Genomic DNA, 119,874 nt, shown 5'->3' on the forward strand with positions numbered 1-119,874 from the left:
GGTGACAAGCCATGAACACAACTGTTTTCCCCGCCTACCGGCAAAGGGAACATGCACCAAACATGGGAGATGAAGCAACACCGTGATAAATGTTAACGTACAAAACAAAGAGTGTATGGAAAGAGGTGATGGAAACGTACGATGAAGATAGCATGCTGCATTTATTCATTACTAGAGTTCTCCGGGGTTCAAATTTTCCACACATCGGTACTAACCTATTACTAGCTCTCTCTGTCTCTCTGTATCTCTCTAGACTTGTGTAAGCACCTTTTTATAGGCCCATAATTGAAGAATGAGGCATCCGAAGTGCATCGAAGCTGTTTATAAGAACGCATTTACATTAGGACGACGCCCTGCCTAGTCTTTGTGGTGAGCAAGTCTGGACTCGAAACTGGACATTCATTTTCATTCCTTTCCTTTTATCCTTCTACCGCATGGAAACAGCTGCTGGTTCCATTGCAACTAGTTCATTTCGATCGGTTCAAAACGACAGCAACTTTCCTCGGTCGGTCATATGCACAAGGCTTTTGCGTTTCGCCTGCTCAATAATAGCCTTTCACATTGTTCATGCACGCTATGTAAGTGTTAGGGCAAATCACATAATTATGATGCTGCTTGTTTTTGCAATCACTACCAAAAAAAGGGTTAAAAACCCAAATATTTTGAATTTACTGGAAAGGTTAAGCAATTAAAAACCAAAAAAAAAGGCAGAAATCTCGTGGTTCGGCACAAAACTGTGGGTGAAATTGTTCGAGTATAAAATATAGAAATATAGATAAAAAAATATAAAATGTAAATAAAATATAATAAAATTTGCAGCCACGAACAAAATGTCAGTAAAGAATATTATTAAGAAAATCAATATTAGGGGTTTTGATTTGAATTTAATATTTTTGAACGTGACACTTTTGGGGACGACCAGATGCAAACTGGTCTCATCAAGATTCGCTGCCAACTGCATGAGTACAGTCAAATCGTCGCTATGAGGAATTCTAAAAAAGGAAAAGTTATTACCATACCATATCGAAGCGATTTTATGGTATAGTAAAATACATGCTGAAGCCTATAACATACCGTTAGAGTGAAATGTTGCTGCGTTTCGGGTTATCGTTTGTCATACATGCTTTAGTTCTCTGTTTGTGTTCTAACTGGCTTCTATTCTCAATAATCTTACCATGAGCCTCAGAGCTAGGGTTCCTAACGTTGGCTGCCATCATGCACATAATTCTAATGTGCCTACGTTTGTTCTGCTCATATCATACGGTGCTGTTCTAACGTTCTAGGGCTCGAATCTGTATAAGTTCGCTCATCGTCATAAGAGCACACACTTGCAAACGACCTTTCAATACCAACAAAAGCATGCCGTGCCGTCCTTTTACACTCCCAGTCGTAATGAAGTCGAATATAATGTTGGAATACATTCGAAGAACCTTCACAACCTAATAGTTACAATACTATCGAGCATCTTTTCCCGCTCATTTCCCAAACAGATTTTCAATACGATTCAAATTTCCCGCTCTTCTACAGCTACAGCTACCGTTCGCGCATTTGTCATACCTAAGTTTTGTTTTCACCGTACCACTTGCTTCGGTATCTTCTTCTCTCTTACGCCTTATACGACCGAGTTCCGGTTGTTTACGAATACTTAAAATTTATCCATTACAGGATGGACCATGATATAAATAAGGAAAATATCAAAAATAAACACATGAAACATTTGATGCATAATACACAAGGACGAATGATAATAACAGCAATTAAGACGAATGGAGGTGATTGTCGTGTGGTTGAATGAAATTGCCTCGGCTGTGGGAAGCTGTGAATAGTGAAACCCGAGTTCATCTGAATCACCTCCAACAATAAAATTCAGTAACTCTAGGAGAAGCTCTCTAGAGCGCTATAGTGGCGTTGCTGCACCCGCCTCGGTGCGCTCGGAGGCGCTCAGTTATGTACAGTGGTCGACGAGTGCTGGATGGTGCGCTCGAACTCTTCCAGGAACATCACTTGGTTGCCGAGGTTGAGTGACGGCAGCTTGCCGGCGGACGCCTGGGCGAGCAGCTCGGGCGAAAACCAGCGGGCCAGCTGATTGCTGGTCGGCGACAGCCCGCCGTCGCGGTTGTAGTTGATCATGCCCTCCGGACCAGCGCCGGAGTTTTGCTGCTGCTGCTGCTGCTTCAGCTCCATCTGAATGGGAACGTTCGGCTGGTGCTGCCCGGCGCCGGCAGACATGCCAGGAATGCGGAAAGGCTGCTGCTGCTGCTGCTGCTGCGGATGTTGTTGCTGCGGTGGCATGGACATGTGCGGCGGCATGTGTTGGTTACGGATCGCTCGCTGCTGTTGCTGCTGCTGCTGCTGCTGCTGCTGTTGCTGACGTTGCAACAGCTGGTGAAGATGTGGATTGAGCATGTTGGGTGAATGCTGCTGCTGCTGTTGCTGTTGCTGTTGCTGTTGCTGCTGCTGCTGCTGAAGGCCCTGTGGCATCGGCTGCTGCTGAGCTGCTGGGCCCTGAACCGATGCGGGATGATGCGCACCAAGGATTGGATTTCCGCTTCGGTTACTGTTGTTAAACGGTTGCTGCGGTCCCTGGAATTCCAAGGTGCCGGCGAAGTTCATTGGCATAGGCGGCATCGGTACCACCGGAAGCTGACCAGGAGCCAGTTGCGTCTGCTGCTGCGGTTGTTGCTGTTGTGGTGGCTGCTGTTGCTGAGCGGACGGGACTTGTTGCGGCGGTCCCTGCTGCTGCTGCTGCTGCTGCTGCTGCATGTGGCTTCCTGCTCCAGCACCTAATTGCAAATCAAAACAAACCGAAAACGAAACATTGCCGAGTTAACATAACATGCAAGAAAATGCGAAGCTACGACAAGAACGAACCATTCCTGCGATATGAATTTTTACCAATTATTAAAAAAGCATTTGTCGTCAGTTACCATGTGCCGAATTCAGTATTTCAGACTAACTATGTGTGGGAAGGAGTGGAAGAATGAAACCCATGCACTCTTCATGCTCGACCGTACTTCGATTCGAAACAAATTCGAGCAGCATCGAAAAATATTATTATTTAGTTATGTTTAATATGTTCTCAACGAAGAGGATTGATTTTTAAGAACCTTTTGCTTGTCTTAATAAACTAATCAATGAACTCTTCACCAAATCGAAGGCAGATCTCCGACAAGAAAGTAAAAGTGATGAGGCTTTTGTACTCATGTATTACCTTTCAGAATCGGTCGTCCTTGCGGTTTCGGCAGCGCCATATGTTGCTGCTGCTGCTGTTGCGCTGGTAGAAGCGGCTGGCCGGCACCTACTCCTCCACCCTGCTGCTGCTGCTGCGACTGTGGTTGCTGTGGTTGTTGTGGCGCGTTGGGCTGTTGCTTCAGGTTCCACGGAATGTTGTTCGGCAGCGGACCGGGATTGCGCATCGCCGGCGGCGGCGGCATCGGTGGCAATGGGTTGAGCGAGTTGAGATGCGCCGGAACCGGCATGTGGTTCTGGTGGTGTATCGACATGCTCATCGGTGGACCGCCGGCGTGCCCAGCCTGCGGACCGAACTGGCCACCGGATTGGCCGAGCAGTGCGGCCAAGTTGCGCTGCTGTTGCTCGCTCTGCGAAACCGGTGCGTCCGAGCTCGCGAACGGTCCACCGGGCGGCTGCGGTTGCGGGGGTTGTGGCCCCGGCTGATGGTGAGGTGCGCCGCCACCGTGCAGAGGCAGCAGGTGCTGCGAGGCATGCATTGGCGGAAAGCCGATCACTTTTGGCGGTGGTTGCTGCCGTTGCTGCTGCTGCGATACCTGCTGCCGTTGTTGCTGCTCTTGCTGCTGCTGTTGTTGATGCTGCTGCTGCCGTTGCTGCTGCAGCTGGTGATGCATTTTCATGTACTGCTGCTGCGTTTGCAGATCGAGCAACGTGTTCAAGTTGAGCCCAATCATGGGCACTATTTCCGCATGATGCTCGCTGATTATGTACGGAACTATCGGCGTTCCCGGCCCCTGCTGCTGTTGTTGCTGTTGTTGTTGCATCTGCTGCTGCTGCTGCTGCTGCTGATGGTGAGAAGAACCCTGCTCGGGATCTTTTTCTTGTGCCGCTGTCATCTTACGGAGCACGGATGTGGGTGTGAAAGCTAGCGGCGTCGGAGACGCAACCTGATGCGTCTGCGCGACGTTTTGCTTCGATGGGGAAATGACATTCACCGTACCGGACGTGGCAGTGCTATTGGGTCGGCCCGCTTTAAGCATTGCCATGGCCGGCTGCTCGCTACCTTGCGGTGCAGCGGACGGCTGCTGCTGCTGCTGTCCTTGTTCACCGGACTCCGGAAGGTGCTGCGGCGGTTGCGTAGGTGCCGGATGTGGCTGATGTGAATTCGCCGATTCCTGGTCCAGTTGCGGATACTGGGCAAAGTGATGCGGCGATTGGGACGGCGGTCCTTGCGGTTGAGGCTGCGGCTGCGACTGTTGCTGCTGCGGTTCCTTCAATTGATCGTGAGATTCTTGATCTGCCTCATTTGGTTGTTGAACGGGTGCTGGCTGTTGCTGCGGTTGTTGCTGCTGCTGCTGTTGCTGCTGCTGTTGTTGTTGCTGCTGTTGCTGCTGCTGTTGCTGCTGCTGCTGCTGTTCCTGTCGCTTGCGATAGTTTTCTCGCTGCTCCTCGAGCTTCTTGCGTATCAGCGCGTTCTGCATGATCGTCTGCGTGTGGTACTGTAGCTCGCGGGGCGACGGAATGCGCTGTTGCAGCGGGCCAACACCGTTCGGTAGCGGCGATAGACGCACCTGTTGCTTCGGATGGAAAAGCAGGTTGGCGTTGGCCGGCACGGGCGTCGTCGGCGGCGGTATCGGAATGGTGCCGGGTGCTGCGTTCAGCATCAGGTTCGGCGAAACGACTCGCGACTGCGGCGGGAAGGTGCACAGCACGGTGGAAATGATTTCCCGGTGCGATTGAGCGGTGCCCGGGTTGATCAGCTGCTGCCAGAGGGCATGGTGCGAAATTTCACCCCGTGCCACCCCGAGCATTAGAGCTTGGGTATCCGGGAGCTTCAACAATTCAGCCGTACGTGACTCATTTACTGTTTTTCATATGAAGAAAGAGGGATTAAACAACAAGAAGATGTTAATTAACATTATTGTGTTATTAATTACTCAATACTAGTAACACCAATGCTGAAGGACATCAAAAATACATCGTCAATTATTCATATGGTTCATAACCAAAAAAAGGGGAAAGCATCAGTGAGTTTTCATTATTCCCGCTACTATCCCGAGAGAGTTTAGTAACATCCTTCAGATGATACAGCCCACAAACGTTGCTTTAAATGGAAACCCTAACTTAAAAGAAAACAAAAACACAACACACACACACAATCGATACCAAAATAGTGCGTCATGGTTCTGACATTCATGTCTTGAACAAATCGAACACAATATTAATTGAAAAATTGTCGCAAAACATTACGTAAAAGCAGTTCACACTAAATGTGTCGTGAAGACGGGACAACTCGAATCGGAAAAATAAGTGATATCTATTCGGTTTGAAGAATGAAAGCAATTGAAACCCGAACAAGGAGCGATTGTTGCGCAACTGATGGCCAAATCATATTGCACCAACGAAAAAATGCATTCATACCGCTACCTTTGTTGCACACACGAAGTGTGTAAATAAAGGAAGCAATCTGGAAAACTGGAACACAAACGAAATGGAAGAAAATTATATTTTACAACATAGAATTTTTTCATTTCAATCTGATAGAGCTGGGAAAATTGATACCACCTGCATTCTATTTTCTCGTAGCACGTTTATGAATGTTTAATAACAGTTTCAACTAAAAACGAAAATTGGTAATCCACTCATATCGAAGCAAGTGTAATCCTCGAACAAAAGAGCGATTTCGTTTTACGTTCACAGCACAACAAAACGGAAGAAAGAAAACAACAATTTATTATTTAATTATAATCACAAGCCATTTGCATTCTTCCTTTGAACATTACAAAATTATTCAATTTCAATCTTACAGAGCAAGAAAAATTAATGTCCTTTTGCATACTTCATTTTCGTAGTAGGTTTGTGAACGCTTAGCAATAGTTTCAAGTAAAAACGAATATAGATAAAGAGCTCATACGGATGTATGGATAATCCTCCCAAAAACTGTTCCAAAAAAACCATTTCTTACCTAGATGATGCATCGGGTTCATGTGCATTGGATTCATCTGTCCGGGCGGCAGGTGGCCGACGGGTTGCGGTGGCAAAGTGGGAGGACCAGCTAGATGCGCTGGCGGATGCTGATGCGCCAAATGATGGGTAAGGACTTGCGGTGCCGGGCCGGGTTGTTTCTCGCTCATCTGGGCGAGCAGCTTCTTGAACGCGTTCATCTCCTGCTGCGGCACCGTGCTACCTTCCGGAGGATGTTGCGGCGCGTGCCCAAGCGGGCCGCCAATCGCAGCAGCCACCGGATCACCGGCCGGCATGATCAGTCGCGGAATGGCGGCGCCCGGAGCGTTGGGGGCACGCATGTCTGGAGCTGCACCGGGTGGAACCATCATTTCGCCGTCACCGGCCGGTCCTACCGCTGTACCCACGGCCGGTGCGCCAGCTGCACCGACAAACTCACCTGACGGATGATTCGGACCGCCCTCGGATGGTTTGCCTCTTGCACCGGCCGCTCCGGGCGTTCCACCACCATCGCCACCGTTGAGATCAGTCTGGCGGAAGCGAGCTTCCAGCTCCTCGACGCTATGCACCTGGCCCAGATTGGCGGCCATATTTGGCAACAGTGCGGACGGCGAGGGAGTGCCGGCCGCACCACTCGGCGGTCCACCAGCACCACCACCACCACCGACCGACACGCCCAGAATCTGCTGCAAACTGCGATTCTGCAGCTGCTGGTGCATCTGCTGCTGGTGGCGGTGATCTTCCGGCAGCATTCCGGCCTTCATCTGCTGCATCACGTGCCCGTTGAACGGTTGACTACTGTTGGCACTGGCATGCGGGGGGTTCACCGGCGGTTGCTGCTGCTGCTGCGACGCATCGTTTGCCAACTTACCGGCGGCGTCCGTTGCGGCCGATCGGCTGAACAGCTCCATGAACGAGATCGACTGGTTGGAGGTGGCGGCGGGCGAGATCGGTGCAAAGTACTTGTTGCCCGCTGGCGCCGCACCCCCTTCCTCGTAATTGGCAAAGTCTTTGATGATCTTGTCGATCTCTTCCTGCAGCGAGTTGTTGCGGCTGCGGACGGCGGTCGCACCCGTCGCTGAACCGGTGCCCTTCCCGCCGGAACCATCCTGGCGGAAGAACTGCGAGAAGCGGGACTGGCCGGCGGTACCACCTTCACTCGATTCCGACTTCTCCAGCGGATCGTTCTGCGAAAGGCAAGAAGCAATTAGATTCATGACAAACTGGAGCAGCCGAGTGCGGTTTGAAACTATTTGGCACGAGGCACGCTCTTCCTCCCTCCACCGTATTCAAAACATGACTCTAAATTTAACTCATTGAATGCGTGTGCACATGAAAGCATACACTGTGGGCCAGCAATTCGACACTTATTGACCAAAATTTTTGCGTTCAATTGCGTTACATTATAATCTTGAATTAATTTTCTAACCACACGTAAAAGGAAAGTAAAACAGCTACTTGTGGTCAGCAGAAAAATAAACTACAGACTGTTTGTTTGTGTTTGTTCTATTGACATTATTGTATCTGATGATTATTGCACATTATAGGTTGTATTCGACGCTATAAATCAATCAATTTCAAGTGCCCGATCGCATCAAGTTTACACGAAGATGCGAAATCGTCCTCAAGCAGCTACATCCGTTAAATTGTTCCCAGACCCAACCCATGGAAACTATTTATTTGGAAACAAATAAAGGACTGGTTACCAAAACCCTAGACAGACGGTGTATGATGAAGCTGATGGGAAGTGGCTTGGCTGTTGCAGAATATATTAGAGGAATGAACAATATCAAAAGAATAATAGGTTTGAACTAAAAACAAGTCCGTATGTTGATGAATGAATTATTCCAACAAAATGTTTCATTTCCTTCGATGGTATTGAATTGTTGTATGATTTCTTTACGGCGAGTTAAGCTGCCGTAGATATTTTGCCAACTAGTAATGATGTTAGTGGGCCGTTCCCAAAAGAATTCATTCCGAAGTGACGCATACCAAATAGTAAAAACAACACGCATCGCTGAAACAGGCCAACTGCAAACTTACAAACATGAATGGATAGTTCTGGAAGTCCAGCTTGAAGATGTCCGACATGCTGAAATCGTCCTCGCCTGCCTTCGGGCGTCCGGAGCCAACCCGTTGCTTGCCGTCACTAGCGCTACCGACAGGCTCGTTCGGTTCTTCCAGTGCCCTGGTCTGTTCCTGCTCGCCACGCTCGTCCTCGGCATCGCCGTCTGCGGCTGGTTTGGTGCTGCCGATTGGCTCATCGCCGGAGCCTCGGGATGCCGACCGGGCTGAAACGCCACCGCCTACCGCATCGCTGCCGTCTTCCGACTGACGGTCAGCCTGCTTCGAGTCGGTGTCCTTGGCGTTCGTTGGCGAATCGCTGGGCTCTTCGTCCTCGTCGTGCTCGGAAACGGGCTCGTCGAAGCCGCGCAGCTCGATCGTGTCGTGCTGGGACGTGGGCTCGCTAAACCACTCGGGTTCCTCCTGCTCGCGGTTGTTGTCGCTGTTGTACCGACGCCGATCGCCATACGACGAGCCGCCGTGGTGATGATTGTTGCTGTTCGAGCCGTAGTGATTGTTGTAACTGTTGTAGCCATAGTTGTTACCGTAACCACCACCACCGCCGCCACCGTGGCCGCCCCCATCGTTATAGTTGCCGCCCTTGTGAAAGCCTCGCATACCACCACCGCCGCCGCCGCGATTCTCCTTCTCCTGCCGATCGTAGTCCCGGTTCGAGCTGAGATTGCGTCGATCGTAGCCGCGTCCACCCATGCCAACATCATCATGGTCCATACCGCGATAATCTTTGTCCGGGTGCGGGTGTCCTCTGTCGCTGTTCCGACCGCGCATTCCCCCCTCACCCTTTGCCATCTCGCCACGGCCGTCTCCGCCACGCATGTCACGACCTTCGCCGCGCACGTCGCGCATCTCACGCATGTCCTTGCCGTCGCGCAGCTGGTCCCGGTCGCGAAATCCTCCACCCCCGGAGGCTGGTGGACCACCGTTCCGGCCGCCACCGCGATACTCGTTCGCGTCCATTCGGTAATCCCAAGACATGTCGGAAGCGAGAATGCGGCCGCTGCCGATACGCCGCTCGCGGCTCACCATCATGTCCCGTGGTTCGGAGCGCAACAAGCTGCCGGAGAGTCCGAGGGTGCCGGGACCACTGGACGTCGGTGGCGACGGCATCAAACAGCCCATGTTGAACGAGCGTCGCTGAGGAGACAGAACGATACCGTCCTCCCGCCGCAGACGCTCCTTCGGATCGGCCATCCCGCCACCACCACCACCGCCGCCAGCACGACGTAATTCGTTGCGACCACCGCCAAGCCCGCCACCGTTGCCCCCTACTCCGCCTCCGCCGGGCTGGCCAGGTCCACCACCACCACCAGCGCCATTAGCAGCGTTTCCTGCGAGAGTAGCAATTCCTCCATACGATCGATTCCGTCCGTAACCAGCATTTCCTCCGCCGCCGCCTCCTGCTCCTCCTCCGCCTCCACCACCGGTATCGTCGTCGTAGGGTGCGTCGGAGTGGTGCACTACCAGCATGCTGATCATCTTCAGGTGCTTCTCCGACTTAGGATCCTCGATGCAGGCCGGTTTCATTTTCGATAGGTTCGTATACCGCAGCCCCATCAGCTGGGAGACGGTGTATCGCGTTCGTGGCGTTGGGGTGGACGAAGCCGACTCGGTAGCGGTACCTTGCCCACCACCGCCAGCGTTCTCTCGCCCCGAACCGGAAGATGACATTGGAGACGGGACGAGTTCATCCCGCTGCTGGTGGTACTGAGCATCATGGTCATCCTTCCTAGCTGCTCCGCCGCCACCTCCGCCGCCACTACCACCTCCGCCACCCGCTCCATTCATCCCAACGCTTGGTGTCAGCGAGCGGAGTGTGGATGTCGACGATGACAACGACATGGCACCGCCGCTGCCACCGTAAATACCAGCCCCACCGCCGTCGTGCTCACCACCGTACGAGTCGCTATCGTCCCCGCGGCCACCACCACTTCCTCCTCCACCCCGGTCGACGACACTGCTGCCGGAAGCAGTGCCCGTTTTTAACTCCAAACCATGCGATGCCGTGTCCGACATCCTGCCGTTCACTGTCCGCTGAATCAACCCTTCTCCTCCCTTCGTCCGCAACCTAGGTGAGAGCTTGCTACGGTGCACCTACTAGAGATCCAGCGTTCTCGGGACCAACCCGCATCCGACACGACGTCGACGTTCGACTTGCAAATTCAGGGTCGATAGCTAACGGCCATAGATATAATGCACGGCCAGAGGGCCCGAATAGATGGCTGCGACGGTTAGTAGGCCATCTGCCCTACACGATGTCCCCAGAGAGGTCCGAGAGTCAATCGATCTTTGTTTTCCCTTCACTGTTTGAATGCACACGCCGACAACGGCTCCGCGTTCCGCTTTGTTCTTACTATTCGCTTGCAATTGTCAATTTGAAGCCGCTGCCGACACTGACATCACCAACTCTCGCACGACGCAAGAGGCAGCTGCACTGCTCTGCCAACTGCTTCGCTTTGCAGTTCCGCACACCAAAGTTCTTTATATCGTTTCACTGCGTTGTAGTCTAACTAATTTAAACTTTTTAACACCGTATAGAGAAGCGTTTCCGCTTAGCAACTAGCGAAACAACTTCCTCCCCCTCGAGTGCGCAGCTGCTTCTTCTCCTTCGCTGCTTGTTGTTCGGTACCGACCTCAGCAGCGGAGGTATGAAAATGGCCTCACAGCAGCAGCAGTTGCTCTCGGCCAAAGAAGCTCCAACGCGTCAAAAAGATCTTTACACGGGATGCAAAGTACAGTTGCTGGGAAGGGACTGCAAAATATATATATTCTTTGCCCTGCTCTGTTGCGTTGTGTCCGCAAAGTTTTCGCGTGGCCTTTTACACTGTGTGCCTCTTTTGAAACGGTACGAAGAAACTTTCGTAAAACACCACAGCGCGCACGCACACAGCCTTCTTAAGAAATTTTTGCTCACTAACTTTTGCTCGAAAACGAGATATATACGCTTACATACTTCTCCAAAAACATAAAAACGGGCACACTTTCTCCTCCTTTGTCGACGCTTCGTCCCAAAAACACTTCTAAGAAAAACACTACGCCTTTACACCTTTTTCGTCCTTATCACAGAGTTCTTGTAATTTCTCTCGGTTTTATTATAACAGACGACGAATAACACACTGACGACGATTTTTTCCACTTTCAAGAAGACGGGAGACTACCAACTAAAACTATGAACGCCGTGTTCGTTCTACGGCAGCAAAACTGGCATTGAAGCGATCAATTGCTCGGATGATTTTCACCAACAATAGAATAGTTCCTCGAACTGTATTCCTAGAATCAAGACACAGATTAATCTCTTCGTACCAGACTCAACCAACGCGCCTGCAAGAATGTCCGACTAAACTCCAAATGATTACCTGAGCAGGCAACCATTTGACAAGAAGGTACGTTTTCCACGAATGGCGTCTTGTAAGGGTAGGTTGATTTCTACACCAAACTTTGATTTTTTAATTTCTTCATTGTCCAAAGCCATTTTCAATGCTCGCCAGATTTAAAAATAGGTAATTATTTTTTCTGATCCATTAACTCATGCATATTGTTGAAATTGTGCACGATCAGCGAGAAATGCATTTAAAACAATCCATAAAACTTTACTCGACACTCGACATACAAGTATCAACAGTGACAAAAATCGATCGAGCGTATACGCCCTAGCCAGCGCCATTATAACAGTGTGTATACGCTTATCGTACCGCGATTTCATTTTCTGCTCAAAATACTCTCCTGTTTTAAATGGTAATCAAGTGTTTGAGTAGTTGTTTTGCTAAAATTTTTATGGATATACAATACATAGGTTATGAATGTCGATCTATGGTTAATCTCTGCTGGAAAAAAACGGTTCTCAGTTTGTTAATTTGATTACACTATCTTGACCACAACTTCTGTGAATAAAATTTGCTACCCCGTTTATAACGCTCAGTTGAAAAATAATAGACACTAAATCTTATTTATTACACCTAGCTAGTATATTAAATAAACGAGTTTAAAATTACATTTATTGTTTATTATAGAACAAAAAACATTAATCAATATTCAAATAGCATAAATCTACTCTTTAAACTATGAAATTAATTCATCCAACAAGGAGAAGTATTCAGCGCACCGTATCTAAACAGCGAAGAAAAAAGCAGAGTTTGTGTGCCTGCTCTTATTTATAAGTCAGAAATTTCATAGTTGAGAAAGGGGTTCCTGAAAGAAAAGGTATTTCACTATATTTTTATTCTAACCTTCCTCACTCTTTGCTTACACATTACGAATAACAATAATTGTATCGCGCTGCCGGATAAGAACTGAGGAAAATCGATTTGAAGGGAAAAGATTGTGCGGTAAGAAATCCATGCCAGGGATAGGATCTTCCCATTTAGCTGGTGAAAGTTCAGATCTTAAAAATGGAAAGATTCGAAGAACCAAAAGTGTTCCCACCGTTGCTTTAATTCCATAAATGGGCATATATGACGTTTTTATTTATAGCGAAAAGTCGGCCTCTGTTTTACTTCCATCAATCAGATATTCGCCCACTGCTTTTCTGAATAGCTCGTACAAGTGCCTAGAAACGATGTCCAGAAACTATACATCAAAAGGTGATAGTTACTATCAGAGGGAAATCGGACTAACTAGTGTACAATCAATCGATGGAGACTCCTTGCCGGACTATAGTGAATTCGATACGGAATCAGTTACATTGGACTATTTTAAAGAAAGGTAAACTGTGTTCAATTTAATGAAGTGTGGCTTGTGTGTTTATCGAGAGCAAAGAAACAAAAAAAAAGCTGCATAAAGCAGAATGTTTTGATTGTTTTGACTAGAAAACACCAGACTCTAACCTTTTTTTTTAAATAATATGCTTTGTTCCGGGAGTGTACGTTAATTGATAGAATACTCTAGTAACTTTTGCTTCTATGTGGAACATACGCAAAACATTGGTTTTTGATTTCTTAAAACATAGTGGACAAAGAAAAGCGAAACAAAAGAAGTGTGACTACCAGCGAAACGAAAAGCATAAAGAATCATTTGCCTTGTTCTAGCATCATCTCGCGGAGAATATGGATACGAAAGCCGTATGTTCAGCGTACGATGATTCCATTTAGATTTGAAAATCGTGCGTGATGTTGGCCAAGGGCGTTCAATTTAGAGCATCAGCTTGAATATAAATAGATCAGAGCTTAGTTGTCTTGAGATTCATTTCATTTATGCGTGATCGTACATTTCAAAAGTGCGAATGAATGGATGTAGAGACGCGTGAAACGATCTTGTACACCTAATCTGCTTTGTGGACAATATGACTCAAAGTTCACTAACGTATGACTCAATATCACCGTCACCTATAACAATGCTTTATGAAAGTACTAATGTTATTTCTTTCCATAGGAGCGTGATCCTTAAGGGCATATGCACATCATTCAAAAGAATTATTTCCCACTAAAACAAATCGTCACGCACGTCGCTGTGCGAAGGAAAAACTAACCAATCCAGCGAATAGATATAAAGTATTATTATTTCATAATCTTGTTGCGTGCAAGCAGCTTGGCTTCTTCATCTAGAGCTGGTATTTCAGAGTGTCTGTTTTCTATACTACTCAGCGACGCCTAGCATCCCAGCGTTTAGCGTCTTACCAAAATCGCGAAACGAGTGTTCAATCTTCTCCTCAATGCAACCACATCCGGCGAAGCGAAGAACGCGGACACCGAGATACATTCCAAACTGCTTTTAATGCTTCTATGCCTACCCGCTGCCAACCGCCGTTAACTGACCCGCAATCTCACGCCGCTGTGCCATCGCCGTCCCAACCGCCGTGTTGTGTCGCTCCTTTTTGAGTTGATGCAGCGCAGAGTAGGGTGAGCTTTCTAGCTGGACCGAGGATCAATCTAATCAGTCGTTCTCATTAGCACAAAAAGTATTCCAAACGCAACAAGAATCGTTCCAACACATTAGCATTAACAGTTTTTTAGGTAAGTAATTCACTTGTTAACCGAAACGATCAAGTACATTTCCATGCAACATTAACTCATCGCACGTTTTCGAACCACAAATGTTTGATGAGAATTATATAGACATAAGCGAAGTTTGTGTGTCAATAGACAATAATTACGTACATATAATAGTCAATAATTTCACGGTTGTACTAACTTTCCAGCACCAAACGAGGACCTTCGCCAGACAAAATGGCACCAACGACTACTATCGAAACCGTTACGATCACGCGTCCCTTGAAGGTAAGATTTGTAAAATAAAGTATTGCACAGCGCTTGAAATACAATATCATCTCTTCGCTTAGGTTATTGCCTTCATATGTGGAGTGATTGTCGTCATACTGATGATCCTGGCCCTCACCTCTACTGACTGGCTAATGGCGGAAAACTGGCGCCAAGGTTTGTTTGTGCACTGCATCGAAGAAGGGTATCAGTCTCCGTTGCCGTTCAATCTTCAGGATCCGGCCGGCTGCTATCAAAGCCGTGATGTTGGTAAGTGTGCTTTATTACAGGATGTTAGCACCCTGAGTAGTACTTTTCATTGTTGCTCCTATTCTTCCACAGCTTACATCAAAGCAACAGCCGCATTATGCATTCTTACGCTGGTGACCGACGCCCTGGCGACTATTCTTACCGGACTCGGACTGCGAACGCAGGACCACAACCTGAAATACAAGTTCTACCGCATCGCTGTGCTCATCATGATGGTTGCCCGTACGTTGATCGATTTGAACGCTGCTCAAAATGTCTTCATTGACACATTGACCTTTTCATCAATGCCTAACTGCTTTTATCATCTTTCTTCTGTTTCTTCTCAGTGATAGCGTTGCTGGTTGCATTGATTTTGTACCCGATTTGCTTTGCGGCAGAATTGAATATCGGTAAGTATTTCATTAATTTTCCATGTTGATAAATTGACGTACGATTGCATTATTTGGTGTGTGCGGGAAAAAAAGTTCAATTATTTAGAGATATTTTCATTCTTAAATCTTTTTTAGTTAGTAAATTATTCTTTAAATATCGATATTGCTTTTTAAGGAATACAGCGTTTTACATCTCACCTAGCAATCGGGGCAGTGTATGTAGAACATCAAGAATGATAGCCTACTGCAGAGTATTTGATGTAGAATAGCAAAACCCACAAGTGGCAACACAAACCGGTAAGTAGAATATCCATCACTTTCTAGGATCTACCAGAATGAAAGTTGTCTCATGGATGCTCGAAGTAGAGACGACCAGTTGAAAGGTACAGGATAAGGTAGGCTATGATCGCTTTTTCGCATCAGAAAACGAGCGCGAATCACAAAATCCTCGCAAAAGTATGTTTTCGACCGGAAAGCGATTTTCCCCTACTTTTACCTGCACCCCTCGACTGGTCGTGCCTACTTCGAACATCCACGCGACAACTTTCATTCTGGTAGATCCTAGAAAGTGATGGATATTCTACTTACTGGTTTGTGTTGCCACTTGTGGGTTTTGCTATTCTACATCAATTACTCTGCAGTAGGCTATCATTCTTGATGTTCTACATACACTGCCCCGGTTGCTAGGTGAGCTGTAAAACGCTGTAACATATATTCAATTTATTTGGATATGAGGATATTAGCTATGAACGATACAATGCCTTTGATAAAGCCTGTCTCATAGTAAATTGAGCCAAAGAAAGCGCGCTACTGTGGCGCCTCTAGTGGCGTCAGCCGGAAACTGATATTTTTAGTAGTATTAGTAACTAGTAACAATGAAGATGTGAAAGTTTCAGACCTGTACTATTGTTTTTCGCTAAATGCCGTATTTTGGAAATTGAACGACCAAAAATAAATCCGCACAAATAACTATAGCACCAAGGCAACTGAGCAAATTGAAAAGACCGGGAACCCATTAAAACAAAAAACAAAAAAATGAAAAGTATTTTTCTCTGGTACAGTTTTACATAAAGTTTGTTATAAAAATAGGGTTTTACTATTTACGTGTTCCCTGTTTTTTTAAATTCACGTATTTTGTTTTTGTTTCCTGCATTAACGCCCATGTCGTGGAATGGGACACCGTTTTCGCAGCCTCCGTTCATTTCCTCTTGCCAAGAACATCTGTAACTATTCCACCAGTTTGTCTAAGACGAAGTTTTGAGACTGCCCAGTGTTTTTCGATGAGGCGAAATTCTGGGAAATTTGGTTTTGGTACAAAGTGAATCTTATTGGCCCTGTACCACTCTTAGACAACCGTAGAATAATGGCAGGTCGAAAAATCGGCAAAAAAAGTATGTGAATTTATAAGAACAGGGAACACGCAAAAAGTAAAAACCTATTTTTATAACAAACCTTATGTATAACTGTACAAAAGAAAAATATTTTTAATTTTTCTTTGCTTTTATTATGGATTCCAGGCCTTGTCAATCTTTCCACCGGCGCTCCAGTTATTTGTGCGGATTTATTTTTGGTCGTTCAATTTTCAAAATACGGCATTTAGCGAAAAACTATATTACAGGTCTGAAACTTTCACATCTTCATTGTTACTAGTTACTAATACTACTAAAAATATCAGTTTCCGGCTGACGCCACTAGAGGCGCCACAGTAGCGCGCTTTCTTTGGCTCAATTTACTATGAGACAGGCTTTAGTACGGTTCGTTACCGCCTAATAGTATTTTAATGAAACTTCTGAGCATCTCTTTTTTTCAATGGATTTATCGATTCTGATGATTGTATTCCGTACAATTATGTTCATTATCACTTGGTGATTTTTTTCTGTGCCATATATGTGTAATGTCATATTAAACAATTTCACTGCGCGCAATATTCCGTATGTTTTAAAACTGCTTATATTGCGGTTTATTAAAATGATAATCGAATGAATTTCTAATTAGTTGGTTTTGTTAAAAGTGTGTATATACGAAGGTCACATAAGTACATGTACATATCAGAAACGTGATATTTTGAAAATGTTAACAAATAAATACAAGAGATACACAGTAATGTGAGTAATGATATAATATATGTTTTTCAACTTCTTTTAGCAAATCGTCCAGTTTGGGAATTCGGCTGGGCGTATGGCGTTGGTTGGGGTGCAGCTATTTTCCTCTTTGGTGCTGTAGTGCTGCTGCTGTGCGACAAGGAGTCGGAGGAGATCTACTACAAGGAAAGGAAAATTGTACACGACGCGTCGTTAAGAGACTAGGCCAGGGCACACGCTCTGCCCGACGTTGTACTTTAAACAGACAAGAGGAAATGTGCGAAACACGCATTCAACGAACGGTGTAGGCCGGATTCTACCAGTGGCAGCAAAATCAGCTGTCAAGGTCCAGCCAAATACCGAATCTCCTCTCATTAAGGTTTAAAGTTGACCAGCAGTCGATCGTCCGGAAAACGAAAAAGAAAGCTAGATCTGACCTGACACGGCTGCTTGTTACGATGTGACGTAGCAGCGCGAACGTGACGCGAATTAGACGAAAAGTGTGAAGAAGAAGAAAATGAACGACGACAAACACCGACCAGGCCGTTATTTTTTGCGGTGTAGGCAGCAGCGGAAGAACGGCGTTGGTGATTTTAGTGTATGGAATTAGATATTCAAAACCACACGTAGCTTCGAATGGAATGAAGCGCATTAGATGCATATGCATTGCATTCTCGCCATAAATCCTCCCTGCAGCAGATTTTTAATTATCCCTCCCTCATTATTAGTGTTCTGTTAATGCGCCGCCACATAACTTGTAAGCATCGGATTAGAAAACATATGTGTTCGGTATAGTACACATACACAGCAGGCATAATAATTGGACCAGACATAACGATTGGAAACATAGTCCGTAGTCAAAGCAAAAAGAGTTATGAATTGAAAATGTGGTCGAACTTGTACATAAAACACTCGCGCAAGAAAAGTGTTCGGGAAGAATTGACTGCACCCCGCATATAGCATAGCTTTGCGAAAGCACAAGGCTGATCGTTTTCTTCTATGCAGCTATCGAGAGGCGTTTGCATTCTAGGAAAGGTGGAGTAATTTGACGGTAGCATATAGTGTTATATTTGATCAATAACGTTGGAATGGACATGATTAGATGCATATTCTCTACAACATGAACAGACCTATTGAGCTATGACCTTACTTTTCCTGTCCTTGTTAAGCAGGACAAACGCCCGAAACAACTCTTCTAGTATAACAGCCACAACTTTTCTCTCTTATTTATTTGCCTTTTAAGCTCTCCTTTTCTGTACTCCTGACACATGTATTCGAAATGTACACGAAAATAACACGGTTTTCTTGTACTGTAACTAGCATTGAACTTTCACACCATACATTTATGTCTATCAACACATGTAATATACTATTTATTAAATTTCACCATCCCGCATCGCTCACACCTGATCAAACCCTTCCTTCCAGATCTTCCTCTCTGGTCAATCATTTTTCAATTGTACTATCTAGCTTTTATATACACACACATATGAGGCGCGAATTTAGAATATGAAATCACTGCCTCTTCTCTTTTCATATCGGAAGATTATGCATTCAGAAGGAGGTTACTCAAATAGAATCAAAGAAAACGCCGAATCTCCATTGACTTAAAATCAATTAATCATCACTTCGTGCGGTATCACGCGCTAAAACATGTAAGAATTTTTATATTAACATATGCTTTGGAAATGCAAACCGGTGCCGAGATGTGCCAGTATCATCATTTCAGAACAAACAGGAAAAGAAATCAAGGAATATAATAGTAATAACAACAATGCATCAGAATCTCTACCGGATAATTATAATTATTATTAATACTCGGAGGTAAATTACCAGAAAGTGTAACAGATCGAACTCACAAACCTCCTCCTTCATTGAATTGAGTAGCGAGTATACATACGATTGTCAATTTTGTAAATAGCCGTAAACTACTGCATTCATTGATCACTACACATGTAACCACGAATGTTGTAATAAATAAGTTAAACATATCTATTGTATATCAATCATGGCGTATTGTGTTTTGTCTGACGGGTAACTATGGTGGGATATAGATAACAAATGTAATCTGTAGAACAGATTGCCGTGATGATTATTTAATATATTTGTTATATGATAAATTTATAGACTTAGTTGGATAAACTAAACATATTCGTTCATGATGATGAAATAAACGATTTAATATTGTATATGGGCTTTTCAAGAACCATATATGCTTGGGCTAATCTTTCTTATTGTATGATCAAAGGAAAAAGTTAGGGAAAAGTTTCTTTCAAAAGTTGTGTGCAGAAATATCAAATTATAATTGAACACTATTTAGAAGGATTAACTAATGAGTTTTTTTTTACTTAATACACACGATTTAGAGCAATATAACAAAATACAAATAAACCAATTTTGCGCGCATTAGTTTTCACGATAACTGACAAATTTGGTAAATAGTCTAAAAATATGTTTTAATGAAAGTGTAGCCGAGAAAGAGCAGTATTAATATTGCTACCAGTCTCGTCATCACTAAGCATAGCCATCTAGCGCTGCATCATTTCTGAAGATCGGTCAAAGGGACGTACATAACACCCATCAGCTTGGTGTGGGTCACCTTCCCGTCAAGTCCCTTGTCGATTTGCTGCAGATATTGCGTTCCGCCATCAGGACCGACGGGCACCAGCAGCCTTCCACCTAGTTTTAGTTGATTGATGAGCTGGAAGGAAACGGAAGCCAGTTAAATAGTTGTTACTTTGCCCTGTTTTCGGCTAGGCCTTATCGTCGGAAGCTAAGCGGCCCAGATAGACTGACCTCTTGTGGCATTTCGGGTGCAGCCGCGCCTACGTGGATACAATCATATGGTGCATGATCCTTGCACCCTTGTCGGCCGTCGCCTTCTGCAAGGCAAAATTAGTGTTTAGAGGGAATTAAATCTGTTACTAAACTATATGACAGGGTGCATACGGTATGGATCTTTTTAATTACTATAGTTTGCAATGGATGTGGTTCACATTGCTAAATGAAATGTGAATAAATTATTACATAGCATCGACGAGACACATACCGACTAGAATCACTTTTCCGGTGTCGATTAATGATTGATCATCGTTTCCAATGTTCTTTCGACCCAACTCAACCAAACGCGGATGATGTTCGATACCAACTACGTATCCGGTCGCAGCCGGATTCTGATGTATAAATCGAGCAAAGCAAGCGGTAAGGTAACCAGATCCTGAACCCACGTCAAGTACCTTGCTGTCCGGTTTCAGATGCGACAACAGCAGCTCCAGCGCATAGGCATGCTATAGGGTATGGTTTTAAAATAAAATCAAAAGCTGCTGTTCTCTGATGCGGTTGCATTCATACCATATGCGGTGCACTAATGGTAGCACCGAACCCGATTCTTTGTGGCGAGTCTACGTACGGGCTCAGGTTTTCCGGGACGTAGTGTTTGCGATCCGTCGCTATCATTGCCTGAGCAACCGATTCGGTCTTGATAATGTTGTACTCTGCAAACAAGCAAATTGGTCCACCTGTAGTTCACAGATTCGTGAGTATGCAGATAGTATTTACCTTGAAGTTGCCTGATCAGGTCAGCATTATTCAATCCTTTCGATCTCCAGGCCATTTTTTGTTATGTTGATTATCGAAAGCGTCTAACACAAAACAGCTTTTGTGCGATTACGGACCAATCTGATTCTCCTATCTATTTTACTTGCTAAGCAATTGAATATCCTTTACACACAGCGTTGAACTAGACGCTGATTTCTTTTGCACATGAGTGGTAAATAACTTATCCGAGATGCAGTTAGATCATTGCACGAACTTTCTAGTTCCGTAAAAAGTGCATTGTTTAGACAATTGTACGAAGAAAAATCAAGCAAAATGTCAAGAGCGTTTGACAAATGTTTTGAGGATACAGTCAGCGCTCTCCAAGATGCGAATTGAATAATTTTAAGTGATATGGTTTGAAAGACCAAGCGGACAGTGATTTTAAACAGAATCCATAGATTTTCAAATCTTCTTTGGATGCTCACACTCGATCATCTTAGGGATGTTTTTCATTTTATGTGATCCAAGTTTGTGATAAGCTTGCTGCTGTGCTTTTCAATAATGTCACAACAGGTCTAGAAGATTAGATCAAATTAAACAAAAAAATAAAATTGTAATTGCTCATATTACGTAGCTATGAATTAAAAATAAGAATTTTTTTAAAGCTACCCTATTTGGCGATTGTGAACGAGGTTTTCATATTTATTCACGTCATGAAGCGCACATATGTTTTTGACAGATGGGAAATTGTCACACCGGTCAGTTACAAAAATAATATACCGATATGTTGAAAACAGAGTAAAATATTGCCAAATAAATCGTTAAAAACCAAGTGAAAATGCTAAGAAAGACGTACATTCCGCTTACGCGATCGCTTGTGCGTTCATACCGGGCTCAGTACGGTTTTAGTACGGTCGCGTCGCAGGAATCTAACAGTTCTGATGCGGTGCCGGACAGCGTTAACGATTTGTCCAAACCGGTTCATGTGCGGCTACCGAAACGGAGTCCGTTCATGAAGTCGATGTTTTTGGGAACCGTCGACACAGAGCTGCTCACGTTTCCCGAATCTCTAAACCGGGAGGAACAAAGCAGGCTGACAAAACACGCTGAGCAAGTCAGGGAAAGTCTCAAGCCTGCTGGCGCGGACGCTTCGTTCAATAATTTGGATGCACTGTGTTTGCAAGGTCCACTGGAGTACGGCGGGAAGCAATTTATAGAAACCGAACTGGCATACGTTAGCGAGCTGATGTCGGAAGATCGTGCCGCAGCGCTGGTAACGCTAGAACACAATACGATCGTTAAAATTCTAGCACAACACGGTACGGATGTGCTGAAGGAAAAATATTTGCAAAAAATGTGTGCAGGGGAAGCCGTTGCCACCAGCGCACTGTACGAAGTGAGCAGCTCGAGACAAACGATGTTCAGTACGGTAGCGAACCTGGATTTTGCGAACCGAAAATGGACGCTGAACGGATCGAAGGTGCTGCTGCGAAACGATGCCGCCGAGCCTAACCTGCTGCTGGTAGTAGCGTCAACGAAAAACATGGCCCAGCTCAACAAGGAAGACGGAACGGTCGCCGTATTCCTAGTCGACGTACAGACGAAGGGCGTCAATATCAGCCAAACTAAAATAGGTTCCAAGGGGCTTTCGAGGGTTACAGTGGATTTCAATCACGTTGAACTTCCCGAGGCAAATCTGGTCGGCACCGAACATGGTGGTGCCGAAATAATGACCAAATTCCTTTCGGCCGCTCGGGTACAGTCGAGTGTCGTGCGTGTATCGCTGCTGAAAAAGATTCTCAACTCGCTAACGGACTTCTGCATCAACACGAAAACATCGACCGGCGAAATGATGTAGGTTTTCATTTGCTAGCTATCCTTTTCAAAATAATCTCGCTGCCTCATATTCATTTTCATCTATATTTTAAACTAGTTGGAGTAAGTTCATTGGAATAATTAAATCGAATTGAAACTATTTTCAGTTTTCAAAAAAATGCTTTCTAGTCAGAGAGCAATGCCATTGGGGCGTTTGTAATCAAGACTTCTGATTAATCTGATCATTTATTAAACGAAACAGTTTCTTGAACTCCTTATACAATGGAATCGGAATAGTACGGGTACCGTACCGTAAATATAAATTCGAATGACTAAATCGAAATGGTACTACTTTCAGTTTAGCCAAATAATTCTTTATATTCAGAAAGCGATGGCATTAAATTATATTTCATTAAAACACTTCGGTTTAATCTGACCATCCATTAAATGAAACCCTTACATGAACTCCTCACACAATGACGATTTAAACATGCTTCTTTTAGGGATATTGAAATAGTACGGGAACAGCTTGCACGCATGGCCAGCGTGATATACGCCGCCGAGAGCATGATTTACATGACTACAAGCCTGATGGATGACTTCGACAGCCAGGACGTTGAAATGGAGGCGGCAATAACGAAGGTGTTTTCCGCCGACAATTTGCTCAAGTTCGCCACGCTGCCATTACAGTTGCTAGGTCCACAGGCACTTACAGCTGGGAACCCTTTCGAGGGTTTGTTTGACGATGCACTGAAGCTATTCACCGGCGACGAGTCGCTCGATTCCGTTAACTTTTTCATCGCCCTCACCGGTCTGCAATACGCGGGCGTAAGTAGTACATCTTGTATGGAAAGTGAGAGAAAATGGTTTCGCAATCAACCTACTGGTTTTTTCACAGATGCACTCTTACGAAACGATAAAGAAGGATCGCAATCCTGCCATGTATCCGTCGCACGTGCTGTTGAAGTTGTTCGAGAAGACATCGATCGAGCATCCGAAAAAGTTCGCCAACCTGCAACAATTCTTTCACCCGTCGCTCGATCCGGCGGCGCTGTGGATTGAGTTCTCCATCGTTCGGATGAAGCTGGCGACTGAGTGCGTGCTGTCGCGGCATGGCATCGAGGTGATCGATCGGCACGTTGAGCTGGGCCGGCTGGCGAACATTGCCACTCAGATCTACGCGATGGTGGCCACCGCTTCGCGCGCGTCCCGCTCGTACTGCATCGGCCTGCGCCATGCGGACCACGAGGTGCATCTGGCCAACATGCTGTGTCGCGAGACGAGCGAAAAGATTCGCCTGCTAGCGATCGAGCTGGAGAAGGGACCGTACATTACGAGCGACGACGATTACAACGTGGTCGCCCGGAATCTGTTCCGTGAGAAGCGATACTTTTTCGAGCATCCTATCACGAAAAATTTCTAACTCGGGGAGGCGGGAAGGAACGGCAGCGTGAAAAGTGTAGAACATCTATCTTGGGTGATCGAAATAAACTAACCCTTACGTACCTACTGTGGCACTAGATGAATCTATGTGTTTTTATGACGATACAATTATCATATCAATAGTTTCAACATGAAGCGGAATTTTAATTTGGAAATTTTCCTTTAATCTTCGCTGCTGGCCGTTATGCTATCGTTTTAGGTAACATCCTTGGAAGGTTATCCCCTGGAATACATGCAAAACATGCTGCAACGTCAACAATGGGTGGTGCGTGCGCCCTTGGCCGCTTGAAGGTTGGGCCAGTGGAGTGCGAAGAGGCGCTCTCGAGCTTGCGGTTTGGAGGATTATTTTCGTTCTCGCGTACGTACTTTTACGTATCCCTATCATCATCACGGCATGCCAAAAAATCACGGCGCAAGCGCATCCCGCAGGACGAATCAGCAAAGCTTGTTTTTCCTTGTCCCCCAGTGTGGAAAACTCGATGACAGTAAGCATCACGAGGCGAGTGTCTATTTGGGCTTACAGTAACAGGAGTAATTTGTTTGCACTTAACGTAACGTGAAACCTAGTACCCAGTTTACTAATTTGTGCAGCCAGCCCGTTGCCCAAGTGCCCCCGGTTCGGTGCTCGGTGTCCAGCTCCCCAGTTGGTAAAACTAAAGCCTACGACGTCGACGTCCCGGACCAACGCGGCGCTCGGATGTTCGCTCGCGAAACGTAAAGAAACAACGACGCATAAATGTAGTAGCAAACCTGCTAGCCAGTAGTTGTTGTTTGGAAGTTCGGCAAAGCAAATCGACAGCGAATCGACGGGACCGTCGGTAGCAGTAAAGTCCAACCCTACTAGAACTCCAGCGCGCATAGGTTCGTCCGGGGAAGCGGCAGTACAGTCTCGTGCTCTCGTGCCTATTATGTCAGCGGTACATTTCCTCCACGACGGGATTCTTTTCCTGCTGCTCATTTACGGAACCATTGCGAGGATCAAACCAGTACGGCCCTTGTTTTTGTGTGTGGCTTGCAAGTCAGCTTTGTGTGTAGCCCTGGCCGTTCCGCGATTGTGTCGTAGCCTCCGGGGAAGGACACTTCTCTCCACTGCATGTTTTATGGAGCTAATCAATAACGGGACGGCAGGGAAATTGCATGCAGCATGCAGCGGAAAACGCTGGTGTATGGATGGCAGGACGCAAGTGCTGAGTGGGAAAACAGGAGCTTTCAGCTCGTAAAGAAAGGAAATCCCCAACCTCATGCTTGTGCGCGCGCGTGTGTGTGTGTGGGTTATGTTTTTGTTTGTGCGCATTTGATGATGATTTGTTCTGCTATTTAGGCATTGTTGAATATGTTCTTTTATGCATGTCCTCGTATGTCCGTATGTATGCTTTCCTGTTTGGTTGTGCGGCTAAGTCCACACTGAAGACTGTGTGTGTATGTGTGGGTCTGTAGCTGTTCCAAAGACGGAACAGTCCAGTCTAATGGTTACTTATTCATCGTCCTTTTTCCCGATATTCCTGCAATAACAATGTAAACACAAATAAAACAAAACGCACAGGTGGCAGGTTCGTCACTGGCGCTGTGCGAAGGTGGCCAAACGTGTCTTCCGCCGAAGGAATGCTGCGCCCAGGGCTGCTGCTACCTGTACGCACCGCCCGGTGCCCCGCGGGTCCCGCTGGCCAGCAACGACCACATGCTGAGCATGCTGTTCCTCAACCACTGGTACTTCTGGTGCTTCGTGCTGGCCATCGTGCTGGCGCTCCTGTGCACCTGCTCGCTGTGGCGTAAGCGGCGCCAGCTGTGCGGCTGGGACACGTCGGCGCGCCACTCGCAGTCCGAGGGCGACTCGGCCGGGTCCTGCTATGCGCCACCGCAGTACAGCCGCTGTAACTCGTTCCACATTCACGCACCGCCGCCTTATACAGAGGTAAGCCAAAGAGGTCACAGACAGAGGTTGCTTATCGTTCACACTCACAAACATATTCACTCTTTTTATTTCTCCCGTCGTTCGCAGGTTGCCTCGAAGCCGGACCTATACCCGCTGGTGTTCAGCTACACCGACCCGGGCAAGGGCAATGGGGCGAACTATCTGATGGTGCAGTACTTCCGCAACTACATCGTGCAGCCGGTCGGCTCCATCTCCGGCACCAGCACGGTGGACTCGCTCAGCTCCAGCTTCATCTGCAACGCGAACGAGGCGAACACGCTCGTGCCACCGCCGTACTCGCGTGCCGCCAGCCCCGACCTGACGGTGTCGTTCCGGAACTACCTGATGCCCCGGTCGGCCTCCCAGCAGGTCTGCCTGACGACGTCCGGGATGGCGGCAGCACTGCCGAGCTCGAGAAGTCACGCCGCCGGCGGAAGCTACCAGCACGGTGACGACGAGTCGCTGCTGGAGCAGCAACACCAGCAGCAGCCGGAAGGGGAGGAGGAGGAGGAGGGGATGGATGGGGTAGCGGCCCCCATCGCCACCAACACCACCACAATCAACCACAGCAACTTCAGCAGCAATAATGTGTCCTTAATGGAGTGTTCCGGTGCGCGCACTGGAAACTACCATCACCCGTTAATGAACTTCGTCGAGCATGGACCAAGCAGCCGGCAGCAGGGCGGCGTCCCCAGCGGGGGGTCAGGCGGAGCGCTGGCGAACGGCTCGACGGACTCGTTCCCGTCGCAGGACTCGGGCGAACACGTGCCGGCGTGTCCGAGCGCCGGTAGCAGCCAAAGCCACGGTCGGCACGCGGCCGGTACCAACGAACTCTGTGATCTAGTAGGCGGTAGCAGGGCGGGGCAGAACGCGCACGGTCACCACCGGGACGCCACCGGGTTGGTCTGCAAGCTGTGCTGCTCCACGGGTGATCTGCGCCCGCCGCACCGGAAGGATATGCCGGCGCTGCACAAGAGCCTGGAAACGTGCTGCCACGTGAACTTCCTGCACGCCGCCGAACCGGTGCGGCAGCTCACGAACCTGGCGGCGGACAGCGAGGACTCGATAGTGGTTGGCACCCGCAAGGTGGGCACCGTAGCGGCGGCCAGCGGTGTCTCCAGTGCCGGCTCGAACGTCTCCAGCCTGGTCAATCTGGATGCGACCGGTTCACCGCCCCGTGCGACCAGCCCGACGGCGGAGGTTCGCGAGCTGCTCGAACAGATCCGTCAGCTGCACAACGACGAGGACCACGAGGACCACGAGGAGTCTGGTGTCGGCGTGCCGCAGTCGTCGTCTTCGTCGGTATCGTCCGGCGTGCCGACGTTCTCGGCCTACCGCCGGCCTTCCTCGCTGATCGGCCGAAGGAGAAAGCTGTTCTCCAAGAGCTCCTCGCAGTATCCGCCGCCGCCGCCTCAGCACCATCAGCACTATCAGCACCAACCGCAGCAGCACCACCAGCAGCAGCACCATTACCAGCACAACAAGGCCGTCTACACGCCGATCGGTTTCGCACAAAACGGCATGCCACCGACGGCGAGCGGCATGAGGCACCTGCGTAGCCCCGCCAGCTCCGGTGGCGGCGCGTCCGGCTTCCTCAACCGTGGCCGCAGCCGCTACTGCTGGATGTCGAAGTCGGCCCCGACCACGCCGGGTACGGCGCCCGGCAGCTTCGCCAGTGGCACCCTCGGCGACAACCGGCCTCTGCTGCTGCACGAACAGGAAGAGGATGGCGAGCAGAACGTCTAGAGCGGCCTCCCTTCCCGCTCGCCAGTCGATGGTGATTATTGGCGTAACAGGCGATAGCTAGAGAGTATCCTCCGCTACTGTCGGCGGTGGCTGGGCGTTAAAAAAAAAGAGCAAACAAAACAAAACAGAGAGCCTAATGGACGCACGCATGCACGCACACCGGACGCGAATTGGCGACCAACATTTGATAATACTTTTAAGTAAGAAACTCAAATCAAACAGCAAACATTTGGATATAGTTATATATTGTCCCATTCTTGACACACAACCGCCATTCCTTGCGTGTTTCCCGGCTGCACACGGTACGAAGGGGACATGGAGTTAATGGCATACACTTAAAGAATACTCTTCTTGATCTCGCTCTACCGATACGCAGATATACGTTTTGGTTAGCTTCAGAGATACAAACTTCTTCAGAACCTTGTCGACGCTAATCACATGAGACGGATCTGCTCATACTTGTGGTAATACTAAGTTTGTAATAGATGTCTAGAGATCGATGAGCCAAAATCTATCAAATTTAGAGCCTGAAATTTGCACATGAACCTAACAGCTACGCTACTGGGACTATTTTGAGATACGTCTATGCGGCAGGTATGATACAATTCATTCGACATGTAATACAAATGTTCAAGTTGTTTAAACTGGTATGGAGAGATGGCGTCGACTATGGCGTTATTCTCTCCTAGTGGTTTCTATTCAGCAGCTTTACGGTAAGGTACGTCTACTCCAAGCTCACAGTTACCGAATAGACTAGTAGCGTTTGGGTGTTTGTCTTCTTTGATACCGTGTGTACCGCGTGGAACCATCCAACATCCTTCCAAACGTTAATAAAGAAATGTGTTTCCAGTTTGAATCGACCACTCCTTTCGCTTGCTACAATAAAGCGGTGGCCTAGAGATCTGTAAAAAAAAGGAACAACGACCAGAACAGAACGAATCACGAGAGATCGAATCGAATGTACCCATTTGCTGTGGAGATGCCGTGCTATTCGTAAATGTCTATCGTTTTTGGCGGATGTAAGCAAACAATGACCCCACAATCGAACCCCTGTACCACAGCAGCGCCAGCAGCGAAAGTGTTAATTGCCGAAGTAGCCTCAATAGTACGGGCACCTCCACTCCATTGCTTTCTTGAACTACTACATTTAATAAATATTACAACTAATGTAGACGTATGGCCTTGGCGTGCAACTGTTTTCGCTCTTGGTTGGCGCGCGTATCTGCAACGGTACGGCCGTTGGGTGTTTAATTGGCCTCTGTTGAAGGAAATAAATAGGAATAGACCATGATTGGCTGTGCACTGTCTGGGAGTTTATTGAGCGTGGGCGATGATTTCGGGCTTTTGGGTTCAGGGATCAGTTTGCAGCGACGGAGGTAAGTGAGACCACCAGCTTCCATGAAACGGCGAAACTGTCTACAAGGAAGTGGATCAAGCCCGCAAAGTCTAAGATTTACAAGGTCAAATCACTGTTCGCAGTAGTAAAGTGATATACGATTCTGAAATGATATACTCTTCTGGTAAAGAGAACCAACGGCTACTTCAAATAGGAGGCTAGAGGTGGTATAACGGACGCTGCGCAGTAGTAGACGCAACTGGTAGAATATAGCCTTCTCCGTGGTACGCACCCGAAACAGCCCGTGCTGGTCGTATACGGTACTATAGAGACGTGTTCGCCCCCATGATGGAACTTGTTATGATGGCGATGATATTATATCGGATATGGACCAGACACGACTGTATGCCTTGTTTTGTTTGCTTTGAATTCCAAAATGAACCTGAGCGAACTGCTTAATTTTAGAAGAACCACCCAGCACGAGTGTGTCCGTTTGGAAACCGCGACAAGTACAAGCGGATGGGTTGTTCTTTTGAAATACCCGTTACTTGTTCGCGACTACAAACGCTGCGTTGCGAGGTACGTCAAGGGTTTCGCTGGAGATGCTGAAAGCACAGAGATGAACGATGTCCTTCCGTTTGAGCGAAGATGTGTCCTTATGACGTCGGGACGAGAGAAACGGGACTCACCGTTCAACGGGCACGGTTTTGCTCTCCTGCTTCTCTTGCCCACTCAGCAGATCTGCGATTTGCTCCAACGTTCGGAGACCCGTTCGCAGTCGCTCGCAGGTGTTGCTTCACGGGCGTTGAAAATTCGGTTTGCAGTGGTCGCCCGTATAGGTTTTCGCGAATTGATTCATTTGCGTTACGCGAGGGGGGACGCGTCGTATATGGAACAGCAGGCTGTGTTGTTGGGAACGCTCGATTAGGGCTCGGCCAAGCGAACCAACCTGCAAACTGGGAATCGGACAGCGCCAAAGCCCCGCACCAGCAGCCCCCACCAATGGCGCCGAGAAGCTTCGCGGCCGTGCAGTGAACATGTGACGGAAGTAACGAGCAAAGCAAGTTTAGTGAGATCGCCGTGAGTTCAGTGACGTGAAAACAGTAAGCTCTAGGGAGGGCATAGCGGATCAAAGATTTGTCTAGGCGGGGAACATTGTCCGATGCCTATGGGGTACTATTACGCAGGAAAACCACTGCAAATGGAAGATAGCTCACCTATCGATGGTGCCACTACATGTGCAACAGTATCCTTGCTGATAGGCGAAGTAATTTGAATTTCTGATGGACACATGTTGTCTAAATTTTTAAGTTCGTTAATGTGCACAGTATCTTGCATATTTACCTTGTTTTATATAAGAAAAAAGGAACTAAGCCTATATAGCACTATGTACTTTGTATATATGTACATTTATTTATGGAATATGTAGAATTGGTAAAGCAATAAAGAATATATTGCTCACACATATATATACTCATACATATATATGCTATATAGCTATATATATGTAGTGACTACCAGAACGATAGAGTTAGCACGCAAATGATTTCAAAACGTTGTCATTTGCGAGTGAGGTACGAATCTAAAGATCCCTCCCAGCTAATTTCCTGCGGCTGGAGAAAGTGCTCCATTACGCATGGACGGTTTCCGTTCTTTAAACAGTCCTCGTTGGCGGACGGCTTGGTCAATCTTCTAATCGATTCCCCACCATCCAGCATCCAGTTTTTATTTTCCAGGAACTCGATTAAACCAGCCACCGTACAGGGCACAGGGTCAATGTTCGTTCGAATGTTTAACTCGTAAATTTCAGGTTTGTCGAGCTTGGTTGGTTGGTTGGCGTTGTATCGCGTTTTGAAACGTTTTATAGCTCCCCACGGCCCACGCGAAGGATCCACCAGTAGAACATCGACAAATTGCAGGCACACGAAACAAAAAAAAAAAAAAAACTGGTTGAAGTTGGAGTGAACATTAAAATACACACCCTCGAACGATGTGCACAACTCGGTGGATCCGACTCGAAATATTTGGATGCTGGCTTATTTATTTATTCATTTAGTTCACTACCCTCGCTCGGTAGCAAAAGCCCTCCAGGTCGGGCAGGCAAGCGTGGGCAAGGTCATAGAAATGTTTAAACTGAAACGATTCACCGAGTGAGATGAAAACTTTCCATGCAGTGGCATCAAACGAGCGTTAAATTCCGGGGATGGGGACGAGTTCGCCTTCCTGGCTCAAACAGACACACACACACACACCAATTCTCCGTTCGTTTCACAGATCAACGATTCAAGGATCAATTAAGAAGCAATCATCATCATCTTTAAGGAACAATCATACAAAGCTGAGTGTGGCATACATACACTCGGTCTACGTTTTAACTCCACTGCAGCAGAGCAGACTACTACGGCGCTCGCATTCGTCGTAAGCGATTTACTTTCGGCATATACTAATAAACCTAATCAAAGATGGGTAAGTGTGAACTTTTTATTGTTTTATTGCTCGATGTTCATCCACGCACACCTAGTGACACACTTATCTGCGAAGTTAGATTTTGTTTTCTCGAGTGCTGCTTGGGTAAATTTGTGCCATGTCACGGTCAAGCTCGTTGAATTGGAGCTAAACGGCTCTTGTTTTTAATCGTTCTTTGTTGCATGTAAAGTGTCTCCATTTTTACGCCTCGCTTGTTGCAGCGAAAGGGTATTTCTATCTTTTTTTTTTTGTAAACTTCCCTGAGTAGACCGTGGCGTTTGCTCATATGAGTAAACATGAAAGCGAACGAACAAACACACTTGAGAGTGTGTCGGAAGAAGCAAAAAAAAAAAAAAGACACGTGCCTAGGACTATCAACATACACACACACAACACACACACTCTAACAGAACCACTCTTAGCCAACATCTTTTCAAATAGCTCCTAGGAGAGCTGCTGGAGCACTCTCTGCTCGTCTACCGTCGTGTAGCTCGTGTCCTACCATGGAATATCCTTTTTGCGTCTTAGACCGTAATGTTTCGCTGGAGCACCGTTGGGTTTTCGTTCGTTTGGGGAAGAAATTAAATCAGGCCACCGGTGCGGGCTTGCAGAAAGCGACTACGCTGACTCGCCCCTACCATCGGTGTGTTGCAAGCTCCCTCCCCGAGGGTTTCGGTTTCGTCAGTTTTTTGCTCCGTCGACTCGTGCGTCAGAACCTTGGGACAGAATATCGAATATCCTGTCGCACGGTCTCCCAAACTCCCCCACCTCTGTTGTGGCCGGAAGGATCGGACGCAGCTTCCGCCGTCGCTCCCTGGTACGGCGTTCACGACCCTCGCACGCTACGACTCCCTAAATCCGCGCGCACGCGTTCACATACACTTTGGGTTTTGCTTTGACAAACGCAGCAGAATGTCGTCATACGCTCCTAGACTTACGATTTACACTATAAGTGATGAATTGTATAACCAAAAACCTAAATAAATACAAGAGGAGCTCTAATGAGGCTTGGTGGTCTTCACCGTAGATGCGTTTTTCCGAATGCGAAGATCGTCGCACACACCGTCGTTCACGCAGGGCGGCCAGGAGCCACTGATCGTGGTGGAGGAGTCCGAGAACAATGAGAAGGAGGAGGAGGCGAGCACTCAGTCGTCCCAGCGCCAGAGCCTCGACATCGACTCGCCGGAAAACCCGTACTTGCTGTCGCCGTGGCGCGAAACGCGCAAGCACTCGCTGCCGACGCCACCATGCACCAGCGGCATCACCGCCAGCCAGGTGCGCCGGCTGTCGGAGCGGGGCGGAGAGGGATCCGGACCGTCGCCGCGGGAGCAGGCCTTCCTGGCGACGCTGTACAGCACGCCGGCACCGCAGCCGGGCGGCCGGCGCCATTCGGTGGTGACGATCAGCCGCGTACCGCCCACCATGTTTGGTCGGAGCCGCCGGGAGTCGATTGCGGCGCTGCCTGCTGGACAAAGGTGAGTAGAGATTATCTTCCAGAGCTACCAAGGTCGAGAATGTTGTACATGTTCGGAATTTTCCCAAAGATACCCGACAAACAAAATTGCTCTGATCAGAGCTCTGATCATGGTATGAACAGATATCTGATGGAACCCATGACGAAGAATTTTCATAGCCCAGAACATACATAGTATTGGTGAACAGAGTGAACCGGCGATAATTCCCATACACGCACACTCTACACTCGCAGGTAGCAGCGCAACGTAGACCTTTTGCACGCGATTTTATGCTCTGTTCATAGGTTCCATCAGATTGATGATCAGAGCTCTGTTCATAGAATTTCTGTTCGTAGGGTATACAATACCCCCAAAATAGTGGGACTGAACATGCTCCCTGCTTTATCCTAATACACCTCAGATGATATCAACATTACGCAATGCGGAAAATAGGGGAATGAATCTTGTGAACCTCAAATTGGATATCCATATTCATACTGGAAGGAAATTAAGAACTGTTTGGGACAACTGTTTGTATATAAGACAACTGTACTGTCTGTCTTGGAGTAAGGGAGCATATCACGCAGAGATGAGAACAACAACTCTTTTTAGAGATTTAAATCAGAGTGAACAATGATCAAGAGGATTCGAGTCACTCTTTTGTAATTTAAAACGTGTAAAATGAGTTATTAGTCATCGCAGAGATCTTAATCCTTAGCAGGGGTTCGAATTCCAAAAGAGTGTAAAAGAGTTGCTAGTCATAGAGAGTCTAAACCCTAGTTGAGATTCTAATCCCATATTAATATTCAAAAGCCAAGTAGAGATTCGAATCCCAAGAGTGAGTAAAAGAGTTACCAGTAGCCAAAGAGATTCGAATCCAGGTTTTGGGATAGGAGCATAGGAGGTCATGTGTAGGGTATAGGAGTAATGTGTAGGATTATGGAGGTAATTTAGGACGATGGTTGCTCTGCAAGAATTCTATTATTTACTCATCTAATTTTGGGATTCGAATCCCCGTGTGGGTCCCTGTTTGGAATTCGATATTATCACGGCTAGTGTGGATCCGATACAGATGTCCTAGACTTGCTCCCTCAGTTGCTCTTTTGGTTAAACATTCATCGTACTTGAAGGATATTCGCGTCAACTTTCGCTGTACGCGTGATTCCCAGCATGGTTGTGGAGTAGTACGGCTTCCTGGGCAACCAGCTCTACTCTGATGTCCCCTCATTGGAGGAAGGTACGGGTTACGGCTTGTACAGTAGTTCCATCGAACATTTTTTTAAGTTAACGCAACCACACAGTGTACCTATCAGAATTGGTCTCAATCTTTTGCGCACTGGTGGGATATCCTGCTGATCCTTACCGCATTGAACGAACAGCCTCTCCTCAGTTGGGACTCTTAGATCAGTGAAGGACAGAAGGATGTTAGACAGCGCTTTCAAGAAATATCTGTTATGGATCGTTCATCTCATTATAGTTGAGAGATCGATTCCCCCTTCTCGAGTTCCTCCGTGTTCCAAATTTCCAAATTTCTCGGTAGGAGTGTACACCTATGTCTGATATCTTATATTCCATATCACCACAGGTTTCAGTGCGGCTGTTGTTCGAAGACTTGCATAGGATTCCACTAAATAGCCCATATTCGCTTGAATCATGTGTGGAGTTAGAAGTCACCAGATCCGAGCTATTGGGTGATGGTGATTGGGTGATTGGGACCAGCTGAAAGAAATTTTGGCTGATGTCTCACTTTGGAAATAGGGACTAGGGGGCTTGGAATTCCTTTGTTTTGGATAGGGATAGCTCTTCTTTAATTCTGTCCCCAAAGCATATAGCTTTACAGGAACGTAGCACCAGTGTCCGACTGACAGCGTCAACTGTTCTCGTTCTTCCCCAGGTCGAGTGCAAACTCTCGACGCGAAAGCAATACCGGACCGCCACCGTCGACGGACCACAGAGGTAGTATACATAATTTACAGTTAGATATTATGGATGATATAGTACAGGCTAGAAAAGCGCGCATGAAGCTGTGGAACACGAGCAACGAGCGCGTGTGCGAGGTGCAGACCCTCGACGAGGCTGGCACCGGGTCCAGCTCGCCGATGCGCTACACCAACCGGCGCTACTCGGACTTCGTGGGCACGGCGCTGCCCCCGATCCAGTCGTTCCGGCGCGCCTCGGAGATGCCGCTGTCGCCGTGCGGCGCCCCGCTCACCCCGGCCGGTGCCCACACGCCCGTCGCCTCCGCTGCCGCAGCTGCCGCCGCCGCCGCCGCCGCTGCCGCTGCCGCCGCCTCCAACGCCTCGACGACGCCGGCAGCCGACGCGCCCTTCAAGCCGAAAACGAAGATGGGCATCGTGTGCACCAACACTGATCTGATATCTCTCTTATCGTCTCTAGCCTCGTCAGCGACAGAGATTAATCGATGTGGCGAGAAAGAGCTCCCTAGCCCCCTAGCCTCCCGTCCGTTTCCGCTCAAATCGGTCCTCAAAAGTCCCACCTCCACTGCAGCTTCCACCTCCGGCGCGGGCGCGGCCAGCCTGGAGCCGAAGAGCAATCTGCAGAAGAACCGCTCGAACAGCTTCGACATTTCGCTGTACCAGAACATCAAGCAGCTGGCGACGGGCGGCACGCTGGTGGGTGGCGGCGGTGGCGGTGGCGGCGGCGGCGGCGGCGGCGGTGGCAGCTCGACAGACCCGGAGAAGTCGTTCATCGAGTCGGGCTGGTTCATCAAGCGCCACCAGCCGATGGCGCGCCGCAAGTCGTCGGCCAAGTCGCCGAGCGCCACCGTGACGTTCGCCCGCGAGACGCTGGACAAGCTGCGCGACAAGGAGCCGGCCAAGGAGGAGCCGAAGCCGAAGCCCAAGCCCGAGTCGCGCTCGCCGCTGAACAAGCTCAAGTGGGACGGACGCAGCGCCATCGTGGACGCGCGCATGATCGGCCACGCCATCGAGAACTTCATCACCGGCTCGTCGTCGTCGTCGTCATCGTCGTCGTCCGGCTCGTCGGGCAAGAAGTCGGCCGGGGGCGGCAAGGATGGCTCGGGGAGCGGACGGTCCGGGGCGAAGAAGTCGCCCGCCTCCAGCTGGTTCGGCAAGGCCGACGACGACGAGGACTCCAACGATACGTGCGACTCCTCGCTCTGCTCCACCCTGAAGGACCTGTTCGTGAAGTAAACGGAGATGATTGACAAGCAAAAAAAAAAAAAAAAACACACAACCCTTTACATATTGCCACAGTCGCTGTTCGACCTCCTGCCAAGGCGGCAGAAGAAGAGCGCAGTAACGAAGAGACAACCAAATGCCCACCGAATTAAAACAAAAACAAAACAAAACAAAAACAAAACAAAACAAAAAGCCAAAACAAGCAACATACGAACGAGCAGAATCGATGCAAAAGCACACACTAAACGATGTCAAATACAAATGTCTATATGCGAAAAGGAAGTAGAGGCAATAGGGAGAAGGATTTAGCTGCAGCTGCGAAGAGAAAGCCTCCGGTGGACACACGGGAGGCTGACGGAGAGCAATGCGTGAACACCGTTGTGAATAACGCTAATGAAATGAATTAACATAACCAATCCCACCAATGTTAGTGTAGCCTTTTTGGACATCAGATGATATCGAACGTGAGAGTTTTACTAGGCTAAAGTAGAAAAGGACGGCGGTGGAAAAAGGAGACAAACTTGTAGCGCCGATACGTTGTGCATCTCAGCGTCTTTAATCATCTTACATACATATACATACATATATATATATATATATATATACAATCTTTAGGATTTACTCTACTGTAGCAATATTGTGCCCTCGCGTGGTTAATCCTGCCTGCACACTGGTCTACCAGCCCGTCGTTGCAGTCCCTCCACGGTCTTCGTTCGGGCGTTTTGGAACGTCCAGGGAGCTCTAGCAAGGAGTTAGTGCGCGTCGCACCGCAACACTGAGGTCTACCAGCCATTCCGAGCCTAGCGGGATGAGTTACACTGGGCAAAACGGTAAGTGGGACACCTGGAAAAAGAACACTCGTCTGGCTTTGCGGTCAATGTTAGAGCACAAGAACAACTGAATCCAACGCTTTTCATCGAATTACATTTTCTAAGAATGTAACGAAATAGATGTAATCATAATGATGGTACCCAACCGGATAAAACTATTTGAAAGACTTTGACAAAATCCGCAAAAAACGCCATGACTTCTCAAACCCTCATTAAAATTGGATTAAAACGTACTCGTCCTACTTCAATAAAATGCGCAGATTAAATGTGACGACGAACATCACCGTAAGCAAAACTAAACAAAACAAAACTAAACTAAACAATGTTGAGGTTGTTTATGTCATCAGATGGAATCGATAAACATATTTTTCATCGAAGTAAGATATGTGCCCATTATATCATTAATATGATGAGAAAGTCATGAAAGATATTCTCGATATAGTTTGAGTATTTCATGACTAAAACATCCCGAGTGTTCAGAAGAATCCTTCTCAGTCTCCAGCTTGAAATTGTATGACCATTTTAAACTAAATTGTAGCATGCATTAGTAATAAAACAAAAATAGAGAAAAAATGGGCTAATAATGTGCAAACAAATTAGTAAAAGTCTGACATTAAAAACTGTCAAAGCACCTAACAGGAATAATATTAAATATGAAAAACTTCAGAATCCAATTAAACAACCCGATCCAGCACGAATTAAACCTGAAAAGCCAGTGTCCAACTAAACGGACTAAACTAAATCGAATTCTTGAATTTTTTTTGTAGAAAGGTTCAAAGAAGATGTGATAAGGGAAATTCTTTGTTACCGAATCTAAGCACTCTAAAATTGACATCAAAGCCAAAGTTATTTTTCAGGTGTCTCTCTTACCGTTTCGCACAGTGTATATGGAAAGAAAAGAAATGGTAAAAGCCATAAGCGCGATGAAGTATCTCTGCATCCGGGTCGATTCTCGCTAAGGCAGGGAATATCCATGGCGGCCCAATGGAATCTCGTAAAATCCACAGAACCTCGACGATTTAAGATAAAGAACATTTCTGAATGAGGAACCCGCAAAAAAGCAGACTTACTTCAGGTGCGGTGCAACACACACACAAAACTCCAACGATGGCTATCTTGCGAACGTAATGTACAGCCTGCAGGCAACCCAAAACCATTTTAATCAAGTTGGATTATCGACAAAACATTGGACTTCTAAATTGGAGAAAACTTAAATGACCGTGGTTTTTGTTAAGGATAAAATTTGTACGATTTACTGTTGATAGTCGTTTAATCCATTACTTCCGTGGCCTCCCGATACGTATTGAACAAATGATACAAGACGCTCAAAACAATCACTGTCAGTTCTTAAAACCTTCGTGTTTCTATTCTACAGTCTTTAAAGACATTTCATTGGGCCGCTTTCCGTTTCCATTTCGAATCGAAGACATAGAATTAAAACACCCACACACATACCTTACAATTGAACAACGGGAAGAATCTGAGCACATTCGCGAGAAACGGGTTTTTTCGAGACTAAAGCAACAGAAACTGCGATATGTAACTATTCGATCCACCGTATTTCTGAAACGATTCCAGAGCAATTTAGCACACGCCTCATCCTTGGCACACCGGAACGATAAAAGTCGTGTTAGGAGAAAAAAAAACACAAACCAAAGCAAAGCAAAACGTTTAAGAGAAAGAAGAGAGAAGGTGAAACGATGATGATCACATTTGTATTGCTCCTTTTTGTGGTTCCAGGGATATGTGTCTAGTATTTAACCCACCGTGCGAAACCGGTCTTTAGCGTGCCAAAACCGGCGGCGTAAGATGTCGTCTCTTCGGTAGACCTATCTCTACCACCTCCGGGTCGGTCGAAGCTGGTTCGTGGACACATTGCGCAGCAGTCAGAGTTCATATGTGAAATCGTCCGTTTATTTAGATGGTTTTGAGCTTCTTGTTAGGATTGGGTTAAATGATGGTTACAACTAAATATTACAAAATGGAAGCTATACATCCTTTAGAAAACACAACCAACAATTTGAGGAAAATATCAACTTTTAGCAGAACGAGAGAGAGGAAGAGAGAGAAAGAGAGAAAGAGAGAGAGAGAGATCTACTTTACTGTTAAACTATCACTATAATTGTTTTCATTAGTTTCCTAGGGCAATCTTACCCTTGTCGTTCAATCAAGGATAGAGACTGAGCTGGTGGAGATAGGTAGCTGTAAGAACACGCAAATCAGTGGATATATTTAACCTATTTTCTATGTTAAGAAGAAACAAACAGTCAACACAGACATCTGAGTGAAATGTATTATTAAAAAAAAAATATACATAATTATATACATTATTACGTTACATCCAATCTAAGTGTATGCACAAACACGACGGCATACGTAGACACGTTTGCAATGGTAGTGCGAGGTGCAGACGGTGTAGAAATGATGGTACGGGTGGCTGCCCGTGAAATTTGGCTCTGCTAAAGCATGGGGACGTTCCGGTCCGCGAGCACGGCGTTCGGGTTTCCCTCTTTGTGGAAAAATTGTGGTCAAATTTAATATACATTTTACTTCTGTATTGGGTGTTACTACAATTTAGGCAAGCAGCATCTTAACCGACAATCGTGCATAGATAGTATCAAACATCAGGCCAAAGCGTGCGTTTTTACCCATTCAAACTAGGGTGGTTGGTCTTACTGAGATGAGCTGTCAGCGGTGAATGAACCTCTAAGACATTCGTTTACTTATAGCTAGTACTAAAGGAGTTCGCAGACACAGAGCAGTCTACTGCCCGAACAAAACACATTCAGCCCGCACTACAGACACACAATGACACACAAACACACACAAACACACTCACGCCTACAGTTCAGCGTGTAACATGCAATATAACGTGACTACTACCACCCTAACTTGTAAAGAAGGGTCGCACAGCCGTACTGATGTTGACGTTAAAAATTAATCTTAAGGTTAAAAAGATATTCGAGTCAAAAGAAAATCTACAATTAATTCAAAACCACCGAAGCAGATAGTTGTCTAACCTTGTGGGAGGGAGGGGCGTGTAGAACGGGTGTTTTTTTATATAGCAAAACAGGAATCCCACCATCAGAATCTACCGAAAAGAAAAAAAAACATAAAGCAAAGCAACTATTCTCAAAGAAAAATAACGAAACAATCTGAAACTATAGCGCTAGTTTCTAGAAGAAGAAAATCGTGACAATATGAAAAGAAGAAAAGTATATCGATTCCTTTCCTAAACCATAAAAATTCAAGCAGCGTTCATTTGTCGAGCAGTTTAAATGAAATGAAAATTTTGTACACTGTTGCCGGCTGAAAAAAAGAGCTAACAAGCAGACAGAACAGCATTAAAACTACTAAACCGGAAGAGAACAAAAAACAAAGTAAACGAGAATGGAAAACAGACAAACGTGTAACAGTGAACTAAATGTTAATAGTATACCTAGAAGCAAGCAAATCATAAATATAAATGGAAAAGGAAAAGATTAATATTTTTAAGAATTTACTGTTAACATCTTAAAAGGGTATATTTTTTTTATCGAGGATTTTCCTAGTACATTACAGGCGCTCGCACTCGACGCGTAAACTGATTGTTGTTACATTTAGCGTTTAAGATCTATACAATAAACTAGTTGATCAATGTTTACAACTTTGACATGACACATCATTGTACAACAAAGTAGGAAGGGAAAAGTTTGGTAGGCAAGCGGAGGGAACCCGATCGGGAAAGCGAATACGGTGGGGGTGATAGGAAAAGAGAAGGTGGAAGAGGCCAGGACAAAACTCTACTGATTGTTGATCACCGACATTGCAACTCTATGTGATTACGATGTATATCAGACAAACTTATTTATAAAAAAGCCTCTACGCTGCAAAAAAAGGAAAAGATATTGAAATAAAAATAAATCACTTTTTGATGGAAAATAAGAAACGTATAAACCACATACTAAATACAAATCCTATCAATCAAAGGCGGACCGTTCTCGGGAAGCTTAAAGCAAGTATAAAATCAATCCTAAAAAACCGACAGCAATCATCGTGCAGTTGATAAGCGACGCGTACGAACAGCTGCTGCACCCGAAATCAGTCAAAAAACAAACAAAGCAAATGAGCAAAAGCCCTTTAGCCGATAAGCGTGCATGGGATAAAAAAAATGGCAACATTATCTAACAATAATTTAAAAATAGAAAAGTCTATATATATGTATGTGTATTTTACCACCGACGATTCGTGCTATTGTTGAATAAAATTAAAATATACTTATTTACCATTAATAGAACATTTCTTACACTCTACTAACAATTTCAGTCATTAAGTATTTCCTAATTTCGTGGTATCTATCTATGGTGTTTGTTATCTGGACATGTTGTAGAGCTTTAATAGATGAACTTCAGTTTACGTTTTGTTTAAGTTTGTTTTTTTATGCTTAAGATTGTTTACTAAGTACCAGGCGCCTCCATCAAAACTGGATGTGCTGGATGTGAAAAGTGGAGATGTAGTATTGGATTTATTATGATTTGAAGTTATCGATTTATTATTAAAGGTGAATTTAAAGTTGATCACCTTGGAAAGCGTAGAGGATTCAAACGTAAGCGAGTCGAGTTTACCAGCTACTTGGCGCCTCCATCAAGCGTACGGAAAGTCGACGGGTTGAGTTACATAGCTTATATTATTTTTTAATGGGTCGTTACGCAATTGTGTTGCAGTTCAGTGACTAAATATCCGAAAAAGTGGGGAACTCCTTCCCGCCAATGTAGAGTAATGAAATATATTTTTGTGCAGCAAGCAGCTCTTTGTTTCTTGTCTTGAGTCAAACAAATCGTTCTTTTTATATATTCTGATAAACGTCGTTCATTGCGATGGATACTTACAGAGAGTGTACTTTGTATGCTTTGTTGAAATGTTCACTTTAAAATTATGTCAATGTGACAACATAACTACTGTGCAGTTATTGAGGAACCTAAATCTGAGAATGAAAGTTTTTCTACTGTTCAACTAAAAGAATGTAGTCGTATGTACTCCATTAGAGAAAATTAAAACGCTTCTAGAAAGCCCCGTACTCAGTGTTGAACATATTTTGTATAATTCTTTATCTTGAATGATTTCATCTAAAAGGTACAATTATAGCCTTTTATTTATCTTGGAAAATGTTTTTCACCATTACCCGACTCGGTCGTGCCCGGTTCCGATTTTGAAGAAGGAATGTATCTGTCAAACGCGTTTGGCAGAAAACTTCTGGAAAAATATGACGGATACATTCCTCGTCTAATAAGGGTAATACGGAACATCAAGTGACCGTAAAGGCCACAATTGAACGGAAGAACATGTAAACAACCATACTTTAGTCGGATATGGTTAAAGTTCCGGCCAACATTAGTTAGGTCGCATGACAGGCCGCTGAAGTATTCCTTTAAAGTAATATAATTTACTTACTAACTAATTTCGGCGATGATTATTTGTCCATTGTTTTTAATGCAAACGATAAAAATGGAGACCCAAACAAACCCCGTCTAGAAACTTCGACTCCCTTACTCCCTTAGAAGGAATCTTCCTATATAGACTTTTGATTAACACGTTGACTGCCGTGTCACAAAAAAGTGGGTGACAGCAAGACTCAGTTCTAAAAAGTTTTTGACCCATAAATAAATGAAAATGCAACATAATTTAATAGTAATATTTTATATCAATTCTTTGGGAAGCTTAGTTTCAGCTAAGCCTTCAAAAATTGTTGGTTCAATAAATGTTGTAAACAAATTAAATGAAAAAAGATTGTTCTAAAAAAGTGTGCTAAAAACGCTTGGCAGTCAACGTGTTAAACGCAGAGTTTATTTTTTCGACACGTGTGGTGAGTGTAACTGGCTTGACACGACTGAAAGGATCAGCTTATGTCAAACAACATAGTTCTTAAGTTTATATCATCCGGGTTGGATGTTCCATAATTCTCAACATACTATTTCTCTTTCTCTCTCTCCCAAACTTCCTTCATACGGATCGTTGGAATTGTTGCGTTTTGTGGAATTGTGGAATTACTGCGCTTGCTTGTGCTGTAAATGTGCAGAGAAGTCGTTCACGCTGCGCAACAATTGATGCTGTGTAAAACACATCCCCGAGGTTGATGTTGTTTCTTTATAAATCCAATTGGAAGCGAAATGAGATAATCACAATGGGGTAACATACTTGCCCGTTATTTTGTTGTTACCTTCATTGTTACTAAACTTACCGTTGTTTGTAAATAAGTATTCCAATTTCAGTATGCTTTGTGAAAGTTGTTTATATTTCTAGATAGACATTTTTAATTGTGGTGTCAGCAGAAGCTTCGCCAAAATGGGAGCCGTTCGGTGAGCTCAGCACGGTTATTCGTCTCGCTTCTCAGCAGCAGATGCACGCTGCATTAGCTGCTGGCATTTCTTCTCCATGCGGCGCCGTTCTTCCTGCTCCTGGCGAATCTCCTCCTGGAACCTGTTCGAGCTCAACTGCTGCTCGATCTGGGATTCGAAGAAGTCTATCGCTCCACGGACGCCCACCTCACCAACGTCGATCTCGGTCGGGCGAGCCAGCTGACCGGATCGCCACACTTTTCTGTAGATTAGCACGAACTCGTAGAGCCCTATCTTCCCATCGCCATCCTTGTCCATCTCGTTGAACAGACGCTTCAACTCGACGTGCGTTTGTGGGACGCCAAGCTTCTCCATCAGCAGCCGCAGGTCCCACATGTTGATGCGCTCTCCTTCACGGACATTCTTGGAGAAGGTGTCGTACAATTTCCTCACTTCAACCCGCGAAAGCGCCGGGAGCAGGCTGTAAATTTTCGCCAACATTTCCAACACCTTTTTTAACGCAATGGAGTTGCCTGCTCTCCTGCTGCAAAATCTGAACTGAAAAGGTCGTTTCTAGACGTGACAGATAATTGCAATGGTTACTAAGATCGATTCGCCAACTATTTCTTACATGCTTTCCTACATGTGTTTTTTCCGATTCAAACCGACCGTTATTCGTCGTTGTCGTCAGTGGCGGATTAACAAACTAGGAGGCCCCACTCGGGAAATCAAACGGGGCCCCCTTTGATCAATCTTTAGGTTTTGATTTTTACAAATATTATATTTAAGTGATGCATCGCCCGCCTAGCCCTTGTAAGTTTTTTTTTAATATTTTGTTCCTTTATTCAAGATTGAGGTATGTATGCAGGATTGAATTACGTTATATTGTTACGTTTACTCAAAAAATTATGTGTTTTTTACAATTCGAGGAATAGTTAAGATTATCAAATTATTTTTAAAAGATTTATCGATTTACAAATAATGCAAACATAAAATTGAAACTATGGTACAGGCAGGATGAAAATTCAGATATTAATATATTCAAATAAAAGAAACATAACTCGCTTGTAAATCCTAAAGTAAGTGTAAGTTCTAAATAATTTTTTTTCGACATTTCTTCCTGTCCATATTTATGATGTCTGGTGCATCAATATTATCTAAAAATTCTCGTTCGACATAAAGTATTGCTAAACTATTCAATTTTGTTTCACCCATCGAATTACGCAAACAGGTTTTTACCCTTTAAACGATCTTTCTCCTGAGGAATTGGAATTGGTATTGTTAATAAAATTTTTAGATTTACCTAAATGTTTGGAATAATGCAGGTCATTTCTTGGCTCACACGGTATACATAATTTATATTATTTTAAGGAAGAAGCTCGTTTAATTTTTCTTGTACATTTTGGAAACCAACTACTACATTATTTTCTTTAATAAACAATAAAAATTGTTTGATTTATCCTCCCAATAATTTACATCAAATAATTTACATCGAAATTGCAGTTTTTGTTGTTTTGATAAATTCAAGTCAACAAATATTTTAAACAGTTCAATAGTTTGTTCGTATTTGTCTGCTCTTTGAGCTATTTGGGCAGTTACAATATCGCAAATGCTGTAGAAGGTATTGACTCTGAAATCATTCAGATTTTTGTTTGTTCCTTTTCGAATTCACTCATTCGAATCAAACGATAAGCCAGTTATTCTTGTAGCTTCCCTTTCCCTGCTGGTTGTAGTGACTTATTGGTCGCATTCATTCTTTGCAAAATTGTATTGCAGATTATGGTCATTAAATAAATTTCAAATTTAGACATGTTTATTAACAATGATTTTGCTTCGTGAATTCTCCCCTGTTTTTTTATTTCGTCAGTAACTATTTTATTTAGCGCTTCCTTGATTTGCTGAAATCCTGCTTTGAATTTGTGTGATCCACATTGCCCTCGGGGCCCCCAGACAGCTCGGGGCCCCCCGCGGCCGCTTAGTCCACTTACCGTTAGAGCCGCTGCTGGTTGTCGTTATGTTTTGAAAAATAAAATCAGTCGTTCGTGGCAATATCTATGCCATAGATCGGCACACGTTTTCCAAAAAAGGCCAGATGATTAAAGAGAAACTGAAAGCGCGGGCCGGATACGTTACACCAGGGATGTCCAACATACGGCCCGCGGACCACATGCGGCCCGCAAGCACATCGGATCCGGCCACAGGCGCAAAGATTTCACAAAGATTATCGAGACAAGCGCATAAATAGTGTTAATACAAAATAAACGTCATTAACTACAACAGCATTCTTAATAAAATAACAGATGTGGAGCAATAAGTTAACTGTAGTAATAATGCACATTTACTTTTTTTAAATCTTTACCAAAATGCACAATAGTGTTAAAGAAAATTTATCTTTTACTGAAAATTGTATTTTATAAGAAGTAATTTTATAAGAAGTAATATAATATAATATTTTGAAAATTTGAAGGTGTTAAAAATACGATTGACTGTTTGGATCAAACCACAATGATAAGAACATATTTTCAACAATCCAATCAATTTTACGTTTTGGCCCGCGAACCTATTTTGGGGCGAAATGTGGCCCGCGAGGTCAAACGGATTCGACAAACAAACGCATCGACAAATTTCAAACGCATTCGACAAATTTCAAACTTTTACCAACCCTTTTGGAATAGAGTATCAACTTTATAAATAGTAAAGTTACATTAAAAGAGCTATAAGCTAAAATATTTATAATTGTATCGTAAAAACTTTTTGAATTGTATCGATTTTTGTTGAATTTTGATCAAAATATAAATGTTGGTTTGTTTTACTCTTATTTTTGTTATCTAAATTATACTTAAAATTCACCTTGTAAACAAATTATATTAAAATATCTTATTTTTACTGGCGTACTTTCTGAGTAATTACAATAACTCAGCTGCGATAAATTTTCAATATTGCGAGCCTTATTTTATTTTGTGATGGATATTGAAAATTGCATTCCTTGCATGTCTTGGATGCAAAGTAAATGAGTTATTTCTGTTTGATTTTGGACAAGACTTACGAAGCTAGGAAATTTTATAACGATCAATAATACCAATAAGAGAAAGTCTTGGCAACGTTTGCATTAAACAAATTAAACAAAACGACGTTTCATGCAAAAACCAGAAAACGCCAGCAACTTTTTGTAGAAAGCAAAATAAAGAGTAGCATTTCTTTTAAATTTAGAACAAGTTTGACAAATGTATCATTTAAATTGAATTCGGCCAAGGACCGTAAGGCCGGCTTACTGGCCGTCGGAATATTTTTTGAAAATACTTTAAGGGTGTACCTTTACAATAAAATTTACTTTTTTCAATTAGCTTGGTTAACTTTTTTCTTATCACCGATGAAAATTTGTCTATTTCTTTCATCGCGAACGTTATTTAACAACTTGTTCAACAATTTTAATCTTCATTTTGGGGAAAAAAGTCTGATATCGTGAACAAATCATTAAAGTATTAAAATTTTCTTACATGCCGGATAAAACCAATTGCCGGATCTAAGGTGTTGCTTGTTAGTTCAGCTTGGGAAAATTTCCAAATAGTGTGTTCCGATTTCTTTCGACATTGACGCACGTTCGAGCAAAACTCCCAGTTCATATCCTTTAGTTTCTTCCTTTATTATTCTTCCTGTTTCCTTCGAGTCGGTCACTAAATTACAGCCTATTCTTAATTAATTTCAAAAATTTGTCACATTTTCCATTATGTACACGTTTAAAATTTACTTCCATCGTATTTCGCCATCCCCTCCGCGCTGCCATTATCATTCCGGCCCCAAATACTACCGCCGGCTGCCTTCCTTTCCCGTGCTGGGTGTGACATCTTCCCCTGCCCGCGCCGAGTTCTCTTCCAATTCTTCTTATGCCTTTGCCGCTTCAGCTACTCTGCTCGAATCCATGAAGTTACAGATACGTGGAAAGGAGTCCAAATACTACATTGTTACGCTTGTTACGCTTGTTGTCGAGAGTGGGGGGTATGGGGGGAGGGCATGTGTAAGAAGTTGCCGGATTCTACGCGTCGCTTTCTTCTTTTTTTTTCTCTCTCCATAGAACCCGACTTCGAGTCGGTTCGAGACCTTATCTGTGTTGTTCCTGCGCGCCATTTCTTATTATCCTTTTCGATCGTTCCGCGTGCACGGCATTGTGAGGCTTTTGCATTTCGTTTTCTTTTCAACAACGACTCGTTAGTTTTTGGCATCCATTGATCTTGATACAGTAAGGGTAAGAAATCGTGTCAACGGTTTTATACATTCTGGAGAGGATCTGCAAATCTTGTACGATCTACACGCGTGGGAAGGGGAGGGAAACATACAGGAGGAAGAAACGCTTGAAATCAAACAAAACTAAGGAAGTACAGAGGGGGAGGGGGGGCTACAACAAACTGAGCTCCCCCGAAAAGGGCCTCCCATTCATTTCCTAGCTCAGCTTGATGAAAAATCTAGAGCTAAAATGGCAGAAACTACACATCGACGATACGGTTCACAAATATTTCTTTTTTAGCGCAACATACCGCTTCCGGCACGCACGGTGCGCGTGATTGGTTCGGTTGCGTTTACCCACTTCATGCTTTTCTGTCGCTGTGTTTATTTCTTTTTTTTTTTGTTCATTATTTTTACGATTACCTAACGATGTCCCTTTTCTCTACGAGCGTGTTTCTGTTGCTCCGCTAGGCGTTGGGTTACTATTTTTGTTTGCTTTTATTTTACAGTCATAATGTTTGATATAACGGGTATTTTTGCTCCGGCGGTCATATATTTTTTTACTCTTGACGCCTTCACACACGCACTGTTCCGTGTGTTTACTAAACGTTAAAATAAATGTAAACGAGCGCGCACCTGCTACGGCTAATGTACTGTTCCAATTACTTCTCTCTACATTTGACGTCCCGGTCCCGGATATTTCTGCTCCTTTCCTACGCTTTCCCACCTCTCGCGCTCATACCAGTTCTGCGTTGGGTAAGTGTGGTTTTAAATTACATCATATAATCATTACAACTCCTGCACCTTACGGTTGCATCCTTCCCTTCGCTTCAGATAAATAAAATCTCACGCCTCAACCACACCTTGCCAAACACTATGACCACTTTCATGTTGGTTTGTTTTGTATATCAAGCGCGAATGCTACCTGTCCCTAGTTCTGCTCCTTGTATCTCTCTCTCACTTTCTTTCTCTCTCTCTCTTTCTCTCTCCAGTATGCCTGCGTGTAATACATTTATTGTTTTGTAATGTCTATTGTATTTCATTCTGTTCATTTTTTTTCTCTTTAATATACTTTTTGTCTATTTCTTCATTCTAAAATGTTTGACGACAGTCTCAAAAGCTCGAATCACCATATTTTATGTTCGTTTTACACGTGAATAGGTATAAACATCCTATTTTTTTTTTCTCTAATACCTTCCTTCTAGTTTTGCTCCATAGTTACTTCAAACTTCTAGTTTTTTTTTCTCTTCTTTCTTTCATTTAAATTCTACACATTCTTGTAACTGTTATCGGTTGCCTTGCCTTGGTTTCCCGCTTCCCCCCCTTTCTACCGTCCACGTAAATTATGGCTTGTTCCACAATGTCACTCTCCTTAGCGCTGGTTTTGTTTTTTTTTTGTTAACAACAATTTTTTCTTCCACCTATTTAACCGCTTCCGCATCCGATCGTTCTGCTTCGTTTTTTTGTATTGTTTACATCGGTTGTTTAGTTCATACACATAGTCCAACACATACATATCCTTTCAAACATTCATGGTATGGTTTAGTCGCGCGAAGCCACATCCGTTTCATCCGCCCATGCATTCCTTCTGCTCTGTGTTTCCAGTACCAATTTCCCAGTCCATCGTTTCCACGATCGTTCAGAATACGACTTCCCTTCACTAGTTGCCAATTGCGTTCGTTCGTTTCGCTTCCAGTAAAATCATGCAATGCTGCTACACGCCAGCCATTTCCACCATTGCTGTCGGAAACGGGAGGGGGCAAACAAATAAACGTTGATACCTTTTGCAAAGCTATTTTCCCTTCCGATGTATAATTTCGCTCTCCTATTACTTCATGTTCAATCTGCCAGCCTCACTGATTCACCGCTTTCAGCTTACCCAACCAAAGATATAAAAGAAAACTGGAAGCAGGGGGCCTAATTGGACGCATACTTTAGAAAACTCAGCGACACAATGGGGAAACCTAAACAGTCACATTACGGGACTTGATGCAAGTCGATAGGGACATTCCTTTGCGTTTTTTTTTCTCATCACCACAAACTAGAAAGAAATCATTGCAACTAAACCAATGAGATTATACGTACAGTGAGTTAAAGACGGGCAGCCATCTACCCCAACAAACAATCTCGGGGCATCTTCCAATACAACAGGAGGGGAAATGAATGGTTTCCGCTAAAAAAACGGACGATTAGAATAAATACGATAAAATAAGAAAACTTCTAAAATATCATTGCGGGCAATCGGTTCGGGGTTCACACTAGAGCTAGTTGCGTTTTAATCCATTAATTGTAAACTAGTAGAAGTAATGATAATTAAATACTATGAGAGCGTTTTGTGTGCGGTGACGTTTAAGGTTAACAATAAAAACTAGGAGCAGTATTGGCAACAATCTCATCATGACGGTGGCAATTAATTCTACACACACAGCTGGCAGCACCATGCCTGCCGGCTGCGTTCGGGAGGGCATACGTGACGCATTTTTTTTTTGTTTTGTTTTTTGACGGAATACGTAACCGGGCAGCGAACGCCTCGCGGGCCGCCGGCCGGGAGAGCGGAGAGTACAAACTAACCGTAATCGGGGGAATACCAAATAAAATACTAGCTGATTTCCATGCTGCTGTCCTTGCTGTGACTTTACCGATCGTCCACAGACACACGCACGCGCGCGCTCGCACTCACACACACACACCCATTCATCCAACCACACAAACACACACACATACATAAATGTACCCGTACGGACGCATACACAAAGCCCCTAGGACAACGTTCGGGAGAAGGGATCAACGACCAAACGGGACCAAATCAGAATCGGACGGAGTTCGCGCTGCCCCGTTGTCTCTAGACCTCCTTTTCATCGCCGTTGTTGTTGGTGGTGGTGCTGGTGGTGGTGTCTCTCCGTTTGCGCTTGCGTGACTGGTTCATTTTCTTCTTGGTGAAGCGCACGTTGAACGGATCCTCGAGCAGCTCCGGGTAGCGATCGATGTCGTGCACGTACTCGCCCTCGTACAGGTTCGCGTAGCCGTTCTTGATGATCTCCTCCATCTCCTGCGCGTTCCACTCGTAGCTGGAGATGAGGCCGCCGCGCAGCAGCTCCTTCTCGCGGTGCCAGGCCTTCCGGACGGCTTGCAGCTTCGCGTGGTGCATCAGCCGCTGGCGCTCCTTCGCCGACGTGGTGCCGTACTTGAGGTTGATGATGGCGTTGGTCGTGTGGATCTTCACGTCCTGATGGTGCGCGGACGCCTTGGCGGACGGGAGGGCACCACCGGAGGACGAGGAGGAGGAGGAGCCGGACGACGACGAGGACGGGGAGCCGGAGGAGGGCGAGGAGCCGGCGCTGCCACCCGGACCGCCACCGCCGTTCGAGGTGGAATCGTGGAAGGTGGTGTTCACCTGACCCTGGAGGCGCTTCAGCTGCTGCCGGTCTTCGCTCGCCCGCCACGAGTCCTCCTTCACGAAGAAGAACGCGTCCTGGAGCGAGTTGTGCACGACGAAGGTGAACGGGAGCAGGCGCGTCCGGTTGAACACGGACGTGTAGACGTCTCGGTAGATCGGATTGGCGGCCGGGACGCTCGATACGATCGCGTAGCCCTCCGGTTCGGGGCTGCGCGACACGATGATGCCGTGCCCGAACGGTGGATCCGATCCGGAGCCGAACCGGAACGGTCCGATCGCCAGCGGGTCCGACTTGAGGCTGGCACCGAAGTCGGGCAGCTGCAGCAGACCGCGCCGCGACCGCACGCTCCGCTCGAGCAGGTGTGCCATGAATCCGGACCCGATGCTGATGCCGGAGCCACCTCGCTCTTCGTACTGTCGGCGCAGCACGTTCGGAGCCGCGACGGCGCTCTCAAGCCAATCATGCTGCCGGTAGAAGCGGGCATCGATCGTCGCCTGCGGGATCATGTTGTCCAGCTCGTAGCCCATCAGCTGCAGCCACTCAAAGTGGTCGCGCGGGTGATCCCGCAGCTGCTGGACCGGATTGATCGGATCGTTGCCATTGTAGCGGTACAGGTGCAGCTTGGTCGGCTTCTGGATGCGCTGATCCACGTGCTCCCAGTTCGGCGTCATCCACTGGCCTATCAGCGGATCGTACACCTTCCCGTCTGGCATGTGCACCAACGATGTTACCTACACCAAGCGTACAACAAACATTAGCACCCAATAGAGCTGTGTAGCTCAGATTCAGAATCACGAATCCGAATGAATATTTCCACAAAATAAACGCATCTTTAGCTCTATGCGAAAGTTTCATAAACCCTCATAAATAAATGCGAATCATGAATCCGTAAAGAATTGAAGATAATTTGTTGAGGTTTCACTATACCTCCTACGAATCATGAATTCCGGAACTCCTATACGAAGGGAACCACTACTCAAGGCTGTCGAGGCTCTCGATGTAGTTGATTTTTTAGCTTTTTGAAAGTGATGTTTACTTTGGCTATGGGATTATGACAAGTGCGCTTTGAGAAGTCGTGATGACATCAATTAATCTTCGATTGATTTTATGTGAACCGATTTTAATTGCCGACATTCATGAAAGTAGGTGAATCATAAGCAAGAACAAGATTCGTTGGCGATTTGTGAATCTTTTGTCTTTGTTTCATCAATAAAGAATGATGAATCATGTTAATTGATACTTTTGCTAGGGGATTATGACATAAGCGAATCCAGAAGTCGATATGAGCTCAATTCATCTGCGATTGATTTCTGGTGAGCCTGAAGTGCAGATTATGCGATTTGTTGAAATGCGATGATGCATAGAATCTCTAAGGATTCATGAATCCATCAGAACGATTGTTTTGATAAACGATTGATTATATGATGGAATGTGGTAAAAAGAGTCGGGAGAGCCGGGAGAGTCTGCTCACCTGATCCAGTATGCCGCCGCAGAAGTCGATGGGCATGTAGAGGTACGGGTTGGAGTCGTAGACGATGTGGCCGTACGGGGAGCGCATGATCTCCCGGATGCCCTCGCCGTACTGGTTGAAGATCATGACGGGCGTGCCACACTGGTCGGTGGCGATGTAGTAGCGGTAGCGGTACACCTGGGCGTAGATGAGCGAGCCGCGATCGTCGTACGTGAGCGACATCAGCTTGCCGTCGCGCGGCGAGTAGATGTGGCTGATCTCCGCCCGGCGCCGCTGGTTGGTGTAGAAGAACTGCGTCACGTTGCCGAAGTTGTCCTTGCGCGTGATCAGCCGGTTGAGGTGGTCGTAGAAGTAGCGGATGTCGAACCGGCCGCGCTTGGTCGCCCGTATCAGCAGACCCTTGGCGTTGTAGTGGAAGCGCTCCTCGCGCGCGTTCTGCGCCACCAGCCCGCGCGGCTCGTACTTGTACTGGCCCTCGCCGAACTTGACGATGCGATCGAGCGCGTTGTACTCCATCGGGATGGTGTTGCCGCGGTAGGTGAGCGACAGCATGTTGCCGTTGTCGTCGTACCGGAAGCCCCACGGTTCCTGGGCCTCCACGCCCACCAGCTGCCCGTCGCAGTCCCACGTCAGGTTCTTCACGTTCGTGTACGTGTTGACGCCGACGTTGCGCGTGTAGGTGCGCGTCTGCACGATGCGCCCGTGCAGATCGTGCGCGAACTCCATGCGGAACACCTCCATCCGGTGGATGGTGAGCGTCAGCTGCATCAGCAGGAAGCGCCCGTTGACGGTGCGCGTGAACGTGCCGGTCCGGTCGCTGACGGTGGTCGCGTTCGCCTGCCGCTCGCCGCGCGTCACCTCGAACTGGCCGATCGTGGCCAGCCGGCCCGTGCGCTCGTCGTAGCCGAACGACTGCGGTGGCAGGTTCTGGCCCCCGATCCGTCCGCCGATCGACGCCAGCCGGAAGTGGTCGTCGTACTCGTAGTTGAACTTCACGTTCGACAACCCCGAGCGGGCGGAGTAGTCGATGCGCTCCTCCAGCAGCAGCTCGCCCACGCAGTCAAAGTCCCAGCGGAACTCGAGGTCGCGCTCGGTGTGCAGGATCGCCATCGGCAGCTCGCAGGCGGGCGCCCCGCTCTGGTAGAGGAACTCGTCCCGCCCGTCACCGTGCACGATCTCCGCGATGCGGTCCTCGTCGTCGTAGCGGTAGACGATGCGCGCGCCGTCACCCGGGAACACGGTCTGCAGCAGCACGCCGCTGTGCGAGTAGTGCTGCAGGTAGGAGCGCGAGCTGCCCGGCGGATTGTACGTGAAGCGCAGGAAGCCGATCGACGGCTGCAGGCTGAAGGTGTGCCGGGTGCCGCTGGGCAGGACGATCTCCCGCAGGCCTCCGTTCCGGTCGTACACCAGCTTGTACTTGCGCTGGCTACCGAGCGAGATCTGCTCGAGCAGGTTGCCCTCGTTGTAGCTGTACGACACGATCCCGTCCTGGATGCTCGTCACCTCCGACAGCCGGCCCTGCCGGTCGTAGTTGTACTTCAGCTCGGACGCACCCCACTGCCACCCCTCGACGCGGTTGAACCGATCGTACGTGATGTTCAGCGGGTAGTACACGTCGCCGAGGCCGGGCGAGAACATGGTGGGCAGGCCGGACTGGTCGTACGCGACCATCAGGATCACCTCGTTGTCCCGGTCGCGCAGGATCTCGCGCTGCGCCACCGGATCGTACTCCACGCGCAGCTTCTTGCCATCGTTCACAAACACGTCGCGGCACAGCATCTTCTCGCCCTTCGGCGGTGACGGTGCTGGGGGTGAGGCACCGCGACCCAGGTGGTGTTCGGACGCCGCCGCCGCCGCCGCCCCGTTGCAGCCGATCGAGGAGAGCGCGTAGTTGGAGTAGAGATCGTTGGCCGAGCGGTCGCCGACGTGCAGCGACTGATGTGACCACATCGGCAGCATTTCCGCCTCCGTCGGGAGGAACTTCTCGAGCCAGGGGTGCGTGACGACGGCGGACGCCTCCAGCCGGATGCCGGTCGGCAGCGCCAGCGACACCGTCTGGTTGATCGAGCCGATCCGGCCGACCGTCTCCTTGCCGCCGCGCGTGACCGTCACCATCTGGATGCCGCCGGTGATGGCGTACTCGGTCGGCTTGGCGGCACCGCGCGCCCCAAACGCCGACCGGATGCTACCCTGCACCGACACCAGCAGATCCTCCTGCTTCGGCTTGGCGCGGTCGTCGAACAGCGTGCGCACGTACACGATCTCACCGCTCGGCGCGATCACCTTCACGCAGCGCCCGAAGTCGTCGTACTGGTAGATGAAGCTCTCCTGGCCCTCGGTCCGGCTGATCAGCAGCCCACTGTTCGACTCGTAGTCCAGCAGCACCTCCACCTTGCGCCCACCGCCCGACCGGGCGCTCACCTTCGTCAGCAGCCCGCTCGGCGAGATCTTCAGCTCCGTCTTGTAGTCCTGCCCGTTCTCGATCGAGCTCACCACGTTGCTGTAGTCGCGCAGGAACTGGATCTTGTTGCCGGAGCTGTCCGTCACCGTCGACAGCTTGCCGAAGCTGGTGTTCTTCGAGTACAGGAACGAGTAGCGCGACTTGCCGGTGGACAGGTCGCGCGTCGCTATATGCTGCCCGTACCGGTTGAACACGTACAGCTCGTTGAGCGGCGTGTACGGTATCTGGAACTCGCCGTTGCTGTCGTGCTGCGGTAGGTAGTGCTCCAGCGCTAGGATGCGCAGCGAACCTAAGCGGAGGAGGACGAGGGAAGAAGTAGAACTATGTCAAAACTAATGTTTCTATGTACCGTCTCGTCGATTAGCACTAGAATACATTGCTTTGGAAAGGCTATCCGTCGCCTCTAGAACAACAAGTCGTCTGGCACGGACGGAATAACAGCCATACTGATCAAAAAACGGAGGCGCAAATCTAGAGAACAAAATTCATCGCCTTATATCTGAGATATGGGATAGCGAATCGATGCCTTGTGAGTGGAATCTTGGTATCATCTACCCCATACACAAACAGGGAGATAAGTTAGACTGCAGTAACTGCAGGTGTACTACGGTGTTGAATACCGCCTACAAAATATTCTCCCTCGTTCTTCAAGAACGACTTGACCCATACGCTGAAGAGATAGTAGGAAACTATCAGAGGGGATTCCGAAGAGGGAGGTCAACCATCACATCATCGAATTAGACTCGCCAGGCTCCGTAAGTCGCCAATAAAGCCGGGATACAGAATTAGACCAGCGTACAAACTCTTCCACGAAGCGCAGACCTTTTTGAGAGGAATGAAATTAAATACTTTAGCTATTCTAGTTATTGAACAACAATTGTCGGAAAATCGGCTGTGGAAACTAGCCCGAATGCTTTTTAGGGGTCATTTTGACCCCTATTTTGATAACGCTATAACTTCACTATTTTTTGAAGATTTTTCAAATCCGTAAACTGTTACGTTTCAGTATATTTATTGACTATCTTCTGGCGTTTTTAATTTTTTGATGTACCCCTTCATCATTCCGCTAGCTCGGTGTATAGCAAAAAAGATCGGTATGACTCGAATTAAAATCTTTTTCAACTTTTATTCTTTCAAAATGTATCATGTAAATTCAGAAAAAAAGTGTGCAGGTCATTTTCCTTGAGGTCATTTTCTGGAGTCATTTGTAATGGCAAAAATATAATTTTATTTTTTTAATGTTGCTCAACATACTAACTTTTTAGCACACACTTTTTTTCTAGATTTACATTAGAGGTTTTGAATGAATAAAAGCTGAAAAAACGCAATTTCGACCGTTTTTGCTATACACCGAGCTAGCGGAATTATGAAGAAATGCATCGAAAAACCAAAAACGTCAAGAATAGTCAACAAATATAGTAAAAAGTAACAGTTTACGGATTTGAAAATTTTTCAAAAATAATGAAGTTATAGTGTTTTACAAGTAGGGGTCAAAATGACCCCTAAAAAGCATTCTAGGTATAGCCAAGTTGGTTCTCGGAACTGGTCGAACAGAAAAATCTGAAATTTTTGTTTTAGATATAGCTTTGGATTTTAAGAAAAGCCTTATTTTGTTTTGTAAAACTATTCAGCCGTTTTTGAGATTATATATATATATATTATAGATTATATATATAGTTTTAAGAAATGAGCAACAGAGTTGAAAATTTTGCTTTTCTTTTTTTATGGCATTGGAACTTAACAAGTACGCCCAAGAGATAGTAGGAAATTAACGGAACTTATAAGATCTTCACCGGGGCATCTAGAAGATAATCAAGTGCCAGAAGAGAATCTCTTACCATCTCTTCGTCCGTTTAATGGCCAGGGTAAACCTGTTTTAAACCATGAGCTTATTTGGATTCCAAGAATCATTAATCGCACTTCCAAGAATGTCCGTGACGAAAATTCTAAAGTCAATCGATATCCTGAAGATATTGAAAGTATAGAAGACTCCCTTGTGTACCAGTGCTCCGAGTCATGGACTTATTCCCAAACGTGCCGTTCAGCGATTTTAGTAAATTTCAAGTAGACATAAGTAAATACAACAATTGAAAAAGTAAACAGACGCTGATATTTATATGAGTAGTATACCTATACGAAGCCTCAATGAGCATTAGATATGTAATAACAATCAAGTTATAAGTTATATAAGGAATCGTTGGAACTGTTTCTTGCCTTAAAAAAATAAGGTAAAATTCGTTGGAATATTCAATATGTTGTTTGGTAAAATAAAGGCTGTGACACTTACCTTGGTCGGCCACGTTGATGACGCCATCCTGTGCGACCGCTATCGCCGAGATCGACTGGAAGCGGATGCTGGACGAGAGCACGGTTTCCCCGTTCGCTCCGGCGCTCGAGCCGAGCACGGACGCGGCGTCGGCGTACTCCTTCCGCCCGCTGCCACCGTTGCCGCTCTCGCTAGCGTTCTGGCAGACGCAAAACTGGTTTGTCCCTTCCGGTGCGCCACCGGCACGCTCGGATGCGCCGGACGCGCTCTGACCCGAGCCGCCGCTGGTACCGTTGGCCGGCTTGCGTCGCGAATGGCTCACCGCCTTACCACTCTGACAGTCGCAGTCTTGGCTGGCGGGGGGAAACAAGCAAGGTTATGTATAGATGTGAGTTGGGTGTAAAAAGTTGGCGTGAAAATCATATAACAAAGGAACAAAGGAAACATTGAAGGTGGTTGTGGGAGAAAGAATAAGGAACCCGAAACCTTAAGAGGAGGTTCATCCGTAAAGAGTCGTCCGGATGGAGTACGAAGTCTTCGGAACGGAGTAAAAAGCCGTCCAGATTCGAGTAAGAAATCAACCGAAATTACATTGGAAGAAAGTAAGTTTTCCGAAAAAAGAGAATAAGGAAAGTCGTCAGAAGTAGTCCGCAAAGAGGCATACGGGATAGCCGTCAGTGAATAGTGTGAAACTTAAGGGAGCAGTCAACCGGGAAATGCGATCCGAGGATAGATGGAGGTAAGAGAGCAGAAGTTCACCAAGAAAGATATGATGAGCTCTAAAAAAGACAAGACATCCGAAATAAAGTGTTGTGTGCGATGAATCCTGCACTTTGTGTGACAGAGGACAAGCACATGCTAAAGAATGCTCAATGCTATAATAGTAGAGCAATCAAATACACGATGCTTGTAGAAGATAGTCAGTCTAGGATCAGTTAGCCGAGTTTGGGCAAGAAAAGGGAACGTTTGCATCACCGGTTGATTCGTGGTTCGTAATTCGCTATCAACTCATAGAATCTACTCGTTTTCATCTCATAGAAAAAACTGTCATAAGGATAATGTTCGGGCAGTAACGAAAAAGATCAAGCTACAAAAATGTACCAAGAAGAGCCAAATGTTGGAGTTTGAAAGTAGATTGGTGAAGCAGCCGAAAAAGAACAACTGTTTTACGTAGGAGCTTGAGGGGAAGCAACAGTACATTGAGAACTTCCAAAAATAGTGGCGAAAGGTAAACAAAGATCTGGAACTATGGAGTGACAACACTTTGATTGTTGTATCAACTATAACTAGGATGAAACTAGAAGAAGACAGATAACACACTATTAAGTACTTAGGTCCGCGCAACATCGTTGGTAAGCACAAGAGTCGAAAAATAAGCTGATTGCAAGTCATATGAAACGATACATCTGGTATCTCGTAGTCTTGAAAGAGAGCTAGGCTGCCTACCTTCCATGTTCAACCTTGCCGGCGAACTGCTTCATAAAGCCGGTGGACGATTCGATCACCTTGATCGTGTTGATGCGCTTCGAGTTGGTGTCGGCCACGTAGAGGTCCCCGTTGGGGCCGAACGCCATCGCCAGCACGGTGCCGAGCGGTTCCTCCACCGGCGTCGTCGACGACCGGTTGACGTTGGGGCTGTGGTCCTCGTTGCAGTGCAGCGGTATGCCGGCAATCACCTTCACCTTCATGTCGGAGGTCAGCTTCAGCACGAGCCGATCGTCGACGAAGTAGAGCGAACCGTCGAGCGGGTTGAGCGCGAGCGCCGTTGGCCACTGCAGCTGCACCTGCATGGCACGGGCTGCCCCACGGCACGGCACCGGACTCCAGCGGTTCTGGTGACCGTGGTGCCCGATCAGCGTGTGGATCGTGCCCTTCGGATCGACCGCCCGGATGTTGGTACCGTCGGCGATGTACATCGTGCGGTCGGCGGCGATGGCCAGGCCCTTCGGGTGCGAGAGGCGCGCATCGATGGCCGGCCCGCCGTCGCCGCAGTTCTGCTCGTCGCCCGGAATGCACCGCTGGCCGCTGCCCACGATCACGTCGTAGTTGGACGACGGATCGTCCACGTTCTCCAGCGACACGATCTTGAGGATCTTGTGCTTCTCCGAGTCGGAGATGTACAGCTGGCCGTCGGCCGGCGACACCGACAGGTAGTACTGGTAGGAGACGCGCGTCGTGTCCAGCTGCAGGATCGTGAAGATGCTGCCGTTGGTCGTGATGCGGCGGATGAGGTTGAAGTCGCCCACGAACAGACTGCCGTCGGGGCCGGACGCAAGCGCCACCGGTGTCAGCAGCTGCCCGTTCTTCGACAGCCCGTTGCAGTGGTCGCGGCACATGAGCGTACGCTGCTGCCCATCGCCCAGCACCCCGCGCACGATCCGCGGGAACTCCTTCAGGTGGATGGTCGCACCGTCGCCCTTCTGCAGGATGCCCTCGTGGAAGTTGTAGTGGTGGTGTATGTCCAAGCCCCAGCCGCCGATGTCCGAGATGTCCACGTCGAAGCCCTGCAGCTTGACGGTGCGCGTTTCCCACACGATGCCACGGCAGGTCGCGTGCTCGTACCCGATCGAGATGCGGGCCACCGCGATGCCGTACACCTTCTGCTTGAACACGTTCCGCTTGTTCCACGCGAAGATGTGCCGCAGGTTCGGGTCCGCCTCGTACGTCTTCACGTGCAGCGAGCCCTCGATCTGCACGCCGACGTGCACGTGCGTCAGCGTGTCCGGGATGCGGTCGTGCGTCAGCTGCATCCGCACGATCGACCGGTAGCCGGACGCCTGCGACGACTTGTACAGCAGGTGAATCTCCGAGCCGGGAATTTTCAGCGACTCTTGCACCACCTGGCGGGAAAGCAGAGAAACACAGCATAAGATGAAGTTTATGATAACGACACGACCATCTTGGTTTTAGTAACTTTCATTAAATACTTCGCTCGCTGTCGATGATTTATTTTAGATTGTTCTGTTCGAGCAGTTCCAAGTTGACAAGTTGACCACCCCTATATTACTTGCTGACTGTAATTTTGATCGCTCTTTGTAAGACGCTATAAGTTTTCTAGTTTTGAAGATGTTTCTAATGTGTAAAGGGGCGCATTTTTGTTTATTTTTCTTATTTTATATTGTGATATTTTTTGGGTTTCGATGCACCTCTTCATCATTCCGCTAGCTCGGTGTAAAGCAAAAAAGAGCGAGTTTTAGTTTTCTTTTCGCCTTTTATATTTACAAAATGTATAATATAAATCCAAAAACAAAGAGTACACTATAAATGAAATATATCATAAATATCTCGAATGTTAAAAAAATAAAGTCACATTTTTGCAATTATAACAAAGGAACAAAGGAACAGTGGAACAAATGGATATGGACAAGCACAAGACGGAGACAACCTATGGAAAATTACAAAATCCACCACTTTAAGGTTAACTCGTGGCGTCATTTGTGATCTTTAAAATATTAAATGATATTTCATAGATGGCTTAGTATATTAGCTTTCTAGCGCATACCTTTTTTTAATTTAGAAAACTTTGAAAGAATAAAAGTTGAAAGGGATCCCTACTCCGTTCAGCTCATTGGTTTTGTTTCACACGAAGCTAGTGAAATGATGAAAAGGTGCATACAAAAAAATAAAAACGCCAAAAGATAGCCAAAACATATACTAAACGTTTGCGAACCAGAAAAATCTTCAAAAATAGAGAAGTTATAGCGTCTTAAAAAGAGTGGTCAAAATGACTACCAAAAAGCATCGTTACAAGATCCCAAAGCAATGTATTCTAGTGTTAAGAAATACTTCATTCATAACTCTGGAAAGTCGTTTCAATGTTTGTCCAGTTTCTATAAGAACACAACAAACGTGATTTTGATGAAGGGACAATTATAAATGAAGCTGACAACGTAATTTAATGGTAACTGTGTCAATTTGAGCAGAAAATATCAAGCAGCGAGAGTCGTTCTTAATTGTTTTGTAAGTAACTATTATAAATCAGTAACTCAGTAATCAGTAAGAATGAGCAAATTTTCCAATGTATTCAACTGAAATCACAAATAGTCTGAGGAGGACTGAGTGTACACACCTGAGTTTCGGCGAAGATGAAGTTCTTCCCGGGCACCGAGCCGATCCCGTTCGGCATCCAGGTGCTGGTCAGGTGCGGACTCAGCAGCTCATGGTCGTGCTCCAGGCAGATGGCCACCGGCGACGGCGTGTCCTCCATGAAGCGGTAGTGCGAGGTACTCAGGAAGCTGTAGGCCAGATTCGACGGGATGGATCTGCAAAATCAGGAAAGAAACGGACAACCGTTAGAAAGCGTGCTTTTCCGCGCTCGCCCTCGCATCCTTCGGATGGGTTTGGTTCATACATAAACGATATGTCATCGTGGTCGTCGTTGTCGTTGATTTGCATCTGCACCGGAGGCAGCACGACGATCTGTGGAGAGAGAAGCAAAACAAGGGTGAGATTGTTTAATTCGCTGTAAGCGACAATGTGATCCGAGGAGTTCCTTCAGCGGTGAGTCTGGCTCGCGAACTTGTTGCTAGTGATTAGTAGATCTACCATTCTAACGTCACGCTTACTTGATTCCAGGGCACGAAGACGGTCCGCGTCAGAGGCCGGAACGGCGATCGCTGGAACTGCAGCGTAACGGCGCCACCTCCGTTGACGAGTACATCAAACCTGCAATAGGACATCGAGTTGGATTTTAGTACTTTGAGAAAACCAAAATGACGTCTTGCATCGAACTTACCAACCACCCTGGCGGGTCAGCGTGAAACCGAAGCGCGAGTCCCGGTCGACCGACACGCGGATACCGATGATGCCGAGCCCCTGCGGTGTGACTACCTGTCCGCGCATCACCGACACCCGGCTACAGAGAGAGAGAGGGTGCGGCGCGCGTGTGTGTGTGTTTGTACATGGGTGGGTGGGTGGGAGTTCGGGATTGTGGAAAATGGAGAAAACCATGTCCCCCGGTCACAAGGACAGGCATCGGAAGCAACAGCATCAGCAGCGACACGAACGTAGAAGAACGGGTGGGAAGAACGTAGAAGGAAACAGTTGATCAGTGAGTGTCGCCAGAAAAAGACGCCGCGTTAGCACAACGGATGTAGGAAACAGAAATGAACATCCATTATGGAATGAAAGGAAACGGAAATAAAACGTTCAAAACTATATCCAAAAACAACTAAAACTAGGTTACGTTATATGAAGTGTATGTGGAAAGTAAAGGTAAACCATAACACGTTAAGAGAGATGAGAACGAGAGATTGCTTAACTTTGTCGTTCCTTGCGAGTAGTAGAAAAAAGTAGTGAGTAATAGAAAGGAGAAGAGTGAAAGAGGGAGAGAGAGAGAGAAGAAATGAACACAAACCAATAGATGAAACAATTTAAAAACAAAAGAGAAACCCGTGTGAACAGCACAGCACGGACTGTTCGGCCTCTGCCTATCTTGCTTTTAGTCAAATCGATCGGCGAGGATCGACGTTCCAATGGCCGTTTCGTTCTGCCAGCAGCAGAACGTCAAACGCAAGAGGTGATTGAACTTGAAGAAGAGGTTGAAAGGAACACAAACTCGATAAACTTAACGACAACTGAAATCGTGAGCAATGGAGGAAACACAGTCTGAAGGAGATGTGTGAGAAAAAATTAACAACGGAAGAGCTTTTAACAGCGACGGTACGCATCGGTACCGGGCCTACGTTGGAACATTCTTATCGAACGGTGGTAACAAATAGAGCAGGACAACATAAAGTGTAACGGTTGTGCTAAAGTAGATTAAATAGATAGTTACGGTAGCTAAGGTTTCAATCAAATGTGTACTTTTTAATGTTTGGAAGAAATATATATGTCTTATATATAGATATAGAGTGTACCTTTTGGTTCTGGAATCAGAAACGGAACCCAAAATAATAATAGAGAACGGTCTAGTACTTGCAACGCAACAACGCCACAACGGATCTGACAGGCGTTTTTTTTTGGCTTGCTTGTTCGTTTGTTTCTTTGCGAATAGCTGAGGGTACGCTTTGGGTGATGGTAGCATCCACACTACGCTTGTGCTTAGACATTTTAGCTAAGCGAGAGAGACATAAATCCATTTCAAGTTAGGCTTTGTTTGTAGCTAATACATTCTCTTACAAAGTTGTTATGACTTCTGTCGTGTTTACTTATTATTTTGTTGATCCAAATCATTGATATTAGCTACACATTCTCTGGATGAGATACGAATTCACGGCTTCAATATGTTTCATCAGATATCTGATTCTACTATACATGGGAAACTGTAACTAGGAAGCATTAGCATTACAACTCAGACATAAATGTGTGATTCTCTGCTAATATTGCTTCTAAGAATCGAGTCAACCGCTTCAGAATTACTGATGTCACTACCAAGTTGCGATCCCCAAAGTAAACACCATCTAAAAGCCTGCCACAGGCAAGTAGGATACTACCATACGGACGGTCCACGGTACCCTCGCCTTCCAGGACCAAGCGTCGTCGTTGCGGCGTTCCAAGTTACTAGAGTGGCGTCTCCCGTCTCGTCCCCAAATACGGTCAGTGTCTCAAACTTATACTCGATACGCAAAACTGATCGGCAACAAAGTCTGCTCTGCGCGTTTAAGGCTATCTCGCTTGAAATGCACATTAAAACTAAGAATTAGGAATACTTGAAAGTTGTAGCTGCGCGTGGCGGTTTTTTGCTTGCGGCAATTGACGGACCCTTCGAAAGATTGTACACCACATCGGGTTGGGTTGTGTTTCCCACGCTTTTGGCTAACTTTACTTGTCACTCTGCTATATTTGTACGAACGGTAATTTGAAAAAAAAAACACACACACACCAAGCACCTCCGGAATGCTAAAACTTCCGAAATTAAACTCCAGTTATTAAAGTCATCCCACATACAGGCCATCCCCTCTCGACGTTTTTCCGTGATTCTAGCGGAAGCTGAATTTAGATCGGTATCAATGATTGTGTATATATGTGTGAAAGGGCAAATGAACGTGTTGATGAGCCATTACTAAAATGTTTCAGAAATTTTTGTAACTGATTACGGCTTATAAACAATACGGTTCATTCTGTTGAAATAGAGAAATGTTTTAACATTGGTTATGAGTACAGATGAACTTTCCAATTTGAGCACAGCTTAGCGTTTATTTCATTGATACTTAACAAACGGGGTCTACCGTAATGAACCTAACATCATGATCTCCAAATAACAGATCATGAGAAAGATGCTTCAACTTTAAGCACCAACCTTCAAAATGGACAAACATGAAATAATTATAGGTAAATTCATGCGGAAATTAACTTAAAAGAAAAACCTACGACATCCAGACTGCTGTGATTGTTGTAAATGGTTTGAAAAAAGTGTAAATTTTGATCACAAAGTGAATCGTACCACAAATTAAGTGTTTTTTATTCACGAACCAATTTACAACTGATAATAACAGTAGTATTCTGAAGATTACAGAGGCTTTGAGCTGTTCGCCTCTGAACTGATAATAAAATGTTGTTGTTTTCTAAAATGTATAGAAACTTTGAACCATGATGGCTTCTTTCGTTTCTTACTGATAATAAAAGAGATCGCCTCTAGCAATCGCCTCGCTTTTATATACTGATCGTTCTTCGCTTGTCATTTCCAGATCGAAACTTGACGAAAATTTCTAGCACTCTACACAACGTAGCTTTTATTTACACTCCTTCAATATGGGATTAAATGAATTTTTGAAACCAATGAAAATTGAATAACAAATAGCATTTTAAAACTGGCAAAACATGTACAATTATTGAAACAATAAGAGATCAAATAAAGGTTAAATAGAAATTAGCGTTGACTGCTAGTTTACACAGTCACTTCCACAGTTATAATTAAGCGGATTTACCTGGATCTGAACTCAATTGAACGATTAAATAAAAGCTGAGAGCTTAACTGTGAATGATGTGCATTCATCTAAAATCGTAGTAAACGAAAATAAAACATGTCGAAAAATGTTCTACTAACCGGACCCAAAGCTCATGTCATAACGAATTGAACCGTGATTTTATGTTTGTTTATTTTTGTTAATTTACATGGAAACATAACATTCATTCGTTTGTTTTGATTTTCTGTTCCGTTAGCAGTTCGGAACGGTTGATGAATTTGAAGGCCGAGTCTGTACACATATCACTTACCATGTGGGGTGTAAATGGAAGAAGAAAAAGGGTATTCTCACGATATCACCGAATGATTGCGTACACCGTATTTTATTCACCCCTACCCCTTTCGCCCACGCTATCCTGCCAAAGGACCTTCGTATTGGTTAAACTTTTAAAAACTACACAAGGATGCAAGGATGTGGTTTGTGTTCATTTTTCCCTGTAATGTGGAGAACCTCAAAGGAGAATCTCATTCAACGTTGTATAGTGAAGCAACTGCGTTATCACATTGGTCACCAATGGCGTCACTGGATTGTCAAACGAGAATAACGTTCGAGTGAAAGCTGCCAGTCTGTCGAATTTCATATCTTTGGCGTGTTTAACTTGATTTGAAAGTGATTAATTTTTCTTGATTTTATTAGCAATCAATCACATGAGTAGTTAATTTATTATCTTTCAGCATTATAGTTCTAAATTGCTGAAAACCAGATGACCTGCCTTATAACACTACAAAAAGGCACTATTATATCAAACTGCGTGCCAAATCCAATTGTTGGCAGTCCAGGGACTTCGCGGTGTCGCGATTAGTGACCAGTGTGATAAGGCCATAAACCCATAAAGTCCTAAAAGAAGCTAATTAGATGGGATAAAGTTGTTCACGGCGTTGCACGCATTTTGCCGTTCTTTGTTAAGGTTTTGATACACCTGGAATAAAATAGGAATTCCAGTTCTACGAAAAATAAACGGAATCGAATAAAAACGAGGTACATAAAATTCTACAATCCCCATGAGTTATATAAGTAATGTTTGACATACGTTTTTAAACACTTGTAATTCTCTAGATTTTGAAACTATTTTCGTCTGAAAAACATTTAATGAAAAGACGCGCTTAAAACGCAGTTAAACAGATGATGCTGTGTAGCGTGTTTGTTGTCAACATCAACAACCTATACGCCAGTACAGCGAATGAACAGTTGTGCATTGCAAAATCAGTACAATCTTTTTGTTTTGTTTTATTTTGTTTGACAATGTTTTCGAAGGGTCTGTCCAACACACCACACCACCACTAAGCTGTCGCACAAGTTGCCTCTATAGTTCCAGTTTTCTTATGCATTCCACACTACTAGAGATTTTTACGTATTTGGTTATCAGCATGTTTTGACAATATCTAGACTATTTTGTATGTGTATTTTTTTTTTTGTTTGTTATTGGTGTAATTAGTTTTATTCTTTCAATGTTTTTTCTTCACCGAAAATCAGAAAGAAATAGTGAAAATGTTCCAAAATTTCGCAGCACATGGAGGGTATATACATAGAAACATATAAAAGACGCAGACAATAATAAGGAAGTAGGATAAGTACGAGGACAACAGGGAGTGAGGAACGTTTTAATCGTGAGGACAACATTTAGGGAACACGGAGGGATAGTAGGAAAAGCCTCTGACTAGTTTAACTATTTATAACGTTTTAATAAATAGTACCGTTAAACTAGTATACTTTTTGCTTTTTTTTGTTTTGCTTCAGTTTTGTTGTAGTTGTTTTTTTTTCTTGCTTCTTTTGCTTGTTTTCTCATTACGCTAACTTAGTTTGCCTTTCCTTTCCGTTTCATCTGTTTCTTTTTCTTTCTCCGAAAAAACCAAAGAAGTGCAACTAATACAGAAGTGGGAATAGTCAATCTCGAGGACCAATCAAATAAAACCAAATAATGATTGATGAAAAATTCAAAACGAAATCCATATGTACAAGTACGTAGTAAATGGCGAAGAGCTGTTTTGTAATCATAAAAGTTTTTGGGGTAATTATGTTGTGCACGTCTTCGGAAAGTAAAAAGTTCTTCGACAGTACAACATCTTGCGAGTGTTCGCTAACTTTGATGTATTTAGAAACAAAAAAGAGAAAAGAGAAAATTAAAAGATTTTTTTTAAATGTGGCACTCATAATTCTAAACCCAACGTAACGCATTGAGGGTAAGTACAATCGCAACGATATCCCATATCGCTGGGTAGAAGTTTAGAAAATAGGACAAAACTCAATAGAAGTATGAAGTATGACTATTATCTTATATGTATACGTGTATGTGTGTATGTCTGTGTATGTACGTGTGTTTGGGTGTATGTGAGTGAGTTTGTTTACACTATCGCTAGAAAATTCCCGGCCTCGAAATTAAAGTATCATACCAGTGTTTAATTACAGTAATTTGTGTTCGTTCTACCATGGCATTCTCATTTCAGAATCATGTCAATCACGTGGACAGTATACGTATAGCAAAACCAAAGAAACATTGACTAACTGGACAACACAGAAACGAAAGCCAAAAGTGATGGTAAGAAGGTAACATGAAGTTTCCAAAAGGCAGATGAATAAAACGAACGAAAAAGGAAGTTATTTATGATGAAACATACATAAAATGGACCATTTGTTAATAAAAGATGTATGCATACAATTGTTTGTGTACATACATCTTTTATGTATGCTCTATATATGCTTATATACACGAACAGTTACGCATATATAGTCAAACAAGTACACATAATCTCATAATATATATTCATATGTATATGTGCACGGAATACACACATATATTAACGGTGGAATGGATGAAATATTACAAAAAGTCGAGATAAAAATGATTTCTTGATTTTCCGGTGAAATCAAATCAAAATGGTATGAATGAAATCGGCGTTGAATTCGTTTTGAGGAAAAGAAAAGGAGAAAAGAAAAGACATTGGACATTCTTCGAACGGAAAAGCATGAAATGAAATAATAGTTATAACAGCAACAAGACGAACAGCAGCAACTGCAGCTTGCAAGACTTACCACGGTGTGAACGAGTTCCAGAACTCACTTTTAATTAAAAATTAAGAACATTTTTTCGTTTTTGTTTTGAGCACGTAAGAGTAAAACAAAGAACAATATCGACGTTTTGCAATGTGGATGAAGATGGGAATAGAAAAGAACGGAGAACGAAGTTTATGGATTAGTTCTTTAAGCACTAAGAGCGGAGCGGTTACTTTGTTTGGGAAAGAAAAAAGAAGATATTATTTAAAAAAGAATGGAACTGATTCAGCTAACATACGGGGTCGAGTGAGTCGGCTCGTTTCATATTATTACAATTAGCTTTGTACTACTCAAATAACATCTGCGAACCGCGACTTGCTTTTACTTTTATTATCTCCTGTCTCATGGAATGCTGGTTTTCCATATCCTTCCAACACAAGATGCTGGAAGTAACACAGCCATAGAAAATGTCAACTAACTTCGACTCATGACCAATTTAATAGGAATCTTAAATGAGTTTGTTCAAATTATTACTTTTCTTTTTATATATATTTTAATAAAAGGTTAATTTCGATAAGTTTAAAGAGTTTAACAAAACAAAAGTAATCAGAATGAAGGTACAAGATTTGCAAATGCTAACATGTTCAAGGACCTCTCCGAAGTATCCGGGAAAAAGCTTCGTCTTCGATTGTTCCGTAACAAATAAAAAGCCCTGATAAACTAATTTCATTTTCCTCTGCAATGGTTTACTGGACCGTTTAGTTTCAGAACAAAAAAGATGAAAACATACATATATCGATAAAAGTAAACAGAAGAAATAACATCACAATAAATCGAACAACACATAACACAATACATTAGACAGATACAACTCATTCATTCGTTCAGCATTCACACATGTCAATTCGTTTCAACCACACTGTGCACAATTTTGTTTTACAAGAGATTGTACGTTTTTTCATCTTATCGTCTTGTTTTTTTTTTCTTTAAATCTAGCAAGTCTGTCGTTTTATGGGAAAGAACATTGCCTTGGGAAAGGAGGAGGCGATTTATCGTTTGTTTCGGTTTGGTTGTTTTGTTTTCGTTTCTTTTTTTCAAAACCCCACCGTTCGCAAAACGGCCTGTTGCTTTTGGATGGATTTTGTATTTACTTGTACCGGGAATTCTATGTTCAGAAACATAACAAATGCTAACTACCCAACTGCCGATGTGTACTGAGCTGAACTTAACTGAAAACCATTGCCATCGAGCATCCTGCTACTCAGAGACCGCAGCAACAGGAATGCCTAACACTGATTTGTTTTGCTCATCAATCTCTTTATACTCCAACCTTTCCAATTGAACCAGGAAAAACAGTTCACCGTTCAGCGTTGTTTGCAAGCGCGAGATATTAAGGGGAAGGAAATAATTGGTAATGTGTTGATAAGAAGCAACCCAAAACGATCATATCCCGGTGTGCTGGTTTGGAGGGATTGTTTTTTTTTTTTGCTACAATCTGACTCCTTCCAGCTCCTTTTTCAAGCGTTCCACTCGGAAGAAAGCAACTGAAGGACGCACCAGAAAACAAACAAATGAAACCAAAAAGGAAACACAACATATGCGCGGCACGTGAGCCATTTGAAAATCATCAAGTTAGCCTCGCATCGCGTTTACTGCAACTGGACCAGTGGTTGTCAACCTTGCACTTCTGGTAAAGTAATTAACGGAACGAAACAAAACGAAGTTCAATAAAACCAACCGTAAAAAATACTAACCATACCCGGGGGAGTGATAATGGCCGGGACTGGAGTAATAAATGTAACAGCACAGCCCCGTCGAAAGCGGCTTTCGGCAAAGAAAAGTGGAAATATAAACTGGAGAAAATGCCACGTCCAAATTTTCTCTGGGCCAGCGAGCCCGATTGTTTTAAAAGTGATCCAGAGAAGTATGCATCGATCAATAACAATATTTTAAATCGAACATATGCATTTTAATTCCATTTTCAATCAGGAAAAGATGCACTGGTATACCCGATTGAAAGATTTTACTAAAGAATTTACTAAAGAAAACACTGGGCGTGATAATTTTAAGTGAACTAGTTTTCGTAAACAAACATTTCTTATTTCCCATAAATCATATTGCAGGTTAAGAATAAGAACCAAAACGAGCATAATGCATGGAAAAAAACTTGTTTACCACACTCTACTCCTTTTTAAAATTGTAGTTTAGACCTCCAACGTGTTTGTGGAACGGTCCAAAAGACTTTGCAACAAACGAAGGAAACAGGAAAGGGAAAACGAAGAGGGTTAAAAGGCTGGCAGTGTTTCTTCACGCAATGATATCAGAGTTCAGTAGTTTACTTTGATGCTACTTTTAGACATTCGATACCGAAAGGGGTAAGTGATGTGTGTACCATTTTATATCTATTCATTATTATAACTTTTTTGTGCTTTTTGTGTTTCATCTGCTGGTTTTACACTCCCTGGGAGTGTTTTAGTGCGAGGAGCTTCTCTAATTCATCCATGACATGATACTTCGCCCGTCACATACTTTCGTACGCACCGCGCCGGGTATGATTAGTTTCAGAAACAGAACAGTTCTTAACGGAAAAGAAAACGAGAAAACATTAGACTAAACTCTCCGGTAACGAGAGGATACCACGAAACTGATAATGAATAGAAGCTTTTAACGAAACGAATGTTGAAATAAGTTCGATCTTTCGTTGATAAAACGAAAACAAAAAACCCTTCCGGAACGGAAAAAAAACATTGGAAAACATACAAAAAAAACCCTACCGTATGACTCATTAGGCCATTTTTTCATCGTACTTTTGCTTCGTTCTTATTAACAAAAATAAAACCATTAGTTTTTTTTCTTCTTTTCGCTTGTTGGTTTAAACTTTGCTTGTTAGTTGTTTTTTTTTCTGGGGGGTAAAGGAAACACACATGAACAATCAAGAAGGGTTTCAAAAGACACACACAAGGTAGGTTTTGATGAACAACATTAGACGAAACACAATCTTCGGCACCGGCGGGCGCCGCCCGTTTGCCCGCGCTTCCGGTCCGCCGGCAGTCCGGCAGAGCGCAGACCGCCGACCACTAGGAGCACCGGGGGCGGCAGACGCGGAAGGGCGGGCAAGACGGCGACGCCCGGCCCGGACGCCAAAGGGGAAATGTTGGGAGGAAGTATATGTATTCTTTGCTGTTGTTTGTTATGGGATATATTTTTTTTTTGCTCGGGATAAAATGTGTTTGTTTTTCTTTTGCTTTTTTTTAATTTTTTTTGGTTTGCATGTGGACAGATTTGGAACAGTAAAGGGAAGCATCAACAGTACAAAACTCTGTGCGAATCGATCGACCCTAGGACGAGCTAGTCGTTAGCCGGTCGGTCGGACACATGTTGGCGTGTGTGGCCTGAGTGAAAGGCATTTTTGTGGACAACTGTAGCGGTTTCGGTTTCGGTATTTTCTCTACTTAAAGCAATGACGTTTGTGTGTTAGTCCGGTTGACCTTAGCTGATAGGTGCAAGCCATTGGTTTGGACTCGACTGCCGAAGTCATCGAGGCGTTGAGTTGCAAAGATGACACAAGCAAACGTATCCGTTGCGTTACGAGCCTGGACAGTGTTTGTTGTGTTGTGGTTGTGGTTCTGCGTCCCGATAGGTGGAAGCTTTCCGGTGGGTTATTGGTGCAACCCACCGTGAACCAAGAAGAGAAACGGAAGCTCCACACGAACACCCCGTTTCGTGTGTTTTCCTATTTCCGCAACATGGCGAAAATGCAAGTATACATACGCACACTATATAGTGTTTATGTATGCATCTCGTCTCGTCGTTGTGTCCTACATCGTTATTATGTATATATTCCTACTTTAGAACAATAGTTTGCTACGATCGCTAAAAAGGAAAAGGTGAAAGGCCGCCCGATCGGCGGCTCGCCACTTACCTCTCACTGTACTCATCCATGTGTGCGTACGACTGCACCGAGTTTTCCTCGATCAGAAACTTGACGCGCTGATAGAAGGAGGCCGTTACCGAGGGTGGTTGCTTGCGCAGAAGCACCTCGACCGGGTCGTTCGACGCCAGACACATGATATGTTCCGCGCAGCTCGAATGCACGCAGCACTCGCTGTCGGAGCAGTCCGTCATTCCATCTGGAAGAGCAGAATTGGGTTGGATTACTACTGACTGGCTGGTAAACAGTTACGACCGGGACACGGCTACGGTTCAGTTAAAAATACGTGGTCCTCCTGGGGAGGATCTGGAGACCCTGCGTCCGCAAATATGTTTTACGCGGACTTTGAGGAATATTTTTTACCATTGTCATTATCGATATTGTCTTTGCAACTCATCTCAAGCGCGATCGAGCAGTCATTTCCGGACCATCCTTCCACGCAGATGCACTTGTACTCGCCGTCCTCCATCGTGCACTGTCCATGGCGCGAGCATCCGTTCACACAGCCGGCTGCAAGGGCGAAAGAAACCCGCATCGGGTGAATTGAGATGAAAAATTCTTGTGTGGCTTGCGGGGGTAACTTACGCAGCGTGCAGTGGCGTCCATTCCATCCCTGGGAGCAAACGCAGGTACCGTTCTTGCACTGGCCGTGCTCGGCGCAGCGCGGGTCGCACATCAGCTGGTCGCACAAACTCCCGGTCCAACCGTCGTCGCACCGGCAGCGACCGTTCTCGCAGATCCCGTTCGGGCCACAGTCGAGGCTGCAGACAGCTGTTGCGTGAGGAAAACAAATCCATGTTACACTCTTTGGATAACAATGTGCAAACCGGGCCAAAATCAAGCCCAAGAAATCCAACTCCTATGCTTACCTTGCGAACAATCGAGGCCCGTCCAGTGCCGGTCGCAGATGCAGGAACCGGTATCCAGATCGTACGTGCCATGGTCGGAGCAGCCGGGCAGACACTGGTACACCTGTTGGTCCACGATGCTGCAGTCGTCTCCTTGCCAGCCGGCTTTGCAGAAACACTGGCCGGACACGCACGTTCCATGCCCGGAGCACGAATGGTCGATGCAGTCCTCTGTGGTATACATAAAACACTAATTATCTTGATGTTCGACGATAGGCTTTCGAGGCAAGTACGTACGCTGCTCGCAGAACAGTCCCTTCCAGCCTCGCTCGCAGTGGCAGTCGCCTTCGATGCACCGGCCGTGGTTGGAGCACGTCGGCATTTCGCATTCGGACACCGGGATGTCGCACTCCGAGCCCTTCCAGCCTTCCTCACAGTGGCAAACGCCACCACCGTAGTGGCCGTGCGCGGAGCACAGTACCGGACAGACACCTGTGGTAAATAGGAATCGGGTTAAAGTTTGATCCGAAACAAATCATTCGACAGAAATCGGAAGCAATATTCTTTACAAAATCAAATAAATTTCCAAACACAGCACAACTTGACAATTTTGACATCCTATGGAAAGCAAATATTTAGTACCTAGAATTAACGCTGGAGAAAAGGCTAACATGTCGATATCATATAGCAAAACCCCGTTGTCAAATGTAAACAAAAATGTCTGCCGTGTACTGTACTATTTCCTGGGCAGAAAAGTGAAGCATAACTTTAAAAACAAGCTACTGCTCTAAACTTCAATAATTAGAGCAATTATAACGTATGCCTCCCCAGTTTGGATAACATTTGCCCAACACACACAAAAAACTTAAAACCAGTCAAAACAAATTTCTTACAATCTTCTGATCAACCACCACATTACAATCTTCTGAATCACTTGGGAAGTGTGTATTTAAACGTCTCCAATTGTCCTCGACATACTTACTTATCGAGCAGTCGTTCCCCTGGTAGCCATCGATGCAGTCGCACTTGCCCAGGTAGCACGAGCCACGTCCGGAGCAGTCGCTGGGGCACGCGGTGTGGATACCTTCTGCCTCACCGACCACCAGCGATACCGTGTGCGGCAGCAGCTCGTCGTTGTAGACGGACAGATACCAGCGACCGATGTCGAGGTACTGCAGTATCGTCACGTTCACCGTCATCGCCTCGAGGTCGATCTTCTGCAGCGACGACGGAGCCGAGCTGCCGTCCGCGGAGCGCTTCGAGATGATGTGCTTCTCGACCTCGTCGAGCGCCAGGTCCTCGAACGCGAACCGGTTGCGCCGGGCGGTCTCGAAGCTGGACGAGTTTTCGTCGTTCGCGTTAAAGTTCGCGTCCAGCACGTCGTTCGCGAAGAAGCTGCTGCCGATGCTGCGCTTCCGGCGCAGCTTGTGGTCCACCCGGCCGCCCTTGATGAACTCCACGAAGTCGTACTGCGTCACGGTTGGTCCCACGTTGCGCCGCCCGTAGATGGCGAAGTTGGCGCCCCACGGCAGCGTGAAGTTGAACTGGATGAACGCGGGATGCTTGTTGCGGAACTCGACGTTCCAGAACTGGAACGGTGCGATCGTCGACGCGTGTACCTCGTTGAACTCGCGCAGCTCGACGATCGACGGCCACTTCTGCTGGTGCACCGAGCTGAACACCTGCGTCGTCTGCTGCTGCATCTGCTGGTGTGACAGGTCCTGCTGCCCCGCCCGCCGGTTGTACGTGGAGAGGGCCGCATTGCCGCCACCCGTCGCGCCCCCACTCAGCCCGCCGAGCGTCGAGAAGCTGTTGTGGTCCAGTGTGCTCGTAATGGGCGACTCCTCGGTCGGGTTGAGCGTCGACGGCCCGGACAGCAGCCCGTAGTTGGACGAATCGATCGGTGTGCCCGCCTGGTCCACCGACGTGCCCGTCTTCACGTCTTGCACCAGTATGCAGTTGGCAGAGTCGAGATTGGATTTCATGGAACTTGTGGCTGCAAAGCAGACGGACCGAGTTAGAGCAACATATTTTCTCCAATGTCGCAATTAATGTACACATGCTTACCTGCGAAGTATGTCAGTATGGCTGACAAAATGATTGTAACCAAAATTAAGGCGATGCTGAAACATTTCCACGAACAACGATGTTGGCAGCTCTTATCAATACGAAACCTAAAACGTAAAGAAGTAAATAAAAATCAATATAACAAAATCGATCACTAACAAATACCAAAACAAGCACAACAAGCTGGTTAAACACTCAAACACGTTATGGGAAGAAAAAAAAGGAGCACATTAGGGAAAAACCTTAAACTATAAGCTATACCCAAAGAGTAAGCATGCGTTAATGCGGCACGCCAACAGAAGCATTTGTAGATCAAACTTAAATTACACTTATAACATTTTTATAACGCCATGCCAAACATGTCAGGTGTCTGCGAAACACAAAAACAATTACATTGTGGTGCACATGGTGCACAATTTTATTTCCTCTATTGAAGAAACTAGTATCCTAATATTGTCTGTAGTGAAACGTGAATCCGGACAAGCAACTTTTTATTCCTCCATCATCGTTTTTTTTCTACCCTATTCAATGGCTTAAATATATCCACAAATTCATCACACAAATGCTTAGAAACCAATCGTCGTATATGTATTTAGTACTCTTACGAAAGTGTTGTTTTTTAATTTGAGGTTTGCAAATATTCGATTTACCATAAGCCACAATCATATCGAAAAGGGGCCATCGAAGCCGATTTAGTTTGATTCGAAAGTTGAAAAGTGTTTGAACACAGCATGAAACATTCAACAAACATTCTCGGATACATTTTTTTTCGATTATGGGGCTGTGAACCATATGGTTCTTAGCTTAATATGCCTAATACGGCTCAGCCTGGATATCTTTATTCTGTTCTTTATGGTAAAACCTCTGATGATAAGTAGAAAACACGACTGTGGAGGAATAAAAAAGTTTCCGGTTGCAGCAGACTGTTGTTTGTTTTTAGTAAATCGGCAAAATAATACACCTCAAAACAGTGAGAACGAAAGGCTAAATTTTAAAATAACATCCCTGCCCGGAAAAGCGCTGCTAAAAGTTGGCGTTGAAGTCGGTTGGGTTACGGCCAAGCGTTAGAGGATTAGAACGTCTACTACCATAGCGACGAGAGAGTGCAAAAGCGTACCATAAGGACCACAAAACACAATAAAGGTGAATGGAACAAAAACCCCCCAGCAAAAACAGAAGCAAAACAGAGGGCAGAATCGTGTGCCGGAGGTGGGGTGGCAGCACGAAAATTTACCTTGACGGCGAGTAAGGTGAGTAGTGAGGGGTGTGGGCAGTTCCGCCGGTTCGCAATGGAAATACCGGCATCACCAGGGAGGACGAGCCGCCCAGGCGAGATCCGGTCGTGATGTGCGTATTAGTCATGGACTGTGTCAGTTGCGGAATCGGTTGCTGCTGCGATTGGTGCTGCTGCTGTTGCTGCTGCTGCTGCTGTTGCTGCTGCTGCTGTTGCAGCTGTTGCGATGATTGTAGTCTGGCGAATGAGGGGAGGGGGGAGGCAAACAGACACGCGGTAAATAACCCGATCACGGTTGGACACGATAAGGTATTGTTGTTTCTTATTATAAATCCTATCCCGTTGCTTGCGGCATAGACGCGGTAGCGAAAGGGTGACAGGACGATGGGAAAGGGGAAACGGGTCTTTGTTATTCGACGAATTGCATAACCGCATGCGAAGAAACATAACGCCGCCTTGTTATTGTGACTGACCTATTTCAGCACCCCGTTACGTAAAGGATACTCCACCGCGTAACGAATAAAAAAAAGGGCAAGGAGTATGGCATCAGGATACACTATGAAAACAAACCAAGCAAGCAAAATATGTCGAAGGATATGACGCTGCAAGGATATCGACCTCGCTTCACAACCACGCGACGCTTTGATCCTTTGAAGCCCAACCGGTGTGCTTTCATCTGGGGGTCCGCCTGCCATTACACCTGCATATAACTATCGTTTCCTTACAACAAGAACCTCCCTCTCTACAGCCTGGTTTGTACATACAATTGCGATAAGATAAATCCCACGCATGTAGCTACCTGTTCGTGGTTGATTCCGTGGCGAACGGTTCGGCGTAGATGTTTCGTGCCGGTGGCACCCTCCTCGGAAGCGGAGGCGGCGCTGGGTTGTAGCCGTCCATGATGGTGTCGCAGTCGTTGTATTTCATGGATTTCATCGTCATCTTGGCGGCCGTGGATTTGCTGGAACCGTTCTGCGGGCGTCGTTAAATCATGGGATGGTGGGAGACGTTTCTTGGCTGGGGTTCCGTTCGTCCGTCCTCGGAACCGGATGAGTCCGCAAACCCCGGAACTGCCGGCAAGCCTTCTCGCGCTGCCTTCCTTCTCTCTCTCTCTCTTGTTGTATTTTTTGTTTTTCAATTACAGGTAACTATAAATTCGGTAAACCAACGATTTTGAGGTTGTCGGACCGACGGGCTTGACCGCTTGTCGAACGTTTTACTTGTGTCCTTCCGTCCACCGGACTCTAGGCTGCGGCGCTTCTCGTTGGCTGCTCTAGCGGTCTCATCTAGGCACCCACTACGGCCTGCTGCCGCCTAACGCATCCGCAGAAGAGTCTAGCGTTGTGCACCGAGAGCAAAGGCATCGCATTCTGATTGCAGCCCAACATCATGCTGTGCACATCGTCCTGCTTGCGAGTCCACTGGAAAAATCTGTAACATAGTAAGCAAACCAAGCGGAAAAGAAAGAGATGGTTAAGGCCTTGAGATAGGCGACACAGAGAAATATCACACTTATAGTTAAACAAAAAAAATAGTACCACTCGCGAACAACGTACTCGTCAAGACCGTTCCATTGTCTATAAAGATTTCCTCCTCAAACAAATGCATAAATAAACAAATCAATTTAGTTGGAAAATAGTAAGCAAACACACGGCACAGCAGAAATGTTGTGCCGTCAACACACGGTTTCAACGGAGGTGTTCGGTGTGCAACAACTTAAAGTTGGCATTAAGTTTCAAAAACTGCCTACTCGCCCAGCATTAGTGTTGCCCTCTGCACAGTGCGAGCGCGAGCACCGATGAGCATGCCAGCGACCAGATGACGACGGTCGGCGTGGGCGGACGGGATGGATGCACCTGAGGGGGAGAACAGTACATGAACTGCGTGATGCGCAATCGCGTTGGAGTGTTGGCGAAAAATTGAACGGCGAATGTGAAAAATAATCTCGCAATCTCGACCGAAACCAACCGGGGGCGGGGGGTCCGGGGCAGGTTGTTTGGCGCAACGGGGAATTTAATCTTTTCCGTTTCGGGATTTCTTACGAAATATGATGTGTAGCATGCATACGGCAGCTTTCCTGCCTGTGTTTCGAGTATTCCTCCGGGTGCCGACCACGGTTGGCTGCTGGGCACTGGAGGTGAAATTGAAAGCTTGTTTCGTTCCGGCGGTGCCACAAATTATGGAATGTTTGATGAGCTGGATCAATTCTGAATCAATTGTACGCCATCATTATCGTCAGCGGGAAGAAGAACCATCGCAGCATTGTGTGCGCCGCCTCAATTGCCGTGTTCCGTCCCGTCGGTTGTCGCCACGCTCGTTAGGCTCGACAATAAAATGTTGCGCGCGGATGGACCGCGGGCCGGTAATGGGCCATGAATGAACGGCATTTCGGTCGAATGTGTGGTGAACAGAAGGAAAGCTTCAAGAGCATACTTTTGTCAGCACCCCGAGGTCCGGCGAAGCCAATCGTGGTCTCAAAGATGGACTCCTGTCCATTGGTGGTGCGCACATTTTGAGCACTCTCGAGCACCGCACGCATTTGCCTCAATTGATTGACCACCGTGTTGGTCATGCTTGCGACACCGATTGACCGTAGAAGCTTGGTGATTGTGAAAGAAAGGAGTTGGTTCTTCTTGAGACCCAATCAGATTCATCCAAGGAGGTTCAGGACCAACTCGTTCTGCCGAGGTCTGGTCGATGCCTTTTGTGGAATGTTCTCGTTCGATCATCTATCCTCCCCAACCATATTCCATCACGGGAAAACCATCCACTGACGTTCGGTGGTTTTCCATTTCTTCGCCCACTCGTCGGCGAGACACCATTCGAAACCTCATCCTGATGACAATATGGAACGGGATCCATCATATCGATCCTTCGCTGCGGGGACAAATATTTTCCTACCCCTTATATGGCCTTACCTTGCCTTACCAGAACTGCTTCAAACCGACGGTCAAACGAAAGGATGCCTTCGCCTAATGCTGCCGCTTTCCCTTCGCTAGGGTAGCGTCCAAGAAGCAGCGACGGTGTGGCGAATCACAACGTAGGGTACAACTACCCACCATGATTCCACGAAACATTGGAACATCCTCTCGGTGGTAGAGGAAGCCAGGTTTGAAAAAATACCTTCGTTCGTTTTTTTTTTGTTTTTTTGACTCCAAAATACAACATATATTCTCTCTACCTGATCTGTCTCTCTTTTATGTGGCTCGCTAGCGCTTCTCTCGCATACAATCCCGTTCGCGGGCGCACACACACGCAAAACCACGGTCCCATTTCTTCGTGTACCGACGAGGGCAGCCCGCATGTGTGTGTATGTGTGCCTGTCCCGCCGATGTGTCCGTGCGTAAGGATGTGTATGCATTTATTGATTACTACGAGCGGAGGGTTTTTCGGGAGATTTATGTGCTTCATAGCGGTGAAAACATTTTCCCTCAAGCATATGTTGTGTGTGTATCTGTGTGCCACAAGCGGTATGCTGCGATAGAAGAAAACATGTTTCAAAGCACCTAGAAATAGAGAGGGAGCGAGAACGGTCTGTGTAGGTGTGCGAGACGGTTGGCGAAGGAGATCGAAAAAGCGAGAGTTCTTAATTAAAGATGGGATGCACAAGAAGAATGCGTCCGAAATCAAAATAAGATGAAGCTGTTGAGCTGGAGCAGAAAAGAAGGTTGGGAAAGAAAACCCAACTACTGGCACACTGGCAAAGATTTAAATTTCAAAATTTATCTCACAAAGAGCACAATAATGCAGTTAAAAAAGAAGTCTTCAAAGCGTCCAATACGGAATCACACACCTGTACAGGGGAAATACGAAGAGTGCTTGGAATGAATCCTTTCCACCACCACCCCTTCCTGCCCACAAGAATGTAGTATTACATGGCAACATTATGATCGTGCACCATATGGCATAAACCAGCGATTGAAGCGCGGTTGGTGCTCGGTTTGTTTGCTACGAAAAAAAAAACGTCAACATATTTTATGCAGCTAACGTAAGGTCGCGGTAGGCGTCCAATCAATGCCGATTATTTCCTAGGTGCCCACAATGGATGGAAAATATTTTACATCCACCATAAGACGTCTTCTTAAGAGCATAGAAATGACGTCTTCTTCATGCGCTGCTCCTTTTTTCCATTTCTCTCGCAGCTTCACGTTATGTCTCTCCTGCGCGCTAGCTCTCTCGCTCTCTCCGCTGCTTGGAAAGTTAGCCTTTCTCTTTCTCCAACATATACGCTATGCTCGCTGGCAACATCTTCTCTCGCAAATGATCGTTTTTCAACTCTTGGTAATCTAAATACACTCCCGTGTATCTGTGGTACGTCTATTTTATCGATTTTTCTCCCAACCGCAGGGAAGCATAATTTTCACCAATTCGCGCGATGGTGGAAACCCTGTTTTCCACTGAAAAGTGCCCTGAAACGGCGACCGGCTACTCCGATTGATCCTTCGGTTGAATGATCCGTTTTTCCTAAAACACAATTTAAAAAACAAGTTCTCATGCGGAAATCATGCATTACCTGGTGCTCCAGCAAATCGACGTTCAGCGACGGTAGCAACTTCGGGCTTGCCGAGCCATCTTTAACAACATCCAAAAACAGCTTCACACCCTGGGTTTGGTTTTTTTTTGAAATGCTGTTTTCAGTGCACTCGTTTCGTTCGCTTTTCACCGCGATCACGCGCCGTTCGAAGGGGCATTTTCCACCGATTTTCCGTCACTCATCGTACACCGCGCACTGAACAAGGACTGACTGAGAACGGGACAAAGTTTTGAACGGAAACGGAATTACACACTGACACCCACACGCACGATTCTCACCAAACCAGCGGGCAGACAGGATTATGGCATATTTCAGGACGAACGGGTTGGTTTCGATTTTCACTCGCCGCCCGTCGCACACAAATTTGGGCCGTTTTGGGCCGTCTGCTGTACTTCCTTCTTCCCGCAAACCCAATCCCGCAAACGGTTGTTTCTCTGTTTATGGCGTGGCAGGTTGATTGTGTGAAATATGTCGGGCTCGCTGTTACGGATGTTACACCAGGCTCCAATCCACACTTTCGGTGTGAAACAACCGTGTTACCTGTCCGGATGGCACCGAGCAGTAATTTCTTTTGCGGCTCCACTACTCGTTACTTTTTCAGCACCTTACACCAGAGTGAGGTTCTTCAATGGAGTACGGTTATACGTTCACTCTGCCTGTGCACTATACTGCCGCTGCGCTCGTCCGCTGTCGAATGTGATGAAAAAGGAATTGCTCCTGCTGCTGCTGCTGCTGCTGCTGCTGCTGTTGCTGCTGATGCCTTCAGTGCGCCACTGTTGTACCCTTTCTCCGAAAAAGAATCTGCTGCTCGCAACTCCCGTACTTTCGCCTCTCGTTACGCCCGTTTCCCAGCGTATGGTGCGCTCCCGCTCGCACCCGATATGACATCCAACCGCTCTACAGATTCCAATTTCGGAGATACGTTCTCAATTGGCATCTTATTCTGTGCGTTCATTCATCTGAAGAACGCTTCTATTTCTCTCTCTCCCTCTCTTGTCCTACTCTCGTGATCCCGTACGCCGTTACGCACACGCGCGCAACTGCATGTTGATTGAGCAGCCACCAACACCAGGCCGTGCACGCGGACCAATTTTTCCCAAAACCAACCTGGCTGCACCGAGCATAAAACATGGTTGGTGCATCGTCTTTCAACATCATTGGAACGCTTTAAAACGGCAGCCATTCCGTCCGTACTTTGCCCCGCATTTTTTACCCAGCAGGATGAGCATGGCACTTGTTTTACGGGCGTCGAATGGAAGAGGCTGCATCGTCAAGGATAGCGAACGTTTAATTTTCCAGCCATTGGGCATCTGATCTCGGACCATTGCCATTGCAGTAGAAGTGCAAAGACCGTTATCTTGGTGTCATTATGTAAAAATGATCAGCATCAGATCAAAGAAGCTTTTTAAGGAAACGGTTTTCCACCACAGCGTTAACGGTCGACAGGAGTTTCAATCAGCTTTCGGCCAGCAAAAGGATGCAGCAAACAAAGTAGCAGAAAACGAAAAGTCCTATCGTTTTGTTTAAACATTTTTTAGGCTGACATCCTTGCTGTGCTTGCCAATATGAATCAAAATCATTTTAGTCATAACAGGATACGCATAATCCAAGCTAAATAATACAGTCGAATCTCGCAGAAAACACGGAACATGAAAAAAACGACCAACTTAAACGACACACATGTTTATGTACACGAGCAATAGATGGCGCACTTATGTTATCCGAGACACAATCTTCTCGCATATATCATAAATCGATAACATTCCGGATGATTTTGAGGTGGTCCGGAGGATTGCTTGGCCATGCCAATTATAATTTGCGTAGCCACATGGTTCGGAACGGTAAATCCGACCGCTTGTTGTTTACCAAATGAGCTTTGCGATTTCTTTCAAGGAAAACTTGACCCATCACGACCGTAGCATGTTTTCTATCTTTCATTCATCCTTCGCGTAAACCTTTTCTCAGTTTGTTATTCGTCACGTGTTGTTGGAAGACGCCGACCATGCTGTAACAGTTTTGTTTATTTTGCTATGGATATACTTCAACAACATTCCTTTGTAGTTTATGTTCGGAAAAGTGAATAAAGTAAATAACCTTAACTACCGTCCACTAGGAAGAAAACGAAACAGATTCGTAAATTAACAGCGTTTTGTTATTACATACTTTATTCCTTCTTTTCTTGTTAAAGAATTAATTTGGTTTAGTATGCTTTAGCCAAATGCAAAATGTAATGAGCGATGGTAAGAAAAATTCTCGAATTGTTATTAACCCTACGCGCGCGCTTGTCATTTCCCATCCGTTCACTACCTCTTCCGATTTCCGGTAAGTTTAGCATAGTTTGAATGATCTCTCTTCTTGAAGAGGGTGGAAAAAAAAGAAACAACAGACTCTGCTGTTGAAAGCAGCAACAGCAGGAACTGGATATTTCTCTTGGTGCAAGGAAGGATGATTTACAGCTGTCCGCTGTTGGCGACAACAATTTGTTTGGAGGGTTTGCCCGAGTGGCAGCCGAAGCTCTCAATCTTCCGCACGACATCCATGCCCTCGACAACGCTGCCGAACACGACGTGACGGTCATCGAGCCAGGAAGTCTTCACGGTCGTGATGAAGAACTGGGAGCCGTTGGTGTTCGGTCCGGCGTTAGCCATCGAGAGAATGCCCGGGCCGGTGTGCTTCAGGTTGAAGTTCTCGTCCTCGAACTTGTTGCCGTAGATCGACTTGCCACCGGTGCCGTTGTGGTTCTGGAAGTCACCACCCTGGCACATGAAGTTCGGGATCACGCGGTGGAAGATCGACCCTTTGTAGCCAAATCCCTTCTCGCCGGTGCAGAGCGCGCGGAAGTTCTCGCTCGTCTTTGGGACAACATCGGGACGCAGCTGTAATGAAATAACGTAGGATTCAGATTAGGTTAATTGGAATGGGAAATAATAAGCAACTCTATGTTGGAAAATGCATACAGACGTAGCCTGATTTGAACGACTCATGAATATTTTCCAATTCTGTTCCTTTTACAAAATTTACTTATGCTACCTTTTGTGTTCCGGAGAGCCCTATAAAAAAGCTTGCATGCATGTTCAAGGGTATCCGAAGGACGTTGATTACGATGCTAGGGACCACCAGGTCAATGACCACGGTTAAACTTGAATAATAGTGGTTACAGTTACCGCATTTGCGTCCGCTTTTAGCAGATGGAATTTTAACGCCAACGGTATAAACTAGTTTAGCTTCACTTCAATGTAGTGTGTGTGTAAGAGTCGTGGAATTGGGTAAATTGATAGCACATAGCATAGCGACAAATGCAAGTTTTTTATTGCTGTTTTGATCGCATAAAAACATACACATTTATATTGCCTGAAAGTCTATAAATGGCTTACAACAGCTCTGATAACAACTATATTTTTTTATTTCAGATGTGTCACAAGCGCATATGGTTTGGTTGCCACACGCACACAAAAGTTGCCGCCGTTTTTTCAATTTTTTCTTTTGCCTATCCAACTTTTCCCATGGGCGTATAGCCGTCCGGTCGCGGCCATTCTAGGCGCTCAACAGTACAAAAAAGCTATTACATGCAAATTTAAAACTAAAATGAAAAACTCTGATGTCAGCCTGACCGAAGGTAGAACCTCTTTCGACAGGCGCAAGAAATCACATGTCCCGTCCAGCTGCAGGCACACTCTCACATTCCCCTTTCAGGCCATATTGCAATGGGACCTGCAAAGTGGTAATTTATTGCTCCATGCACCATTATCTCTGAACACCGGACTGGCCGCATGATGTATAAAAAAAAGCCGGGCGTAAAATGTTTCATGCCCATAAAGCGTATTATCCACTATTTTACATCCAAGCATGCTTGCCCTTATTTTAATGAGATTAATATGTAATCGGAAAGACGATCAAAATTTTACAGTTTTAATCTATGTTACAATTAAAGAAAAACATGTAATCGAAAAATCTAGAGAAATTTAACTTTAAAAAAATCGATGAGATGAAACGACTGAGGAACACCTTTACCCCAGGCGCACGCTCTTACACTCGTACACATACACACGCACATATGCATGCGCATAGGAAGATTAAAAATTCACACGCTCAAGAATGAGAACAATCATCGTTGCCTTCCTTCGCAAATTGGTCAATCAAATTGAAACATCATGGAGTAATTTTCGAGAAGTACATTTCCATTCAACAAATGCCTCTTAATACACAGTTTGCCGCATGTTCATTGGATTATATTTGCTTCCAGAGAGCATAGGCGCAATAAGCGGTAGTCATGTTTCTTCTCCGGCAAGCTTTCTTCTGCAACTTCCGATCGCTTTCGCCGTGCTTATAAAAAGGAACATGAAGGAAAAGACACTTACCTCGATGACGATCCGACCGAGTGGCTGGTTATCCACGGCCATGTCGAAAAAGCAGCGCGGCAGAGTCATTTTTTTCGCAAAATTACACTGTTGCGGATGAAAACGAGCACCACTCTTATTGATAGCAGACAACTTTGAAGCGAAACCGACCAACGCTTGACTGCTGCAGCTCTTCGTGGAGGCAACGGCGGCTAAAGAACGAGTGAGCAAAGCGAAAGTCATGTCTAAGCTTAGGAGGCGGAAATTGATGGCTGCACTGCTCGGTGCGTTCCAGTTCTGAACCGGCCGGCGTAAAACGCAAACGCAAATGAGCGGAACGCACGATCGGCCCGGCACACCGGGGGTTGTTGCGAAATAGTTTTGCTTTTTTGTTCGAGCGCCGGTATTATATAACATATAAAAATTATGATGAGGTCAATGGGCGCCCAAAATATTTTAAACGTTGTTAAAATAAATATACTGCAAGTATTTACTGCCCGACGGCTTACATGGAGAAGGCATTTTAACGACAAATTCGGAATTTGAAGCATCGCAGCAAAATCAAGCCGTTCGCATTGCTGTGCTTGTCGCATAAATATTTTGTTCGTTATACCAGTGTAACGAACATAGCAGCCACTGGCACGAACAGCTGAGCCGTTCCAGATTGTCATGTTTTGCCACCATGCAAAGTGTGCGTTTTTCTAAAACGCAAACTTTTAGTTGACAGCCTATCGTGTCCCAAGCAACAAAATGGGGAGAGTATAAAACCATATAAAATTAAAACATGTTAAACCTATGCTCTTCGTATTTTATTACCAATTGTGATAGAAATATAGGTATGGACCGTAGAATATGTTTAATTTAAAAAATGTGTATTTAAAGTTCATTCTCAGCTATATACCTCTTACTGTCCCTATTAAAAATACGATTATACGAAGATCTGTGAAGGGAATTTAATTTTTCTTCAGCTTACCTGTAGTGATTGAAGTCTAAACACATTTCCAATTAGCATTGCCTAGTACTGTTGAGTTTGTCACCGGTGACATCCATAAGCGAGAAATTTTCTGTTCTACACCTTTTCACTCAACTTATTTATTTTTTTATTTATTTATATATATATTATTATATATATATACTCAACTTATTATTAGGAAACAAATAAAGTAGGATCTCACCGTTAGACTTATGTTCGTCAAATATGGAGAAAACAGAAAAAAATCACATTTGTTTCTTTCTTTTATTACAAGATTAATTCTCGTTTGACATTTCGAGTATTTGTCAGTTTGTAGTTAAAACGTCAAATTGGTTTGTTGCTTGGGCAAGAAGCAGAATGAGTATAGCAATTGATGCCGAGTATAGCAAATAATCATAGCTTATTTGGCTGAACCAAACTGTGCAGAGTAGTTAACAAATTTAATGCATTACTAGTTTAGCGTTTGTACCTTAGCTCAAAATACAACCTATTGTTAGTTATGCAATAGAAGCTAGCGCAGTTTATTCGGTATTCGTCTTTGTAATATAATTGGAAGCATTTTTATATGGCGCAGTGAGTGACAGACCGTTGGTTAAGAGTTGCTAAAAAGAAGAAAAAAGAACGTCAAGCAGAACAATACATTTTCGGAAAGCACGCAAGTACATTGTTTGAACCTTTTGTGGTTGCGGACAAAATGGCGTTTAACCAGAAGAATCCGCCGTGGCAACGAAATGCAGGCCATCAAAACATGTCGAACATGCAAGCAATCGTTGGCTTCCCGCAGGCGCAGCCTGTGTATAATCCTAACATAGGTATGTTTTTTAGCGTATTGAAGCCTACTCGCGGTGGGGTTGAAAGTTATGTCTTCACCATCGCGTATGGGCCTGCACATTTGTAAATCACTATGGAATTTGATAATCCATATTGTTTGTTTTTGTTAGGCTTGCAACAGCAGCAGAACATTTCTATTCTGCCGCAAATGGGCATGCAGCAGCAGCAGGCTATCTACTCGCAAACGGTACAGTATCCGACCAACAGGCCAGTCAATGCGATCGGCTTCCAAAATCAGCCGCAGTCGCAACCGGCGCAGTTGCCGGTCAGTCAGAACTCGTCCAAGTTCAACCCGAGCCAGCGCAACTTCAGCGGCACCGGGATGGTTACAAAGGTACAGGTAGACTTTGGCTTCATCGACGATGAGGTGTTTTTCCACAAGAATTCTTGCGTCAAGGGTGTGTTTCCGAAGGTTGGCGATCGCGTGCTGGTCGATGCGGCCTACAATTCGAACATGCCTTTCAAGTGGAACGCGTCGCGTGTCCAGGTGCTCAACGGTTCGAACACAAACTCCTCCTCCTCGGTCGGGCATTCCCATTCGTCGCACGCCCGCTCGCACACCTCGATATACAGCAAAAGCCATTCGAGCCATACCTCCGAGTCGCGCTCCTCGAACGTCCGGAATCGCTATAGTTCTCCAAGCCGGAAGTCACTGGATAGGCACCGTTCGTCGGATCGGCCGAAGGATGACGTAAGGAAAAGACCGCATTGTTGTGACTCTTTAATAAAATTCTTCCTTTTTTTTTGGTCTCCACTAGTACGACGACTCGGACCGACGGCGAAAGCGCGACGACCGAGACAGCGATCGATCGACGTACCGGGAGAAGCACCGTGACCGTTCATCGGATCGTGGCCGCGAACGGGAGCGTAGCCCGATCCGCAAACCGTCGCCCAAGCGGCGCCGGGTCCGCTCCGTGCCACGATACATGGTACAGGTCCCGAAGCACCTTTTGACAATGTAAGCTGTTGCGAAATCTTTCGTTTAAGAATAGATGTGTTAAACCTCTTATTAACCGTTGCTTTCCATTGATTCTTTTCCCTCAGCAAACAAGCGGACGTGCTTGAGCTACGCCGGCGGTACAACAATCTTTACATTCCGTCCGACTTCTTCGTCTCGGACATACGCTGGTCGGAGGCGTTCCCACCCGACGCACCGTTCTCCATTCGTAGTCCGTGCTTTTTCCACGTGATGCACAAGGACGTCGAACCACCGCCGGCACTGACAGCGGGGGCGAGCGAAACGGGGGATGCCAGTGCCGATCCGCCCGATGCGGACTACCTGTTCAGCGCCAAGGTGATGCTGATGAGCACGCCACCGCTGACCGAATTTTACGCGAACTGTATCTCCAAGTCGGCCGGCGAGAACGGCGACCGGTACGAGTCGGAACGCAACCATATGCATCCGACGCGGATGATCAGCTTTCTGGTGGGAATGCGCGGCAAGAACGAAACGATGGCCATCGGAGGACCGTGGTCGCCGTCACTGGACGGCACCGACCCGCAGTCCGATCCGACCGTCCTGATCCGCACCGCCGTGCGCACCTGCCGGGCGCTGACCGGTATCGATTTGTCAAACTGCTCTCAGTGGTAGGTATCGATTCCTACGGCATACCCTTCGTCGGTTGTCGTGTTTTCTTTCATTTCCGCCACGGATGGTCAACCGTTAAAGCGCTCGCATTGCATCAAACGAACGATTGTGTTTCTAAAACGTTGAATTTAAATCAGTTTACATGTTTTGTTGCGTCCATTTTAAACACACTTTCTTGTTGAGTTTCGCCGTGTGTATCTTGTTTTTGTTTTGCTATTACCGTTCCACTAGCGGACTGTGGTTGTTTGCTCCAATATGTCATTCATGGTTACAACCAATGATTGATGATACCTTTTTTTTTACTAGCCGTATTGTTCGGGGAAAGTTTCGCAGGAAATTGAGATGATAATCTCCATTGAGGGTCCTCTAGAAACTTAACCCTTTGCACACCCGTTGCACTGCTATTCACACCTTGAAGTGTGCAATATTTCGAAGCTAGTGGTTGCGGTGCATGGCTAAACATTATTATATATAGAGAAACCAATACGGTTGTAGCTTAACGGCTCTGATCATCCGTGCGGCTTTTGGTTGGGAATGCGAGAAGCTTTCTGGAGAAAGCATATGCATATATTTTATGCTCGAGAATTAAAATATCTATCTCAGTATCGAACAATATCAGTTGATGTACAAAAATGGGATACACTTCTTTGAACGTGGTTTGGCATACAGTACTTGCTTCAGTAACATTGTTTCGATGAACTGCATTTGAATTTGATTGACCGACCTAGACACACGCATATAGACCGTACACATAGTCGTAGGTTATATCTTTACCATCCGCATCCAATTGCCCTCCAACGACGTGACTGATCTCTAACTTACTTGTTATCGTCTAGCTTATAATATTCTTTTTATACTCCCCCCCAATTGTATCTATATTTAACATATCTTGATCTGAACCAAACCTACTGCTGTATACAACACAGGTACCGTTTCGTGGAGCTCTATTACCGTCGCTCTGAATCCTACCATAAAGGTCGTTTGATTCCGCCGCGCGTTGAAACGGTGGTCATATTTCTGCCCGATGTGCGTTCCTGTCAGCCCACGCGCTTGGAGTGGGAACAGCTTCGACTCAGCTACAAGGCCAGTCTGACTCGCATTATTAACTGTAGCAGCTCTAGTAGCGGCGGCGGTGGCGGTGGCGGAGGCAGCAGCAGCAACGGGGAGGAAGCAGCGGCCGACACGGCACCGCCGGCCGAGGCACCGGCCGCAGACGACGTAACGAACTCATCTTCCACCACCACCATCAACAACACCATCAACAACACATCCGCTGTAGCACCACCATCATCGATTGCAGCTGCTTCCGAGCAGGCGGAATCTTCCACAGCGTCGTCGTCACCGTCGGCGGCAGATCTCGCGGCTGAGCCCGCGCAACAGGAGCCGCTGGTTGCTGGTGAAACGGCAGTCGCAACGATCTCGTCGTCGGCATCTTATTTAGCGGCAGACTCGGCTGATGCTGCGGAGGAGAAAGATGCTAACGTTGGCAGCGCACCGGCAGCGGCAGAAGCAGCATCTGCAACACCATCTGCGAAATCACCGGCAGCAAAACCATCATCGGCAGCAGCAAAACCAACACCACCAGCAGCGGCAGCCACAAAAATGGTAACGGTACCAGTAGCTACAGGATGTCGAAGATTGGATCAACAACATGCTGCTGCGATGAGACTACTCCATCCACCTAGTTTGATATGTTTTAAGCATTACCACTTTTCCAACACGACACACACTAGAGATTTGTTTACTCACGACCACAATTATGGTGTTGCGGACGATGCCGTACGATTAGAGAGACGTTCAATAACATTCTACTAACTCATAACTCATCGCATGAGTTATGTGCGCCATCAAACCCTACTCCCTTCCCGTTCTCTTTCTTTGTGATGTCGACTCATAAAACGTCCCGTTTGCCGTTACACTTCTCGTAACGGTGGAGGACGAGGCCGTGGCCCTTTTCCCAGTAGCTTACCTAGCATATTTATCTCTTGAACCACTTCTTATCTTGCGAGACTTTGATGATTCTGATTCCGTTAAGTACTAAAGCGTATGAATGGTGGGAGTGTGGTTGAGAGATCATTTCGGCCGAACGGAGAACGATTGAGCGTGTGGTGTAGTTAAAATAAAATCAACAAAACCCCGGTGCTACCGCATACATTTGTTTTCGCTACGCCCTTTCAAACACCCCGCTGGCCAGACCGACCACTAATGGTGGCTTTTCTCCACATCCCTTTCTTTTCCGTCCTCGTGTGTGCACTTGCAGGACACCGCCGAGGGGCCGTATTTCGTGCCGGATCTGGTGCAGGAGTACAAAAAGATGAAGGTGGCCGACCTGAAGGCTGAACTCAGCAAGCGCAACCTGCCGACTGATGGTACGTAAATATGATGTTCTATTTTCATGTCCATTGTTTTCATATTAGAAATTGGCAGTAAAGTTAGAAAGAGCTAGCATTGGGGTTGTCCTTCTCTTTTGATTGACGTGACTAAATCTTTATTCTCAAGCACTCATTTTAGTTGCTTACATCAATAACTAAAAACAATATCGATTCTATTCGTAGGGCTAAAGGCTACTCTGGTGGAGCGTCTGTCGGAAGCTGTTGTCCAGCAGCATAAGGAAGAGCATCAAATGTTGATACAGCAAGCCCTCGACGACACGCACTCCGAGAATGATGTAGTGGTGAAGGAGGAGGAGCAAAATCTCGAGCCGGTGAAAATGGATGAGGAAGAAGAACTGGCACCGGTGGATACAAATATTAAGCAAGAACAGTTTTGCGAAGGTGAAGAAGAGCCGGGTTCGGCGGAAAAGGTAGTCGTGAAGAAGGAACAGCTAATGGAGCAGGGCAAGGAGGAAGCTCAGGAAGGGCAAGATCCTGTGGGGGAAGCAGTAACGATTAAGCAGGAGACGACACTGGACGTGAACACCGACGTGGAGATGACCGAAATTGCACTCAAACCGGAGGATCACGAAAACAAACAGGAAAAGGACGTCGCCGAGGCTTCGAAGGTGGATGAAGTACCATCGAAGCTCGTGAAAGATGAAAGCAAAGAGGGAAAGGAGGTTGCTCAACCCTTGAAGGGGGTTGAAACTCCATCGAAGCCCGCGAACGATGAACCCAAACAGGAAAAGGTCGTCGTGGAGGCCGCGAAGGCGGCCGAAACCCTATCGAAACCCGTTAACCATGAGAGCAAGCAGGAAAAGAGTGGCGCTGAGACCATCTCCGAAAAAACGGGCTCGACAACTGAGAGTAGCAAGCCAGCAGTCGTTGCTCGCAAGAAGGAGGAACCGGTGAAGCTCACCGAGAAGGAACGGCAACTGCTGGAGCGGCGCTACCAGCTGCCGGAGAAGCCGCACATGATCGTTCATCCGTCGCGGATGGCCAAGTCGGGCAAGTTCGACTGCTCGATCATGTCGCTGTCGGTGCTGCTGGACTATCGCCTGGAGGACACCAAGGAGCATTCGTTCGAGGTGGCCCTGTTCTCCGAGCTGTTCAACGAGATGCTGACGCGCGACTTTGGATTTAACATCTACCGTGCGCTGTGCGAGATGCCGTCGCGCAAGCAGGAATCCGACGATTCGAAAAAGGACGGGCCCGCCGACGGCAAGGCAACGGCGGAAACCAGCGCCGCTACCAGCAACGGTGAGGAGAGCAGCGGAAAGACGTCCGAAAAAGGTGACGAAACGAAGAAGAAATCGGCCCATGCCGACGACAAGGAGCCGCGCGATCGTAAGCGGTCGCGTCGCAGCGAAACACCCGATGGGGACCGCGTATCGCGCGACAAAGACTCCAGCATCGTGATCAACTCCGAGCTGCTGCTCTCGTTCGTCTACTTCGACGTCACCCACTGCGGTTACATCGCCGAAAAGGACGTGGAGGATCTTATCTACACGCTCGGGCTGAACCTGTCCCGCTCACAGATCCGCAAAACGGTAGCCAAAGCAACCACACGCGAGCCGTGGTATTACCGCAAGCTGACTGACAAGGTGGTGTCGCTGCCGGCGGCCACTACTTCCCAAGCGGACGAAACTGTATCACCCGCCGAGAAGGCTGCAGACGCGGACAAAACCGTCGAGATGCAGACGGACAACGATGCGTCCGAGGGTGCAGAAAAGAAGCAGTCGGACGAGCAGTCGGATGCAGACGCACCGGAGGCCGTGATTTGCGGCAACACAGACTACAAACAGCAGCTGAAGGCTAGTCTGGAGCAGCTCCTGAAAGAATATGACGGTGAAGGTCGACTGCGGCAACAGCAACATGCCTCCCCCAGAAACTCTACGTCCACGAACGAGACGTCTCAACTCTCAACCACGCGTACCGGTAAGTAGTTGATTATTTAAAACAGATAATTACGTTTCCAAAACACATTTTGTTTCGTAGATCAAACATATCAATTCACAAAATGGAAATGGCATTTATCCCCAGTTTTCGTTTAGTCAAAACGTTATCGTCAAATTGTACCTTTAACTACTTCGCTAAGGAAGTAAGAATCGATAAATTTCATAATTTGACTCCGCTTATTTAATTCAAACTTTACTATTGAACACATTTTAAGCTTATTTTCCTTTAATTTGCTTATGGCGAACAGTTTTGTTATAGGCATTGACACAACATAGAGAGACCAACCATTTGCTCTTAGTTATTTGTTCAATTTTCCCTTTAAATATTTTTGTTTTACAAAGATACACAATGTTGGTAACAAAAATCTTTGATTGATTCTCCAGGACAAGTATCGTTTTGAGCCAAGCATTTTAAATAAATCTGTTTTTCGTTGCACCGTGATTACTTCGGAAAAGTTATTCGTTTCAATGTGGTACAGTAGTACTTCCCGGAACACTCGTACTTGTCTGCCTGGTCTCCGTTTTCTTTTGTTATTAATTTTATTACAGTTTGTTTTCATTTGAATTGATTGATGTTTTTTTTAACGCCCCCCGTCCAGGAATCATCGAATACAACGGATGCGTGGTTGACGTTGGCAAGCTGCTAGAGCAGGTGAAGCGGACCGAGTCAGCGCGCGAGGAAGGCGAGAAGCAGCTGGTGAGCCTGCAGGGCCAGTACGCGGAGCTCCTTTCGAACCACACCCGTGCCACAAGCAAAATTAAAGACTTGCAATCGGAAACGAAATCCCTCAGCAAACAGCTGGCAGATTCGGTGCGCGTTTCGAGGAACGCTTCGGTGAGTACCGTAGGGAGAAGTTGAAGAAGTGTTTTCACTTAATAAGAATGGATAGCTCGAAGCAGTTGCAGTGCAATTGTGAAGCGAAAGTAATATCAGGAAACAAACTGTTCGTTTAATCTTTGCGTTGTTTATTTCATTTTTTATTTGCAGCAAACTCAGGCGGAATACTTATCCGTGATTCACCAGGTGTACGACCGCGTCCGGCCCATCGCACAACGTAGCACCCGGGATGGATCGTCCTCCGCTGGGTCTAAGCGCGAAAGGTACGTACGCACGCAAACACCCCACCGGCAAACCCCGGCGCGAACCGCCCTGTCTGTCCCGTTACGGCGCGGAATATTTATCGTTTTTCTCCCTTCTCGGTCGTAAATACCGTGTTGTCGTTCTAGCTCCAAGGAGAAGTCGTCGCGTGTGACCACATCGTCGAAGTCGAAGGAAAAGGAAAAGGAAAAGGAAAGCCAACCGAAAGACTCCGCCGCCCGCAAGGAGGATGACAAGGGCACGAAAGAGAAAGGCGGTGATTCGGCGACAAAGAATAAAACAGAGGATGGTGTCGGCGGTGGTGACGGTGGTGGTAGTACTGGCAGTGGTGGTGATGGAGGCACTGATGTGGAAGCTGCCACCGGTACCACCGACTAAGGGCATTTAGCAGGACACGGACGCAACGAATGCGGTGGTCGGGCGAACCGCTCGAACGACATCAGTGTACGTGTTTCTGTGCAATATGAATATGAATATGAAAAGGCCTTTTCTTTTAGTAACTCTTTCCCGTCAACAGTACACCATCACGAACAGTGATCGGAACGGATGAACTTTTATTCGAGAAATAGATATTTTTGTTTTCCACTGAAAACTATGCGTTTCATTCGATTCTCTTTGATTGGGTTGGTTTCATTTTGATTTCTTTTGTAGTTTTAGAACCAATCGTAAATCCTGTTCGTATCACAAAAATCAAGTCCGCGATCACTCGTGTTGCTATTTGACTTTATTTGTAATTATTTATAAGAATTCGGTTTACGACTTTCTCAATTGAGCATACCGAAACAAACGGTTCATGATTTCAGCTAGTTGAGAAGTGTAAGTTTAAGTTAGATTATAGTTTTATTATTTTTTGTTGGAGGGTGTAGTTTGGACTGGTTATGAGTTTTTTTTCCTGTCATTGTGTACCAAATGACCAATTATAACTGTTCAAATACGTTATAATTGGTCTGATTAATGACGTATAGAGCATTAGCTTGTTTTCAGAGTTATACTTCGATTATCTGTTTAGGAAACATGCAAGTGCATGGGAGATTTTTTTCACATTGATTTACGTGTTTTCCATTTGTAGCTGATTGCTAGGGATTTAAGACGATTTTGTGAAGCGTGTGTGAAAATATTGCTTCTGATTTCTCACCATTTCTTTGACATTCGATTTTTACATTATTTGGAGTAGATCTTAACTGTAATGCAATGACTTGATTATGGTTTTAGATTGTTTACCATTCGAACTGATTGCTACATAATCCGTATTAAAAGGTATTGAATACAATTCTTCATGTTTGTTTTGTCAGAGCTGTAAATGTTGAACAAAATGGGTGAGAGTCCACCACCTTGCGGTATTATGAACTTAAATCTTTCTATGTGCGATAACACTATATATGATACGAGCTAAACAATTTGGGAATTGTTATTTAATTTATTTGTATATCAAAGCTGTATGCCAGATGGTATCTTTTCTGAGTCTTATAATGCAAGGACTGTTTATTTTTTATTATTTCCGCTGGAAATAATGTATTTCTTAATTCCATATGTTTGATGTGTTGTAAAAAGCGCTGGTTGAAACCCAAATTGAGATTAGGGATTGATGTTGTTCCTTTGCATGTGAGTTCCAAGCTTCTTCCAAACTCTTACTTTATTTTATTGTGTACCAGAGTTGTTGATTGTTATATTTTGTGCTGAAAGGAAGTGATATTTTAAGGATTTACAATTTTTCCTAGAGGGTAGCAGTATTTTACCACCTTCCCAGAGAGTCTGAATCAGTTTCGAATGATTTTTAAGAATAATTTTACAAATTTCCATGTTTAGGTTTTAGGTAACATAAGCCTATATTTAAGAAATAGCAGAATCTAATTCGAAGCGATTCTCAGCCGTGAACGTGCCCCTTATCTACCCTACCTTCTTCGTCTCCCCCTCCAAAGGGAAGTCTCGAATCGCTTTTGGCTTTTGCCTTTGACGGGCGTCCGCATCGAGGCTGCACTGGGGCCGCGCAGCTGCTTAATTGGTTCCAATTCAGCCAATTCTACGGCACGGACGGTTCAGTGGGCGTGATGTCGCTGTAGACGCTCAGCACGACGCTTCGAGCGCAGCATTAACCAGCGGCGGTTGTAAAACGCTAAGCAATGAGTGTTTGTTTTTCTCTCCTTTTTTTTTTGCAAGGAGCACATGCCACCGGAGTTCCGGATTTAACGTTTGCCGCAAGAAAGGAGCGCAAGCCGGGTATAAATGGCACGGCTGCCAGGGAATCCAATAATGTTCTTCAATAAAAATCTAATGGACGCAGTTGCATGCTGCACCGGCGCTCGTAAATCAGCGGCAGCAGCAGCAGCAGCAGTTTATGGCACAGGAAGTTGCATTATTGGTGCGGTTTAATGCCACCCGGTGGTGATGGCTTTCTGGTTTATTAAGCTGAGGTAAGGAATTTTTCTATGCAAAGCATCAGCTCAGCTCGCGCTCGGTTCGGGTTTTAGTACCATCGCCATCGGGACGCGTGGATCGGGACGATCTTAACAGTGCCGTAAGGTGAGCCTCCGAACGTCGTAGCTCGCGACCTTTAGCGCAACGGGCGCGTACATTAATGGACCATAATCGGAACGTCCGGTTGCTCCGGGAACGCGGGAGTGTGTGTTGACGGCTGCGGGCTCGCCAGGCCGGTGTGTGCTCCGGTTTGGCATGCATGCATGATGCTTGTGGTTTAATTTAAGCTGGTAAATTTATTAACCCACCCTCCCTGGACATCCTCCCCGCGGCCCGGGCTGTCGGTGACTTCGCGGTGCAACCAAAGAGAGAAAGAGAGAGAGAGAGGGAAAGAGAGAAATCCAAACCGGCTGGGTTTACGATGGGTTGTTTTGGTTTGGTTTTATTCGCGCTCGTTGTTTTATTGAACCCATAGTTTACCAACCCTGCACACAGATACCTGGCAGGCAGGCAGGCAGGACTTCCGGGCTCTCCTGGCGTTGGCATAGTCCCCACCCCGCTCAGTCTCAACCCTCCCTGAAACAACAACGGTTACCTTCCTTTTGCGAAAAATCTATTTAAAAATGCACATGTACGTTCTGCCCCCGGGCAACCAGGGACGACGTCGTGCCGGAAGCCAATGCATCTTATCACTTCCAGCCACACCTTGCCTCCCCATCCCTCCGCACAGCATCCCTGTCGCCACACTAGACAGCAGAGGGAGGAGGTACTGGCGATAGATGGATGTAATCGAGATTGTTTCGTTTTATGATGTTTATTTCCTTACCCGTGAGCTAAGGTAAGGACACTCGCCCTCTTATTGTCCCAGTTGGTTTTGCTGGCTATCATTCTCTCTCTCTCTTTCTTCGTTGCTTCCTATTTCGGTCGAATACTCTAAATATGCTCGCGTCGGCTCTCATGCGAAGGCGTCGGTTTATCGTGCCACTGTGTGTTACGAGCTTTAGGTTATCAAAAAAATGTTAACGTGCTTTTGTTTGATTAGTTTTACACTAAAGTTTAGTTTGTTTTATTTTTACTTTCAGTGTATTCGCTGTTTCGTTCGTCAACCATTTATAATTCATCACTGAACTGTTGGGAAATCGTTCCCACAAAAACGGTGCGGATTCAGCTCGATGTGGATACTTCGTCGGACGCCTAATGTATGCTGGAGCTCGTGTCTACTAACTTCTCCAGAGCGGCTCCTGTATGTACGGCACCACCGCACAGTAGGCAGAAGCCGGGATGAAAGTGAGTAGTTTGTTAAACTTAAACTTTAGGTAAGAGTCGTGATAGTTTGTTTTGTCGTTTTTACCACATGTAAATTCACGACACTTACGAAGAATCGTGACGCACATAAATGTGTTGTTTTTTATTTAGTTTATTGCACATGTACAACGCACTAGGCGCCTCCATTATAAGGCTCGGATTAGAGCCTGTGTTTTACGTTGAACTTTTTTCGTTAAACTCTTAAGGTTCACCAATGTTGGATATATTAGAAAAATCTTTAATCACTATTTAGTTTTTAAATGAATTGGGTAAATGCAGACCGGGAACTGTATTGCCTCCACCGCATCCTTCAAGTCAATTAAAACGATTGCAACTTGTCATAGCTGGTAAACGTTTGCTAAACCACAAATCACTATTTGTAAACGCCATTAACTACAGCACGTTTATTGTAGTTAATAACCCTGTACTTGACTTGCGTTGGGTCTGTACCATTTTTGACAGCTCCATAAAGCAATCCGTGCGCTGTAATTCATTTGTAGTTGTCGTTGAAAACAACAGTTTTGGATAGGTTGATTGCGTTTGGTTGAAAGTGTTCTAACACACCTGATTAAACGGGCTTATATTCTAGTCTGCTTGAGTGTGTGGAATTGAAGTGAAACCAGTATAAAGAAACAGCGTTATGAAACATAAAGTCCAGTCCAAATGTAGACCTCGCAATGTCCAAATTCCACCAAACTCGCAATTTATGATACGGTCACATTTAACATCGATACACCCTGCCATTGCACGCTGCCCATAGTGCAAGCTAGTACTTGATGAGGTGTCTGTGTGTGTGTGTTGAGTATGGAGGACAAGTGCAACAACCACCGAGTCGAGTGGAGATGAGAACGATCCTGTTGGCCACTGTGTGTCCCAGAACCAGGGGAGGAGGGGGGAGGTGTGAAGGGAAACAATAAAACAAAATCAAGCGACACACAACAACACGGGCGAAAAAAGCGGCGGCACCGAACGCGCCGATCGATTTCAGGTTGCTGCCATTCGGCTAGTGCACCCGAGTGTGTGCGTGTGTGTGGAGAGGCCCCGAGACCCGACGCGAGCTCGCCGAGTGTGCCCCGAATCGGTCCGTTGCGCCGCTGATGCTGATAACTAGGAGCTGGCAAAGGACCTGCTTGACGTGTCAGTTTCTGTTGAGCTGCGAGAAGATTAACATTTTGATACAACTATTTGGTTACGTGTTTGTGTTCCGAAACCAGCTTTTGCACATCAGAAGTCGCACCGTAAATAAAGAGTGTGTTTTTTCGGTAATGCTGCCAATCGTGCTTTTCGGTGTGAACGGGAGGGGAGGGGGAGGGGGGAGGGTCGGAACCGTGCGGGGGAACCCGGGATAGATGCGCCCAGCTCCGATAGATCTATATCTCGCCTAGGATAAGCGCACATGTATAGGGAAAGGATCGCGCCGGAACTCACTGTGCCACTAGCCTTTTCCGATCGATTCGGTTGTATTTGGTTGCGCCGCGGCCGGGGAGCGTCCGCTCGGTGTGTGTGTTATTATTTTCACCTGCTTTTGCTTACTCCGTTCGTGGTTTCGCGGCTCGGTTTTTTTGGGGTTCGCCACCCGCTCAAACGGTGCGACGACGGTGTTTGGACCGCCGTGTCCGCTCCATCGCAGTCCCGGACGGGGAAGGACGGTGCAAGGGTCGTGTGTTGTGCTGTAAAATCGTAAAATCGTACCTTTTAGGCTCGCTGCCCACCGGGAGTCACCCGAAAGTCCATAAGACGATGCCCGATTTATTGTCTCGGAAACGCCACACACGGCCCAGCTGTGTGCGTGTAGATCGAGGGGGGGGGGGGGGGGGGGGGGGGTTTGCGGGAAGACGAGCACAAATTCAATCATTTATTCAGTCAGGCCCGCCATCCCCCCCCCCCCACCACCCCCCTCCCCCCGTTCGCCGTCCCTTCGGCGAAACCAGCCCGGGGCTCGTCCATGTCAGCCAATCAACCTTGGAAATTGAGATTGACAGGATTTACACACGAACACCCCGCCCCGCGCCGCCACTTCCAGCTGGAAACCTTGTGCACTTCTCCCCCTCCCCTCCTCCTTCCCCTTCACACACTTTTCCTAACCCATCTCACCAGCCTACCCTCCCTTTCGTGTACGGTAACCAACCTCCTCTCTCCTACCATCCGTACCGACTTCGAACTGCCTTCCTCCCCCCATCTTGTGTGTGTGTGTGTGTGTGTGTGTGTGTGTGTGTGTGTGTGGTGCAGGTCGCCTTATGGGGGGAGGGCGAGAGTAACAAAACAAAAAAAAACCCACACACACACTCACACACACACAAAAAAAACAAGGCCAAAAAGAGAAAGCGAGAGTGAACGTTCGCAGGAAAACGTTCACGAGAAAGTAGTGACGATTTTTCTCGCCCCGTTTGTGTGTGTGTGTGTGTGGGTGGGTGGTTTTTTTTTGTTTTTATTTTTTCGGTAGCGTAAAGATGGAGGCGCCTGGTGGTTGTATAGTAGTAAAGCGTAACGCGGGGGAGTGGGGGGGTTGCACAAACGACATTTGTATGCGCACGTACGTGCGTGAGTGTGTGTGTGTGTGTGGAGTGGAGTAGAATTCCGAGCGATGCGATAGTAGAGTAGATAAGAAAAAAAAAACAGTTGTCGGAGAAAAGTCAACCAAGTAGTAGCCGATGTTGCGCTGCAAGGAAAACCAGGAGATGGAGAGAAAAGAGGGGCGGGTGGAGGTTAAGGCAAGGATGTTTGATTGTTGGGTGGGAGGGGGAGGGCAGGGGGAAACGGCTAAGCAAAAATGTGCACCCAAAGCCAAAAGGCAAAGACACGCACCCTTATATGGTGTATCCTTATCCCCAGCTGACATCGTTCGCCCAGCCCCCTCCCCCCCCTCCTCCTCCTCCTCCTCCACCCTTGGAAGACAATTGTTATCCCCTCCCTCCTCCCCTCCCCTCCCAGACCAATGCCTTTCCTCTACCGAAGACCGGATTCCGGGGTGCTAAAGCACTAAAAATCGATACCGTCCGGAAGCAGCTTGCAGCAAGGATGAGCACCGTGTCTGTTTGTGCACGCTGTCGGTGGTGTGCGATCGGTTTGACATTTTATGGACGTCAGGCTATCGTTAACGGGATGCGCTACGGTTGGTTTGTTGATTCCCCCCCACTCCCCTCCGCAACAGCTGCAGCTGGCACGGGGAGTCCTAGGGAAAGTTCTGCGTGGAATGCAACTAACTCGTGTCAAGTCGTGTGTCCTCCAATAAAACGCTGGGACTGTGACAAAGCGAGAGCGAGAGAGAGAGAGAGAGAGAGAGAGGAAGGGAGGTAGAAACGACTAATGGAGAGATTGAAAAAGAAACCTCTCCCCAAAAAACGGCGAACGTGGCGAAAGAAAACATGGGAAAAGTGGCGGGTTGAAAAGGATATTAGCAATAATTATGGGTCGTGTGCAGAACCGGGAGCCGTTTTCTCAACCTCAACGCTCAAGGTCAAAGGCAAAAGGCTGCGGTGTGTATTCCATCCCATCGACCATCAACCCCTCCTTCCCCCCCCCCCACCATCCCTTACACTCCACTCATCGCCACCAGCAGCCCTGCATCGCCGTAGTGTTGGTAAAGCAAGGCTGAGTGTACAGCTGTGGCAGGTCCTTCGGGCAGGACAGAGCTGTTGCTACGAGCGCGCAATGACTATTAGGTGAAAAACATAGGAAAAAAAACACACACACACATGTACACAAACCGTACAAATCGGCCCGGGTGCGTGTTGTTTTGGGGTGCCCGATTCCGTACGCGAAAAAATCTTCTGGCGCCAGAGCGTTGCAGTTGCGTTTCATTTTTTTTTTCGGCAGACCAAGGGCTCCGACAGCTAGAAAAAATGTAAAAGAATGTTGGGCAGTGGGTGGGAGGGCGACGGAGGATGGGTAGGTAGCATACAATTGGGAAACATCGGGGACCAAAGTCGCCAAATTACATAATGATGTAAGATGAACGGTACGATAGGGGCACAATGTTGGGGACGGAATAACTCACAACATTTTTGACAGAAAGAGAGAGAGAGTGTGTATGAGAGAGAGAAGGAGAGATAGAGAAAGAGAGGAAAATGCATTATCAAAGCCTAAAAAAAAAAACACACACACACACACACATCGACGTAGAGAAGGGACAGGAAAAGTTAATGGTACCTAATGAGTCGTCGCACGGTCGCTAATTGAATGGAGGGGTTTCCCGAGCGCGGGAGCGTACTCCAACGCGAAGGTCAAACATGTTAATAATTGAATTGATTTGTCGACGGAAGAAGAACTGGCCCCGACAGGCCCGGGGCAGGGGCGCCAGTGCACTGCCGAACGTGTGTTTGGGTTGAGCAGTAAGGGGGGGGGAAGCATTATGCACGCGCCCATACATGCACAACTACGTGCACGAGCAGCACATCGGCATTACGCAGCATTTCGGGTGGATGTTCACTTGGCTGAACATCACGCTCTAATAGTCGTTCTGTCGATGCCATTTCCGAAGCGATTTCTAGCTCTCCTACGCTTCCTCGATTCTCCGCTGGGGGCTTGATCCAACACCAATTTCGTAGAATTCGACTTAAGCTAGATGTTGGCCGGTTTGTCAAGCTTAATATCTCCAGCGTGTTCAAGAATAGCTCCTGAAGCAGTCCAGTTCCACCACGTGATATGGAACTCGCGAAACTGAGGGTCTATCTATTTCGGAGGGTAGCTTCCTAAAGGTCGATATAAGGCGCTAGTGATTAGTACGCTGTGTTTGGTCTTTCACGCTTCCCAACGTCCTCCGCAGTAATTCTTGGAACTGTCCTGTAGAGTCCTATCCATTTTGGAGCTTGAGCTGTTGTTGTTCGACTTAAATCAGTGCGTGATAAGATCTGGTGGATAGCACTAGGAACCTTTTTTTGTTTGTACGAAGACTAATTGGAATCTGTGTTGGTTTTGAGATCCGTTACCTGTACCGTTGTTTTTATTTTTTATGTTTTTGCAGTGTACCGCGTATCACTTTTAATATAAATGGGCCGGCAGCCTATCAGTTGGAAGCCATTCGCTGCAGCACAGCACTATGTGAGCCATCGCCATTGAGCAGTTCGCAGCAACGTTCCAGCAAGTGACAATAGTGAAGTGTGTCGTGTGTCGTGTGGGTGAGTGTGTGTGTATGTGTGTGTGAGTTTGTCGAAGGAAACCAGTGACTCAAGTGGGTGGGAGCTCAAGCGATCTCAGCACACGCGCCTCCTCAAACATCATCGATCAACAGACGATCAACCGGCCCGGCCAGCGCCGACGAGGGACGACCAGCTCACCATGACTAGCAACCACTCCGTCTGCCGGCGATCGTGCGCCAACGTGCTGGTGCTGCTGCTCGGTGCGACCGTGATATGTCCGGCGTACGGCATCATCGACCGGCTGGTGGTGCAGACCAGCAGTGGGCCGATACGCGGCCGCTCGACCATGGTGCAGGGGCGCGAGGTGCACGTCTTCAATGGGGTCCCGTTCGCCAAACCGCCGGTCGACGGGCTGCGCTTCAAGAAGCCTGTCCCCGCCGAACCGTGGCACGGGGTGCTCGATGCAACCAGATTACCTCCGTCGTGCATACAGGAACGGTGAGTCGGTGCGATTACCTGCAATCCTTTACACCACACCACCGTTGAGCTCACACTTGCACCCGGAGTCCTGAACCTGCAGAAATGCACAGAGCCTCGCCTGAATGGGGCTTGCGGGCGATGGGCGATGAGAGCGACGCGGGTATCACCGAGCGACGACACCTGACACACCTGATCAAATAATCATCCGCCAACCCTTGTTACACTCGCTACAGGTATGAGTATTTCCCCGGCTTCGCTGGCGAAGAGATGTGGAATCCCAATACCAACGTTTCTGAAGACTGTCTGTATCTGAACATCTGGGTGCCAACGAAAACTCGCCTCCGACATGGCAGGGGTCTGAACTTTGGCAGCAATGACGTAGGTTGCAACCCGACTCCCGAACAACCCGACATACGCATGTCGCATGAGTTCGCTAATTGACGTTGATTTGGGGGCATCGCCTTGTCGCGGTGTTTGTTGTTACAGTACTTCCAGGACGACGACGACTTTCAGCGCCAGCACCAATCGAAGGGCGGTCTGGCGATGCTGGTGTGGATCTACGGCGGTGGCTTCATGAGTGGCACCTCCACGCTGGACATCTACAACGCCGAGATACTGGCGGCCGTCGGTAACGTCATCGTCGCGTCGATGCAGTATCGCGTGGGCGCGTTCGGCTTCCTCTACCTGGCACCGTACATCAACGGCTACGAGGAGGACGCTCCGGGTAGGTGCACGATGTCGAAGGGGCTCGGGCGAGGGGCGGCCGATTTCTCAAACCCCAATCTTTCCAAACACAAACAGGTAACATGGGTCTGTGGGATCAGGCGCTAGCGATACGGTGGCTGAAGGAAAACGCCAAAGCGTTCGGTGGCGACCCGGATCTCATCACGCTGTTCGGTGAGTCCGCTGGCGGCAGCTCGGTCAGCCTGCACCTGATGTCGCCCGTCACCCGGGGTCTGTCCCGGCGTGGCATCCTACAGTCGGGCACACTGAACGCCCCGTGGAGCCACATGACCGCCGAGAAAGCGCTACACATTGCCGAGGGCCTCATCGACGACTGCAACTGTAACCTCACGATGCTGAAGGTGAGTCGCTATAGGTCGGCGTTTTGTAGCGCATCGTGCGTCATACCCTTTTCTGTTCCGAAATCGTGTGCAGGACTCGCCCAGCACGGTCATGCAGTGTATGCGGAATGTCGACGCCAAAACCATCTCCGTGCAGCAGTGGAACTCCTACTCCGGTATACTGGGATTCCCGTCCGCGCCGACCATCGATGGGGTCTTCATGACCGCGGACCCGATGACAATGCTGCGCGAGGCGAACTTGGAAGGAATCGACATCCTGGTCGGCAGCAATCGCGATGAAGGTACGTTCCTGTTTATAGGCCGCGATCCTGAGATACATGTACAAGTATTATCCACATCCGTGCTCTATGCTACTCCACCCTTTCAGGCACATACTTCCTCCTGTATGACTTCATCGACTACTTTGAGAAGGATGCGGCCACCTCGCTGCCCCGGGACAAGTTCTTAGAGATCATGAACACCATCTACAACAAAGCATCCGAGCCGGAACGCGAAGCTATCATATTCCAGGTAGGAGGGAGTGGTCTCACACACACATTGTAGGTAAAGCCTTGATATTTACTCGTTTTTCCCTTCGTTTTTGCCTGTTTCGGGTAGTATACGGGTTGGGAGAGTGGAAACGACGGCTACCAGAACCAGCATCAGGTGGGCCGGGCGGTTGGCGACCACTTCTTCATCTGCCCGACCAACGAGTTCGCTCTCGGGTTGACGGAACGCGGCGCCTCGGTCCACTATTACTTCTTCACGCACGTAAGTATCCCGCAAGATGGCCGCCGTATTGGTTAGTGAGCAGGTGAGCTCTCACTTGCTCGGTAAGCTCGACAAACTCACTTATTCAGGTGGCGCAATTGGCTCAGTTTACTCAGGAGGAGATGCATTTGTTTTGTGTTCAAAACAAGGTTGATAGCGTTATCAATTGCATTGATTGAGTGCTTTGGACATGCAGATGGCCCGGATTTAGATCACGAAATTACCCATAATGCCTACCTTCCAAAGGCCTCGCAATTGTTATAAGTCATACATTTTTGGACATTTTGGTGTAAGGTTTTTGGCTTAATATTTCATTTGATCATGTCACTATGGAGCAAAAAGTGGAATCGTGTAATACTATTATATTACATAGTACATTTCTGTGTATGGGAAACACCACCAGATGATGCTGCAATAACAATCATATTTAGAGTATTTTCCATAGATTCCTGAATTGTATTTTTATGTCAATAATCATTTGGATTGATATTCATTCATTCAACAGTTCTCTTTTAGTACAAGTATAGTACAAACATTTTCAACCTGGACAACAACTAACAACACCTGGAAAATCCGGAGTGAACCGGAAGGGTTAAAAAAGAATGGTTTGTGGGCATGACTACAATAAATAACAAGCTTCTACATTAAAAAAATTAAAAGCTTCGCAATTTCAAAACGCCACCGTCAACGTGCATTTATTCAAGAAAAATTCTAAATATTTCTTACCACACACGACGTTAATGTGTGTGCCACGATGGAGACGCCTGGTGGGTGGTACACTAGCGCTAAGTACACAAACACAGAGTAGCGCTAAGGCACAAACAATTTGCTCATTTATTAAAACGGAAAACAGATAAATGTTAGAAAGAATTGTAGAAAAGATTGCAATATAACCTATAACATTGAGCTTCAATTAAATTGAACTAAACATAATTTAAAAGCTTGATAAACCAAACATGTCTCTAAAGTTAAATTCCGATCATTATTGTAGGAGTTGCAAGCCGTTCAAGTTGATCTTGTAGTTGTTGTTGAAGAAATATTTCACTTTCTTCGAATCCACAGTTGAACTTTTGAGTTTTATCCATGCTTTGCTCCATCGTGCATGTTGGTCATAGAAGAACCTCGAATGCAGAATGAATAGATCCAATTTCATGACAATGACAGTACCCTCTTGCAATAATGGGTTCAACTCAACAAAACATAGCTAGCCAGCTGAGCAATGGGTTTGATGGCCTTACAGAGCAGATGAGGATCAGCTTTGCGCACTGGGAAGAGCTATTTGTTGTTACGTTAGCGGCAGATTCGGGAAGGGATGTTACCAGTTTCGCTATGGTTTGTATTGAAGGTTCTCTCCTCTCCCCTCTTTAGCGCACCAGTACCTCTCTCTGGGGAGAATGGATGGGCGTTTTGCATGGCGACGAGGTGGAGTACATCTTCGGCCAGCCGATGAACGCGTCGCTGCAGTATCGTCAGCGGGAGCGGGACCTGAGCCGGCGTATGGTCCTGTCGGTGAGCGAGTTCGCACGGACGGGGTACGTCACCAGCAACCATCCTCGGGTGCAGGCACACTGTAACCGGTTTTGTCTCTCACTTACAGCAACCCGGCACTGGAGGGGGAACACTGGCCGCTCTACACGCGCGAAAATCCGATCTACTTCATCTTCAACGCCGAAGGGGAGGACGATCTGCGCGGCGAGAAGTATGGCCGCGGTCCGATGGCCACCTCGTGCGCCTTTTGGAACGACTTTCTGCCGAGGTTGCGCGCCTGGTCCGGTACGCTGCTGAGAGTGTTGGTCGCTACCGTCCCTGTACCCGGGTATTAATATTTCGCTCTCTACCTTTCCTTCCGTCCCCGCAGTGCCCTCGAAGAGTCCGTGCAACTTGGTCGAGGCCGTCTCGCAGGGCAGCAGAACCGGGGCGACGTTGCTGCACTTCGTCGCGATGCTGACCCTACTCCTGTCCCTCGTGAACTAAGCGTGCGGCAAGCGTGGCATTCCTGTACACCGTAGCCGGCATATGGATAAGCTAGCCCCATTCTCCCTCCCCACACTCCTCCCTTCCCCACACACTCCTCCATACATATCAACGCTGCTATTGGCGGAAACGGAAACAGTTCGGTTGGTTTGTGACGGTGTACTATCGAATTTCAAGGAGCTTTTTAGGTGAAGCGCAGGCGCTTTTCATCACCATCATTCAACCCGTTACGAGGCAGATCGACGACGAACGCAAACGAAACTGCTGGAAGGAAAGGAAAAAACAAAACACACATACACCAACACACTGACACACTCACACACGAACACACATTCAAACAAGGAGAAAACAATCTGCCACGACCGGTACCGGATGCTGGTTGGATGCTGCGGGGAACCGTTTGCTTTGCGGTGCAACCCCGGTACCGCTAACCAACCTCTATCACAAAAAAAAAACACATCACGTGCTTAAAGACTTATGAAACATTGCTGTGTAGCTATACCTAGAGAATATATAAGAGGAAGATTTAGGCGGACGGGCGGGCAGAGACACAAACGAAACGTCGGGCAAAGGAGGCGGAAGGCTAGCTGTAAACTATGCGTAAACCATGATAGCATGATAAAAAAAAACCAGTAGTAGGATTTTCCGTCACCGCGTTGACGTTATCTCCCGTTTTAGTTGTTCGGTTCGGTTCCGTTCCGTTTTTCTGTGTCCGATTCCGTTAGTGCTCGTGCTGATACACACCAGTAGAAAAAACACAAACACACACACTCGCAAAGGCGCCATTTTGATGTTACGAATAATGCGAGGGAGAACGGTTCATTTTTCGTGAAAAAAAAACAAAACCCTCGTTAAGGCTCGTTTTGAGAGGCACTTGCAGAAACACAAGTAAAACAAAACCAAAAAAAAGCAAACAAAAAAAGAAGATGAACAGAAATTGCTTAAGAACGTTTATAATGACAAAATCCATCTTTTTTAGATGTTTAGCCGACTATTTAAAGAAATACATATGTAAAACCAAAAACATATCATTCAACACTGGATAAAGTTTAGATATTAATATACAATATTATAAAGGAGGGCCCGGGACGGGCGAAAGGAGCATGGGACGCGGGAGAGCAAACAAATAGCACGTAAGGCAACCAAACCAAACCAAGAAATTAAGAAAAAGGAAAACAATGAGAATACCTTTATAAGAAAGCTTTTTATGACCATTGTAAAATCACTTTTGAAAAATACCCCCATTCCCCAGGAAAAGACAAGTGTGGTGCATGGCAGATATTGTTAGTATTGGTACTGTTAGTATAGTATTGGTTAATATATAAACACGGTCAAAAAATACGCGATGCGGTCTTATGATCAAAATTCATCATGCATGTGATTCATACGGTGTTTAGCGGATTGATGGTAGCGAACAAAGCAAAACAAACAAAACAAAAAAAAACACACACAACCAATTAAAAGTAGAGTATGCATACTAAACCAACATTCCTACCAAAACTATACATATTGACAAAAAAAAAATCAAACAACCAAATGAAAAACCCTAAACCAAGTCAAGAAAAAGACATAAATGAATGTGCGCACGCAGCATACTGATATTGGAAAATGAGGAACACAAACACACGCACTCCTACATAAAACACACCCACATTACACACAATCATACAGGTACACAGGTATATCCGGTGCTTTATGCGTTACCGTTACAACATATGAAGCGAATGAGTAGTACACCTACACCTTTTGTAATGATAGCGAGAATGTCAGATTTAGATGGAAACGGAACGGATAGGAGGCCACATCCAACGGCTCGAGCAAACATACTCAACTGGTAAAGTGGTGTGGTGCTTTTTGTAGTTTGGAAGAATAGCATACTCGAATGAAGGGAAGAGGCTTTATAGCTGCCTGAGTTCGTTCTGTTAATGGTTAGTAGACCCATCGGTTGAAGCATGACCAACGTGCAATTGATGTGAACCTCTCTAGGACAGTACAGGTAGTAGCGGGCGGTCCTGGAGGGTTGTTTCTTACTAAGTTGCAAGATGAGCGGTATACTTATGTATTCTTATGAAAAACAAATTCTCACCTCACGCGCAGAAGGAATGCAGCAACTCGGTGATATCACTGCTGGAATTGCTGAAACGCAGGGAGGTTCTATTTGCCAAGTTTATTATCTCTTCTAGAAATATGCTTCTGGAATGATTCCAGTGTTTATTAAGTTGTTATGGATATAGGAATAGAGAGTTTAGCAATGAAATTAGGAAATCTGGCACACGTTACCAAGCAGGTGTAAGCAGACAAAAAAGGTTTGATGTAGCAGCTACATCAACCTCTACGTAACAATCCGCACAGGAAACGAAACATATCATATCGCAGAACATATCAATCAATGGAGTCTATGCATATGGCGTGTGGCACAGGCTCAAGCAACCAGTCAAGCAAACATATAATACCATTAAAGAAACCAAAACAAGTAAGTAAACTATGCGACTACGAGGCATGTGTCTAACAGCATGCGCCCTTCTAAAAAGGAACGCCCGTTGAAGATGGAGATTAGAATGGAGTGCAGTATTTCTGTCGCAGCACTTTGCATACTCTATTTTTGATCCGATACGCCAGTGTTTGTGCAAAGTACTCTTAACCTCCTACGTTCCTTGGAGTAGTTGTAGCCTAAAATAAGTATGTTCCCATACTGTATTACAATAACAATGGTATATATTTATATGCTATACACACCTATATACACATACATATATACACAGATATATTTATTAAGTTAACTGTTTTGGAAGACATTTCTTAAATGGGCGTGCAGTTGTTGAATCTATTACTCAAAGTATTATATTGAAGATATTATATAACCATTCGTATACAGTTTTGCGTTCTCGTCCAGCGGTGGTTGATGTTGATTTAACGTAGTAACACATAGACACACACACAAACACACATACACACACATTTTCCGTTACCAAGCATACAGCAGGGCATTGGAAGGTCAATCCGTACCGTGAAGGTTTAGAGAATAGAGTAGAATAATGCTATCCATGTACTGTCGACTTTGCTTTGTGAAACGAAGGAAGTAACAATTTTATCTTCTTATTACGAAGGCCTTCTAGAGACAAAGAAAATATGAATTATAACTAAGATCGTATTTTGTACAGGAATAGCGCTGCAGTATTAAATGAAGAGAACAAACACAAAAAAACAAGCAAGTTGCATAACTGTCTACCTTGTAGATAAAGATAATAATAACTACAATATACCGTTAGAGTAATAATGTACGCAAGAAGCGGAAATAAAAGAAAAAAACAAGGTAATGCCAGAATCAGAGTGGGAATAGCCTATCTAGTAGAACACTAACAAAACAAAAAAGCGTCAACTGGACTTCAGAAAAATATCAGCAAGTATAGTAGGATTTTCTAAAAGTGAAAGAAAGGAAGATGTAAGAAGTTGTGCACTGCAGATATGCGAATAATGTACCAGTCTTCATGCAATACAAATTGTAGTAGTGAATCGTGCGATAAATTGGATAATTTTGCTACGAGTAGTAGCAAAAGGAATTGGCAGTTATCAAGAGAACGAGACAAGTTGGCAAAGAAGTTAATGCGAGACGGAGGCAAAATTAGGCATCAAATAGGCAGGACTAGGTTGTTGGAGTAGTGCATCCTGCGCATACATTCACAAACATTTTTTCACACGTTAGAATCACAATAGTGACAAATTTGTGTTTGTAGAAAATTGTATTGTATTTTATTTTTAAAGGACACTATTAGTTTTTATCTTTCAAATTCAGATGTAATTTTTTGAGTTCCAACCTTGTTGAGGGAACTTTCATTTACAAATGGACAAAAAAGACGACGAGCAAGAATGGTAAGGATTTGGAAATTGAAAACAGAACTATTTTTTCCATTGCTTGGTTCCTGGTCTAGACCTCGGGAAACTGGCCCCAAATTGATAAATTTGGCCCTACTAGCATTGGCAACCAAAAACTGTGAACGGCGACAAATAACGCTACCCAGTAGAACTAGTACAAAGCAAAACTCGAGCATAAACAGACACATTCACCCTGCTACACCAACCTACGTGTATACCAAATGCAATCGTAATAGAAATTAGCCAACACTTCTGGTTACTATGAATGGAAAAAATAAAGTGCATTGTGGAGGAAAGGTGTAAAACAAACAAAAAACACACAGTATAATAAAACACTTACAACAAACAGTAAAACCAAAAAAAAATCACAAAGGACGATAAAAGTGTAATCAAACAGATAAGAAGTATGCGAACAAACATGCATTCTGAGCATCCGCTCAGTGGAAAGCTAAAGGAAAAGGGTTTAAACCATATGTTTAGTTCGAAAATTAAAAAAGAGATATTTTCCTAAACATTTTTCTTGTTACCAACGAAGTTTCTTACATCAATATAAATTCTCACCTCTCCATCGATCTATGGATCGGATAGTCCTACCTGGATGTGAAAACAAGAAAATTATAATAATAAGAAGCAGATGTTGGTTGCTATAAAAGGCTCTCATAATGGTAACCATTGTAGTGCACTACACAGTGAAGTAAGCTTTCTGGTGCGCCATGTTGGATGCTCATATAGCAACGAGTAAATTGCAAAAAATAAGTAGATTCCTACAATACTTGCTTCGATCTGTTTGGTTGTGTTCGTATCCGATCCGTACTGAAAGCATTCGTTGCGTGTACTAATTCTAGTTCCGTTGTGCAGTACGTCAATTCGAGAAGGTGTAAATGAATCGCGTTAAGATGGAGGTGTATACTAGACGCCTGTTCAGTAGAGACTGTGAGTTTTAACTGAGGCAAGCAGGCCACGGGACTCTAGGCAACGTTTACTAGGATTTCTCTCCGAACAGACCTCCGACTAGTGGCATTTAGAAGAAGAAGGCTACAATGACAATAAGCAGAAGCAAGTCATTCTATTTTACATCTGCTGCTCGGTACGTAGCACTATTGCAAGAGTAAGGCGCATTGATGGTCAGTAGTGTGCGGTGGATTTGCATTATTTAACCCAGCTGTTTATATTCGCTGCCACTACATAAACTCCTTGACGACTCTACCCATTGACCTGCTTTTCAGTTATTAGGGTATGGAAATTACCAACAAAAAGCTTCTAGCTATTCAACAATAATTGTTAAAAACATATAACAACATGCATACAAAAAAAACAAACAAACAAACAAACAAACAAACAAACAAACAAACAAATATATACTTATATATTATATATCTAGATTAGTGCCTGTCTGTGACGAAAAAAATCGACAAGTCAACCAAACAGCTGATAGATAATAACGTATATATTCACCAATAGAAGAGAAGAATTTTTTCAATGTCTATGAACAATAAGTACGAGTACAGAGAAGAAAAAAAAAAGTAGAGCTGTAGTGAAATGTACTTTACGTTCGATTCCTTTTTCACTGCTACAAGCAAAAGAAAACAAAAGAGCCAGTGGAAAAAGAAATATTCAGCTGCGCGTTAGCCGTACCATTTTTGAATCCCGTGCGATAAGATTTGTAAAATATTTTTCAGACGGTATTACTTATATTGCGAGATGAGATTCAAAACCACATCATACAAACTCTTATGTACCGATAAGAAGCAAACATTACATTAGCAGGGAGAACCCGAGTAACCTAACCAAAAACTAATAGTCATGAATTGATAGTTGTTTCGTCACTAGTAGTTTAGCTTCAAAAACAAACGTGTCACACAAATACAACACAAAAAGGCCACCAAGGAAACTACAAACTAAAATTCTTCTACCGATAGTAAGGTGCAACACATTTTATAAATGTAAAGTAAATATGAGTAAAAGTAAAAAAAAAGGTTTATTTAAGAAATACCAAACATGGAAACAAAGCTTGAAAACATGATATGCGTGAAGAAGAAAACAAATAAGTTTTAGGAATTTTCTACTAAATATTTCTATTTACTAGAGGCGTTTTAATCCGCAGCAACTTAACGACATGAATGGAGGAATGCAAAAACTATTGGAAATTATTCTTGTATACAAATAATTCAGCTGGACTGAGAATGTCGTAAATGTTGGAAGAGCAATTGTTGGACACACCTAGACATCAAAGATGTACACCTACGAACATACACACCAAATCCCACGCTGGCAGCACACGTTTTTGGGTTGCGTTTAGAGCTAGATGGAAACGAAAGGCTTTGAATATGAACCACATGTGGCATTTACACGGTAGCTCGTCTATTCAGTGAGTAGAGAAAATGAAACACTATACCTTTTCTATGAACAATTCACTGGGAGTAAGGTCTAGGCGCTGTTGCTTATGGAGGTATGTTAGTTGTATTTATTTCCATATAGTAAACTCTTCATAATGTGGGTGGATCTTAAGCATAATGCTGTATCAGGAGAGGGAAATATTCCTCTGCAATGAGTGTTTTTACCAGTAGACAACAATAATCGTGAATTGACGCACCACTGTTTCCTAACTCCCAGCGAATAGCGAATTGAAGTTTTCTAATTTCAAACAAATTTTTGTTTCTGTCTGTCACTCACGTGCAATGAATGCATCAGAATTGCGTAACGTGGTTGTCCAAGTTTCATGCATCGCTAACATTTTATAGCAAAGACTAGTGATACGTGGAAACACATTTAGGAATGAACAAAAATATGAAATTAAATAAGCAACAACTTAAACTACCGTAGACGTGTGTGTAACGCTGGTTTGTAACTAATAATGGCGAATAAAATTAGCTACGGAAGAGGCAACTTGCGAATATAAGCGATGTTCTAGGAAAATGTAACACGATACTTTGATTGTTTTGCTTAGTATCTGAGCATCTTAAGATTCATACATATATGCCAGTCAACACGCTTGAAAATGTGGAAAGTGTTCGTAGCGGAAGCCATGTTGGATTACAAAAATGCATTCATTCCCAGTGCGCAAGAATCAGTCGGGAGCTTTAATATTTGTATGTATTGTCCTATCTGTACACGAGCGAGCAGCTCACTCTGCTCCCCTTTCATTCCTCTCCAACACCCCTCTTCCACAAAGTTGATGAGGCGAGATTCTCACTTGGCTCATTCTGCGTCGTTCTCTGTTCGAAGCGTCGAACGGCGCAATTAAAAATAAGCTTTACTACTTTTGTCTCGTTTTTATTTTTTTCCCTCGCTTTCACACCTGCGGCAGGGTACCCCTGCGTTTTACGATGTGTAAATATGTATAGGTTTAGCTTCAACCATTCGGTCGCACCAGCAGACGCACACCAGCAGACGCGTACCGCGCTTCTGGATTTCTCTTCATTCTTTCATTCGTTTCCAGTGCGTTCACATGCGTGCGATATGATTTTGATATACTCTTCAGTCTATCGCTGCTAGCCGACGCGGTAGCATGCCGTAGATGGCAGCGGAATTTCGTTCCTGGACACGCTTTATTAAATGTCCGTATCGACCATGAAAACACGCTGCGGTCTCAACCGTAACCGTAACATGCCACGCGATATATGCCTCTTCTTCATGTGTAATTCTTACCTTTCGGGTTGCCACCTCCACAATACCAGTACAGAACATTTCAACTAGAACAAAATTACATATGATCTTCGCTCAGGGTAAAACTGTTTCCTAAACGTTTCATTATGTTTCTTGCAGTCATGGGCAAAGGTTTAGTTAATATTTTGAAAGCAAGAAAAAAATTACCGTTTTATTAATTTTATTTTTATGGGGTGAAGGAAGCCTCGAAGACAAAAGTAGTGCAAGTAAAAAAGTTGTAATTTATTGTTAACCAAAACTTTGTCGAAGACCGTAATTAGCTATCTTCAACCGTTTGCCCGTTAGAGCCGAAAAACTGATTCCCTTTGGGACACGAACAAATCGATTACATCAGCATGTCGTCAGATGATGCACATTCGATTTCTGAACCAAAAAAAAATTACTGAAAAATTCTATATTTGGACATAGATTTTTTTTCGTGATGCCTGAGCGCATCAAAACCTATTTTATATTGGACGCAAGAACGGTGATTGTTGGAGCCAGCGATGGCCTAACGTGTATAGTTTGCTATTTTCAGAAGGAAGGAACGGAATCGACACGCGACGACATCGCACCGCATAGAAGAAGACCCCCGCCGCATGCATGCATGGAAGAAAGTGTGCGCAGATCGGACGGAGCACGCACAGCCGACTGAGACTGCATCGTACCAGCGCTGTGGACATACTGCTGACCAGACACGCGCGATAGATTCAGGAAGTCAAGCTGGCTAAGGAAAGAAAGAAAGAAGAGATGAGACAGAGAAGAGGCGCGAATGGTGACCGAGCACCGGGTGCACGACCACCAACGCAGAAGTCAATGTGAAGCAATCGCGGGGCGTGGCTTGTCAAAGCTTACGCTCCGAGCTTTTTTCCAAAGCTTTGCCAATTCCTACAGGGCATGAAGGAATAACCAAAATGGGGCCAGCTAAAAGGCCACTTTTTCACTATGGTGAGAAAGCTTTCACCAGTGAGATTTTGTGGCACTGGGATTAGAATTAGATTGATAATGAGTGTCTGCGTGCGCGCGAGAGAGATTGAAAGAGTGAAAGCTAGCGAATGGTGAATGATAGAAATTGTTCGATCAGAAGTTTTAAGGGTTATCCTTGCTGTTGTACGGCTGCTTTATAGCTATAGATACCGTGTGTTATTTACATGCCCTTTATTTTATGTAAACCATACGGGAGAATATATTTTAAACACCGGATAAAATGCCACTGATCCCCACCATGCCAAGAGCTTTGTTCGTCGTCCAGCAGCTACTTTGATTGATGTTAGTGTTTAGCCAATGCGGGTGTAGCCAATAAACTAAACTCAAACAACACAACTGTGTGTAGTACTCCTACCTTTTTATACGTTTTGTGTACCACCTAGTAATTCCTCAATGAAAGAGAATACATTTGAGAAAGAGCGTAAGTGCCGTAGGCATAAGTTGAGAACAAAAAAAGAAGAATATAGATATATAAATAAATCAAAAAGCAAAAAAAACTGTCTAACAATCCACAAAACCACAAGGTAGAAGAATTTAAATGAATGTTGAACCTCACGTCAATTCTGTAAAGATAAGATACCAGCATATCATGTGCAATGTCTGCAATAGGCTACTACAGCAACATATTTTGTAAAACAAGAAAACAGACACATGCAAACACACATACACGTGTTATCTATAATGACCATAGTGTAGTGTACGTTTCATAAGGAGCTAATGTTAAACAATGTTTTAGACTAATTACTAATCCGTTACTAAACAGCAAATGCGAAAAAATGTTATTTCGCACTAGATCATTTCACACTTTTCCTTTTCCGAGCGCCGTTGGTTTTTTTTTATAAATAATGTGAGCACACATGTACACAGCTACATTCGTTTCAGGAACATACTGCAGCTTAATTAGTGCAAAGCATAATATCAGTAGTCGTTAAATGACATGAACTGCAATCAATCCACAGTGAATGAGTAATGAAGTTTACCGATAGTATATGCGAATTTTGCTTGAATCTCCATCTACACGGGTATTGGGAGTAGAATATGCACGGAGCAGTGTAACCACGTACTTTTGTGAAGAAACTGCAGAATTACAGATATTATTCAAGTGGACCCTAGATGCTTTGTACGACGTTCGTTAGCGACCATACAATTGGTTTGCCTGGCAGTGGCGTAATTTTTTGTATACAATATGAACATAAATCTGATGAACATTATTACCCCTAAAACTAACGATGGAAAAAAACGAATTAAAACCAGTTAATAAAAAAAAATGTACCGACCAGTAGCGGGAATGGATAGACAGCTTATGCAAATGTTTTGCTCACATCTGTAAAATACTGTTAAAATATTATCGTTTATTTTTCCGTGCGGTTTCCGTTAGATGCCGGAAATGCTCAATTAAGAAAAAAGACATACATACACACACTCACACACTCACACAAGTAGAAACCGCTGAACATAGCAGTACATGCGTAGTGAACATGGTTGTAATCTTATACAGGAAAGAGTTATCCTTTCGGTTTAGATTGGAACTGCAAATACGGTACCCATGGTTCCACCAGCTTGAACCTTGGTTAAGCATATTTGCATGCCTTGTTAGGGATGATAGCATGATAGCAAGCGGATGAAAACATGATAGACCGAATGCTTGCACCTGGTACGATGCGGGTTATTAGTTCCATATGGTTCCTGGAGCTAATTACTCGATCTCTAGCGTGCAGCAGTTCGTGTAACACGTGGGTTGGGATTTTTGTTTTTTGCCAACGCTGGCTGCAAACACAAAGTAACAACACTCTTTTATAATCAACCAGCATTTCGATCCACAAAAAATGATTTCTTACACCGCTGAACAATTCATAATGTAATCGACATGTATCGAAATTTTATTACCCTTATACATTATACATTATATATACATATATATTAAGTCGTATCCCCTAAAGCATACGTAGTCGAACAGTGAAAAAAGAAATAGAAAGCGAGAGAGCGATGGAGAGCGGGCGTGAGTTTATGTTAAACATTTATGAACGTATGATCTGGGTCAGCATAGTGAACGCTTTAATATTGAAAATCACACCGACGTTTAACCTTTTCGTTGTCTGTACCAGTACTTGAGCTGATGTTACTTTAATAGGACAATTTAACATTACCAGGTAAGAGGTCTAGCAAGCTAATCCACAAATGTCTATTTTATAGAACGAGAGACAGAGACAATTTTATCAAACGTATAAAAGAAAAGAAAATTATAAGTAAAAACCAAATTCTAAGGAGCAACAACCGACACGAACATATCAATTTTTCCCAACACGATAGGGTGAATTATTACTAGAATATTATGTATTGCAAACAGCAAACAAGCAAACATAAAAGAAAGCATATGGAATAAAAGTAAAAAAGGTACAAAATAGTTTGTGTGAGTAATTTATTATCTTTAGCTTGTGATTTTGGGACGGGGTGGGATTTCTACGTGATACCTTTATATCCCAATAGATTGGGATCCCGATATATCGTTTTATATGTGAACTTTGCCAAACTCCGGCTTGTCAAACTAGCAAGCCAGGGTAGCAATTTCAAACAATGATAATTTTGTTTGATTCCTTCATAATCCAAGTGTTTTTTGCGATTTCTTATGTCTTCGATCAATACTCTTTTAAATATGGTTAAATTTTATCGATACTAATCGATTAATAAATTATAAATTATAATTATATAAATAAATTAATAAAAGTGTACAAACATATAATAACGTGTTTAGGAAGCAGGTGCGCTTCGAATCATCGTTGCACAACGAAAATAGAAACAAAACGTGCGATAAAAAATTGCCCTGAGCAAAACAGTGAAGGGGTTAAAAATAACAGCTCCACCCAATGCTTGAATTGTACTATTCAATGCACTATTAAATTTAAAATATTTTTACTTTGAAAATCAACAGTTTTCGGTGATTTTTGCCAATCAAAATGTTTTCGATAAAAGCCTCGAAATATCAGCTGTAAAAGCCCAATTTTAACTGGTTCATGGGATTTCAAGTAGCAAAATCTACAAAAATAACATTTACAAAGCGAGGTTGAAGCGCAAAAACAAATGCAAAAACTTGAAACGGTACGTAACGCTTCAGGCTTTCATCTGTCAAAATGATTTCGGTTGTAACGGTTGTCATTTGTGCATTTGCGCTTCGTACAAACCTCGCTTTAGAAAACAACCTGTTTTTATTTCACTGAATCAGAGTATTGCCCAGTCTATTACCATGAAATCGTCTTCCATTCATTTCCCTTTGGCTGCAAAAAAAAATCCGGTTTCGATGTTTACTACAAATTACATAACAAATGTGTATTTTGTGTTTTGATTTTGTTTATTTTTCAAGAATTGTGACCGCAAGCTACAGCTTTCTTTCTTTTGTAACTTTCTTGTCACATATGCTTTAGCTCGTATACACTTACAGGGATTTTCAGTTGATATCATAACAGTAGCAGTATTTATTCTAACTGCAGCACATGATATTCCAACAGTACCAGTTGATTTCATAACGCAATCATGTTTATTATACAGGGTCCGCAGCCATACAATGGCAGGACCCAACCGGTACAGGGATTCATGAACGTGCTAGGGGGATTGCCTGTACCGGTAGAGGGATATCCGCGGGCATATAATTGCAAACCGCGGTGACTGAGGGGAATCAAGCGAGCGTATTGTTGCGGTTGTCAACCGGTCGCAAAATAGTAGGTATCTGGCAACCGTGCATGATTCAAATGGTTCGCACAAATGACCGTTAGATGGCGTGCTAAACAACTAATGGGACGCGTTGAAAGGATATATCAAATTTATTTTTTGATATAATATTTTTTCCGTAAATACTAAATACGAAATTTAATTTAAACGTAGTTTTTCATCGTTTTTACACGATATGTAACGGTTATGTATGCGACACATTTGGATGTGTGGTGCACAGCACCGCTCATGCACGGTTGCCAGATACCTACTATTTTGCGACCGGTTGACAACCGCAACAATACGCCAGCTTGATTCCCCTCAGCCACCGCGGTTTGCAATTACAGTCGGACGTCGATTATCCGGGGCCGGATTAACCGGGGGGCGGATTATCCGGGGGTCTTGCAACTGACAACTGCACAACCGGGCTTAAATGTTTCCATGAATATTAGGTTGGTTCACAACATTTTGTAGCAATAATGTGTCAAATAAATTTTCTCTGATCGAAAATAGCAATAAAAATACCATAGGAAAGTAATTCAAACATTTTTTATGATTAATCAACTAACTGGAACTGGTCAAAAGTGAACTAGCCGAGACTCAAACCAGGTATTATAAACGGATTTTAGTATATGTTCGATTATCCGTGGAATTCGGTTATCCGGGGACCTCTCGGTCCCGACACCCCCGGATAATCGACGTTCACCTGTATATGCCCGCGGATATCCCTCTACCGGTACAGGCAATCCCCCTAGCACGTTCATGAATCCCTGTACCGGTTGGGTCCTGCCATTGTATGGCTGCGGACCCTGTAACTGTGTCAGTTGAAATCAGAATCGTAGCAGTTGATATTATAAAGTTGGTATGGCAGGTCGAGCGATGTACGTAACTAACAAGTATAAACGTATATCGCATGAATGAAACGCCA

General features: G+C 45.4%; 11 protein-coding genes across 12 annotated transcripts; 6 read left to right on the forward strand and 5 right to left on the reverse strand.

Moving 5' to 3' along the window:
* Positions 1-248: 248 nt before the first annotated feature.
* Positions 249-8,251, reverse strand: LOC131269449 (histone-lysine N-methyltransferase 2D-like). Its single transcript, XM_058271810.1, has 4 exons — positions 8,197-8,251; positions 6,155-7,340; positions 3,212-5,053; positions 249-2,783 (listed from the first exon to the last, which is right to left on the reverse strand). The coding sequence occupies exons 1-4, from the start codon at positions 8,242-8,244 to the stop codon at positions 1,942-1,944; spliced, it is 3,918 nt and encodes a 1,305-aa protein (XP_058127793.1). The 5' UTR covers positions 8,245-8,251; the 3' UTR covers positions 249-1,941.
* A 41-nt stretch (positions 8,252-8,292) lies between these two features.
* LOC131269342 (uncharacterized) lies at positions 8,293-10,251 on the reverse strand (the record flags this gene model as incomplete). Its single annotated transcript, XM_058271694.1, has 1 exon — positions 8,293-10,251. A coding segment is annotated over exon 1 (1,959 nt), but the record flags the coding sequence as incomplete, so codon positions are not given.
* A 2,164-nt stretch (positions 10,252-12,415) lies between these two features.
* Positions 12,416-19,135, forward strand: LOC131268622 (transmembrane protein 47). Of its 2 annotated transcripts, XM_058270853.1 has the most exons (7): positions 12,416-12,435; positions 13,815-14,183; positions 14,369-14,447; positions 14,510-14,696; positions 14,769-14,918; positions 15,023-15,085; positions 17,213-19,135. In XM_058270853.1, the coding sequence occupies exons 3-7, from the start codon at positions 14,397-14,399 to the stop codon at positions 17,371-17,373; spliced, it is 612 nt and encodes a 203-aa protein (XP_058126836.1). In that variant the 5' UTR covers positions 12,416-12,435; positions 13,815-14,183; positions 14,369-14,396; the 3' UTR covers positions 17,374-19,135. The 2 variants fall into 2 exon arrangements, with proteins under 2 accessions (XP_058126836.1, XP_058126835.1); XM_058270852.1 differs by lacking the exons at positions 12,416-12,435; positions 13,815-14,183 and adding an exon at positions 12,791-12,936.
* Positions 19,136-19,469: 334 nt separating this feature from the next.
* LOC131268926 (protein-L-isoaspartate(D-aspartate) O-methyltransferase-like) lies at positions 19,470-20,957 on the reverse strand. The gene is made up of 5 exons (XM_058271224.1): positions 20,707-20,957; positions 20,500-20,642; positions 20,198-20,435; positions 19,945-20,030; positions 19,470-19,849 (listed from the first exon to the last, which is right to left on the reverse strand). Exons 1-5 carry the CDS (start codon positions 20,759-20,761, stop codon positions 19,688-19,690), a joined length of 684 nt encoding a protein of 227 aa, XP_058127207.1. The 5' UTR covers positions 20,762-20,957; the 3' UTR covers positions 19,470-19,687.
* Positions 20,958-21,453: 496 nt separating this feature from the next.
* Positions 21,454-24,026, forward strand: LOC131268855 (complex I assembly factor ACAD9, mitochondrial). The gene is made up of 3 exons (XM_058271139.1): positions 21,454-22,539; positions 23,004-23,328; positions 23,399-24,026. The coding sequence occupies exons 1-3, from the start codon at positions 21,524-21,526 to the stop codon at positions 23,921-23,923; spliced, it is 1,866 nt and encodes a 621-aa protein (XP_058127122.1). The 5' UTR covers positions 21,454-21,523; the 3' UTR covers positions 23,924-24,026.
* An 825-nt stretch (positions 24,027-24,851) lies between these two features.
* LOC131269343 (uncharacterized) lies at positions 24,852-27,601 on the forward strand. The gene is made up of 4 exons (XM_058271695.1): positions 24,852-24,929; positions 25,487-25,855; positions 25,943-27,250; positions 27,329-27,601. The coding sequence occupies exons 1-4, from the start codon at positions 24,852-24,854 to the stop codon at positions 27,599-27,601; spliced, it is 2,028 nt and encodes a 675-aa protein (XP_058127678.1).
* A 3,734-nt stretch (positions 27,602-31,335) lies between these two features.
* LOC131268774 (uncharacterized) lies at positions 31,336-41,109 on the forward strand. Its single transcript, XM_058271048.1, has 3 exons — positions 31,336-31,403; positions 32,431-32,878; positions 34,752-41,109. Exons 1-3 carry the CDS (start codon positions 31,400-31,402, stop codon positions 36,028-36,030), a joined length of 1,731 nt encoding a protein of 576 aa, XP_058127031.1. The 5' UTR covers positions 31,336-31,399; the 3' UTR covers positions 36,031-41,109.
* A 2,089-nt stretch (positions 41,110-43,198) lies between these two features.
* Positions 43,199-76,899, reverse strand: LOC131269344 (teneurin-a). Its single transcript, XM_058271696.1, has 19 exons — positions 76,757-76,899; positions 75,958-76,194; positions 74,724-74,830; positions 73,639-74,652; positions 72,954-73,148; positions 72,678-72,887; positions 72,394-72,579; positions 72,172-72,318; positions 71,800-72,007; positions 67,917-67,943; positions 61,715-61,834; positions 61,545-61,644; positions 61,331-61,398; positions 61,049-61,241; positions 58,426-59,819; positions 57,001-57,332; positions 52,253-55,002; positions 50,275-51,512; positions 43,199-43,295 (listed from the first exon to the last, which is right to left on the reverse strand). The coding sequence occupies exons 1-19, from the start codon at positions 76,897-76,899 to the stop codon at positions 43,199-43,201; spliced, it is 8,766 nt and encodes a 2,921-aa protein (XP_058127679.1).
* A 5,722-nt stretch (positions 76,900-82,621) lies between these two features.
* Positions 82,622-85,086, reverse strand: LOC131269533 (peptidyl-prolyl cis-trans isomerase-like). The gene is made up of 2 exons (XM_058271946.1): positions 84,850-85,086; positions 82,622-83,367 (listed from the first exon to the last, which is right to left on the reverse strand). The coding sequence occupies exons 1-2, from the start codon at positions 85,069-85,071 to the stop codon at positions 82,942-82,944; spliced, it is 648 nt and encodes a 215-aa protein (XP_058127929.1). The 5' UTR covers positions 85,072-85,086; the 3' UTR covers positions 82,622-82,941.
* A 1,085-nt stretch (positions 85,087-86,171) lies between these two features.
* Positions 86,172-94,238, forward strand: LOC131269266 (cell division cycle and apoptosis regulator protein 1-like). Its single transcript, XM_058271613.1, has 10 exons — positions 86,172-86,613; positions 86,743-87,323; positions 87,391-87,590; positions 87,677-88,219; positions 89,147-89,825; positions 90,481-90,589; positions 90,776-92,533; positions 93,153-93,388; positions 93,542-93,654; positions 93,781-94,238. Exons 1-10 carry the CDS (start codon positions 86,496-86,498, stop codon positions 94,028-94,030), a joined length of 4,587 nt encoding a protein of 1,528 aa, XP_058127596.1. The 5' UTR covers positions 86,172-86,495; the 3' UTR covers positions 94,031-94,238.
* Positions 94,239-94,964: 726 nt separating this feature from the next.
* Positions 94,965-106,739, forward strand: LOC131269345 (acetylcholinesterase). The gene is made up of 14 exons (XM_058271697.1): positions 94,965-95,014; positions 95,964-95,983; positions 100,223-100,271; positions 102,336-102,412; positions 102,603-102,948; positions 103,164-103,308; positions 103,417-103,654; positions 103,732-104,015; positions 104,089-104,296; positions 104,383-104,525; positions 104,613-104,765; positions 106,134-106,297; positions 106,363-106,538; positions 106,624-106,739. The coding sequence occupies exons 1-14, from the start codon at positions 94,965-94,967 to the stop codon at positions 106,737-106,739; spliced, it is 2,169 nt and encodes a 722-aa protein (XP_058127680.1).
* Positions 106,740-119,874: the final 13,135 nt, after the last annotated feature.

This window comes from Anopheles coustani, chromosome X (assembly GCF_943734705.1).
Source record: "Anopheles coustani chromosome X, idAnoCousDA_361_x.2, whole genome shotgun sequence".
Taxonomy (NCBI): Eukaryota; Metazoa; Arthropoda; class Insecta; order Diptera; family Culicidae; genus Anopheles; species Anopheles coustani.

Excerpts from the sequence above, each read along its gene's own strand:
- LOC131268926 (XM_058271224.1), bottom strand. The coding sequence starts at position 20,761 with ATGGCCTGGAGATCGAAAGGATTGAATAATGCTGACCTGATCAGGCAA. Across the intron at positions 20,643-20,706 it reads CCTGATCAGGCAACTTCAAG|AGTACAACATTATCAAGACC; the intron begins GTAAATACTATC and ends GCTTGTTTGCAG. Across the intron at positions 20,031-20,197 it reads CGGAAAAGTGATTCTAGTCG|AAGGCGACGGCCGACAAGGG; the intron begins GTATGTGTCTCG and ends TTTGCCTTGCAG.
- LOC131269266 (XM_058271613.1), top strand. The coding sequence starts at position 86,496 with ATGGCGTTTAACCAGAAGAATCCGCCGTGGCAACGAAATGCAGGCCAT. Across the intron at positions 86,614-86,742 it reads TGTGTATAATCCTAACATAG|GCTTGCAACAGCAGCAGAAC; the intron begins GTATGTTTTTTA and ends TGTTTTTGTTAG. Across the intron at positions 90,590-90,775 it reads GCGCAACCTGCCGACTGATG|GGCTAAAGGCTACTCTGGTG; the intron begins GTACGTAAATAT and ends TTCTATTCGTAG.
- LOC131269343 (XM_058271695.1), top strand. The coding sequence starts at position 24,852 with ATGTCAGCGGTACATTTCCTCCACGACGGGATTCTTTTCCTGCTGCTC. Across the intron at positions 24,930-25,486 it reads CCATTGCGAGGATCAAACCA|GTGGCAGGTTCGTCACTGGC; the intron begins GTACGGCCCTTG and ends CAAAACGCACAG. Across the intron at positions 25,856-25,942 it reads CACCGCCGCCTTATACAGAG|GTTGCCTCGAAGCCGGACCT; the intron begins GTAAGCCAAAGA and ends CGTCGTTCGCAG.
- LOC131269345 (XM_058271697.1), top strand. The coding sequence starts at position 94,965 with ATGGGTGAGAGTCCACCACCTTGCGGTATTATGAACTTAAATCTTTCT. Across the intron at positions 95,015-95,963 it reads ATGAACTTAAATCTTTCTAT|CGGCAGCAGCAGCAGCAGCA; the intron begins GTGCGATAACAC and ends CTCGTAAATCAG. Across the intron at positions 104,297-104,382 it reads CGGCAGCAATCGCGATGAAG|GCACATACTTCCTCCTGTAT; the intron begins GTACGTTCCTGT and ends CCACCCTTTCAG.
- LOC131268774 (XM_058271048.1), top strand. Across the intron at positions 32,879-34,751 it reads GCGCTGCCTGCTGGACAAAG|GTCGAGTGCAAACTCTCGAC; the intron begins GTGAGTAGAGAT and ends GTTCTTCCCCAG.
- LOC131268622 (XM_058270852.1), top strand. The coding sequence starts at position 12,791 with ATGTCCAGAAACTATACATCAAAAGGTGATAGTTACTATCAGAGGGAA. Across the intron at positions 12,937-14,368 it reads TTGGACTATTTTAAAGAAAG|CACCAAACGAGGACCTTCGC; the intron begins GTAAACTGTGTT and ends CTAACTTTCCAG. Across the intron at positions 14,448-14,509 it reads CGATCACGCGTCCCTTGAAG|GTTATTGCCTTCATATGTGG; the intron begins GTAAGATTTGTA and ends CTCTTCGCTTAG.
- LOC131269449 (XM_058271810.1), bottom strand. The coding sequence starts at position 8,244 with ATGTCGGACATCTTCAAGCTGGACTTCCAGAACTATCCATTCATGTTT. Across the intron at positions 7,341-8,196 it reads AGAACTATCCATTCATGTTT|AACGATCCGCTGGAGAAGTC; the intron begins GTAAGTTTGCAG and ends TGCCTTTCGCAG. Across the intron at positions 5,054-6,154 it reads GAACCCGATGCATCATCTAG|TAAATGAGTCACGTACGGCT; the intron begins GTAAGAAATGGT and ends TATGAAAAACAG.
- LOC131269344 (XM_058271696.1), bottom strand. The coding sequence starts at position 76,899 with ATGACGATGAAATCCATGAAATACAACGACTGCGACACCATCATGGAC. Across the intron at positions 72,888-72,953 it reads GGGACTGTTCTGCGAGCAGC|AGGACTGCATCGACCATTCG; the intron begins GTACGTACTTGC and ends TGTATACCACAG. Across the intron at positions 51,513-52,252 it reads GCGGCGGCATACTGGATCAG|GTAACATCGTTGGTGCACAT; the intron begins GTGAGCAGACTC and ends CGCTTGGTGTAG.
- LOC131268855 (XM_058271139.1), top strand. The coding sequence starts at position 21,524 with ATGCTAAGAAAGACGTACATTCCGCTTACGCGATCGCTTGTGCGTTCA. Across the intron at positions 22,540-23,003 it reads ACATCGACCGGCGAAATGAT|GGATATTGAAATAGTACGGG; the intron begins GTAGGTTTTCAT and ends TGCTTCTTTTAG. Across the intron at positions 23,329-23,398 it reads CCGGTCTGCAATACGCGGGC|ATGCACTCTTACGAAACGAT; the intron begins GTAAGTAGTACA and ends GTTTTTTCACAG.
- LOC131269533 (XM_058271946.1), bottom strand. The coding sequence starts at position 85,071 with ATGACTTTCGCTTTGCTCACTCGTTCTTTAGCCGCCGTTGCCTCCACG. Across the intron at positions 83,368-84,849 it reads TCGGTCGGATCGTCATCGAG|CTGCGTCCCGATGTTGTCCC; the intron begins GTAAGTGTCTTT and ends ATTTCATTACAG.